The 133,163-nt window shown below is 34.4% G+C and overlaps 8 protein-coding genes and 1 long non-coding RNA gene across 13 annotated transcripts; 7 read left to right on the forward strand and 2 right to left on the reverse strand.

The window, feature by feature from the left end:
• Positions 1-14,694: 14,694 nt before the first annotated feature.
• LOC126692292 (60S ribosomal protein L35a-3-like) lies at positions 14,695-16,997 on the forward strand. The gene is made up of 5 exons (XM_050387846.1): positions 14,695-14,846; positions 14,974-15,009; positions 15,125-15,353; positions 15,447-15,489; positions 16,761-16,997. Exons 1-4 carry the CDS (start codon positions 14,815-14,817, stop codon positions 15,486-15,488), a joined length of 339 nt encoding a protein of 112 aa, XP_050243803.1. The 5' UTR covers positions 14,695-14,814; the 3' UTR covers position 15,489; positions 16,761-16,997.
• Positions 16,998-29,287: 12,290 nt separating this feature from the next.
• On the forward strand, positions 29,288-36,295 carry LOC126692290 (neutral ceramidase 2). Its single transcript, XM_050387844.1, has 10 exons — positions 29,288-29,459; positions 30,243-30,637; positions 31,719-31,927; positions 32,560-32,916; positions 33,640-33,904; positions 34,111-34,381; positions 34,480-34,605; positions 35,092-35,155; positions 35,253-35,422; positions 35,668-36,295. The coding sequence occupies exons 2-10, from the start codon at positions 30,291-30,293 to the stop codon at positions 36,214-36,216; spliced, it is 2,358 nt and encodes a 785-aa protein (XP_050243801.1). The 5' UTR covers positions 29,288-29,459; positions 30,243-30,290; the 3' UTR covers positions 36,217-36,295.
• A 3,328-nt stretch (positions 36,296-39,623) lies between these two features.
• On the forward strand, positions 39,624-43,539 carry LOC126692291 (probable sugar phosphate/phosphate translocator At3g11320). Its single transcript, XM_050387845.1, has 4 exons — positions 39,624-40,162; positions 41,442-41,545; positions 41,669-41,897; positions 42,844-43,539. The coding sequence occupies exons 1-4, from the start codon at positions 39,722-39,724 to the stop codon at positions 42,988-42,990; spliced, it is 921 nt and encodes a 306-aa protein (XP_050243802.1). The 5' UTR covers positions 39,624-39,721; the 3' UTR covers positions 42,991-43,539.
• Positions 43,540-50,828: 7,289 nt separating this feature from the next.
• Positions 50,829-58,623, forward strand: LOC126692293 (mitochondrial uncoupling protein 1). 2 transcript variants are annotated; one of them, XM_050387848.1, is made up of 9 exons: positions 50,829-51,002; positions 55,036-55,254; positions 55,354-55,432; positions 55,534-55,667; positions 55,767-55,865; positions 55,972-56,076; positions 57,286-57,360; positions 57,862-57,948; positions 58,316-58,623. In XM_050387848.1, exons 1-9 carry the CDS (start codon positions 50,919-50,921, stop codon positions 58,349-58,351), a joined length of 918 nt encoding a protein of 305 aa, XP_050243805.1. In that variant the 5' UTR covers positions 50,829-50,918; the 3' UTR covers positions 58,352-58,623. The 2 variants fall into 2 exon arrangements, with proteins under 2 accessions (XP_050243805.1, XP_050243804.1); XM_050387847.1 differs by lacking the exon at positions 50,829-51,002 and adding an exon at positions 53,785-54,085.
• A 2,233-nt stretch (positions 58,624-60,856) lies between these two features.
• On the forward strand, positions 60,857-79,082 carry LOC126692294 (E3 ubiquitin-protein ligase HAKAI homolog). Of its 3 annotated transcripts, XM_050387851.1 has the most exons (5): positions 60,857-61,014; positions 61,336-61,668; positions 63,839-63,897; positions 64,964-66,036; positions 78,745-79,082. In XM_050387851.1, the coding sequence occupies exons 2-5, from the start codon at positions 61,414-61,416 to the stop codon at positions 78,852-78,854; spliced, it is 1,497 nt and encodes a 498-aa protein (XP_050243808.1). In that variant the 5' UTR covers positions 60,857-61,014; positions 61,336-61,413; the 3' UTR covers positions 78,855-79,082. The 3 variants fall into 3 exon arrangements, with proteins under 3 accessions (XP_050243808.1, XP_050243806.1, XP_050243807.1); XM_050387849.1 differs by lacking the exon at positions 78,745-79,082 and having other exon boundaries at positions 64,964-66,221; XM_050387850.1 differs by lacking the exon at positions 78,745-79,082 and having other exon boundaries at positions 60,882-61,014; positions 61,316-61,668; positions 64,964-66,221.
• Positions 67,779-71,884, forward strand: LOC126692295 (uncharacterized). Its single transcript, XM_050387852.1, has 2 exons — positions 67,779-68,081; positions 71,395-71,884. The coding sequence occupies exons 1-2, from the start codon at positions 67,975-67,977 to the stop codon at positions 71,786-71,788; spliced, it is 501 nt and encodes a 166-aa protein (XP_050243809.1). The 5' UTR covers positions 67,779-67,974; the 3' UTR covers positions 71,789-71,884.
• Positions 67,959-80,455, reverse strand: LOC126692296 (uncharacterized). Its single transcript, XR_007644960.1, has 2 exons — positions 80,327-80,455; positions 67,959-68,081 (listed from the first exon to the last, which is right to left on the reverse strand). It is a non-coding gene; the product is annotated as an uncharacterized LOC126692296 (long non-coding RNA).
• Positions 80,456-86,898: 6,443 nt separating this feature from the next.
• Positions 86,899-91,707, forward strand: LOC126692297 (uncharacterized). 2 transcript variants are annotated; one of them, XM_050387854.1, is made up of 3 exons: positions 86,899-87,094; positions 89,448-89,625; positions 90,516-91,707. In XM_050387854.1, exon 3 carries the CDS (start codon positions 90,538-90,540, stop codon positions 91,447-91,449), a length of 912 nt encoding a protein of 303 aa, XP_050243811.1. In that variant the 5' UTR covers positions 86,899-87,094; positions 89,448-89,625; positions 90,516-90,537; the 3' UTR covers positions 91,450-91,707. The 2 variants fall into 2 exon arrangements, with proteins under 2 accessions (XP_050243811.1, XP_050243810.1); XM_050387853.1 differs by lacking the exon at positions 89,448-89,625 and having other exon boundaries at positions 86,901-87,094.
• A 23,750-nt stretch (positions 91,708-115,457) lies between these two features.
• Positions 115,458-116,804, reverse strand: LOC126691029 (putative F-box/kelch-repeat protein At4g22430). The gene has a single exon (XM_050386112.1). The coding sequence runs from the start codon at positions 116,802-116,804 to the stop codon at positions 115,458-115,460; it is 1,347 nt and encodes a 448-aa protein (XP_050242069.1).
• Positions 116,805-133,163: the final 16,359 nt, after the last annotated feature.

Genomic DNA, 133,163 nt, shown 5'->3' on the forward strand with positions numbered 1-133,163 from the left:
TGAAACATAAAGTCCGTCTACAGTACCAAGCAACTAACAATGAAGTCGAATATGAAGCCCTCCTCAAAGGGCTAGAATTAGCTAAGTCTGTGGAAGCCAAGTCCATATGTGTCATGGGGGATTCTCAACTGATCATGGGGCAAGTAAATGGGATGTATGAAGCGAAGGAAGAACGAATGAAGAAATACCTTAGTAGGGTGATGCGCCTTGTGAAAAGATTTGAAAAAGCTGACTTCGTTCAAATCCCAAGGGAGGAGAACGTAGAAGCTGATACTATAGCAAAAGAAGCCTCAGCAAATGAATCAATAGACAAGTCAGATGAAGTTCAATATATGCCAAGTATAGATGTCCCGGAAGTACAACAGGTGGATAACAAAGAAAATTGGATGACCCCCATTATATCATACTTGAAAGACGGACGGCTACCAGAAGAGAAGGACGAGGCCAGGAAGGTGAGGGTGAGATCAGCTAGATACGTCCTTATGAATGAAGTGTTATACAAGAGAGGCTTCGCTCAGCCTTACCTTAGATGCTTAGCTCCCGACGAAGCAAACTACGTACTAAGAGAAGTTCATGAAGGGGCATGTGGCAATCATTTAGGAGCCAGATCACTTGTCCACAAGGTCGTCCGTGCAGGGTATTACTGGCCGAACATGCAAGCTGATGCTAAAGCATACGTTAAGGTCTGCAACCAGTGCCAGCGGTTTAGCAACGTCCCCAAACAACTATCGAAATACCTCACCCCAATGGTGGCACCGTGGCCCTTCACACAATGGGGACTGGACATTTTGGGTCCCTTCCCTTTGGGAATAAGGCAAATGAAGTTTTTAGTGGTGGGCATCGATTACTTCACCAAATGGGTGGAAGCAGAACTGTTGGCAAATATCACACAACATAATGTGAAAAATTTCGTGTGGAAGAACATTGTATGCAGATTTGGAGTGCTGAAGGTATTGGTGTCTGACAACGGACGACAATTTGACAATGCACTCTTCAAGGACTTTTGCTTACACTTTGGAATTCAGAACCATTATTCCTCGCCTGCACACCCCCAAGCCAATGGCCAAGCTAAAGTTGCAAACCGATCCTTGTTGAAAATCATCAAGACTCGGCTTGAAGGGGCAAAGGGAGTATGGCCAGATGAATTACCAGGAGTTTTATGGCCGTACAAGACCACAGTGAGAACCCCTACAGGGGAGACTCCTTTCAAGCTAGCCTATGGAAGCGATGCAGTCATACCTGCAGAAGTACATATGGCTAATCACAGGGTGATGATGTATCAAGACAAGGATAATGAGGACCAGCTTCGTCTGAACCTCGATCTAATAAACGAGGTAAGGGCAAACGCAGAACACAGGGCAGCAAAGTACAAGAACCTCATGGCTAGGCAGTACGATGCGATGGTGAAGCCTAGGCGTTTCAACATAGAAGATCTCGTCCTGAGAAAGGTCTCTTTGTCAACCAAGAACCCAGCACATGGGAAGTTGGGCCCAAACTGGGAAGGACCCTATAGAGTTATCAACTGTAAAAGGCAAGGATCCTACTATCTAGAGGCCCTGGACGGGAGAAAGTTGGAATATCCTTGGAATGTGGAGCACCTGAGGAGGTACTATCAGTAAAAGTGAACCTATGGACGAGCCTGGGTCTTGTCTGTCTACTAACGTACTACTATGTTTGATGCTGTTTGTGTTTGATACTACTATGTTTGGTGTTGTTTATGTGTGAAGTTTGAAACTACTATCTTATTACTTATTATGGTTGTGTTATGGTTATGGACGAAGTTATGAAGTATGTACTTATTAAATAAAAAGGCATCAATGTGCATGTGCCTTATTTGTAAACAATATCTATGTTATTTACAAAATGTTGTGTGAATTTTACATCTCCATGATATTGTCGTCCAAGCCAATCTTCAAGAGGATTGAAAGATCCAAGACGAATAAAATCTCTGGATGCAGAGATGTAACGTCTAAATTTTCTCGAATAAAGCGAGGAAAAAACCATAACTACACTCGTCCAAATCATGGATGAGGCAAAGCCAACTGAAACAATCCAAACTCTGGACGAGAGAAAAAGTTGGCAAAATAAGTAAGATGGTGTGTAAAATTAGCTTGTAAGTCTTAAGACGAATCAAGCTAAGTAAAAATATCACCTGTTAAGATGAGTTAGACTAACAATATGAAAAATATGTTCTCGACATAGACGAGCTAAAGCTGGGATTAACTTAAATAGCTTAGCAGCATTCGTCCATGCAAAGAAAATGAGATCACTTGTCCATACAAAGAAAATAAAACTTCATTCAAAGGGTGGACATCCCACGTCCAAAAACCCTTGATTAGTTCGAAAAACTGAAATGGTTTACTTAAAAGACCCGTCCTAAAACCATGGACGAGTATAGTGTATTCTTGTTACATAAAAGAAGGTCCTAAAACAAAGGACCAAATATGAGCCAAACAAAAAAAGAAAGCAAAGACTACAAGTTTAAAAGTCTCGTCCTAAGCAGGGGGAGCATTCATATCAGGCTTGTCCTGGGGAGGCTGAGTACTGGCGTTGTCTTCCACATTGACGTCATCAGAGCCAGTCTGGAGAAGAGAGCTTGTGGCAGCAGCAAGGTTAAGCTTGATTGAGCTAAAGTCAACTTCAGGGAAGTTCTCAATAGCGTCCATTCTGAAATCTTCAAAACCAGCTGCATAATTGTGATCCAAAGTGTCTGTATACGCTTTGGACGACTTGAATTCAGCCACAGCGTCCTCTTTTGCTTTGGAGAGACGAGCATTCAGTTCGTCGTTCATCTTTTGCAAGTGATCAATGCGGGTATCCTTCTCCAATGCATCAATCTTAAGCTCCTCGATCAGCTTGTTATGCTCATTGACCTCGTCCTTAGCTTTTGCAGCAGCCCTAGCCCATTTTTTACAGTCAGCATTCACCTGCTGAATCCTCGTCTCCAACAAGACTCTCGTCTTGTCCAACTCTGTTGCCTGTCTGGATGCTGCTATAAACTTTGACATAGCCTATGAATGGATAAAACAACATAGGATGGTTAAATGAGGAAAAGGTGCTAACTGAACAAGGACGAGAGATATTAACATACCTTAAAAAGGTCATGGACGCCTAAATGCTCAAACTCCTTCAAGCCCATGTTGTAGCACATGTTTATGTCCTCGTCCTGGACAGCCATCTGGAAACGGTCCCAAGCCAGATCTTCATTTTCAATGATGTTCGTAGAAGGCTAGGACGAGCCAGGCGCAGTAGACTTGGCCAAAGGAGTTCTGGGCGGAGGAGTCTTGGACGGAGTGGACTCAACTGGAGTGGACGAGTCCACATCAACTACCTGGATGGAAGGCTAAGATTGTGGAGATTTGGACTTAACCACCTTGGACGAGCCTTGCTTCACTCTTTTGTCTCGACGACTGGGGAGCCCTTCCAAGTCAATGTTCTTTGGCAAGAACTTCCTTTTGTCCCCAACCGTTGGACGTGCCTGACCCTCAGGACGATCTTGGGTCTGAGCCTCAGGACGTTTCCCCTCACTTGCAACTTCTTTCCCTTTGTTCTCTTTCATTGTTGACATTCCTAAAACGAGATAAACAGATCAAGAATGTATACATAAAAAAAAAAAAAGAGAAAAAGAGGCTTAGTTAAAAACTTACTTTTGCGCACAGTAACCTCGTGGCCGATAGCTTCGTCTGAAGGCTCAGGACCTAAACCCCACTTGGCTAGACGTCTAAGGGTGACAAGAGAGCGAAAGCTCCTATCTGTATAAAGACGAGCCCTGTGGACGCGGTCACGGTGGAATTTGCTCAAAGACGGACGTTTGATAGCTACAACACAATGAACAAACAAAGGTTAGAAATTGTAAATATACCAAATAGAAGAAAGAATAAAAATAAACAAGGGGAAGGGACGTACCTTCTGGACGAAGGTTACCTAGGTCCCCAGTGTAAGGAGGAAAGGGATCCCTACTAATGTCCACAGGGTTCCCTGCCCAGAAGCCTGAAACAAAGATGAACTCCGTCTTCCACTTCCTATCAGATGAAGCTAGGGACTTGATTAACCTACAATCATTCCCCCTAGCAGTAAACTGATAAAAACCCTCGGATTGACTTATTGCAGAAGGTTTATAACAATAAAGGAACTCGTCCACTGTAAGAGGACGGTCCCCACCAAAAACTTCCCTCCACAAAATTTGCATGGAGATAACTAATCTCCATGCATTAAGATTGAATTGACAAACACCTAAACCTAACTTGACTAATAACTCTCTAGCGAAGGCATTTAAAGGAAACCTAAGGCCACCTAGGAAGTAGGATTTATAGACGCCTATTCCAAAACGTGGTTCACAACACCACTCTCCACGGACTGGTAGCCTAGGGTTAAACTCGTCCGGGATTTGGTACCAAGATTTAAGACTATTTAACCTTTGTTCATCCGTCTTAGAATGGACGCCTACAGTGCAACTAAAGACGGTTTCTACCTCGTCCGTAGGATTGGACGGAGAGCCAACTTAAGAGCCAGAAGCTCTCCTAAGTTGCTCTTGGACGACCTCAAGAGGGAACCCAGGGGCCCCAGAAGAGTAATTCTCGTCCGTGCTTCCTTCACTATCGTCACTAGCATTGCTAGAACTAGACCTATCACTACTGTCCTCATAATACTCGTCTATAGCCCTATTAAGGCTATTAGTGGACGAGGAAGCAACAGACATCTTTGACAAGGAACTTAGAACCTAAAGACGAATAGAAGAAGAATACCTGGCTCTAGACAGAAGAAGACTCTAGACGCAGAGAAACTCCTAGACGAGGCTCTAGACGATAGATGTCAAGGAAGAAAATCTCTGAAATGAGAAGGGTTAAGGGAGGCATTCCACTATTTATAGGATGCTGACTTGGGTATTCGAAACGACCCTACCAATACGAAAACGACACGTGGCATCTACCTCGGAAAATTAAATCGACAGAATCAGTCGCCAATAAAAAAAAATGACATGTGGCGCATTGATTTATTAACCTATTATATATACGTCCAAGGATGTGTCAGCAGTTCACCCAACTCTTTGGACGACCTACATGGACGAGGGGGCAACTGATGGTGTCACAAATCATCCAACTCCATAACTCGTCCATATGTCTCGTCCAACGAAAGACAAGCTACGATAAATGAAATAGGCAAAGTGAATGTTCCAAGCGTTCTGGCTAACTTCGTCCATCTATGGACGGACAATACCTCGGAATCTTACTCCACCTAAGCAGGGCAAGCCGTCCAAGATGGGCTCGTCCATCTTTTGTTAAAGATGGACGAGTTCACCTGGAACGGCCCGTCCAACCTAGGTAACTTCCATAGCAGTTATGGAAGTTACTCCCAATTCTCGGGATTCCTCGACATTGGGAACGGTTACTAAACAGATAACCGCCCCACACATACTATATAAGGATTTTTCGATGAAAGGTAAGGCATTCAGACAATTTTACTTTGAGAAAATACTTCTTCCTTACAGAGAGTTCAAGAGTAACTAACTTCATCATCGGAGGACTTTTGGCCGGTCCCCACTGGTCCCCTCTGATTCAGTGTTCTTTGTATTACAAGATATAGCCCAAAAATCATCGTTCGAGTCTTGTCAACCTACTGATATCCAAGGAATCATTAAAGTTTACATTTATATTAGATTGTGTGTGACAAATGACAATTACATTAGCATATAATTGCTTATTTGTTTGTTATTAATATTGAATTGCTATTTTTTAGAATAATTTTACTTCCAATCTTTTGCCTTTTAATCTTGTCCCCCTAAATTGAAATCCTGGCTCCGCCACTTGACACGCATGCAGAATTATTCCCGTTGAGTCCAACACAAACATGAATTGGAACATAGACACACTAGGAGTTTTGAAGTGTCAATGCTTCTTAGGCATTTAACAAGATATTCAGGGATTGCCATCAGGGTGTCTTCATTAAAATTGGCATGCCTTTCCACATCTTCAATTGGAGAAGGAAAATAGGCTGTAACTAGATTCAAGTGATCCAGAAATATTAAACCAACTGCGAAATATGGGGAAAATGTTAGCTGGTAACTCCAGTTACATCATGTCCATACCTACGAAATCTATATTTATAATTATGTGACCAGCATATGGACAACACTAGTTCCTCCATTCCGGCATTCCCATTGAAATTCGAATGTTGGTTAATGAGGTTCTAAACTACACAGGTATTTGTTTCGGTTAATAAAAAAAAAAATTTACACTATCATTTCTTACGCATTTTGGATTGCATGATTGTTCTTCCTTTGTGTATATAAACTTATTCAATTGATTGAAAGTATAAAGATGTATTTTGTTTTCTTTTCTTTTTTCAACTCTAAGTATATGGGAAGCGTTTTAAGCTAATCAGTTGTGGCCTATATGATTCAGTTCTTGGTTTTAAGATTTGATCCTTGTTTTAGTTATTTAGTGCTTCCTCTCTTGTTTAAAAAAAAAAAAAAAGTAGATATTTTCATTATGTTTCAGCAATTCCTTCCGGTTACATATTTTGGTTTCTAAGATGGTATCTCATGCGCCTGGCGTATAAACTATTTTTCCTTTAGTTTCTTTATTTAATTTAAATTGATTATTAGTGATTACATTTTATGCACAATAATTTTAAGCTTTTCTAACCCCTAGGGGTTGGCTCAAGTGGTCAGGGTATTGGGCTTGGTGGTATGCTCCCTCCAAGTCTAAGAATCCCCTTAGGTGCAAACAAGTTTTGGGGCCCACTTCTCATTGGCGAAGCCAATGACTTACTTGACATGATGATCTGCACGGTCTTCGAGGTTTCATCAAAAAGTTAAGGGCCTGTTTGGTAAAGGAGTTTGAATAATGTTATTTGTATTTTCTTGAAATATGTATGGGTGAAAAAGTGTGTAGAAATACATGTAATATTATTTAAAAACTGAAAATATGTGTTTAAGATGTTTTACCAAACGGGGCCTAAGTTTTTATGGGAGTATGCATTTTAAGCTATTGATGTTTTATCATGTCACTTGTAAGTTTCTTTAGTGATCCAGCTCTGTTTTCATTTGAATGATGTCTTATAATTTTGAATCTATGCTTTCTTGTATTAAATACTTAGGAATAATATTTATGCATCAGACATCATATTAAGAAATACTGCTACAATGTCGTGAAACAAATACTTAAAGAACACTTCAGTGATGTCATTATTTTTTCCACTTTTTTGTACCATATTAGACCCACGAACAAGGTCATGAAACAAATATTGCTACAAAGAGTCTAATATATGGATCTTTGGATTTATGGATGATCTCAGTTGTATCAAAAATTAGTCTTCTAATTTTACTTTCCTTCAATTGAGTCAAATTTTCAAATTTATTCAATTAAGACTTCCTAGTACTTCCAGTTAAGTGATTGCCTTTAAATGTTCATACAAATTAATTAATAAAAAAAATTCCTTTTGAAATTTCAGAATATAACAAAATAGAATTTATTATTTAGGATTTAAAAGAAAAAGAAGAAATTGAAACTAAAGAAGAACAAAGCAAGAGGATCTAACTTTGTTCTCAAGGCATTGGCTGTGCCTCGTTGGTTTGGGCTTAGTAATTTGATTCTCTATGCATAAAGATTTGACCCTCTTCTAAACCTAGTGTCAATTTCAGAAACACCACCTAACAACAAGAACAATAACAAAAACAACAAAAAAATGTTATAAAACCTAGGAATTCTCTAATTGAGCAATGAATATACATATATGGAGACCATTTAACTCAAAAGAGTTAAACCTATAAGTTTGAGTCTAATTATGTTATATTAATTATTTGCTCTTCTCATAATTGTTCAATGTAGGATTTCACTCACACTTGCATTCTCAATAATCTCTCCCTCACGTGTGAGTCTCTGTCATTGGTGAGCCACGAACAAGTCCTACTAGCTCCCCCTACCTTATGGGCTTTTACTATTACCAACACGTCATTCATGGGCCTCTCATGCACCATTCATAGGAATTATGTGTCAATCTTGTATGCTCATCCATGGAAACTAGCCCACACATTCATATCCATTGGAACCATGCTCTTCACTGTGACCTAGCATCGTCAACAATACTTCTTTGTTAGGCCTTTATTTCAGAATCATTTGTGTAGGCTAGGGTTGTCCAACAAAATCGCAGACTCGACCCACCCATCTAAACTGACAGGACCCCGATCCGTCTACCACCCAATCCAACTACCTTGTGGTTGACGACGAGTCCTTACCATCCCAAACTGATTTTAGCAGGTTGAGTGGCAAGTCTTCCCTCCCAAAACCCAATCTACCCAACCCGACTGTAATATATAAGCCTCAATTCTTAGTTAGGTTATGGTCTCTTCAATTCAGACTCTTCACCCTTTAATTTATCAATTCTCTAGATCTCTCTCAGTCTTTGGATCTTTCTCATTTTCTCGATCTCTCAACAGCCAACGCCTTTAGTTCAAAATCTTTAGATGTTCAATTCTCCACCATCGTTGATTTGTGATTCTCCTCCATTATAGACTCACTGATTCACCTCCGGATCTGTGATTCTCTCTCTCAGGTTGATTTTCAATCATTTTCTCTCTATTTCTTCATTTCAGTCTCTCGTACAATTCAGATTTGCTATCATCTCTCTCTATTTCTAATTTTGTTCTTTGGATTTATGGTCTACTAGTGTTTAGGTTTGTAGATATGTTCTTCAATGTACCAAGTTTGGTCTTTGAACTCGATTTTTCAATTAAAGTTGAATTCGACTGTCATCCACCTAAACCTAATCCGACTTGACCTAAGGTTTTTCGTGATCAGCAGTGGTTTGCCATCTTGCAATGTAACGAGATCAGATTGGTTCTTGGTTAAGCCCAAACCTGAACTGATCTGACCCGTGGACAACCCTAGTATAGGCCCTTTAGACTTTGCTTTGTCCTTGTTAGGAAAGGGACACTAAACACCTCGCTACATTTGTCGCATGCCACCTTAAACTCTAATACCATTTGCTAGGGAGATAATAGTTAATATAGTATATAGAGACACCACTTAGAGAGTTAATCCAATAAAGGGTTGCCACTTTAGGTTTTCTACAATAAAAGGATAGTGACTACTACACTTAATAACCATCCCAATAAAAGGATAGTATGCCAACACAATAATCCGTTTGTCACATAGGATATTTCCATTAGTGAGATGACGATAGAGACCAAAATGAAACGCATTTTTCAAAATAGAGACTAAAAGCAGTAAAAATAAAAAGTAGGGATCAAAGTGAGAATGGGGTGAAAATGTAGGGACGAAAATAGTTTTTCCACCTATATAAAACATAAGTTCTTAACCACACAACATGTTTTTAACCAATACTAATAAAAGACAAACACCCCAATTACATAACACATACATGACCATTCCAATCAACCATCTTTAATACAAGCATAGTTCACCAGAGATCAGGTCTTTTTTAATATTGTTTCTCTAACCAAAGCAACTAGAACGTCTTATCATGCTTATTTGCTGCAAACATGTGCATCACACTTTGATTTCCCATAAAAAATAAGGAGTTGAACATATGGAGGTGATGACCCGATTGCACCCCAAGAAGACTCAACACCATTTTCATAACTACTTAAACCTTAATAGCTGCTACGAAAGTAAATGGTGCAGGACTACTTCCACTTTTACTTTCAATGATGACACCTGTCATGCTCTTCAAAGAGTAGGACATTTATTGCACAATTGAACGCTTTTTATCACACTTCTTGTAAAGTCCTTTGAAAAGGTGGACATTTTTTGCCAAGCATTCTCCCTTATTGATTTCCAGTCTTGCTCTTGACACTAATGGGCATTCAACATCCATTGGGTCAACATCCACAGGAGACTGACATTGGGGGTCAACAAATTCTTTGCTATCAAAAGAGTCCTCAGAACCTTTGGTGCTTTCCTTTGGTATTTGACTATTTGGGGTCCATGCATGTTTTCCCATTGCAACAATGCTTTCAAACATGATTTCCATAGCCCTTGCATTCGGCAACCCTTTTCTACGAAACGTTTTTACTTTTGGACATTCCTACATGTTTATAAACAATAGTTATGGTACTATTTATTAGTTGTAGAAAATTGAGGATGTCAACATTCTCTAAAGTAAACTAACCTTAAGTTTTCTTTCCCACCATTCATCACTTGCATCAATTTTTCCAATGTCAGGATCATAACCCAACCTAGTCTCACGCTAAAAAAGCTGCTTCCATACCTTCCATACAACTCTCATATGATCCCATTTGTTTTCAACTTGTAACTAACTAACCATTTTGTTCATCAGCTTCAACTGCTTTATCACTTCGTCATACCCTTCCTTTTTCAAAGATCCTCTGCTTCGATTGCCTGTTAGGACTTAAGCAGCACACAAATCACAAAAGGCTTTTAGTTCTATTGGATCTTTCCACTCTGTTCGATCATCTTTTCGTTCAACATCCTTCAATTTCCCCTTTACCATTTTGGCTACAAATAAATTCTATACTCATAAGCATCCTTTCATATAGTTCATATGCTAAAAAAATTACTGGTATAAAATACAAACACCTTCCAAGCCATGTTCTATTAAACCTTCCTAATTAGAATCTCATTGTTGTGTGTAAATTTTTGTTATTGCACGTTCATTTAAATAACAGCCCAAGTAACATTGTGTACATAAGTCTCTCAAGGAAAAATAAACATTGTGTGCATAAAGACATGCTACAAACAAGAATAACAATTTCACAAAGTTATAATTGTGTAATTGTTACTATGGAGCAGATTGTGGAACTGTTTTTGCTACTATGGAGATGTTACTATTGCAATATGGACTGTGGAGCTAGACTACGGAGTTGATATTGGTTTAGTGTGTATCGTAGTCTTCCTTATGAACTGAGTTTAAGGGATGAAAAATGTATGGGCTCTTCACAAGACTAGCAAAACTACATGGAAAGAATAGGGCATATTCAACTTTTTTTTTCATTTATAGGGAAGTAAATGTATTAAAGAAGAAAACATAGACTACACACATAGAAAATACACACACACACATAGACTGCACCTCGTAATTTTCTCCAAAGTATCAAAATCATAAACTACACCTCATAGTTTGATCCACCATATTTCTCTAAATCCAACTACAATTCTCTATTTGCAAAAAGCCCCTTCTTAGCTATTATCTATTGGAGACTCCTTCCTTCCTGTGATGACTGATGATTAAGCCTTTAGCTGCATGCTGCAAAATGAATCTTTAGATCCCAAATTATCAATATCTGTCAATCCAAATGCAATTTTTGCAGACCTTATAGTAGATACCAAACTCAAATTCTTTAAGCCAAACAAGGCCATGAATAGATTTCATTTTAGCCAACAGCCAAAACTCAAATCATCTGAACATAACTGTGTTGCAGATGTGCTTATAATATGATCTTTCATAAAGAGATGGTACTCATACCCAACTAAATGCAATTGAGTCCTACATTGTAGTAAAAAATTTGATTGACAGATTGAGCAACATCTCTAACCACCTTAAGTTCGAGCAAATCAACTAACCAAACAATAACAGAGCTTGATATACTTCAAGCATCTATCATGTTAGCTCCCCACAACCACCCATCAAAGCCAATATCTGCCTTTGGCTTCTCAAATTAATGAGCGAGAAACCATGTATAAAACTGAACATAGTTGTGTTGCAAATGTGCTTATAATATGATCTTTCATAAAGAGATGATACTCATACCCAACTAAATGCAATTGAGTCCTGCATTGTGGCAAAAGAATTTGATTAACAGATTGAGCAACATCTCTAGCCACCTTAAGTTTGAGTGAATCAACTAACCAAACAATAATAGAGTTTGACATACTTCTAGCATCTATCATGTTAGCACCCCACAACCACCCATCAAAGCCAATATCTGCCTTTGGCTTCTCAAATTAATTAGCCAAAATATATAGAAGCAAGAAACCATGTATAAAACCGAAGGCATCTACAGGACATAAATTAATGAAAAAAAGAATGAACAAATTTTCATTGAATTTTTCATTTGCAGGTGTAACAACTAACAAATCAAAGAATATTGTTGATCTTCCCTGTCAAGAATAAGCAAGAATCTATTTAAAACAAAAAATTCTAAAGGAAAATCAAGTCAATAATTATCAAAGTATCTATACCCATCATAATTATCAAATTATCTATAATCAAGAATCTATACCCATCATAATCATCAATCAAACCCTAAAAATTCAGCCACACCCAACAAAAGGGAAAACACATTAATAAATAAATAAAAATAATTTTCAACTCACTGACACATTGGCTGATCTACCTTACAATGGCGGCATCAATTTCTTTGTCTTTCTCATTCTCTCACAGCCTCTTATATCACTAGTGGGGGTTTGTCCAAATAAAAGAAGAAAAGAGTGGTAGACAGATGTGAAGCAAATATTTGGGTTGTTGGTGGGTAGATGTAAAATTGAAGAGTATTGAAGAGGAAGAAGTTGTGGCATTGATGAGGAGAAAGTCGAGCTGTGTGGGAATTGAAGAGCTGAGCTCTTGCAAGATACACACCGTTGGGCTGAAGAGAAAGGGGAAAATTCAAAATATTACCGTTGCTAAATGATTCATTTTGGGCAAAATAAGCTGCCTTCTTTTACACAATGAATAAGCCCCATGAATAGTGAAAATGACCCACTTGATGCTTAAAAAAAAAAAACTAAATGCATAATAAGCTGTAGAAATAAGTAATGCCAAACGCACGATAGAGTCCATTTGGGACAACTTATTTAGTTTTTTTTTTTTTTTTTGAGAAACAAACACACACACAAGGGAGAGGGAAAGATGTTCTAACACAAAGACACACCACAACTCCACTCAAAAGCCATGGTAACTTTTAAGGGAGGGTGGGGCAAGTTATACTACACATAACACACTCTCTTATTTTTTTAGAAACAAACACACACACACACAAGGGAGAAGGAAAAAAGTTTTAACACAAAGGGACACTACAACTCCACAATTACTTTTTAGCTTTATCTATAATTACTTTTTGGTACTTTATTCTATTTTCAAAAACAATTTTCTATTTTTGAGATAAAAAAACTTGTTTGGCAACTCAAAATGGACAGAAAACAAAAACTGTTCTCAAAACTCAATTTGTGAAGGAAACTAAAAATATGTAAAATGCTGTTTTTAGTTTCTAATTTTCAAAAGTCAATGAAAACTCGCATTTAATTTAATGAATTTGTCTCATTTAATGAGTTTGCAATTAGAGTTCAAATTCCAAGAACAACATATTTTAGTATTTTCAATTTTTTTCTTCAAAACTCTATCTTTTTAATTTCAATAAACCAAACATGTTTTTGATTTAAAAAATACAAGAAAATTTTTCTTCTTTATATTCCTCAAAACAAGTTTTTAAAAATAGAGTTATCAAACATAGCCTAAAAGTTCCGTGTTCAAAATTTGAGAAGAGAAAAGAGAGTCATGGTTCTCAAAACCTGGTGAAGAAGAAGAAGCCAAAGATCTTCCTTTTTGTAAGGTGGTGCTTCTCTATAGTACTATTGAGTTTCACACAACGGAGTTAAAAAAAAAAAAAGATAAAGTGCAAGATAAAGAGAGAAAATCCTATGCGAAAGTAAGGAGATTGAAAAAACAAATATTGAAATTTGTTGTTACTAAGATTCGAACTTTGGCGCTAACTCATTAAATGAAAAAGATTTATTAAATCAGACACATGCTTGTATTGGCTTTTGAAAACTAAAAATTGGAAACAAATAAAAACCTTTTGTCTGTTTTCAATTTCCTTGACTAAAATTGAGTTTTTAGAACAATTTTTTGTTTTCTATTCATTTTGGGTTACCAAACAAGTTTTTTAGTCTCAAAATAGAAAAATTGTTTTTAGAGACTGAAAATAAAGGAAAAAAAGTTACCAAACATACCCTTACATTTTTATTTTCCCATAAAAAAAATTTATAAAATCAATGAATATTTATAACATACCCTTGCATTCATTAAGTTTTTCCATGAAAATAAATGGTGAATTTATCACGTGATGGCATATTTATACTTGAGATCGCATTTTACATAAAATAAATCTACTATGGGATTAAATGTCACGTGCAAAACTTTTTTTTTTTTGTTTTTAATATAAGATAGAATTTCTACTCTACCCCAATCTAAGTGTATATGTGTGTGAAACTTCTTTCTGGAGATTTGAACCCCAGCTCTTACCTCCCACACCCTACAAGCATTTATACTTGTAAAGCATTTATACTTGTAGAGTGACCACTGCACCAAGCGTGTGCGATGATACGTGCAAAACTTCAAGAGTTTCGTGTTTACAAAAAAAAAAGTTCTATTTTTTTTCCTTTATTTTTTTAATTGATTTTTTTCCAGGAAGAAGAAGCCTTCTATTTTAAAATATTGCTTTTCTGGTTCAAATAATTGAAATAACATAGGGTAATATTTCCCTTAAAAAGTATCTTTTTTTGGTAGAACCCTAAAAAAAATACCGTGGTAATAATATAATAAATACCAACACTTTATCAGGCTCATTCACATTTATAGCAAAAAACAAGGACCTCGCTCGAAAACCCCAAAATTAGCCTTCCACGTGTATGAATCATAAATGATCAATTGGCACCAAATGTCCAAATCAACGGTCATCAACCATAGAGACTCCACAAAGAACTTTATAAGCATATACACACCATACAAAACCCCGATACTATATATATTACACGTTCCTCTTCGCCTACCCTCTCAGTCTTCAATTAGGGTTTCCGTCTTTCCCAGACCGCAGAGATACACAGCTCAAACTCGAAAATGGTGAAGGGTCGTCAAGGAGAGCGCGTCAGGTCCCAATAATCTCTCTCTAAATCTCTCATTTTTCATTCACTTTACTTCTCTAATTCTTTCATGCATTTCGTCGAACAACTTAAACTCATTCTTATCGTGTTCTTTATTTTTGCTTTTGTTTCGCAGACTCTATGTGCGAGGGACCATCCTCGGATACAAGAGGTAAATAGCTTAAAAAAACCCATGTCCTTAAAAACCCAGAAAGCTTAAGCTAAGGTATAATTTGGGTTGACACGTTTTTGGGTTTTTCTTGTTTGCTTTGCTTTGTTTTTTAAAGGTCGAAGTCGAACCAGTACCCAAACACATCGTTGATCCAGATCGAGGGTGTGAACACGAAAGAGGAGGTGGGGTGGTACGCAGGTAAGCGCATGGCTTATATCTACAAGGCTAAGGTGAAGAAGGACGGGTCTCACTATCGGTGCATTTGGGGCAAGGTGGCTAGGCCTCATGGTAACAGTGGTGTTGTTCGCGCCAAGTTCAAGTCCAACCTCCCTCCCAAATCCATGGTAAGGGTTGATTGCTGATTCTGTTTCATTTTCTTTGATTCTGCTGATTTGATTTGTGTTTGGTTATTAATGTCGTTTTGTCTGGTTTAACAGGGAGCTAGAGTGAGAGTGTTCATGTACCCCAGCAATATATGAGGTATTTACTAATTTTTCCTTTTGATTGTGTTGCCGTTTGGTTTGTTGTGTCATGGGTTTTAAGTGTGTAGGAGATTCGTAACTACATTAGTTTTTGTTTCTTTGGAATGTCATTTAACTAGATAACAATGAGAATGAATTTAGATAGAATAGAATGGCGGAAAAGAATAAATGTGTAGTAGCCATGATTAGTCTGTTGAGGATCTATAGCTGACCCCAAAATGTTGGGACTAAGGCTTGCTTATTGTTGTTGTATTGTGGAAATGCATGAACAGTGGGGGGGTCTGCTACTGAGCATTGCGGTCTAACTTAATGCCTTGTGGATCAAAATAATTGGATATAAAATTAGCAATGATAATTAATTTTTTGGTCTTTCTTTTGCATTAGTAGCAGTAACAAATAGGATTTAGAATGAGTAAATCCCCTTGAAGATAGGGGTGGCCCTTTTGAAGAAAAGACAAGGGAGAGTCACTTTAGATAGTTTGGTCATTTTCGTAGGTGAGTTAGAAAGAGTGAATCGATTATAGTTGAGGGAACAAAAAGGTAGAGGAAGAACACAAATAACATACGTAATAGTCAAAAGGACATGCCAATTAAAGAAGTAACAAAGAGTAAGTCTTTAGATAGAACAGAATGATGGAAGAGATTACAAGTGGCTAATATTGACTAATTTGTTGAGGATTTATGGCCGATCCCAAAAGATTTGGGAGAAAGGCTTTGTTGTTGTTGTCTTTCTGTTGCATTAGTTCTAGACTTCTAGTGGTGACTAAGAGAAAGTATTGCTGCTGAGGAACGGTTTCCTATGTCCATTCCTAAAATGTTCTGATTTTGTCATGATTTTGGGTTATTGAGACAAATTATTTTCGGTCCATCTATGTCTTGATGAGAATTTACAAAGCACCCAATCCCCATTCCCCACACCCTCAGAAAACAGACTCAATGTTGAATTTTGCGGAAATTTTGCCTGAAAATCCATATAATCACCCAAATGCAGACTATGAATAAATCTTAAATGGACACCATTTGCACTTTCTATTATGATTTCTAAAAGCATCATAGCTTCTGGGAAAGCTGAAAAGGCATAGCTTGGCTGGAAAGAAAATGATAACCATTATTATTTTGTGATTGAATTATAAGTTTCTTGCTTGATCTGCATGACATAGGTGGGACCTTGTTAGTATCATGAATTTGTTTTAAGATCAGTATATAAGTTTTCCTTATAGTTTCTGTTGATCTGATATCTTATTGTTCTCTTTCTTCTCTGGCCTGCAGCACAGTGGTTTATATAGAGGCTAGTTTGGAGGTCGGCAGTTAAACAGTGATTTTCAATTTATTTTTGTACTCAAGAATCGAATTAGATTGTTCTGGCTTTTTTTTTTTTCTTTTTTTTTGCGTACTTTGGTTATTATTGATATGGAATATTCGTGGAACACGTGCCAGTTTTGAATTTGTAACCTGTTACTCTTTCATGCGGAGTATTTATGTTTTTCCAGTTATTGATTTGTGCTACATCCAGAAATTCAGTCATTGTCAATCATGCACAGGTGGAATGTTGTATGCCTGTTTTATGCGTTGGCTACCACCAGCTAATGTGTCTACAGTCTAATGAACCAAAGTCCCATATTTGTTCTCAAATTTGGGATATGCCTCTTGGTGCTGCTCTTTATGACTCCAGCATCAATTAGCCAATCGCTTATACATATAAAATAAAAAAAGAAAAAAAAAGAATCAATTGACCACTCAGATAATTAGGTTGTTGATAGTACTCATTTGTTTGCATGGCAAAGAAATGCTGGAAGGTGAAAATCTTAGGTTATATGCTTTTATAGCTAAATACAGTGTATGGATTCGCAGAAGGTAGCCTTGATGGACTAAATAGTTAAATCTTGGGACTACTTACAGTGTGTACATATAGAGTGATCAAATGCTTGGGACTACTAAAATTATCATTAAAAAAAAAAAATGAATGGACTAAAATGCTCTGGAAATCTTTAGTTTATGGACAAATTAGGCAATTGAATATTTTTATACATTGGTATTCATCCCCTTTACCATGTGCCCCAGAAGTTAGTCTGAATAATTAAAAAAAAAGCCAGAACTTATAGGCCAAATGTGACTTTATGTTTGTCTTGGTTGTCCTATGTGTAAATAATAGGTGAATGCCTAAGGGCCTGTTTGGTTTGTAATTTGTCATCATTCAATTTTTATTACTCAAAATACCTCAATTTTTCCAAACTCCTGTTTGGCACCTTAACTCAGACCTAGTTTTCAACTTTAAAAGTTGCGGCTGGGTTTCAACAAAAAAAAAAAAAAAAAAAGGAGAATTTGTCAGACATTGTGGCTGGGTTTCACCCAAAAAATAATAATAATAAAATAAAATAAAATCCATTTGTGAAACATTGTGGTGGGGTATGTGAGTTTAATTACAAAAATGCTATTGAAAATTGAGTTTTGAAAACCGAAAATATTTAAAATATGTTTTCAGTTTCCATAATTCATCACTCGAAATTGAGTGATGGAAACAATGATTCAAAATTTATCTAAACAAATGCTCATTCATGAGACCCACACGATTTAGATGATGAAAATAGAAAATTGAGTGATATCACTCAAAACTCATCCCATCCAAACAAGCTCTAACAGTGTGCCTTTGTCTGTGACTAATAGATACCTAATAGTTCAAGAAAAACCAGTGATTTTTGATAACCCTTCTTAATTCTAGAAACATTGTCTCTCTGATGACAACTTTTGGCTACAGTATTGGCTCTTAGAGTACTGTAATTAATGAGGCTTGAAGAACCTTACCCCGTCATCATGTATTACGGATGGGAATTCCTCTAATAGTAGATTCTAAAAGCTTAATTGGCTAGCCTGTTAAAATCACAAACTATTTTACAACATTTTTACTAGCGTTGATGTGACAAATTCTTATTGGTCATTTTCTGAGTTTACCACTAACATTATTTTTTTACTTACCAATAATCATTAGATTGTAAAATAGTTTGTGGCTTTAGCGTTTTAAATTTATGGAATACATTTGATGGTAGAAATTTTTAATAATTTTTTTGATAAGAGATCTTGCAATCTGATATTAGAATTTCATGACATTAACTAATCTTCTTGTACTGGATTTAATCATTTAAATAGAGGAAGCCATATGACATGAATGTGGAAGGCACAGAGGATAGGTTCCCTTTGATAACGTTCAAGTATATTTAAGAAAAGCAAATCAGGTATATTGTAACAACATGGCTGAATATCTTCACACTGAGTGTTTCTTTTCTGGGCACAATTTGAAGTCTAGCATTGGGAACATATCAACATACCATTAGTTTTGTTTTATAAATACTCAATCCAATTTCCCGAGCTTAATTTTGAATAACGTGATGCAAAAGGTCCCTAGTTGAGAGAGATTTTCTACTTAGATGGGCATAGTTAAGCTTGATTCTATATGCATGCCCCATTTTTAGGAGTTTCATTGTATACTCGAAAATTGAAGGTCCATTAGGTTGCTCTTATTCAAAGGTCTTTCCCTACTCTGGAAGTGTGAGCTGAATTGTTAGCGTCACTATGATCATGCTCCACTCTCTGATCCTTGTTTATTTCACAAGCAGTTTTAGTATTACATAAAATGCTACAATTTTTGTCACAACTATTCTATGTATTGGACTATAATTGAGACTAACTACCTGTCACTTTCATATAGACCTATCACTTTTTCTCCACCATTCAGAGTCTGCTACGTGGACAATTGTGGCACAAGTTGTAGCATTTTATGTGATCTTTTGTTATTTAACGGTGATCAAGAACCATGTCATGCAAAGAATTTGTTGAGGCGAAATTGATATTCTTGAGTGAAGTATGGGAAAGTCAAGCCGAAACTCAACAATGGGCTCTTGAGATGGTGTCCAAAGGCTTTCGGTATAGTGATAAGCCTATTCAAGCAAGAAATAAAGGTTGTACCTCAACAAAACAACAACAAAGCCCAATAAAACGCTTCACAATAGTTAATTGGTAGATTAGTGGTCCTGTTACAACAATACAAGAAAAATAGATTCTTCAGCGATAGGGTGAAATTAAACTTAAAGTCTAGTAGTCAATTATTAAACAAATTTAAGAAAGTGTTCACTTTTGGAAGTCCTTGTGTGTCTTGGTCAAGAGGGTTTATGGTACTTTTAGCCCATCATTACATCAATGAGGGAAGAATTTCATTGTTACAAATACATTATATCATTCAATAGTAAAACAAAAAGTAAAAACTAATGGCTCCATGGTGAAAAGGAAAGGCTTATTTGGCATGGTGTGAAAGGAGAGAGATTCCAGCTCAGTGCAGTAGATATTAAACAAAGATTCTTGGGGAACATATATGTGGGGCATGAATGGGGTAGTATATGTTGTTTTTGAGTGAGTGGGTATGTAAGCTTGTGATGGTATGATAGAGTTAATGTTAAAACTAAGTCTTTAATGGGAAAAATGGTTGTTTATGACTGATTAGGAAGCATTTATGGACTTAGGATATGCAAAAAAGGGAAAGGAAATGTCTAAGGCTAAGTGAGTGTGGGCTAAGAGGGGTGGTTTATGAGCTGGGGAGAGTTAAACTACAAGCTAAAATGTGGCAAAGTGACAAGAATAGTAGAAATTTCAGGGGGGTTGGTGTGTGTTTTGTGGGCTAATGTGCTTATCCTTTTATAGTAGAGTTTACGGAGGTATTAATTAGCAAAAGTCAAAAAACGTAGGACTAATCAGGAGGTAGAATAGCAGACTTAGACTTGATTTTCCTAGGATTTGGCTATAAATGATGGATTCTCTTTTGGGCTGTCTTGCTTCTTTGGGCAATGTCACACATGGGTAAAATCAACATAATCTTACATTAAATGTTTGGATCTCTGAGTTTATATTCAGCCAATGAGGTTAAGACAAGCATTAAAGAAGGATGTTATTGTTGCAATTAAGATTTGGACCCTAGGAAATAGAATTTAACACCCCAAGCCGGGTATCAAAGTTTAAGCTCACCTTAGAGGATTCTGTTGGAAATCATTTTTTGTCCTCCAAACCACATGTTCTCAAATTTTCCCATTTAGGATTCATGGGCTTGGCACATGAATTAGTTATTGAACGTTTTTTTACACTTATAGCATTGGTTTGTTGATATTTGGATAACTTGGTTATGACTCTCTTTCCGTTGGAGATATAGTCTTGAGGAAAATGATGAAGTCCCATTACCCTTTAGACTTTAGCTGCTAGTACAACCTTTGGGCACTGTTCACGTCAAGGAAAGGGTGGCAGAAAGTTGATGGGACAACCCCTAGTTCATTTTTAAAGATTTGGTTCTCTTGTAGAGGCCTCTAGTTGGACCTTGGTTAAGGATGAACAAAAGGGAAGCTAGTTTGTCTATTTTAGTCCTCTACCCTTGCTGGAACTTTTGGACCGGGCTTGCTCACATGGGCTGGACCCTTTAGGCTGGGCTATGCTTCATCCCTTTCACTTGGGCTTGTTCTCCTTTTATACCATATTTGGACCTACAAAATGGACATCAATGACACATATTGCCATGGCTTTTCATCCCTCATGGACTCTTATTGTTAGTTGATATTCAATATAGTTTGGGTTTTCATATTTGTAATGGGTTTTTGGATAATGATTTTGTAATATTCAAGATAATAGCATGAGCCTCAATTATTTCAAAATGCTTTGCATTTGATATTTTGAAATGATAAATTTCATAGCATAAGTAATGTTTATGGTTAATAATCACGTTATAGTTTAAATGATAAAATTGAATAATTACCAAGAGTTTCAAAAATAAGTATTGTGATGTAAGATAGATAGTGAACATGTGCTCTTATATAAATCTCGTGAGCTAATAATATGATATGAAATAAATAGGTGTCATGGGTTTGAGATAAATAATTGTAATTTTCATGGGCTTTTATAAGGTGATTGCCATGGGTTTTGAAAATAAATAATTGCCATAAATTTCATGGGCTTGTAATATTATAATAGTAGGTTTAAGAATTTAAAACATTGTTTATCACTAGACTTTAAATGAAATAATTACGATATAATATCTTACCAAGTATTAATAACCTTGGGCTTTTTAAAATAGTGCCAACGTAAATTGAGCCTTAAATATTGCCAGTGAAAATTAGGCTTTTGATATTGTCAATGAAAATTGAGTTTTTGATATTGCCAATAAAAATTGGGCTTTTAAGATTGCCAGTGGGAACTGGATTTTTTGATATGGCCAGTGAGAACTAAGCTTTTAATGTTGTCAATGAGAATTGAGTTTTTGATATTACCAATGAGAATTGAGCTTTTTGATATTGCTAGCGAGAATTGAGCTTTTAAATGATTTGCCATGAGATTGAATCATGGGCTTTGATTATGGATTTGAATCTCATTGATAAAATTATTTTATCATATATTTGAATCATGAGCTTTGATCATGGATTTGGATTCCATTGATAAAATTGTTTTGCTATGTATTTGAATCGTGGGCTTTTCAAATATTGCTAAGTATGAATATTCTTGAACTTTTAAAAAAGAATGAGATTTTGACTTGCTCAAATAAATAAATAATTTGGGGGTGGGTCTAAATTATTGGCTTTGCAAAAATATTGGGTCTTATAACATTTTATATTTATAGCTCAATTTTGTGGTGGAAAGAAGAATAGTTGTGGACTAGTATGATAATAAGAAAAAAAATACTTAGAGAATCTCAATAATATTTGGTGACGCTTGAAAATAAATAAGTGACATTCAAACAAAAATAGGTGTAATATATATAAATATATACCCTACCAGAAGTCACATTTTTTCTGTAGACTGACGTGTTGTCTACGTAAATCATGACCTGTCAAGACTCAGAGCCTCTTTTATAGCTCGGTGCTACTTTGGGAATGGGAGGTGCTTTAACTCACTGTAGCCCCAACAAACAAAAACCTGACCTAACCAATACAAGGAGTTAAGGACAAGTGTGGAATCAACCAATCAAAGAACTAGAAAAGCCAGATCTCGACCAAATGACACAAAGTGTGCCATTCATGGTTTTTTTTTTTTTTTTTTGAGAAACATGCCATTCATGGTTGTTATCTCAATTATGTTTCTTATGCCGTCAGAATCATTGCTTATCATTAAGGCAATGAAAAATTATGATCAAAATGCTACATTTGTGAAGATGAGGCTGTCGGTTGCTCTTGCTTTAGACTTTAGTGTCACACCCACAAAGATCGCTACCAAACCTACCATTTTATTCTACCGACTACACAATTCGCATTGAACGCACACGTTTATAACTCAGCCATGTGTGAATTCTAGAGAGTCAGAGTCAAAGTGGCTTACAAGAAAGGTTTTTGTAGTGGAGCTCCGCCCCTTGCAATAATGAGCTTAAAGATAAGATAATAGTATTATTCCCATGGGAATAATACTATTATATGATAGATACAACCTTGTTAATGTGTAACTTTGAAAGTTTTTTTTTTTTTTTAATATATGATAGATACAACAATAGGAGATGGGAGATATGAACCAAGGAGAATAAACAATACTTTTGATCTACAAAATGATGAAAATCCTTTATGGATTATAGTTTTTAAGGGAGAGAATCCATTTACTACAAAATGACAAAATGATGGAATCCTTAATGATACACATTGTATCATGTTATTCCAAATTCTATTCCATCAAACAATGAATGATGAGTAAAAGGAAAACATCATTTGATCATTTCCTTTGAGTTTTGCTTTAACAATACTTCAAAGTTCAAACTAAATTCACAACTACACTTTTATCTTCTTCTTTATTTCCCCCTCTCAACAAATAGGAGTAGGAGATTTAAAATTAAATTCTACGTAATAATCAAATCTAGTAATATTATTGAGTTACAAGACTCTTGATTGCACTTAGGACCAACCCAATGTATTTTGGAGTCTAAGACAATAACTAAGTTAAAGTATTTTATATAATTAAATTTCAGTTATATAATTTTGTTACTTAAAATATATTCTTCTAGCTTTTTAATATGCAAATTTACTAATTATTTTATTTTTTTAAGTTTTACTAACATCTATTTTTCAATTAATAATATGATTAATCCACTTAATATTTCTCGTGATATAGTCAATCTTATACTCCTATATATGATTTTATCAATTTTATTTTTGAAAAACTTTTTTGCGCGTAAGCAGCAACAACAAGAATTATTAGTAAAATTCTATAAGCCATATATGCATTTAAAATAAAACCTAACATTTTGATTATAGTTTTTGTAAGGACGCGATTTGTAACGACCCATAACATTGTTGGGTTCGCACGTAAAAAGGCCCAAACAATATCACTTATAGAGCGTGGATTTGAAAGGCTAGGCCCTGGTCACTAAACGGTGGGTTTTTTGTGGTGTTCATACATGGATAAGTCGTTTTCGCCCTAGGAGTTTTTCTCCTGGAGGCGGGCTGGGAGGCTCTGGTTTTTGGCCATTTTTCCCAGCCCCCTTCTCTGGATCGCTTCCTTTTCCTTTTATACTCGCATGTGTTCCTTATCCTTCGTCCACGTATAGGATCGACTTTTCCCAGACTAATACTTATCCCATCAGCCCATACCCAGAGTGGTTAGGGGTGGTTGTAAAAGCTGAGGAGTATGGCTCTGTCAGGTGCAGAGTATTGAATGGCAGTAAGGGCAGCTTTCCCTGGTCGTTATACTTTCCAGCATATCCTTTTCTATTGACCTAGATATTTTAGATTTTTTCCAAACCGCTCCTATACCGTTTTTGCCCTTCCTCCTGGTGAGACCTTGGACATGCCGAGGACCGAATCGTCCTCGGCTATGTCCCAAGGCTATTTTGTACTGGTATTACCGAGCCTGGGCTATAACCTTCCTCGGCTCAGGCCTTTGGGCCCCAACGAATAAATGGGCCTGGCCCACAAATTATTGGGCCCCACAATAGCCCCTCAAAACCCTGCTGTCCGACCTTTTGGTTGGAGAGGGGGGTTTTGGTAATACCAAGTCTTTATTATGACTCGTTTAACTCAGTCTTTCATTAATGTTGGCATTTCTCCATCTACCCAGGAAACGTACCGAGCCACGAGACATCCCTCTGAATTTATTCACAATGCGTTCCTGCCGTTTGGTTATTCAAAACGTGCCTTTAATGATTTCCCTTTACGAGACCATTTAAATTCGACGGTTATTGACGGTGTGGGGAAGTGGAACGGGTATATTTCTCGTTTACAGATCTTCTTGGAAATCTGAATAGATTAAATACCTTCCGTTTTGCCCTTCATATAAGAAGAAAATGCAAGAGATTATTTCTCTTGTACAGAGACCCTTTTAATCCTTCTGAAATCTGAAACCCTTTGCCTCCTCTAGAGTTTTACTTTATCCGCTAGTGACATTTTAAATTGTAATACGTTCAAGATAGGAGTAGGTAATGAAGGAGCCATACCCTTCCCAGGAATACCATGTTCTTGTGAAACTAAAAATGGCTCGGTCAGGGCAGGGATGGTAGAGACTCAAGATACCTCTCCTCCTCCTTTCAGCCAAAATCCAAAGTAGGGGTTCGTCACGTCAAACTTTTGGCGCGATTAAGCTGGGGTCACCCATTATCAGTACCAGCCGCTCTCTTATGAGCATATCTAACATGGCACCAGCGTGTTAGGAGTCAGGACTGACTCAAGAACAAAGTATCCCTGCTTATTCCTCTCTTCCTTCACTGGTGCCTCCTTTTGCCTCTCTTTCTTCTTCTTTTCACCACCAGATCCATCCTGGTGCTTTTCCTTCTTCCTCTTCTTCTCCTCTCCCACCGAGGAAGGTCCTCCTCTCAATATGAGCGTCGATGGGACAGAGTTTGGAAAGACTTGGGAGCAGAGCTTGAAAAGATTTCTGGCTGTTCGTTTTTTTTTTTAATTGCTTTTGTAACTCGTTTTCTATATAGGCTTGTTTAAGCCCTTCATTGTACGCTGTAATACCTCTTTATGTTAATAAAAGTCACCATTACTTTATTTCGTATATTCTATCTATTCTTTTTGAAATGGTTATGTCGTAAGCAGACGTACTACTTTGTGACTTCTCTTTTATTTCTATACTCTGAACGATGCTTAGGGCCAAAATCCCCATTAATAAAAAGATCTTGCCCCGTGCTTATTGAAACTATCCGACATAATAATGCCGATTTGAACAAATGATATAAATCCTTACTCAGAAGAAAAGAAAAAGATGTTATGATAAGCTTATTAGAGTTGTCTGGCATAATAACGCCAGTCTGAGAAAACAATACTTAAAGCTGAAACCCCTTACTAAGAAAAAGATGTTATTATGAATTTATTAGAGGTATCATGTATAACAAGACCGACCTGAAAAAAAGGATTGTATACCCCCAATTTGGACGAGGCGATGGCTGAATGCTTGATGCCACGTAGGAAGTTATCATCCGAGGATAAATAACCCAAAAATGTACAGCCCCAGTAGGTTGTTGAGTAATAAGGCGTTTCGCCCTCTTCCCAATAACTCTCATTGCCTTAACCTTTTCTGGTATTTGGTCCGAGAGCTGTGTGACTTAGAACTTTTCTTAAGTAGCTGACTTCTCTAAGTAGTTGGTTTCCCCATAGGTTTGAGTCCGAGGACCATGCAATACCTTGGTTCTGTCCAAAACTCAGTTTTTTCACCTAAGTAGTTGGTTTCCCCATAGGTTTGAGTCCGAGGACCATGCAATACCTTGATTCTGTCAAAAACTCAGTTTTCTCTTCTAAGTAGTTGGTTTCCCCATAGGTTTGAGTCCGAGAACCATGCAATACCTTGGTTCTGTCCAAAACTCAGTTTTCTCTTCTAAGTAGTTGGTTTCCCCATAGGTTTGAGTCCGAGGACCATGCAATACCTTGGTTCTGTCCAAAACTCAGTTTTTTCATGTAAGTAGTTGGTTTCCCCACAGGTTTGAGTCCGAGGACCATGCAATACCTTGGTTCTGTCCAAAACTCAGTTTTTTCATCTAAGTAGTTGGTTTCCTCATAGGTTTGAGTTCGAGGACTATGCAATACCTTGGTTCTGTCCAAAACTCAGTTTTCTCTTCTAAGTAGTTGGTTTCCCCATAGGTTTGAGTCCGAGGGCCATGCAATACCTTGAGTTTTTTCATCTAAGTAGTTGGTTTCCCCATAGGTTTGAGTCCGAGGACCATGCAATACCTTGGTTCTGTCCGAAACTCAGTTTTTTCATCTAAGTAGTTGGTTTCCCCATAGGTTTGAGTCCGAGGACCATGCAATACCTTGGTTCTGTCCAAAACTCAGTTTTTTCATCTAAGTAGTTGGTTTCCCCATAGGTTTGAGTCCGAGGACCATGCAATACCTTGGTTCTGTCAAAAACTTGATTTTTAATATAGTTGGGGGAAATAACCCCTCATCTATGGCATGGGACCTTGGTTTTAGGGGAATTAGCTCCTTGGCCAAGCCCCTAGAACCATCCGTGCGGCTGACGTCACGAAGCGCATCCCCTAGTAAAGAAACATAGCCCCTAGTGGAACTTTACGCTAGAACACTACAACCGGTTGTTTGAAATGACAAGGGAACTGTTTCGACCTATCGCCTATACCAACACACAAGCCTTTCCCACAGACGGCGCCAATTGTAAGGACGCGATTTGTAACGACCCATAACATTGTTGGGTTCGCACGTAAAAAGGCCCAAACAATATCACTTATAGAGCGTGGGTTTGAAAGGCTAGGCCCTGGTCACTAAACGGTGGGTTTTTCGTGGTGTTCATACATGGCTAAGTCGTTTTCGCCCTAGGAGTTTTTCTCCTGGAGGCGGGCTGGGAGACTCTGGTTTTTGGCCATTTTTCCCAGCCCCCTTCTCCGGATCGCTTCCTTTTCCTTTTATACTCGCATGTCTTCCTTATCCTTCGTCCACGTGTAGGATCGACTTTTCCCAGACTGATATTTGTCCCATCAGCCCATACCCAGAGTGGTTGGGGGTGGTTGTAAAAACTGAGGAGTATGGCTCTGTCAGGTGCAGAGTATTGAATGGCAGTAAGGGCAGCTTTCCCTGGTCGTTATACTTTCCAGCATATCCTTTTCTATTGACCTAGATATTTTAGATTTTTTCCAAGCTGCTCCTATATCGTTTTTGCCATTCCTCCTGGTGAGACCTCGGACATGCCGAGGACCGAATCGTCCTCGGCTGTGTCCCAAGGCTATTTTGTACTGGTATTACCGAGCCTGAGTTATAACCTTCCTCGGCTCAGACCTTTGGGCCCCAACGAATAAATGGGCCTGACCCAAAAATTATTGGGCCCCACAATTTTATTTAATAATAATTAGTTATATATATATTTATTTATTTGACCTTTTCTTTTGTACAAAACTTAATTTTTGTTAACAACTAATATATGTGGAGCACATTAAGAAGTTGAAATTTATTAATTAAAAAAAAAAAAAAAAAAACCGAAAGAAAGAGGTGTGGATGTGGACCACTATATTACTACTTTTTTTTTTTTTCTTAAAAATAATAAATAAATAAAACCTATTCTACTCAACTAACTTGTGAATGGCAGGAGAGCTACATTAAAAACAGTGAATGCAGTAATTAATGCAGAACGTGTGAATGTGATCTGTCTAAAGCTGTTGTATAGTGTGAAGCATAGTTTGTACGGAAAAAAGTATGGATAAAACATTAAAACAATGCCTTTTGACCTATGTGCCTTCTAGACACTAGACTCAACCACCAAAGAAATAAAGACAAATACGAGCTAGTCTACAGGTACAATAAGCCAAACCAAGTGAGAGAATTTTTACACAAATTTGAACAGAGATTTTAAAGTCAAACCTGAAGGGAATGCCTAGTAGAAGAAAGTTCAAAGCACAGCTACAAAGAAGCTTCAAGAAATCACTTTTAAATTTTAATGCTTTAAAACGAAGAGTGCCAAAATTTTCAGCAATGAGTACAAAAAACAAAGTTTGAGATTGAGTTTTTTTTAGGTCTTTTGATTTTAGTATTCCTAGCATCAGATTATATTTTTGGGTGCTATTAATAATTCATTGACTTGTATGCTTAAATTCATTGCCAACGGTTTAACTTTATTTTTTGAAAAATGTTTAAAACATTGTATATAGTAAAGCATTAAATGCACCGGATTTGTGTCATTTGTTAACAAAATCTTATAGTATTTTTTTTAATCTATTGCCTAATATTTGGGGGTCTTAGGCATTGTCTAACTCGTCTAAGGAATAGGCTGGCCTTGTAGTACTATTACCCTCTACTTATAAGGATATAAGGTATCTTTTAAAGAAATAACTCTTACACACATGTCAATGCACACACTTAAATCTTGTGCATGTACATTTGTGTGTGCGTATACATTTGTGTGTGTTAGCGTATGTATAGTAAACACCCCCTGCCATTTTCCCATCATTTAAACTAAACTCCCCGGCCCGCCTTGAGCATGATGCTAGTGCTTTCATTCATCAACAGTAAAATGATGTTTATTGTTTACTGCTTTTTTTTTTTCCCAAAAAAAAAATTTGTGTTTCATTTCAGAAATTAATTTTGTAATTCAGTGGCAATATTGACCTATTCTTTTGTTGGGTAAAGCCTGATTTCAAATCAACGCCTATTTATCTGGAGTAAGGATAAACTAAAGTTGTGAGTTTTGGAGAAGAAGAGTGCCCCCCCAAAAAAAAAAGTGCAAGTACTTTTCTACTGAAATGAAGTGCTCTCCTTGGTTGTAGCGCTAAGACTACGAGGCAAAGACTCATACTATGGTTGTATGTATAATGTATGTATGTATGTATAGCATCGTAACTAAGCCTATATAGTTGTCTTTTCAGTGACCCCACATTTGGAGTGAACAAAATTGGGGTCTGTGATCTGTCAAGACTCAAGATTTCTTTACCCTTTTTCTCACTTAACCTCTATATTACATATGTTGAAGATCTTCTCGCCATTGGTGTCACTGAGTTCAGTTCATTTTTTTTTTCTTATCACAGTGAAGGTAACAGATTGTTTTATATGATACCTATGTTAGCCTTTGTTTTCTGGTTTTTCTTTTCTGTTACATTTAGTTATTGCATGGGGACTTCAGGACCTGTTTGTGGAAACTTTTGAATTTGTTTGGATGAGTTGGGTCATGACTTGATAATTTACTGTGTCAAAATTGGCCTATGTTGTCTCATGTAAGAGTAGTTTTGGATAAGATAGTGTTCAGTTGTTTGTTTTGGACAGTTTATGTATTGTTTTCCTTTGATTTCACGTTTTGTTCTTATTTATGGTTATGAAACAATAGTAAAATAAATGGTTGTGAGCCTGAGAATGGACTGGGATTGAATGATTATAATGTGTTATGTGTATGAGTGTATCCACTTTTTATTCTATGCAAGTTTAACATATGTTTAAGAAACGTCTAGACTTCTTTGCTCTTTTGGGATGCCTTTTTTTTTCACTATTTAGCTGTATGTCGGCCACAATTCTTTGATGTTACATGTTAGGTACGTTTGTATGAATTAAACGATACACCTCTCATGGTTTATCTTTTGTATTGGTGAAGGATAGAAAGGGTGAAATTTTCAATCTACGATTTAGAAAGCCTGGACTTTTATGCCTTTTGGGATGCCATTTTTTGGACTATTAAGCTATATATCAACAAAAAAAAAAGAAAAGAAAAGACTATTAAGATGTATGTTGGCTACAATTCTTTAAATGTTACAACTTAGAAGTTAGTACCTATGTATGAATCAAATGATATACCTCTCATGGTTTATCTTTTCTTTTGGTGAAGGATGGAAAGAATTGAGTGAAGGGTAATTATTTCTTTCAGAAGAGAGCTATGGGGATGCTTACTTTTCTTCTCTATGGCCATATACAGTGGTCATCTGCAACAATTTGGTTCCTGGGTTTATTGTTTTTCTTAGTACATAATATTAGTGGGGCTTCATCGGCTTCGAATTACTTGATTGGTCTTGGAAGCTATGACATAACAGGGCCTGCTGCGGATGTCAATATGATGGGTTATGCAAGTTTGGGGCAGATTGCGTCTGGAGTTCACTTCAGATTGAGAGCGCGTACATTTATTGTTGCAGAACCTCAGGGGAACCGTCTAGTATTTGTAAATCTTGATGCCTGCATGGCCTCACAAATTGTTACAATCAAAGTACTTGAGAGATTAAAAGCAAGGTAGACAACTCTGAACTCTCATTATGCTTTAATGTGTGTTTGTGTTCTTTTTTCTTTTTTTCATTGCAGTAGTACCTATATGGTAATTGAATAGAAACATAACATGAGGTTTTGTGAATATAATCAATACTTACATACTAATATATGTCTCCTAGCATTTTGGACTTTAAAAAAAAAAGTAAATTTTCAATTCAAATCCTACTGAAAGAAGGTCACCAGGAATTATATATCTCACCATCTCCCAAAATAAGATTATACGCAGCGAGTAAGATCAAATCTATTACAGCAAGACCTACCCTTTCAATTTTCAATTGTACATGTAGGGTATCTATATAAAAGAGGGTATGTACCAGAAAATTCAATTTAGAATTTAATCTAAAGAAAGAAAGAAATTATTCTTTCTGACAAGCTCCCATCTGCAATCTTTTTTTTTTTTTAATTTGACGTAGAAATCCTATTCTAACTTAATCTAAATGTATGTGTGTGAAGCTCTCTCTTGGAGAATTGAACTCTAGCCCTTGCCATTGCACCTCGCAAGAACTTGCACTTGTGGAGTAACCATCGTGCCAAGGGCGCGTGGTGCTAGCTCCCACCTGCAATATGTATTGCAACTTTCTTACTATTTGTCTTCTTTCATTATCTTGTGTAAACACAACATTAAAGTTCAACCATTCAAATGAAATATTGCTTCCCTTGATTAACAGCTACCTCTTCAATCCTTGAGAGAGAGATTTAAAATCATCACTGATTTTCTGAACCTCTCGGACATGCTCTGCTTTCTTTCTGAATATTTTTTCATTTCTCTCTTGCTAAATATAGCAAATAGTTTCAAAGAAATCCACTCATGTTCTCATGCATACATTATTCTTCTCTTTAGTTTTCTGACACTCCAATCCATTTTTTCGACCCAAGGAAGCTGTTGCCTAAATATCTACATCTGCTAATGATGTTTTTTTATCTTAGGACATGGGAACCTGAATCCTCCTTACAAATATATCCTTTTCAATTTTTATTTTTTGTGCTGTAATTGGATTGATACCAATGGATTGTCTGAGATCATCAAATTTCTTCCTTTGTTCAGGTATGGGGACCTCTATACAGAGCAGAATGTTGCCATTAGTGGTATCCACACTCATGCTGGTCCTGGAGGCTATCTCCAATATGTTGTATATATCATAACATCTCTTGGATTTGTACGCCAGTCATTTGATGTTATTGTTGATGGCATTGAGAAAAGCATTGTACAAGCTCATGAAAGTCTTCGACCAGGGTCAATATTTGTTAATAAAGGTTAGGAAGGTGACTCAACATATCTGTACTCTGTTTGTGCAACTCTGCAAAACCATATCTGCTGCATAAACTTAGGTGAAAATCTTACCCCTAAAGGTTCATGTTTCACCAAGCTACTTACCTGTGAAAGTAAAAATGGATGCAGCTGATGCATATTGCATGGAATAACGGGAAGAAAAATGTTCTTTCTTACATTTAGGTTTGGTTAGAGGAACATAATTATGATGAAGCAAAGTGGTTCCTCTGACATATTTGCTGAATAAGTACAATAATTATATTTGGGAGGTATGTCAAATAATCCAATCCTATTGAGAGATCTGGGCATTGAAGAGACCATAAATCTTTAACTTTATAACTGTGATGAAATGGTGTCCGACTGAATAATTGGTACATTTTTTTATTATTGAACTTTCCAGTTGTCTATGAATAATGGTATTTGTAACCAGGCATATGAGACACTTTCTGTCCACAAGAAATATGCTGTTACTACTTAGTATGTAGTGATGCATTTTGCTCATTCTCTGTGCTTCAGTCTGAGGTTGAGTGGGGCTTTGATGTTTTTGTGTTTTTTCTTATTTGAGATATGTTTTAATGTATTATGAGACTTCACAACTTTAATCCTGGTTTCACAGGGGAGCTTTTAGATGCTGGGGTGAATCGTAGTCCTAGTGCTTATCTCAATAACTCTGCAGCAGAACGGGCTAAATATAAGTATAATGTTGACAAAGATATGACCCTCTTAAAGTTTGTAGATGATAAATGGGGACCAGTAGGTAGCTTCAACTGGTTTGCTACTCATGGAACTTCAATGAGTAATACAAACTCATTAATAAGTGGTGACAACAAAGGAGCTGCAGCACGGTTTATGGAGGACTGGTTTGAACAGAAGGGTTTAACGGAAGGTTCTGATACACTATATTTCAATAAGTCTGAAGATGATGGAGTCCCGCAAAGGGTATCAACAATAGTTCCTAGCCCTAACGAAAACCGTAAGTGAAATCAAGTAAAATCATAGTGCATTTTATAAATCTGGTTTCCAAAGTTGCTGTTAGGGGGTCATCAAAATATTATGTGCTTTGCTCATCTATGTTTTGAGCTCAGAAAATCCAGCCGGAAATCACTTTCATTTAGATAAGATTATCTTAACCACAATCTAATTAGCCAAACCCACTGAACATGATTATTATATGTTCAATTTTAATCTTGAAAATTAATTTTAAAATGGCATAAATTTATTTGCTAGCAGTTGAACCACTTCATTGTAATGTCGCCATGTGGCAGACTAGGTATCCATAATTTATTTGCATAAATAATTTTTGCATATATTACACCGGTTTAAAACTTGATAACAACCCACTGAATCTTATACTCTGACTCCCAACATAAGCCAACACCGTTGGAGGGACTATCAACAAAGACTAATAAATACTCTTACAAGATCTATTTTAATTGGTTCATTCATTCAGAAAATAAGATTACAGGACCTATATGCCAACTTCTTAGAATTTGGCAACTTCATTAACTAGCACAGATTGGTAAGGTTTTTGGATTATACTCACTCATTCAAGTATTGGCTTGAATTATTAAAATGACGCAATAGATCATAGGTAGGCCATATTCACAGCGTGACATCTTATACAAGAACTTTCTTTCATTAGGAAACAGAAACATAAATGCTTCCAACTTCATTATATACAGTTTGTTTGAAACAGGAAATGAGTTGCTGAGACTTGCCTCCTCCTTTCAGCCTTCTGAAGGAAAGCCTGCAACAAGGATTTTGAGTCTTGCAAGTAGGGTCAGGAATGCTTTGAAGCAAGCTGACAGGCCTCAGTTTGTATCTGCATTTTGTCAATCAAACTGTGGTGATGTGAGCCCAAATGTTCTTGGTGCATATTGCACAGACACTGGATTGCCTTGCGATTTTGATCACAGTACCTGCAGTGGTAAAAATGAATTATGTTTTGGTAGGGGACCAGGGTATGTACTTTTAAAGTTCTGAAAGTTCTTCAAGTATAACATTCAAATATATTCTTAATTGTTGTTAAACTATTTTTTATTGGTAAATTACACTTGCATGCGCGCAGACACACACCTGTTGGGTCTTGAATGCATGACCTCACCCTCCATCTTACTCTTACAAGGGAGCTCGTTGGAAATTTTAAACTGTTTATGTTCATTTACAGTTACCCTGACGAATTTGAAAGTACTCGTATAATTGGAGAAAGGCAATTCAAAAAAGCTGTTGAACTGTTTGACAAAGCATCTGAGCAGCTGAAAGGGAAAGTTGATTACCGACATGCATATCTAAATTTCTCCAGCCTTGAGGTCTCACTTCCTAAAGTGGGAGGGGGTCAGGAGGTGGTGAAAACATGCCCAGCTGCAATGGGCTTTTCTTTTGCTGCAGGGACCACTGATGGTCCCGGAGCATTTGATTTCAATCAGGGAGATGATAAGGTATGGAATTGCTGGTACATGTTTGACCCATCTTTATACAATGCCCCTTTTGAAGCACCTACACTGGGAATTGATTCCTTTTTTGGGTATTTCTACAGGGGAATGCATTCTGGAGGGCGGTGAGGAACTTGATAAAAACACCGAGCCAGGAACAGGTCAAATGTCAGCTTCCGAAGCCTATTCTGCTTGATACTGGGGAAACGAAGAAACCATATGACTGGGCAGTAAGTACCTAATTTATTTTCCACTTAATATCTATATTGAAGAAGCCTACAACAGTTCATTAACTTTGTGGACAAGCTCTGCATGATGAGGTGCTCTGAACTAAAGTCAATGGCAGTGTCTGGAAATCTCATACATCAAATCACACTCAATAATTGAACTTGTTATGAATATCCCATTTTAGATTTCCTTTTGAGAGCACATTTTGGGGAATCCTTGCAACAATCTAATTGAATTAATTTCTGGAGTTGGAAATAAGTATTTAATACTATCGCCTACTTTGTTTGCATTAGGTTATCATTCATTAGTAATGGAACAGATTTGGGGCAAGGATTAGAGTTCAGTGATAATTTCAGATGATTACTTTAGTATTTTGATCAAATTCCTAGTGATATTCTGTATGTAGATCAATTAGCCAGTGCTTTAATTTTTTTCAAGTATGGGTTTACTGGTGATACTGAGATATATAGATTGAATTACTTTTGCAGCCCTCGATACTTCCAGTTCAAATTTTGCGGATAGGACAACTTGTGATTCTCAGCGTTCCTGGAGGTAAAATGATCCTGTTGCTTAGGGATGGAAACTATATTCTTACAATAAGATATTGGGTATAGATTCCTAAGGTTCCAGGTGATTTTATTTCTTGTAGAATTCACAACCATGGCCGGCAGGCGCCTCCGTGATGCTGTTAAGACGGTGCTTACTTCTAAAGGTAAGGGAAAATTTGACAGCAATGTCCATATAGTCATTGCAGGGCTGACCAATACATATTCACAGTATGTGACCACCATTGAGGAGTACAGAGTGCAAAGATATGAGGTATGTATCACCCACTTATCTACTTCCTTGTTGACAACAACCTGGCATTGTCCACCTTGTCTCCAAATATTTTTGTCTGTTCAGCTATGTAGTTCATTTTCCCACTAGTGTCATCCTTTAACCTTATTCTTTAGGAGATTCATAAAAGACTATTTAAGAGTTCATCCTGAAGTGAAACACAAATTTTTTTTTTTTTTCTCAAATAGGATTCCTAATGACTAATGTCAGGGTATTCTGATTGTCAGGGAGCCTCCACGCTGTATGGTCCACACACACTTGATGCCTACATTCAAGAGTTCAAAAAATTAGCTGCAGCTCTCATCAGTGGCCAAGCTGTTGAACCAGGACCACAGCCCCCAGATCTCCTTGACAATCAAATCAGCTTACTTCCACCAGTTGTTGTAGACGCTACCCCTTTTGGAGTGAACTTTGGGGATGTCAAAACTGATATTCCTTCAAATTCCACCTTTAAAAAGGGTCAATTGGTTACAGTCACCTTCCGGTCTGCTTGCCCAAGAAATGACCTTATGACTGAGGGTACATTTGCACTGGTTGAGATTCTCCAGAACCAAAACAAATGGGCACCAGCTTATGATGATGATGATTTCAGCCTACGGTTTATATGGTCAAGGCCTGCAAAACTTAGTCCTGAGAGCTTTGCAACTATAGAATGGAGGATTCCTGCATTTGCAGTTTCTGGTGTGTATCGGATAAGCCATTTTGGTGCTTCCAAATCACTTCTTGGGTCAATCAGCCATTTCACAGGTTCATCTAGTGCCTTTGTAGTGGCATAGATAGATGGCAATATATACTGAAGTCATTGTAAAAGTTATCAACGTTCCACAATGAGAAATACATAAATGATCATCTTCACTGCTGTTTCTCCGTCATATAGCTCCTAGAAAGTAAAGGATGGCCAAGACATGAAATGAATATTAGCAGGAAGTTAGAAATTTTAGGTTCAGAGAGAAACCAACAGCAGGAAATGGCAATTTCATTCTTTAGGAAAATTAAATAAACAATTCATCAGCTGTATGCTCTGGCCATTTCTGTAGAGTACATTGATTTACACTGTGTTTGGTTGGGTGGATTTAGGAGGGATGGAAAATGTGAGAAGGAAAATGGAGTAGAAAACTGAGTTTTCCTCTATTTGCGAATAAGAAGAAAACAGGGGGAGTGGAAAACTAGGGAGAAAATTTTCTCCCTAGGCCCACAAATTTTTTCCTCCCAAATCAGGAGGAAAAGCAATGGGGGGAAAACTACACGATAATGCCCTCCCAATTTTTTTTTTTCTTCAATGTGACCTAAAACGTTCTCTCTTCTCTTCAATGCGACCTAAAACGTTCTCTCTTCTCTCTTTTTTTATTTTTTATTTTTTTATTTTTATTTTTATTTTTATTTTTATTTTTTAATGTGACCTGATCTAATTTTTACATTATAATAATAAAAATAATAATATAAATTTATATATATGAAGTGATAAATTTAATATTATGTAATAAGTACAAATAAATCTATTTCTTACTTATTATGTAACAAGGATATAATAGTTAATTTATATAAATTACATTTTTCATCATTCCCTTTTTCTCTCCAACCAAACAAAAGAGTCTTCCATCCTCCTACTTTTCCACCCCTCCAACCAAACACACAAGAGGGAAAACTAAATATTTTCCATCCTTCCACTTTTTCATCTTTCCACAATTTTTCATCCTTCCCCTTTTCTACTCCTCCATTCAAACGGATCCTTAGTCTCTCTTTCAATTACATTGAGAAACCAGCTAGCTATGATAAATGTTGAGACTTTTTTTTTTTTTTTTTGTGCAGCAGTAGATAAATGTTGAGACTTAATACTTCATAAACAATATACGTTGTTTCAAAATCTGTCTCCATAGTTATCATAGCGTTTCAGTACGTCTTTTCAACTAAATGTTAAAATATTATGCAGCGAAGAAATTAAAAAGAAAATGTTAGAAACAATTTGCTTGAGGAAATGGGTAAATTTTAGGTAAAATCATCCAAATTGAATTCAATTATGTGATTGCATTGACCAATACATCACAAATGGTGTTATCTTTCCTTAATGACAATTCAAGTCAATCAAGTGGCTTCTTGTTCAATACATTCCAGACTTGGTGAATATCTAAAGAATTGTACCTAAATTTTGTTAAAGAAAAGTTTAAAAAAAGAAGAAGAAAAAAATGGTGCAGGAAGGAAAGTAGCTAACCAACCTAACAAGTCTTGAGCTATGCATGATTTAAGCCACATTAGAAATGGTCAGTCATAACTCATAAATCACAGGCATAGATACTTAGGGGTGGACAATGTTCCAATGGATCAAATTTTAACTAGGGTTTTACTAACATATGCTCTTAAGGCATACGTTAGTATTTTCAAGAAATTTTTTATTGGAAATTGAAAAAGCTGTCAAAAAAGTTTGACAGCTTTTTCAATTCCTGATAAATTTTTTTCTAAAATGGATTGTTATTATATGTCCTAAGGGCAAATATTAATCGGATCCTTTTAACTAATACAATTGCCTAAAATTGCAGTAAAGCCAAAATAAGGTGATTTGAAATCTGAGATTGCCTAGTTATGAACTAAAAAAATGAGGTTCATATAGGGTGGGTTTGGATTCAGCGTTTGCTGATTCCTACGTCCACGTTTTTCCCTTTTTTTTTTTATTTATTTATTTTTTTTTTATCACTTTCACGCGTTTAAGGAGAGACAGATTTTACTGTTCAGAGACAATTTTCACTGTTCATATACTGTTTTGTCACTGTTTATATACTGTAGCAACACTGTTCATCTATTTAAAAATATTAAAAATGGGTCCCACGGTACTTTTCACACATTTAAAAATTATTTTGCTACAGTATTTTTCAGTTTTCAGTTTCAGCAACAATAAGTTCAATCCAAACATACCCATACTATCCAAATTGATCTGCTGGCATTGAAATTAGAATGAATCAATTTGTAGTATTTGGTGCACCTTGAAATCAAATAAGGATGGCAAATTGAACTGGTACACAGATTAATTTCCAAACACAAAGCTATACATAATATTAATACATGTCAATTTTGGCGTGGAAGTGGTGCGTAATTAGTCAAATACTGAGAACTAGCTGACAGGTACTTTGAAAACTACCTTAAAAAACATGGCACCACGTGATTAGAATTTGATAGTGCCATGCAACTCTCATTTACAACACAGTACAGACTCATTTAAATTGTTGACAACAGCCGTCTAATTTAGGTACCAAAACTTGTACATGATCATCTGATCAGTATGTACCAGAATGGGGTCCAAACTGCCAGCCTCATGAGATTATGATTTATGTTAATCAGAGGGTCCAGACTGCCGCTATCAAGAAACTCCATCATTGAATTGAATATTAAAACGATCATTGGGGGGGAAAAAAAAGAGAGGAAAGAGTGTTAAACGAGCTTGGGTTTATCAGATTGAATAAGTCTATTGATACAATTTTTTTTGTTGATATTATAGTTTGTGAATGATACATAACAAAATTAGTATCAATAATACGTCTATACAAGTTAATGATCTCTAAGTTTAGTGATATTTTCTAGTGTTTCCACTCGAGACCTCTAGGATTTAAATTCTCTCCTCCTCATTTAAAATGTATTTAAAAAAGAAAAATCCATATGAAAAATATATTAAAAAAAATGTCCATATGAGAGTCACGATACATCCAAACACACTTTCCCCCTTCTTTTTCCTTTCCCTGTCCCAAATTTTTTTTCTCTTCTCTTCTCTTCTCTCCCATTCCATGCAACCGAACGTGATGTAAAAGTCCACTTCGAGATTTGAAACTAACAAACAATAGGCTTTAATACATAATAGTTTCAAATTAAACCTTTTTTTTTATGGTTAATTTTTTATCTTCATAGATTAATTAAATAGCTAAAATAGAGTGAGCTCAAAGCATCATAATAGGACAGCAAAAAGACTACCAAATACAACAAAATCCTAGTTTAATTCCGTCCATTTTCAGGCCAATGAATCCGTACATTGATTTTCTATTAAGATTTAATTTGAAACTTTTAAAATTATAGTATTTTAATTCTAAACCATGATAAAGAACGATATGTGATATGATATGTCGCTTTTGGCCCCAATAAATTAACCATGCAACTGGCACGACCGTTACCTCTTACCGTTACGTTACAAACTCCTCCCAAAAATCACACAGCTCTCTCTCTCTCTCTCTATAAAAACCTCGTTAAAGCTAAAAGCTCCAATTTTTTCAATACCCATTAGGAATTTCGTACGTAACCACGATGAAGAGCCTGATCCCATGGTACACGATTGGGCTCGTGGTAGCATGGTACAGTTCCAACATCGGCGTCTTGCTTCTCAACAAGTACTTGCTCACCAACTATGGTTTCAAGTACCCTGTGTTCCTCACCATGTGTCACATGTCCATGTGTTCTGTGCTCAGCTACGTTGCCATTGCATGTATGAAAGTGGTTCCTTTGCAACACATTGCGTCAAAGACACAGTTCGTCAAGATCACTGGGCTCAGTGTCGTTTTCTGCTTCTCCGTGGTTTGTGGGAATGTGTCGCTGAGGTATATTCCGGTGTCGTTTAACCAGGCAATCGGGGCCACCACGCCTTTCTTCACAGCGGTTTTTGCTTACGTGATGAGCAAGAGGAGGGAGTCTTGGGTTACTTATGTGACTCTCATTCCTGTTGTTGCTGGGGTCATCGTTGCAACTGGGGTAAGACGCCAATTAAGACGCTATTGGCGTGAAATCATTTTTATATAGACTCACCATTTTTATTATACACCAATTATAACATGGCGCATTAACGGTTGTGATGTTTTTTGTTTCACTAGGCTTATTATTATTATGTTTTTCAGTTCTTCTTCTTTGTATGGATGATGATTATAGTGGGTGAATTAGTGACACTATTGGTAAATTTGGTCAATAGGGATCGATAAAGAAATTGTTTGGATGTTATTGAACAATGTGGATTTTTTGTTTGTGCTGTTTTTAGAGCTTTTTCTTAGTGAAAATGGAGAAAGGTCGAAAAAGTTGCATATTGAAATATACAAGTAACGATAAATTATTCATTGAATAGAGAAATATGTACAGTGAATTGTTTTTAAAAAGTCCAAAGGAGAGGAGACGACATAGTTTTGTATTATATACAAAATATGGCACAGTTTAACTAGAAGAATTTTGTTCCAATCCACACAATTGAGGTTAGGCACTGTTTATGCGGTCAGTTATCAATGTTTCAATCCTTCAATTTTGTCTAACAATCAATCGATCTCTTAATTTTTCAACCAATTCTATGATTTTCTCTAATAATCAACGTTCTGATAGGGTTTTCAATGACATTGATGGTTGATTAGAGAGAGAGCAATAAGATTGTAGAATAAAAAATCCAAATTGTTGAATAAAAATTGGTAATTCATTCATGAATCAAAGAAATTGAGTGAACTATTCAAATCTAGCTCTGATTAGTTCTAGAAAATTTGAAGGGCAGGAAAATGATAAAGATTTTCATTTTGTATATTTCTTCCTTTTCCCTCTTACTTTCTGAGAGCCAAATAGAGCCAGAAGGAACTGTTGAAAAGTTAGAGGTGATTAATGAAGAGCTCTCTTGGATCAACGGATATATACTCTGGTGCAGCTAATCAGTAATTATCAATAAGGGCTGCATTAAGGAATGAATTAGTTTTAGTAATGGTTAATAGGAAGTCAGAGAGGGTATAAATTTTCTGTAATAGATTAATGCTAAATGCAATATATGGTGTGGCACTCAGATTGTCTAGATTGGTATTGAATTGGATGACTGTGAGTTGCGCAGGCATGTGCTAAGTCTCATGTGAGGCGTGTACTTGATCAATTGTTTCATTGCTGGCTCTGTATGGTTTACCCACTTACCCACTTACCTATTGTGTTGTTGTTATTTTTTTTTTCCATTTAATTAATTAATTATTTTTAATATCAGAGAAGATGTTTATGTACATGTATTATTTGGTTGTAGGGTGAACCGAGTTTCCATTTGTTAGGGTTTATAGTTTGTGTTTCAGCTACAGCTGGAAGGGCATTCAAGTCAGTGCTTCAGGAAATTTTGCTATCCTCAGAAGAGTATGGATCTATCTTTCTAGTTATTGCAATATTTCAGGAAATTTAAGAATTTAGGCCTTAATTTGGCACTCATTTTTGATAAACTAGATTGAGAATTTGAGATGATCCCAATGTTTTTTCCAGAGAAAAGCTGAACTCTATGAACCTTCTGCTGTACATGGCACCAATAGCTATAGTTTTCTTACTTCCTGCAACACTATTGATGGAGGACAATGTGTTTGAGATCACAGTAGATCTTTCCAGAAGAGATTCCAAAATAGTCTGGTATCTGCTGTTCAATTCTTCACTTGCATATTTTGTGAACTTGACCAATTTCTTGGTCACTAAACACACAAGTGCTTTGACTCTCCAGGTATGCCCCATTTTTTTTAGTTTCTTTTTCTCTCCTTTGTGGTTTACTAAAGTAGTCACACATGATGCTTCAGCTGGTTATTTTCCATATGATTGTTATGTGTTACATGAAATTTCAACTACTAAATGATTTTTCCTTGCTTCTAGGGGCTTGAACTGTATCTTACCTGGTTTCAGTATTTACGTTCTTGCTCACATTAGTACATAATTGATTCAAATCATTGCTATTAAACTCCTTAGCTCTAATCCAAGTTCCATAAACGAGTTCTTTTTATGTTATATATATCCTCAACATTAGAACTTTCTTTTTAACTGTGGCTATGGTCTTACCTCAAGTCTCCTAGTACTATCACGGGTTAATAAGTTTGTTTAGTTGTTTGGTTTGCCTACTGTCTGAGTTGTTTCCCTTAGGCCTTAAGTCCATCCACTCTTGAAAGTTTTTGTATTGTCAATTCCCTTTCTTGACAAATTACTGACTCTGTACATTTCAGTATAGATTTTAAATAACTTCATTTCTGGCAAGTTTAGGGAACTCAAATTCGAAGCTTTGAAAACACTTGTTAAGGGTGATGCTCATGCAAGCGGTCAGAAGCATGTAACAAATTCATTGTGTTTCATCTAATTTGGGAGAGCTTATTTTCATTGGTTTATCGGGTTTAAAAAATAAGTTGGGTGAAAGTACACTATACCTAAAAAGTGTAAGCTTTTAAATCGTTGTACATTAGTCAAATAAGCTGAATAAACTAAAAATAAGCTATTATACATAGGCACTAAGGAAGACATTTAGTTTTGACCAACTTACCAAAAAATAAAAGACAGAGTAATCCCAAATTGTTAATAGCTTGGCTGGATCAGTCTTGAAAGATTTATCAAATGATACCACTGCTGACATTTTGCTCATGAAAGACCATCTTCTAATAAGATTTAAATTCTTCAAACATTTTCAGGTTCTGGGAAATGCAAAAGGAGCTGTTGCTGTGGTCATTTCAATTTTGATATTTAATAACCCAGTTTCATTTATTGGGATGGCAGGCTACGGGCTCACAGTCGTTGGAGTTGTAATTTACAGTGAAGCCAAGAAGAGATTCAGATGAAATTTGTGTATGTGATCATCAAGCAAGCACATTGATCTATCATCCTTTTACTTGGCACGCAGGGACACTATCAAGATTTCAGTAACATGGTTCAACCTCTTGCTAACCTGATGCCTATAATGTGCCTGCATAACTTATACCATTTGGAAGCTATAAAGATAATATCCATGATTACACACCAACCAAATTCTGTAGTAAGCAAGTTCTATACAAAACCATTGATCTCCACTCACTAGGCTGCAGTATCAGCTTTTGTTTCAGGGTACTGCTTGACCTGATGCATTCAAGTCTTTTTTTTTCCTCCTCAAGGCCTCAGACTCAGTGCCATACCTTGATTATTTACTGACAGGTGTTTCAATATTGTATTCAACATAATCATCGTTAGGATATAAGTTATTTTGTTGTATGGGAGCTGTACAATGTTATTCAATCTGCAGGGACATGTTTGATCGTATAATTTGTCTCTACCTTTCACAGAAAATTAGAACTTTTTTTTTGTGTGGATGGTGTTGGTACCTCAATAGTCTTCAAAGTGATTTCCTGCTTTCATTCTAATGTCAAGTTAGTCAATAAATTGTGATTAAATCTAGATACACCATGAATCATTCATAGATCACTATCAGGAATATGATGCTGTTGATATAGTGATATTCTTTAGTTTCCTCAACTTGACCGCATATGTACTCTTCTAGAATCAATAAAGCTGCCCTCTTTAACATTGAAACATAAAGCAGTGTTGCCATTGTGGTTGCTGCAACTATTCCAAGTTACTAACTCTTTATATTGACACATTGGATAGAGGGAATTATGCCGTTTGAAGACCACTGATTTTAGGCTAAGATTACTTAAATGAATAGTGCGATATCGCATCTAAGTCTTAGACTCAAAATTTTGGAAATCGGTCATGTCAAGAGATAAAATAGAAACCTAACCTAAACTCTATTTTTCCATATGACATCTTAACCACCCCTCTTTTATTAGAGTATAAGTATAATTAAATTGTTGACTTTGCAAAAAAGAATAGTTTCAATCTGATTTCCTTTTCCATGTGACATCTAAACCACCCTTCTCCATATTCTAAGCATAATTAAATTGATTATTTGCACACCTTTATTATTTATAAACACAGAAACATAAAATAATGCAGAGAACAACAAGAGGAAAGCAAATTCCTTATTTTTAACAAATATTATACGATGATGGTCCCATTTTATAGGTCCAATTCACATGTATTCTCTTGGATAATTAGTAGCAACTTCTAAGAATGGAATAGACTAATGAGTCACTTAACAAATAAAATTCATATGAATCAAAGATTATTTCTATGCTTGGTTTGGGATTATTTCAACAATCTGATATCACCCAAAGAACTTAATCAACTGTGTAGTTGAGGCACATGAGTCAAATTCCACTATACGTGGGAGGCTGCATTATGCACCAATGATACAACTAGTCATTGGAACTTTTATCCTTTTGCTTGATGATGATTCACAATCACAGGCCACTGCCTCCATACATCACAAATGGCCCATGTGGAAACCATGTATTCTTATCTCATTGGCTTTTATGTACTTCTTTATATTAACCAATCACAATTCCTACGCGTTCTCTTGATAGCAAGTTCCATGGTCTCGGACGTGACATAAAACCTGAAATCTTATATTCAATTCACTATATTATCGGTTGATAGATTTTTTGGGTGTTTCATGTGTAAGGAGTAGAATAATCCGTGAAAGGCTAAGAGAGCCAAGACATTACTTCCTCTTCTTCTTTTTTTTAATTATTTTATTTATTGAATAAAGTTTATTTCCAAACTAATTTAGACAAAAACCATTCAAATTCCGCCAATATCCTTTTATTAGATGTGAATTTTGAAAATCTAACTGTTGAATTGCATGTTCTTATTATATCTCTCATACTTACAAAATTTCAATAAGATTAAAAATCAATAGTTATGTCATCAATCAAATGTTTAAAATTTTCAAATTTTTGTGATTTATATATATATATATATATATATATATATATATATATAATACGTTTATTAATCAAATAGAAAATAACATCCAATTTAACGAAATTTAACGAAATTTGACATGCATATTAAAAACATGAAAATTCAACGATTATATTTTCAAAATTCACTTCCAATATAAAAGATATAAAGATGAGTTTAAATTATTTCACTCATTATCTCTATATATTAATAGAATTCATAAAGTTAGTTATGATTTTAGAAAATGTCAAAAATACCCCTAATCTAATTAGATAATTTTTATTCTTAAAAGATAAAAAAAAAATGGGGTTATAATTGTAATTCAACAAAATTAAAAAAAAAAAAAAAAAAAAAAAAAAAAAAAAAAAACTACTAGAGAAACTTTTTTTCTTAAAAATTAGCACATACTAAACCCAGCAATTTACTTTAGTTCAAGTCTTAAATTTTAATTCTTAAAAATCCCTTTCTGTGTAACCTCACTAAGCGATAGATACATTCAAATTAAAAAACTACATTAAATTTAAAATAAAAAAAAGAATCTCATTGTAGGTGTGGAGTATTTTTAACTAGCGTTCATTATTATAAACTGGCGTGTAAGAACTAGCGTATAAGAAGTGTGAGTTCAAATTGTATTATTGTAAAATGGCTACTTTATTTGGAAAAATTACTCCTTTCTATTCAAAGAAAAAAAAATGGGGGGACTACTTGTGAGTGCCAGATTACACGACTCATCGTCCAAATCCAAAAGTTGTTGGCCATTAAAAAAAAATAACTAACTTTACTTTAATTGATTTGTTTTTTGGTCAAGTTACCTACATCAAAGTTGATAAGAACATTTCTCAAAAAAAAAAGTTTTTTTTTTTTTTTGGTTAATAAAAAATGGGGGCCTTTATGGCTATATTTTACCCCCGGGCAGGGCGCCGATCTGACACCAAACGTACGTGTTCTTATCAAAAAAAAAAGTTGATAAGAACACGTACGTTTGGTAGTTTTGTAAGTATTTGGTATGTACAGGTGTCACTTGCTATCTTCGCCATCTTTGACCAATCCGGGCAGACCAAATAATCAATTATGCAAAATTACAGTTATATCCTCCTTGTTTTCCTTATATAGTCCGTACTCCTTTGTGCGTGGCGACTCGTAGTTATTCCATTTCAATGTATAAACTAATAAACGGCCGCGGAAAATTCAAAGAGAGGGAAAAAAAAAACAAATATATATATACACACACACTAGTATCGTGTGTGATGCTAGGCTTGATAAAGATTCATATTTAAGCTAAAAAAATTTAAAATAATTAAAATTAAATTATTAAATAAATAATAATAATAAATTATAAAATAAGTAAATAATTTTAATAAAAAAATTACTTTAAGTTTCTAATTGTTTAGAGTTTAATTAGTCTTTATAAGTGTTTATCTATTTTTATATATTAAAATTCTCTTTGTGCTTTGTGTTATCTTAATATGATATATGGAATGAGTTTGATCATTGCTATTTAAGTTATGTTTAATTTATGCTGTAAAATAGTTCCTTAATACCGATTTTTTTTTCTAATGATAGTCTAATTGAAAAAATGAACACACACAAATTAAATACAATAACCAAAATCAAAATATACACAAAAGAGTTCAAAAATTGAGAATATAAAATAATAAAAATAAAAACTTACCTAAGAGAACCAAGAACTTAAATGGGTGTCTATTATTTGCTTCTTTATAGTAAACTTCCTTTAGCTTTATATCTTGCACGCAAATTTAGAAGTAGAAAACAATAAGTAAGATGAATTTATTAGATTAAAACATAAGAGTAAGTTGCGTTTAAAAAAAAAAAAACAACAACATGAAGTGTATTGTGTGGGATTTAATTATAGGGATAACTTATTAGTTAAGAAAGATTGTATCGAAAAACCATGATTGAATATATATGTGTGTGTGTGTGTGTGTGTGTGTGTGTGTGTGTGTTTGGGGGGGGGGGGGGGACAAGGATTGAAAGTAGTTAATAGAGACAACAAGAGTAACTTTGAGGATGGGAACTTTATGGAGATGACTTGTTTAACTAATAAGGAGTTCAGGTTGATGCTACTGATGAAGATGCCGAAGGTTCCTACTTAACCTCGGGAATGTTGAGAATCCAAAATGAAGGAAGCATGGTGCAATCCCAAGGGAACAAAGGTAACTTGGTCCTAAATAAGGAAGAGAAGGATAAGGTAGTCGTCACCTCCGAATTAAATGCACTGTAATCACTTAACTGACCGCATTAATGGAGAAATAACCATGAACAGTATCCCTCACAGCTTCTGTTGTAGAAACCTTCTAGCAAGGTTTTGATGGGACAAGTATCAAGAAAGTCTAATCTCAACCCTCTAAATGTAAGATCCAGATGCATCCTTGCTAATTTATATAAAGCCAAGAAGCACCTGGATCAATGAGACTAGAGATTTGGGGGGGGGGGGGGGGGGGGAGAGAGAGAAAAACAAAAAAGAGAGAAAAACCGTTCAATTGTACCTTCATCCTCAGACTGAATCCGAGGACGAACACTTAGCCAATTATTCCAATTGAATGTTACCACTTCGCATAGAGTATTTTACTTTGATTTTTGTCTCTTGTTATAGCATGGGTACTTAAAGGTTGACCTTGCATCCCATCTCTACAAATTAATTGTGTGAGTGAGCAGTAACTTAATTAAAACAAAGCCTTAATTAGTTAAGCTATTTTTTGCCCGCCACAATATAAGTTCTGAAAATAATAGAATTTTAGTTGGAGAAGAATTTAAATTTCTAAAACTTAGATGATAAAGTTTTATCTAAATTACATTTGGACAAAGTTTAGTTACAAAATTATACCTAAAAAAAGAAAAGAAATGAATATCTTTTTATTGGAGGTGAATTTTGAAAAATCCACCATTGGATTACATTTTTTTCTTATATCCTTCATGCTTGCAAAATTTCTAGAAAATTAAAGATCAATAGCGTTGTCATTAATAAATTGTTTAAATTACAAATTTTTTTAGTTTAAAATTATACATAAAATACAAGTTTATAGATCATATAATAAATAATATTTGACTGGTACAAAAATTTACATTTGTATCAAGAGCATAAAGAACATGCAATATAACGATTTGATTTTTAAAATACGTAGTAAATTTTAAAGAAAGTTTTCAAAATATACAACTAATTTTATAGCTAAACTTTGTCCATTAATTTATTGTTAAATCTTATCCCTTAGTCAAGAGCTTTGTATAGCTTAATATCTTAATAAAATATTAATTTAATAAGATACAACTTGAGGAGAAAAAAAAAATCAAAATCATGGGTATTTAAGTTTAGAAATTTTTTATAATAGAATTTTAGTTTGAATAGAAATTAAATTTATTTTAAATTATTTTTAAATCATGCAACTTGAGGAGAAAAATAAAAGTAATTATTGTTAAATTTAATCCCTTAGTCAAAATGTGAGTTTTTTTATTTTTATTTTTTATTTATAGAAAGAAAACGTGGTGTTTTGTGTGGGATTTAAGTTTATAAATTTTTTATAAATGACTTTTAGTTTGAATAGAATTTAAATTTGTTGAAATTTATATGATAAAATTTTGCCTAATTTAATCAGTTGTTAAATATTATCCCTTAATTGAGGAAATATATCATAAAAAAAAATTATAAATTAATTAGTGAGAATAGCCACTTAGCTCAACCACGAAAGCCATTGCTGAATATACATAAGTTCTGAAAATTTTGATAATAAACTTTTAATTGGAGTAGAATTTAAATATCTAAAACTTAGATGATAAATCTTTATCTAAATTAAATTATTGTTAAGTATTATCCTTATACAAGAGCTTTGTAGCTTAATATACTAATAAAATATTAATTTAATAAGATGCAACTTGTGAGAAAAAAGTGTGAGTTGTGTGGGATTTAAGTTTAGAATTTTTAATTTTTTTTAATTTTTTATAATAGACCTTAATTTGAATAGAATTTATTTATTTTTTAATTATTATTCAATCATGCAACTTGAGGGAAAAAGAAAAAAAAAAAACTTGGATTGTGTAGGATGTAAGTTAGAAAATTTTGATAATAGACTTTTAGTTTTAATAGAATTTAATTTTTTTTTAATTATTGTTAAATCTTATCCCTTAGTCAAAACGTGGACTGTTTTTATTTTTATTAATAAAATTAATTTACTAATTAGTGAGAGTAGCCACTTGACCCAACTACAGCTTCTAAGCCCAACTTTTATTATACTTGAGGAAAAAAAACAAAAACAAAAACAAAAAACGTGGGTTGTGTAGGATTTAAGTTTAGAAATTTTTGCTAATATACTTTTATGTTTGAATAGAATTTAAATTTGTTTTAAATTATTGTTAAATCTTATCCTTTGGTCAAAACGTGAGTTTTTTTTTTAATAAAATTAATTTACTAATTAGTGAGAGTAGCCACTTGGTCCAACCACGACTTCTAAACCCAAATTTTATTATATTTCAAAAAAAAGAACAAAAACAAAAACATGAGTTGTGTGGATTTAAGTTTAGAAATTTTTAATGATAGACTTTTAGTTTGAATAGAATTTAATTTTTTTTTTTTTATAAATTATTGTTAAATCTTATCCTTAGTCAAAACGTGGGGTTTGAAAATTTTTTAATTTACTAATTAGTGAAAGTAGCCACTTGGCGTAATACGGCTTCTAAGCCAAACTTTTATTATATTATATATGATATATATAAAAATTTTACTACATCATTTTAATTTTAATTTAAACTTGTCACTCAAATTACATTTTTGCTCATCAATAGTAACTTGCCATTTAGGATTTTTTTTATAAAAGTATTGTAAAAATATTGTACACATAACATTTCTTAGTAAAAAAAACTCATACCCCCAGCTTTTAGTGGTCACGTCTTTAATTTGCCAAAAAATTTCATAATAAGTAATAAAATTAAAATAAGGTTAATATAAAATTGTATAACTTCAGTTTTTTTTTTTTTTTTTTTTTTTAATTATAAATAATTTGACACCAAGGCCATTTTAAGTTGATTCATTTAGTTCGGTGAACTCTTGATAATAGAGACTTTTAGAGTTCACCGAACTAAATGAATCAACTAAAAATGGTCTTGTGGGTTCCAATTAGCTCAACTGGTAAAGTCTCTGATGGTTGTATAAGAGATCTAGGGTTCAATCCCCGCCTACACCAAAAACTGATTGGTGTCTTGGTCTGATGATAAAGAGCGCTCATCAAGAGCGGACGCCATAGGTTGAAAATCTCTCCAAAAAAAAAAAAAAAAACTATAAATTTGATTTTAAATAAAGTAAAAAAAAAAAAAGAGACTATTATAATTAAGGAAAATACTAAATATATTCTAAATTTTATTACAAAAAGATTTTGTAATAACTGTAACTTTTTGTGATTTAAGATAATCAATTTCAAAATTTTATGTAATAAAAATTGTATTATCTTTCACATTACTTTAGAATTAAACTAAACAATGATTGCAACTACAATAATTGGGAAAATATTCCTTAAAAAAAGAGAGAAAAAAATGCCACTTGATTAAACTAACATATTTTTTTTACTTAATAAATAAGTAGAAAGAAATTAAGAAACAAAAGTAAACAAAAAGCAACTCCTCCCAAAAAAAACAGAAAGCAAGGAAATAATAATTTCACACAAGTGGGGAGGAAAACAAAAGAATAAATAAAAGCTGACGAAGAAGAAAGATTAAAAAAAAAAAAAAAAAATGAATAAGCTACAGCAGAGGAGAGAGAGAGAGTCTGCCTACCTTCCATAGTCGCTTCTTTCCTTTTCCTGAGATTACCGTTACCCATACAATTCTCTCTCTCTCTCATTTTTTTTTTCACAACAAAAAACACTAATCGTTTTTCTCTCTCTCTCTCTCTCGCTCCGCCTGCCAGCTCCGCCGTTCGTTTTACGCAATGGTGGCCGATAGCAAGTCCAAGTCCGATATCTCCTTCGCCGGAACTTTCGCTAGCAGCGCTTTCGCCACTTGTTTCGCCGAGGTACTTCCAAAAAATTTATAAAAATAAAATCACTCATTATTCATTAATTTTAAATTAGAACTTTTTTTGATCGTATAATTTGTTTCTACCTTTCACAGAAAATTAGAACTTTTTTTTTTTGGTGTGGATGCTGTTGGTACCTCAAAAGTCTTCAAAGTGATTTCCTGCTTTCATTCTAATGTCAAGTTAGTCAATAAATTGTGATTAAATCTAGATACACCATGAATCGTTCCTTAATTACTATCAGGAATATGATGCTGTTGATATAGTGATGTTCTTTAGTTTCCTCAACTTGACCACATATATACTCTTCTAGAATCAATAAAGCTGTCCTCTTTCAAGTTTCAACAAGCTGATATCACCCAAAGAACTTAATCAACTGTATAGTTGAGGCACGAGTCAAATTCCACTATACTTGGGAGGCTGCACTATGCACCAATGATACAAGTTGTATCATACAACTTGTCATTGGAACTTTTATCCTTCTGCTTGATGATGATTCACAATCACAGGCCACTGCTTCCATACATCACAAATGGCCCATGTGGAAACCATATATTCTTATCCCATTGGCTTTTATGTACTTCTTTATATTAACCAATTACAATTCCTATACGTTCTCTTGATGGTAAGTTCCAAGATCTCGGACGTGACATAAAATCTGAAATCTTATATTCAATTCACCATATTATTAATAGATTTTTTGGGTGTTTCATGCGTAAGGATTAGAATAATCATCGAAAGGCCAAGAGAGTCAAGTCATTACTTCCTTTTTTTTTTTTTTTTTTTTTTTTTTTTGGGAAAAAGTTTATTTCCAAACTAGTTTAGACAAAAACTGTTCAAACTTTGTCAATATTTTTTTATTATTTTTTTATTAGATGTGAATTTTCAAAATTTAACCGTTGAATTGTATGTTCTTATTATATCTCTCATACTTGCAAAATTTCAATAAGATTAAAAATCAATAGTTATGTCATCAATCAAATATTTAAAATTTTCAAACTTTTGTGATTTAAAATTATATATAAAAAATAAGTTTATTAATCAAATAGAAAATAGTCCAATAACATCTAATTTAACGAAATTTGACGTGTATATTAAGAATATAAACAACTTAAAAATTCAACGATTATATTTTCAAAATTTATTTCCAATAAAAAGATGTAAAAGTAGTTTAAATTATTTATCTCATTATGGGCCCATTTGGTACTGTTGTTTAAACAACAATTTTCAATATCATCATAACACGTATTTTTGCAATATTTTTTAACCTATATGTATTTCCACAACACTTAAAAAATATTACTAAAAATCTCTTACCAAACGAGCTCTATATTTTTTATGACTGTGGATTATTATAAACTAGCGTGTACGAACTGACGTGTAAGAAGTGTGAGTTGAAATTGTATTATTGTAAAATGACTATTTTTATTTGGAAAAATTACTCCTTTCTATTCAAAGGAAAAAAAAGGGACTACTTATGAGTGCCAGGATACACGACTCATCATCCAAATCCAAAAGTTGTTGGCCATGAAAAAAAAAAATCATAGTAACGAGTGTTTTAAAATATTAGTTAATAATCAATTTTAAGAAAATTTTGACACTATTTTTATAGGAAATGAAAAAAGATATCAAAATATTAATTTTTTTTCTCATAAAAATTTTCTTTAAATAAATTGTTAACTAATGTTTTTAGAGCATTGGTTAGCATTTCCCTTTAAAAAAAAAAAATACTTTGACTTTAAAATTATTTTTTTGTCAAGTTACCTACGTCAAAGTCGATAAGGACACGTACGTTTGGTAGTTTTGTAAGTATTTGGTATGTACAGGTGTCACTTGCTATCTTGGCCCATGTTTGACCAATCCGGGCAGACCAAATAATCAATTATGCAAAATTACTGTTATATCCTCTTTGTTTTCCTTATATGGTCCGTACTCCTTTGTGCGTGGCGACTTGTAGTTATCCCATTTCAATGTATGAATTAATAAACGGCCGCAGAAAATTCAAAGAGCGGGAAAAAACAAATATATATACACACACGGTAGTATATGAAAATTCATATTTAAGCCAAAATTTTTAAAACTAAATTATTAAATAAATGGTAATAATAAATTATATAAAATAAGTAAATAATTTTAATAAAAAATTACTTTAAGTTCTAATTGTTTAGAGATTAATCTTTATAAGTGTTTATCTATTTTTATATATTAAAATTCTCTTTATGCTTTGTATTACCTTAATATAAGATGTGGAATGAATTTGATCATTGCTGTTTGAGTTATGTTTAATTTATGTTGTAAAATAGTTCCTTAATATCGATTTTTTTTTCTAATGATAGTCTAATTGAAAAACTCAACACATACAAATGAAATACAATAACCAAAACTAAAATAAAAATATACACAAAAAAGTTCAAAATTTGAGAATAAAAAAAAAAAAAAAAAAACTTACCTAAGACAACCAAGAACTTAAATGGATGTCTATTAAGGGAGAAGAACATTACTTTAGAATTAAACTAAACAATGATTGCAACTACAATAATTGGGAAATCATTCCTTAAAAAGAGAGAAAAAAATGTCACTTGATTAAACTAACATATCTTTTTTACTTAATAAATAAGTAGAAAGAAATTAAGAAACAAAAGTAAACAAAAAGCAACTCCTCCCAAAAAAAAAAAAAAAACAAAAACCAAAGAAATAATGATTTCACACAAGTGGGGAGGAAAACAAAGAATAAATAAAAGCTGGCGAAGAAGAAAGATAAAAAAAAAAAAACTGAATAAACTGCAGCAGAGGAGAGAGAGAGAGAGAGAGAGAGAGTCTGCCTACCTTCCATACTCGCTTCTTTCCTTTTCCCGAGATTCCCGTTGCCCCATACAACACACAAACACACACACACGCTCTCTCTCTCTCTCTCATTTTTTTTCCGCACAACAAAAAACACTAGTCGTTTTGTTCTCTCTCTCTCCGCCTGATAGCTCCGTCGTTCGTTTTACGCAATGGTGGCCGATAGCAAGTCGAAATCCGATATCTCCTTCGTCGGAACTTTCGCTAGCAGCGCTTTTGCCGCTTGTTTCGCCGAGGTACTTCAAAAAATTTATAAAAAATTAAAATCACTCATTGTTCATTAATTTTAAATCATATTTGGATTTTTAATAGATTATATTAATATCGTTTGTGCATGTGAAAAGGTTAGCAACATTATCCTTCAATTGAATCAACAATTTTCTAGTTTGTACCTTGCGATCTCTCTCTCTCTGTTTCTCTGTTTGGTGATTGATCAAATGGTATCTGTAAGACTGTTTGTTTGTTTGTTTGGTTGTGTGTTTTTAATTTTAAAATTTTGTTTTTATTTTCTTTTAACAGTGAAATAACTTAATAAGCTGTTCCGTTTTGAAAATTATTATAAAATATTAAAGAATTTTGTGAAGGCTAGTTATGATTTGTTCTTATCGATATCATTGATATGTGAGAGATGTGGCTATCTGAGACACTGAGTTTAGCAAATCAATTTTCTAGGTCTTAAAAATTGGATTCACTAAAACAAATTGATTGCACTTGCACATTTCCACGTTGAATGTGAGCATTATACATAGCTTGGAGAAAGCATGACCTCTGTGCTAGATGCTTTGGTTAGATAATGAGTCAATTTTGGTTGGACAAGGATCCTTTAGAGCTCTTAGGATAACTCAAGTATGGAGTTCTTAAAGTTCTTAACTCGAGCGGATTGGATTTTGTTATGTCATCGGCTTTTAAACAAATGTCGACTATTATTGGTTTGGTATCTGCTTAAATTATTGATGACGTGGCAAAATCCAATTTACTCATTTTACAATGGATGGATTAATCCATTTAATGATAATGTTGTTCTAATTGCTGAATTTTGGTACAATTGAGTTTTAAGAGTTCATTTGTTTAAACAATAAGAATGGTCGGAGGGTGAGGTCAGGGATTCAAAACCAATTGGGTGCGTTGTGTGTGTAACTTATTGATAAAAGAAATATTTAGCTGCATGAACTTGAACCTGATGCAGATTTGTACTATTCCTTTGGACACTGCAAAAGTTAGGCTTCAGCTCCAGAAGAAACCCATTGCAGGGGATGGATTGACCTTACCGAAATACAAGGGTATGCTGGGCACGGTTGCCACCATTGGGAGGGAAGAAGGTTTGGCGGCACTATGGAAAGGCATTGTCCCAGGATTACATCGTCAGTGCCTGTTTGGTGGTTTGAGAATTGGGTTGTATGAACCAGTGAGTTTTTAAATCGGTGCTTATTGAATTATTCTAAATGTAAATGTTTTGTTTGCTTGCTGATTTCTGATATGGTTATATTAACTGTCTGCTTGACAGGTTAAAAACTTATACGTGGGCAAGGACTTTGTTGGAGATGCTCCTTTGTCCAAGAAAATACTTGCCGGACTTACCACTGGTGAGCACATTGTTGGAGTTTTTGTAATTATTATTATTATTTTTTAATTTGCTAGTTAAGAGAGTATTTTTGTTTTGACGAGTCTTTGTCTTATGAAATAGGTGCCCTGGCAATTATGGTAGCAAATCCAACTGATCTTGTGAAGGTTAGACTTCAAGCTGAAGGAAAATTACCACCTGGTGTTCCAAGGCGTTATAGTGGAGCTCTAAATGCTTATTCGACAATTGTGAAACAGGTTGTGCATCAAACCTTTGAGATTAGAAATGAATGTCACTTGGTCTCCTTTCGGTTGATAATTTTATTCTCTTTTCCTAAATTGTTTCTTAACTATTAGGAAGGATTTGGGGCTCTTTGGACTGGTGTCGGGCCCAATGTAGCACGAAATGCTATTATAAATGCTGCTGAACTAGCCAGCTATGATCAAGTGAAGCAGGTAAATTCTATAATAAAAAAACTCATGATGGTTAAACTTTGCTGTCTCTTGGAGTAAAACTCTTTTTGATACTCCTAACCAATTGGTGTATTTTATTTCAATGCAGACAATCTTGAAAATTCCAGGGTTCACTGATAATGTCTTCACTCATCTCCTTTCTGGTCTTGGGGCAGGGTTTTTTGCAGTCTGTATTGGATCCCCGGTTGATGTGGTAATCTATCTACATTCACACATGTTCTCTTTCTGAACAGTTTTTTTATTATATTTTGGTGCATGGTGTCAATTTACATTAAGCAGCATTTTGACTCACATATGATCTCTTTCTGATATGCTTTTGATTTTGGATATGCTGTTGACTGGACTTTGTAGTGGTATCTCTTTGGTAACTATTATGCAAGATGAAGAATTAAAATGATCTTGTTAACTGAGGATAAGACTATGCAGCTTTTACATATTAACATGGGAATCCCTCCTATGTGTCAGTGAACATGTAGCATGTCGACAGTGGATTCCACCACCCCCATTCTTATAATGTTGTCATTGTTACTATAACTGTGTGATGATAGAAAACTTCTATTCAAGCTGTGAATCCTGTGATTAAGAAAATTTATCCATCATCTTTGAGCCAATTCCATATTGGAATATTATCAGTCCCAGTACAGTACTCACCAAATTAAGTAATACTACAACCAGAAAGAGAATAATACAGTCCTAAGAGAGTATTAGCAATGATAGAGTTTATGTTGCAGGGAGAGAGAATAGGTGTCATAAATGTGGACATACTTGTCCCACTTGTCTTGGGATGCAGATCCCTGAGCTTTTGGTTTCTAAATTGAGAAGATGGAGTGGTCAGATAAGGGTCTTGGAGAGAGGGTTCCACTGGTTAGGTGCCATCATGAACAGCCCATGGCTACACACTGCCTTCTTCAATTGGAAAGTCTGTTGCAGTGCTGCTTCCCCTAGCGGTGACTTTAACAGGAAACCCACCACTCATCCTTACATAAAATGTCTTTAAAATGGGAAAAAAGACATTCATTGGTTCTGTCAACACACACTGGTCAATACTACTCTCAAAGATGCAGAGACCTGAAAATGCCAAAGTGTCAAGTGTGTGCCCTGTGTGACCACCATGGGCCTTCAATTTAAGCTGTGATTATAAATTTTTTAAGTAGTTCTGGCATCCAAATGGAAGATTGGAAAGCTGGTCACTTTTGTGCAGGTGAAAGTATGTTTGGTTCAAGACTTGTTTTTATTTTTAGTGACTGAGTTGGTTGCCTGTTATCTTTTCAACTTGTTCAGGACTATGCTTCCTCTTTCTCTTTTTGTGCCTTCTCGTTTTGCTGCAGTAAAGGTGTTGCTTCATCCTATTGATGTTTTAAGTCAGACAAATTTAATTGCTTTAATGGTTTTCTTTTGACAGGTTAAGTCAAGAATGATGGGAGATTCTGCATACAAAAGCACAATTGATTGTTTCGTCAAAACTTTGAAGAATGACGTATGTTTTCTCTTCTTTGACTCTAATAGAACTCGTTCTTTTATTCAGTGGGTTGGGTGGGTAAGAAAAGGAACATCTGCAACCTATAGAAAGTTGCAAAAGTGTGACATAAAATTTGGTGACTTCTGATGTCATTTTGCCTTTTTGCTAATGCTCCTCTTGTGGGGTCATTGTGTGTGAGATGGTCTAGCGAAAAGCTTTTGTAACTGCAAATTGATTTGAGTCTGTTCACATAGATGTATGAATCATATTTCATTTCCAGGAAAAAAAGAAAAAAAGAGAAGTAGAAGGTTTGCATTGCATTATTACATTCTTCCTTGATTCTTATATTAAAAAAAAAAAAAAAAATGCTTCTGTGATTAAAAATATAAAAGTAAAAAAGAAAAGAAAACTAGAGATCTCTCTTTAATTTCTAAGTTTTCATTACATGAGAAATTATTCTGTTAGTAGGAGGGCCTTGTTCCATATCAATGTTAAACTTAGCATTTTAACACCCTGCAGGGACCATTGGCTTTTTACAAGGGCTTTATCCCAAATTTTGGTCGGCTGGGATCTTGGAATGTGATCATGTTTCTAACATTAGAGCAGGTACAAATTGCAATCTATATATTTTGATTTTGATATTGCAATTCCCTCTTTTAAAGTGTCTTGCATTTTCTCGTGTTTGCTCATACACCAGTTTCCAATTTCTGCTTCAGCGGTAAGATATCATAATTTGTAGTAGGATCAAAAAGCCCATATCAGTAATTGGGGGTTTAGATTCTTCTGTATTAACATTAGAATAATATTAAGAGAATTTGTTCAAGGAGATCTTCTATTGCCTCTTGAACCAGGGGACAACAGTAATGCAAGAACAAGCCTCTCTCTTTTTATGTATATTTTTGCATTTATAAGAGTGTTCTGGAAAAGCTTGCTCATCTTTTCTTCTTTGTTTTGCTTTTCTTCTTCATGACAGGCTAAGAAGTTTGTCAGAAGTATAGAATCTTCTTGACCACAAATGTATACAAGCATAGAGCTTATGGATTTTTCAAGTGCTTTGCGCCTGCAGCAATGGAGGCTGTTTAGAAAATAATAATATTTTCAGTTCTCGCTGCCTCTTCATTTTGCTAATTCAGATGAAGGGTCCTGCAAGAGAAACATAGAGAATATTTTTTGCTGGATAATAATGATGATCATTGTTTTCTCGATAACATGTTGCTTCCCTGTCATTTCTAGGGATCAATTTAAACTTAAATCACTAATGTAGCCTTGCTTTCTTTGCCTTGTGCTTGTCCAATTTATCTCTAAATTGCAAGCCCGCCAAAACAAAGTCTCAAGTAAAGATAAACTCATTTTGAGAATTTGCTCAAAATTTAAACAAAAATATATAAGAAACATGAGGAAGAGCCACTAACTTTGAACTTTGAAGATTAATGGAGTGAGAAAGAGGGGAGCGAGGAGAAGTTCTTTAATTTTATCATTTTATGTTCTTCAAAAAGTTGAAAACCACTTGTTTTGAAACAAATATGGAAAGTTGGTTTAGGTTGGTTGAGTTGAATACACATTGATTCAAATCTGTACTATTTCTTAACATTAATCCCAAAGACGGGCGACATACATGAAAGAAATGCGTTATTGGGAAACTAGAAAATCATATCATTCAACACCAGGTTGCTCTATTGGTATTTTGGCCCACAGCAACACATAGCAGACTACATGATTGTTTTATTTTAGAGTTAAACAATCAATAAATCTGCAAAAATTTTCACAAATATTTTTTTTTACAACTGCTGATCAACGAATGATAGAAATTGTGTTAGTGATAGATACAAGTGAAAATGATATTATTGTAAAAAATTTACCTTTAATATCTATATATATAATATCTAAAAGTTAAAACCTAATATTTATTATTGTTACATTCTGGTTGAGGCACATTATGTAGAATTTTGATCAATTTGGCCTACTTTGGTCTAGTTCGGTTGATTTAATAATGGTTTGGTCTATTTTGGTCCAATTTGGTCTACTTTGGTCCATTTTTGTCTATTTGGTAAATTTCAATCCAATTTGGTCTAATTCTATCAACCTAAATGCAATTCGGTCTTGTTCGTTCCAATTTGGTTTATTCAGTCCACTTCGGTCCAATTCAATCCATTTCGGACTACTTTGGTCCAATCAATATTTTAGCTTATTAATTGTTAGGCCAAACAGCACCTTGGCAGCTCCAAGTTCCATTAAAAAAAATATTACACTTCTTGATTTTTAGGATTTAAATCCCCTCACCTCACTTAAAATTCGTATTTAAAAAGTTTCAATAAATTTTAAATTATACTCAATTATAATTTTATTACTAAAAATTTCAAATATAATATAATTATTCATTTTAATTATTTCATCATCTATCATAATTTTTGTATTTTAATATAGTACAAGTTACAAACTAATTACTGCTCTTACTCCAAGTAACTAAATATATGGATGAATCATGATAGATAACTAGCCAAATTTAATATAGGTGAAAGCTCTATTAAAGTTTCAAATGTTTAACTAATTGTTATGAGAGTTCCAATTATATTATAAAATATATTTTTGCATAGAATTTTTAATTAATGTGTATCACATGGGCATGCTATTATTTTTTTTCATAATCTATAATGATTGTAATTAACCCTATAACTTAATAAAAGTTTGAAACAAGACAACATACGGTTTTTTGCCCTTAAGACAGGCATAAAAAACACCACACCGGAGCTATTGGATTTCAAATTTTCAATACCTAATAGAGCCTTGTGAGGTGATATTATTTGTAATTGTAGTTGCGATATGTAAAACCTTTCTCACACAAGAGCACCTACATCAATCAATGTATAATAGCATTTGGGGAAATTTTGCACATCTAACTTCAAAAATCACCTACCTATATCAATTCATGTGAACTTATGTAAATTTAGATTGTTGATATAGTAATTGTGTAAATATATGGAGTTACTATTTATATGCAAATATATCTTTAAATGCTTCTTTACTTGTATATAGAGAGATGATTTGAAAGAGTAATAAAAAATTGCTAAATAAATAGTATTTTAATAAAATGTAATGTGAAATAAATAATATGATATAGGTGTTCTTGAAAGTAATTATATAAAATAGAAAAAAGTAGGTCGTTATATTAAACTAAACAAGAAAAAATTGCACAACAACTATAAAAATGCTCTTAGATTGATTATTTGTGGGGTCTAACTCTGGTGAGAGAGAGGTGTTATTTATTTGTTTATTTGGAAAATAGAGGGAAGGGTTATTAAAAAAATAAAGGGCCTTGTAAATTGTAATCATGGTTTTAAAATCGAATTGGACTAATTGTATCAATCGGGAAAAAACCAATAAAAATTAGGAGCCAGACCTATTTTCCATTCTTTAACCGTTTAGGTTTTTAAAACCATACTTGTAATTACTATTATTTAAAAAAATAAAATTATTTTTATAAAAAAAAAAATTATATTCCTCAAGAAAAAAAAAAAAAAAAAAAAAGGTAAAAAAAAAAATTATATTTCTGATAAACCTCTACCAGTTCAAAACTCTGCGTTTTGTGGAAGAAGAAAAAAGAAGAAGTGAAGCAACAGAGAACAACGACAAAGAACAAACACAGATCGGCGAAACCACAGCGATTGCCGTAGTGTAAGCTTTTCTTCAGTTCTTTTATTTTTCTTTTACTTTTTTTTTTTCATATATTATTGGTCGAAAATTATTATTATTTTTATTATCTTAGTCTTAGGGTTCTATCTGAAACAAAATTTGTTCGTTTGTTACTATAAATTGTGTTCTTTGTTGCTATATGCTTGAATTTATCAAGAAAGGAAAATAATGCTTTGTGAATGTGGTTTTGGATTTGTAAAAACCAAACACGGCCTTATCAGATTGATTGATTGATTGTTTGTTAATTGTTAAACTGGAGGTAAAGGAATTGATTTTTTTTTAGTTACATGATTGATTTTGAAGGGAATTGAGGAGAACAAGTGAAGAAGAAGAAGAAGAAGAGGAGAGAGAGAGAGAGAGAGAGTAGTTGGGGTGTTAAAGATGCTTCAGATTCGGCTTAGCAAGGCTCCGGCTGCAGAAGGTGTTGGAGGGGCGAAGCCCTTGCCGGTGGATAGTGTGACGGTGGCGTGCCCTGACCACCTTGTCCTTGCTGAACTTCCTGTGGCAAAGGGCATTGGTGCAGCCACTTCTGCTTCCCTTGTCAAGACTGTTGGTCGCAGGTCCCGCCGCCCGCTTGGTGAGCGAGTCCACTTCTGCGTTCGTTGTGATTTTCCGGTCGCTATCTATGGACGCCTGGTACTTACACTCTTCTCATGGTTGCCATTGAACTTTAGTATGATATGTTTTATATCAAATTTCATTTTTTAGCTTTATTTTTTATAGAAGAATGAGGGGATTGTTTATCTGGGAACTTTTCATGGTTTCTTCCATAAGGAATGAATGAATTGATTAAAAATCTTAACACGAACACTAAATATATCATCCCTTTCTGAGGGCCTGGTATTGTATAAAATCTTCAAATTAACCTTGAAAGAGGTGAACGGCTTTGTCATGGGATTTAAGGGTCAATTTGGGATTTTGATAATAAAGAGAATCTGCCTAGCATTGCCTAAGGATCAAAATAACATTAAAAACCTTTTTTTTTTTTTTTTTTAAAATCTCAAATGTAATTAGTTATTTGACATACAATTTCACCATGTCTAAAGAGCCCCTCTCACTATGATAAACTTACAAGGTAAATGAAAATCTAATGAAGTGGGGAGAGCCAACTAACCTGGTTAAGGTAGATGATATATCCAAGGCAGAAGTAAACTAAGAGGAAGGGTAGAATTAGTGGAGCAAAAAAAAAATATGTGATACCAAGAAGTCCAAAGAATAGAAGTCTTGGAATGTCCCTGTGGTAAGGAATAGTAGGAACTACAAGTTCATCATCTGTACTGCTTTTACATGGTTCTGTTATTAGACTGCCAATAAGACGGATTAAGCGAAAGAGATCCGATGAAGTGCTTGTCCATCCAGATGTGACAACATAAGCAATGAAAAATGATGCCTACAATAACATTGAACTTGATGGTGTCGGATAATTACACTAAACATATAGTCAGAGACAATGATGCACTTTGTATTCTTTTTGTATCACTGTAAAGTAAACTGCATGGTAAGTTCATTTATATTTTGGTCTTTCTCATCAGACAATTATGATGACCACTTTTCAGTGGCTGCAAATCTGCAGAGGTACTAAGTTGTGACAATTTTATGCAAAAGACTATCTCAGAAGTGAGAAAAGAATAATGCACCAGGAAGCGGATATCACAGGAGTCAGTGCAAAAAAAAAATTTCTAAGATATAATTTGATTTTAAAGGAAAACAATTTTTAATATGAGTTTCAGAAGCATATCTGCTTCCTGGAGTGCTGAGGCTTGGAGGAAGTTCTATTCTGGTAGTGACAGGTCATAGTTGTTAGATTGTGCAATTCAAATCACTAAATCTAATAAAATGACTTTAGTACAACCAATTCAATCTCATAGACAATCAAAAGCTCGATCTGATCATGAGCCCAATCATGCTTAGTGTATGAATCCGTATCTGGGATGTGGGGGGAAAAACTGACAAATCCTTCTTTTTGTTTTAGGTTTTAATTTTCTTCAATTCTTACTTAAAAGGCTATGAAATATTCAAATGCATGTGTTTTTTAAACCCTTTATCATGTTTATCTCATTCAACCATTCTTGACATTTAAAACTTCAAGGCTTAGCTATAAAATCATAGGGATATCTTAAATAATCTTGTTTGATATTGAACTGTCACAAGCAGCTCCTTTTTTAGGGGCATTTTGTGCATCAAATAATGATCTCTGAGAAATGCTAAAGGTTAGGACGGTTTCTAAGCCACTCCTCCTAGGACCTTACTAAGACAGATCCATAACTAGATAATTATCTTTAAATAAAGTTTTCCAACAACTATAAGATATTTTCATATGGCCAACATTCCAATTCAAACATATTCAGAATTTCATGCGGCTTCCTTCTGATATATTGGCAAGGGGGTGTTATTTGTGCAGTTTTACTTGTTCAGTTGATGTGATATAATCCTTTCCTTGTTCCACCTCTTTGTTTCTTGTAAATACATTACTTTGTAGAAAGCTCAGGGAGTTTTTAATAATAATTCAATTAGTGGTTATTTTGCTGTGTGCTTAGTTGTTTTACTCTGTATTTTTCGTATGCATTCATGTATTTTGAGGGACACTTATTAAAAGGAATTGAAAAGTTTGTTACCCCTCATTAAAGCCATGTTATGCAGTTGGGTGCTGATTATCAATTCCATATGTAAAAGTGTGAGCCCTATCAAAATGAAGGCTGCTTGTATCTGTTTCTTTCCAGTTTAGCTGGATGGAACATGTATACTAGAAGTGTTTTTGTAGCTTTGTGTGGATTTATCCTTGTCTAACATGTTTATGCTCTTGCAGAGCCCTTGTGAGCATGCCTTCTGTCTTGATTGTGCTAGGAGTGATTCAATTTGCTACCTGTAAGTGGATATCTGATCTGTTCATCACTAAGATAAATAACTTGCTTCTTTCTTGTATCATTGTGATGCGCTACTCAATATTTATGTTGTGCAACTTTTTCTTTCCTTTTAGCACCCTGCTAAAAAGCAAATATGCAAGATTTTTTTAGGGTTTTTATAGTACTTATTAATTTAATCACTTGTTTGTGCCCACTTTTCTTTCACTCTTGCACATGTACTTAGATGATTTATTGTGATTTTGAGGTTCTCTACTTACAATCAGTTTCAACTCATGAATGATTTCTAGAGTTGCCAAAGACCTAGGAATATTACAGAAGCTGGGTTTTCACTTAAAAAAAGGGTGCTCAAATGGTACCTTCCCCTATAAGAGCAAGTTGGTGAGGTGGATGAGACAAAAAATAGCATTAGTAGAAGCAGTAAAAAAGGACATGTCAATTAAAAAAGTAATTGCGAGTATGACTTCAAATAAAATCTAAAAATAGAATGGAAGAAAACAATATATGGGGCCAACCCTAACTAATTTGTTATGGATGTATAGTCAGCCCCAAAAAATTTGGGACCTAGGCTTTGTCATTGTATTCAAGGGAGGAGGCCACCAAATACCTTCTCCCCACTTCTTACACAGATTCAAACCCTGAAACTCTTTAAATGAGGAAAAGTGCAGTTATGTTATTGAGTCCTTCTGGCACTGCTCAGGTATGGGAGTCACTGAAGAAAAAAAAAATTAACCTACTTTACAGATTTTTTTATATTCTCATGCTAGTTACCTCACATGATTTTAAGCTGTATCTATTTAGCACTTAGGATTTAAGAATCAAATTCTTGAACATTGTGGAATGGGCTGTTGGAACAACTAATCTATTAGCAATCAGTCTTGTGACAAGATAAAAACTGTGCTGATATATATATATATATATATATATATATATATATATATTCTAATAGAGCGTCTATATTACTATAAATTTCTGTGAAATTTTATGTCCGCCAATTTAAAGCCTTTTGTGCTAGAATCTGTGAAATGATATGAGCTAAGCTGTCATTTCTTGCCTGTTGTTGAATACAGTTGTGATGAACGTATACAGAAGATTCAGACAATTAAAATGATGGAAGGGATCTTCATCTGTGCAGCACCTCATTGTCTAAAGTCTTTTCTGAAGAGGTCTGAATTTGAATCTCACATCAATGAGAGCCATGCTGACCTTCTTCAACCCAATGCTGAGAAAGAAGATGGAAATGAATCAGAGTCTCAGAGTGTTAAACAATCTGGAGCTTCTGAATCCACAGCCCGGGCTCCCCCAAGGCCAGTCTTTTCTCCTGGTTCAAATTCCCAGATTCATGATCGTGAAGACAAAACTCGTCGACAGCAACCTAGAGAACCACCACCTTCAAGGCCAAATGTACAGCCAAAGCAACCACAAAGTTTTGGACAAGTGCAAAATCATCCATCAGAGCTCCAACCAGATAACAACCGACCGCAAGGCTTTGACAGGCTGGGTCCTCAAAACCGATTCCATCAACAGGGTTTTGACACCCAAGGTGGCCCACAACAAGAGTCTGGTCAGTTTCCAGACAAGCAGCAGGGAATCCTATCTGAGAACCAGTTTCCTGAATACCCACCTATGCATTCCATTCAGACACCTAATTATGCTGTGCCAGTCAATGCAAATCCAATGCTAAATCCCCCTCCACCTTTTGGTTACCCTCCTTTCCAGACTGAGGGAGGTCAACCATTTTATGGTGCTCCCTATGAGATGACAAGGCAAGATTCAGCTTCAGAAGTAGGAGCGGAACAGGGGTCATTGTTGGGTTTCCCACCAGTTCAAGTGGGTGGTGTGAATTTCTCAGGAAATTATGCTCAACCCTGGAATGGAGGCTTTGTTGGTGCACCTTTTGAGCATCCACACGGTGGTCATGGAATGCTAGATGGCTTTGCTAATGCATCAGATTCTCATGGGAAAGCTGCATTCCATCAAGGTGACTATGGACGCAATTCTGGAGGTTTGCTTTTAAATCCTCCACCTTTGGCTAACAAGGGCATGGAACAAGCGCAGAGTGGCAATGCGATGGATCCAAGGGATGGCAAGGGCATTTTGGCACCACAGCCTATGACACTCCCACCGCCACCACCACCCCCACCTCACTCATCCCAGCTTAAAAGAAAGTTCTATCCTGAATCAAGCCGTGACGGACAGGGCTATGGCTGGCAGCATGAGAACCGTGACAGTTTTGGGAGTAGCCAGGACTAGCAAATCTGCCATTTTAACTTTTATAATTTTTCCTTGTGAACTCATTGCATCAATCAAATTAGTTCGTTGTGCCTATTTTTTAATTAGTTCCATGAGAGCATTTATTTCATCCTTTGCCGGTCCAGTTTTGTATATATATTTTGATTTGGTGCCAAATCGGGGAAATTTTTTCATCAAAACACATGATTAGATAATATTTTACTGGTTGCCTTATCAGAAAGTTGGATATATTCAATTGAGCCCGCTTCCCTCTTCCCCCTATTTGACCACAAGGGCTCGAGCTCATGGGAAAATATCAATAATGAGTCCAAGAAGCTGTCTTTACCCTTTTTGTTTGGAAAAATTCTAACACCACATAAAATGGCACAACTTGTGCTACAATTGTTCACATGGAAAACTGCAAATGGTGGAAAAAAAGTTATGGGTTCATGTGAAAGTGACAAGTAGCCAATCACTGTTTAACACGTAAAATAATTGTGGCAATTTATGTAGTACTAGAACTATGTTTGGGTTGAGCAGAAATTAGCCTTTCTCAGAGAGTCGAGAATAATGTGGAAGAGCCACCGTAGCTTTTTTTTGCAGTCAAGTCCCAAATAATAATCCAATTGTTATTCTTAAATCTTAACTATAATTTAATTCAGAGCCTCAGGATAAGTTTGTTTGGAGCTCTAAGGATGAGTTGACTTATTAATTGTTTAGAATAAAAGTAAATTTTTAGTACCCAAATTTTAAAAAATTTTATTCGTAACAAAGAAAGTTTTAAAAAATTTAAAATGTTACTCCAACTGAAATTCTCTTACCAACTATTTCAAGAGACTTAGAATAAATTTATTATTTTATTATAATATATATATATATATATATATATAAAAGTTAATGTATTTACCTAAAAAAAGAATTAATACATTTTTGTGATGTGCCTATTTAGGTGATATATATATATATATATATATATATATATATATATATATATATATATATTTTACTACTAGAATCTTCCATGTATATCTTCAAATAAACTTTGCACGAGTCAATGACTTCGAACCAACAATATAATCCTTTTACAACATCACTACCAATCGTGCACATAAACAAGACATCATATGCCTACAAACAGTGTTTCTGTTATGTCCCAGACAAAGTTGGAACAGCCAAATCACGTGGCTGATACAATTGAAGTCACGCAGCTGAATTTACCAAGTTGCTGAGAATTCAAATATCTGCTATGTTTATATTTTGTTAGTTCAATTTGATTGCAATAAGAATTCCTATTATTTAGGAGGTTAGGTTGGTTGTGATTAGGTTGGTTCTCTATTATTTAGGAGATTGAGTTGATTGTTATTAGGATAGTGTTTAGCCAATTGTTACGGCTATTTGAATTATCTAGTAATCATTGGTGATTGTTATCAGAAGTTGTGTTTAAATACAGCAAGGAAAGAAGTAAAAGGCAAGCAGAAATTAATCTTAATTCCCTTCCTTTCTCCCACGTTCAGGAGGTTGGTTGCCTCATATACAACCAAAATTATCTTTTATAATTGCTATTTACCCCGTACTTATCAGTTTCTCTCTGTATTAACTATTAAGTGGAAACCTAATAGGAATAGGATTTTTTAATCATATGTTTTTTTCTACAAGTCGAAAACTAATAGGATTTTTTTTAATCATATATATTCAAACCGACCAGTTTCTTTCTATATAACTATTAAGTCGAAAGCTACTAGGATCTTTTAATCATATATATATTATATTGCCCTACAGCCCAAGAACTCAACCTAGACCTTCCTATTCTTCTCATCTTCTTCATCAATTACCTTTGTTTTCTTTTGTCATGGTCATGTTTATGGCCATGGCAACTCCACCTAAACCAACAATTATTGAGATCAATCTCATCTCTGCACAAGATTTGCCTTCATACAAAGAATCAAGCATCAAAACCTACATGGTTGCATGGATTAGCCCACAAAAAAAGCTTACTTCAAGGGTTGACTTTGCCGGAAACAAGAACCCCACATGGAACGACAAGTTCATATTTGCAATCAATAAAGACTTGGTGTTTCACAAGCCTAACACTACGTTGGTACTAGAAATCTACAGCAAGCGGCCTTACAGGAAGGACAGGCGCATTGGTAAAGTTCATATCTTGTTGGAGAGTTTGATGGATAAAACCCAACACGTTATGGCATTTCATGTGCGTGATTCGTCAGGCATGCCTCAAGGGATTCTTAACCTTGGTATAATGAATTTGGATGGTTGGTTCAATCGATCTATACCGACTTTTCTTGGTTCAAGCTTGGCTATTGACTATAGGAAGTTGATGGGGGTCAAGTAGCTAGGGCCATAAATTGATGGGTTGATGGGTGGCAAATGAAGGATTATGCATGCTTGATGTAGAACAAAATCTGCAATTTTTGTTATTTATTATTTAGAGTATTTTTTGATGTAATTTTTAAAATTTTAAGTTTAGGGTTATTATTAGGTGTATTTAATACTGTTTTATTCAAATTAAATCTATTAAGATATCTATTAGCATTTTTTTTCCCTTATCCCCAAGCCTATAAACGAAATATATTTTGCTTCTTGTGACTTTTGGTTTGAGTTAGTTGATATCAGAGTCTTGTCCTTACCTTGGTTTGAAGGTGAATGAACGTGACAATAGTCACTCTAGTGATGATGAAGTTCGTGAAGCAAGTTGAGTTCCTTCAATTTTGTGAAAAAAATTCATTCCATTCTTTGTTCTTGCTATGAAGTCATTCCACTACAACACCCATCAATCTATTCAGAGACACATTCCTTAATTCAACAAAATTAACCGTAAATTGAATTATTGATTGGATTTTTTGATTTGGAAGAATATTTTTATTATTGGGAGATATGTGATGTAGAAAAAGTATATTTGATGAATTCGATAGTATTTTAAACTTTTTGCTGAATTCGTTAGTATTTTAAACTTATAATATCCGTTTTATGATGATGATCCCAAGTTAAAATATCAATATGTTTTTAGTATAGACAAGGATTGAATCCATATCTCTTATTCATAGAGTTTAAATTGTTAATATAAAGCTGATTATAAGATATGTCTTATTTGATTTATTAATTTAAACACTTTGTTTACTAAAACAATTTATAGTAATGATATTTTTGGTTGGTTCGTAAGTTCAAATTTTAATATGATTGAATCTATTCTAATTTCTATTACTATTAACTATTAAGTGGAAACCTCATAGGAATAGGATTTTTTTAATCATATACATTCAAAACGTGATTTTTTCTACAAGTCGAAAACTAATAGGATTTTTTTTTTTATCATATATATTCAAACCGACTAGTTTCTTTCTATATAACTATTAAGTCGAAAGCTTTCAATCATATATATATATATATATATATATATATATATATATTATATTTCCCTACAGCCCAAGAACTCAACCTAGACCTTTCTATTCTTCTCATCTTCTTCATCAATTACCTTTGTTTTCTTTTGTCATGGTCATGTTTATGGCCATGGCAACTCCACCTAAACCAACAATTATTGAGATCAATCTCATCTCTGCACAAGATTTGCCTTCATACAAAGAATCAAGCATCAAAACCTACGTGGTTGCATGGATTAGCCCGCAAAAAAAGCTTACTTCAAGGGTTGACTATGCCGGAAACAGGAACCCCACATGGAACGACAAGTTCATATTTGCAATCAATAAAGACTTGGTGTTTCACAAGCCTAACACTACGTTGGTACTAGAAATCAACAGCAAGCGGCCTTACAGGAAGGACAGGCGCATTGGTAAAGTTCATATCTTGTTGGAGAGTTTGATGGATAAAACCCAACACGTTATGGCATTTCATGTGCGTGATTCGTCAGGCATGCCTCAAGGGATTCTTAACTTTGGTATAATGAATTTGGATGGTTTGTTCAAACGATCTATACCAACTTTTCTTGGTTCAAGCTTGGCTATTGACTATAGGAAGTTGATGGGGGTCAAGTAGCTAGGGCCATAAATTGATGGGTTGATGGGTGGCAAGTGAAAGATTATGCATGCTTGATGTAGAACAAAATCTGCAATTTTTGTTATTTATTATTTACAGTATTTTTTGATGTAATTTTTAAAATTTTAAGTTTAGGGTTATTATTAGGTGTATTTAATACTGTTTTAGTCAAATTATATCTATTAAGATATCTATTAGCATTTTTTTTCCCTTCTCCCCAAGCCTGTAAACGAAATATATTTTGCTTCTTGTGACTTTTGGTTTGAGTTAGTTGATATCAGAGTCTTGTCCTTACCTTGGTTTGAAGGTGAATGAACGTGACAATAGTCACTCTAGTGATGATGAAGTTAGTGAAGCAAGTTGAGTTCCTTCAATTTTGTGAAAAAAATGCATTCCATTCTTTGTTCTTGCTATGAAGTCATTCCACTACAACACCCATCAATCTATTCAGAGACACATTCCTTAATTCAACAAAATTAACCGTAAATTGAATTATTGATTGGATTTTTTGATTTGGAAGAATATTTTTATTATTGGGAGATATGTGATGTAGAAAAAGTATATTTGATGAATTCGATAGTATTTTAAACTTTTTGCTGAATTCGTTAGTATTTTAAACTTATAATATCCGTTTTATGATGATGATCCCAAGTTAAAACATCAATATGTTTTTAGTATAGACAAGGATTGAATCCATATCTCTTATTCCTAGAGTTTAAATTGTTAATATAAAGCTGATTATAAGATATGTCTTATTTGATTTATTAATTTAAACACTTTGTTTACTAAAACAATTTATAGTAATGATATTTTTGGTTGGTTCGTAAGTTCAAATTTTAATATGATTGAATCTATTCTAATTTCTATTACTATTAACTATTAAGTGGAAACCTCATAGGAATATGATTTTTTTAATCATATACATTCAAAACGTGATTTTTTCTACAAGTCGAAAACTAATAGGATTTTTTTTTTTTATCATATATATTCAAACCGACTAGTTTCTTTCTATATAACTATTAAGTCGAAAGCTTTTAATCATATATATATATATATATATATATATTATATTGCCCTACAGCCCAAGAACTCAACCTAGACCTTTCTATTCTTCTCATCTTCTTCATCAATTACCTTTGTTTTCTTTTGTCATGGTCATGTTTATGGCCATGGCAACTCCACATAAACCAACAATTATTGAGATCAATCTCATCTCTGCACAAGATTTGCCTTCATACAAAGAATCAAGCATCAAAACCTACGTGGTTGCATGGATTAGCCCGCAAAAAAAGCTTACTTCAAGGGTTGACTATGCCGGAAACAGGAACCCCACATGGAACGACAAGTTCATATTTGCAATCAATAAAGACTTGGTGTTTCACAAGCCTAACACTACGTTGGTACTTGAAATCTACAGCAAGCGGCCTTACAGGAAGGACAGGCGCATTGGGAAAGTTCATATCTTGTTGGAGAGTTTGATGGATAAAACCCAACACATTATGGCATTTCATGTGCGTGATTCGTCAAGCATGCCTCAAGGGATTCTTAACCTTGGTATAATGAATTTGGACGGTTTGTTCAATCGATCTATACCGACTTATCTTGGTTCAAGCTTGGCTATTGACTATAGGAAGTTGATGGGTGTCAAGTAGGGCTATAAATTGATGGGTTGATGGGTGGCAAGTGAAGGATTATGCATGCTTGATGTGGAACAAAATCTGCAATTTTTGTTATTTATTATTTTTAGTATTTTTAAAAATTTTAAGTTTAGGGTTATTATTAGGTGTATTTAATACTTTTTTAGTCAAATTATATCTATTAAGATATTTATTAGCATTTTTTTTCCCCTTCTCCCCACGCCTGTAAACTAGGGACGGAATCAGAATTCATACCCAGGGGGCCAAAGCTTAAAACCAAAAAAAAATTTATGAAAATAAAAATTAACATCCATTTCATATTTAACAAAATACTACCTACATAATAAGTATTTCTCAAACATTTCATATTATAAAACACATTAACAAAGTATAACATACAAAATAACACTTATTTTGTGTGCAATTTTTGTTAAGTCCATATTTTATTTATTTATTTTGGTATTGTAGTTAAAGGGGCATGACTTTTATTTATTTATTTATTTTATTGTAGGTCAATATTTAAATATTTCAGAGGAGGAGAGACAAATATATATATATATATATAGAAGGGCAAATCGTAAAAGTTTTTTTTTTAATTGTTGGGGGGGGGGGGGGGGACAATGGCCCCCTTCTTGCATGGTGTAGGTCCGTCCTTACTGTAAACGAAATATAGTTTGCTTCTTGTGAATTTTGGTTTGAGTTAGCTGATATCAGAGTCTTGTCCTTACCTTGGTTTGAAGGTAAATGAACGTGACAAAAGTCACTCTAGTGATGAAGAAGTTGGTGAAGCAAGTTGAGTTCCCTCAATTTCGTGAAAAAAAAATCCATTCCATTCTTTGTTCTTTCTATGAAGTCATTCCATGGCAACACCCATCAATCTATTCAGAGATACATTCCTTAATTCAACAAAATTATGCGTAAATTGAATTATTGGTTGGATTATTGATTTGGAAGAATATTTTTTTTATTAGGAGATATGTGATGAAGAAAAAGTATCTTTGATGAATTCGATAGTATTTTAAACTTTTTAATAAATTCGTTAATATTTTAAACTTATAATATCTGTTTTATAATGATTGTCCCAGATTAAAATAACAATTGATTTTTAGTGTAGGAAATGATTGAATCCTTAATATAAAGCTGATTATAAGATATGTCTTATTTGATTTATTAATTTAAACACTTCATTACTAAAACAATTTATAGTAATGATTTTTTTAGTTGGTCCGTAACTTCAAATTTCAATATGATTGAATCTATTCTAAATTTTGACATAACCTAGTCATTGTGGATAGCCAAGATCATATCATAACTAACTCTTAAACGCAATGCCACATTGTGCACGCACAATCACGCACAATCAAAGAAAAATATATCCAAAACACATAATTAAAAAAAAAAAAAAAAACTTAAGGGGTTGTTACTTAAAACACTCTTGTCAACCGATTATAAAAATAAAAAGTAAAAATCATTTGAGCATCAATCTAATCCATTTATAACTCAATTACTACCTACGTACTTAATCAAAAAAAGAGGAAAAAAAAAAAATACACAAGGAGGACTTCGCATCCCACCAAAACTCTATTTTCTATAACTAAAATCATTCTTTTTCATCGCAATCTCTTTTTGTCAAGCCCATGGCCAGTCCACCTAAAGCAACATAAAAACCTGGGGTGAATATAGTGGTAAGGTTATGCATTATGACATTCCATGTGACTCGGCTTAAATCCACCACCTAATCCCATTTTTATATTTAAGAAAGGGTGTACAAAACAAAACTTTTTCACTCTGTTTGGTAAAAGATTTCTAGCAATGTTGTTTAAGTTTTACAAAAAAACGTGTACGTAAAAAAATGTGTAAAAATAAGTATTGTGAAAAAGGAGTTTTCTCAAGCTTATAATGATGTTCTTTGAAAAAGAAATTTTCTCAAGCTTTTGGTCTTTTCAAGTTCTCTTTTAGCAAGACTTGGCACTTTAGATAAAAGAAAATGACAAGACTTTGCTGCTGGTTATTTGAGTAAAAAAAAAAAAAAAAAAAAGGTGAAAAAAACTGTTCTTTTTTTTACTGTTCACAGATCACTTAAACACTCTTACCAAAGAAGGCCTCTGCCTCTAGCTTCGTGTTGGTGTTGTTGTTGTGGGTATAAGGTTTGGGCTGGGCTTTTACATGGAAACATAATCCATGATCCAAATTTTAGTAAGTCCCTTTGGTCTTGTCCAAAACCATTGGGCCTCTTAACCCACACTGAAGTGAAATGCACACCACCAATGACGTTGTGCACAGGGCACACACGCCAGTACACTGCTCACTCTCTCTCTCTCTCTCTCTCTCTCAATTTTGGTGATACACACACAGAGAACATAGACGACTAGTCGTGTGAGTCTGTAGCAGAGCATTGGGAGAGTAATTCTTCAGCTTCACCTCTCGCTTCTTCAGCTGCCAAACTCATTTCTCTCTCGCTGTCCTCTGTTGTGGTAAGCTTCCATTTCATTATTTCTTTCGAAGATCTAATATCCTCTCATTATTTCAATTACACTACATGGTAATGGTATGCCCAGTTCCATTAAATTTTAATTAGCTTGCTCTCTCAGCTTAGAGACTCTGAGATCAGAATGTTATGTTTTTAGTTTTATTTTATTTATTTTTTTTTTTTTGGGAAATTTTCGTTCTGGGTCTGTGATTCTCTGTATTGAATACATTCATTACCAATCGTGCACATAAACAAGACTTTATATGCCTACAAACAGTGTTTCTCTCTGTATTAACTATTAAGTGGAAACCTAATAGGAATAGGATTTTTTCTACAAGTCGAAAGCTAATAGGATTTGTTTTTATTCCAACCGACTAGTTTCTTTCTATATAACTATTAAGTCCGACTAGGATCTTTTAATCATATATATATTATATTGCCCTACAGCCCAAGAACTCCACCTAGACCGTCCTATTCTTCTCATCTTCTTCATCAATTACCTTTGTTTTCTTTTGTCACGGTCATGTTTATGGCCATGGCAACTCCACCTAAACCAACAATTATTGAGATCAATCTCATCTCTGCACAAGATTTGCCTTCATACAAAGAATCAAGCATCAAAACCTACGTGGTTGCATGGATTAGCCCGCAAAAAAAGCTTACTTCAAGGGTTGACTATGCCGGAAACAAGAACCCCACATGGAACGACAAGTTCATATTTGCAATCAATAAAGACTTGGTGTTTCACAAGCCTAACACTACGTTGGTACTTGAAATCTACAGCAAGCGGCCTTACAGGAAGGACAGGCGCATTGGCAAAGTTCATATCTTGTTGGAGAGTTTGATGGATAAAACCCAACACGTTATGGCATTTCATGTGCGTGATTCGTCAGGCATGCCTCAAGGGATTCTTAACCTTGGTATAATGAATTTGGATAGTTTGTTCAATCAATCTATACCGACTTTTCTTGGTTCAAGCTTGGCTATTGACTATAGGAAGTTGATGGGTGTCAAGTAGGGCTATAAATTGATGGGTGGCAAGTGAAGGATTATGCATGCTTGATGTAGAACAAAATCTGCAATTTTTGTTATTTATTATTTTTAGTATTTTTTGATGTAATTTTTAAAATTTTAAGTTTAGGGTTATTATTAGGTGTCTTTAATACTTTCTTAGTCAAATTATATCTATTAAGATATCTATTAGCATTTTTTTTTCCTTCTCTCCAAGCCTGTAAACGAAATATATTTTGCTTCTTGTGACTTTTGGTTTGAGTTAGCTGATATCAAAGTTTTGTTCTTACCTTGGTTTGAGGGCGAATGAACATGATAACAGTCACTCTAGTGATGATGAAGTTGGTGAAGGCGTGGAGCAAGTTGAGTTTCCCAAGTTAAAACATCAATTGGTTCTTAATATAGAAAAGAATTGAATCCATATCTGCTATTCATAGAGTTTAAATTGTTAATATAAAGTTGATTATAAGGTATTTCTTATTTAATTTATTAATTCAAACACTTAATTACTAAAACAATTTATAGTAATGAACTTTTTAGTTGGTTCGTAACTTCAAATTTTAATATGATTGCAAATCGGCAGAGGTACTAAGTTGTGACAATTTTATGCAAAAGACTATCTCAGAAGTGAGAAAAGAATAATGCACCAGGAAGCGGATATCATGGGAGTCGGTGCAAAAAACAATTTCTAAGACATAATTTGATTTTAAAGGCAAACATGTTTTAATATGAGTTTCAGAAGCATATCTGCTTCCTGGAGTGCTGAAGCTTGGAGGAAGTTCTATTCTGGTAGTGACAGGTCATAGTTGTTAGATTGTGCAATTCAAATCACTAAATCTAATAAATTGACTTTACTAAAACCAATTCAATCTCATAGACAATCAAAACCTCGATCTGATCTTGAGCCCAATCATGCTTAGTATATAATCTGTATCTGGGATGTGGGGGGAAAAACTGACAAATCCTTCTTTTTGTTTTAGGTTTTAATTTTCTTCAATTCTTACTTAAAAGGCTATGAAATATTCAAATGCATGTGTTTTTTAAACCCTTTATCATGTTTAACTCATTCAACCATCCTTGACATTTAAAACTTCAAGGTTTAGCTATAAAATCGTAGGGATATCTTAAATAATCTTGTTTGATATTGAACTGTCACAAGCAGCTCCCTTTTCAGGGGCATTTTTGTGCATCAAATAATGATCTCTGAGAAATGCTAAAGGTTAGGACGGTTTCTAAGCCACTCCTCCTAGGACCTTACTTAGACGGATCCATAACTAGATAATTATCTTTAAATAAAGTTTTCCAACAACTATAAGATATTTTCATATGGCCAACATTCCAATTCTAACATATTCAGAATTTCATGCGGCTTCCTTCTGATATATTGGCAATGGGGTGTTATTTGTGCAGTTTTACTTGTTCAGTTGATGTGATATAATCCTTTCCTTGTTTCACCTTTCTGTTTCTTGTAAATACATTTCTTTGTAGAAAGCTCAGGGAGTTTTTAATAATAATTCAATTAGTGGTTATTTTGCTGTGTGCTCAGTTGTTTTACTCTGTATTTTTCATATGCATTCATATATTTTGAGGGACACTTATTAAAAGGAATTGGAAATTTTGTTACCCCTCATTAAAGCCATGGTATGTAGTTGGGTGCTGATTATCAATTCCATATGTAAAAGTGTGAGCCCTATCAAAATGAAAGCTGCTTGTATCTGTTTCTTTCCAGTTTAGCTGGATGGAACGTGTATACTAGAAGTGTTTTTGTAGCTTTGTGTGGATTTATTCTTGTCTAACATGTTTATGCTCTTGTAGAGCCCTTGTGAGCATGCCTTCTGTCTTGATTGTGCTAGGAGTGATTCAATTTGCTACCTGTAAGTGGATATCTGATCTGTTCATCACTAAGATAAATAACTTGCTTCTTTCTTGTATCATTGTGATGCACTACTCAATATTTATGTTGTGCAACTTTTTCCTTCATTTTAGCACCCCGCTAAAAAGCAAATATGCAAGATTTTTTAGGGTTTTTATAGTACTTACATGTACTTAGATGATTTATTGTGGTTTTGAGGTTCTCTACTTACAATCAGTTTCAACTCATGAATGATTTCTAGAGTTGCCAAAGACCTAGGTATATTACAGAAGCTGGGTTTTCACTTAAAAAAAGGGTGCTCAAATTGTACATTCCCCTATAAGAGCAAGTTGGTGAGGTGGATGAGACAAAAAATAGCATTAGTAGAAGCAGTAAAAAAGGACATGTCAATTAAAGAAGTAATTGCGAGTATGACTTCAAATAAAATCTAAAAATAGAATGGAAGAAAACAATATATGGGGCCAACCCTAACTAATTTGTTATGGATGTATAGTCAACCCAAAAAAATTTGGGACCTAGGCTTTGTCATTGTATTCATGGGAGGAGGCCACCAAATACCTTCTCCCCACTTCTTACACAGATTCAAACCCTGATACTCTTTAAATGAGGAAAAGTGCAGTTATGTTATTGAGTCCTTTTGGCACTGCTCAGGTGCGGGAGTCACTGAAGAAAAAAAAAATTAACCTACTTTACAGATTTTTTTATATTCTCATGCTAGTTACCTCACATGATTTTAAGCTGTATCTATTTAGCACTTAGGATTTAAGAATCAAATTCTTAGAACATTGTGGAATGGGCTGTTGGAACAACTAATCTATTAGCAATTAGTCTTGTGACAAGATAAAAACTGTGCTGATATATATATATATATATATATATATATATTCTAATAGAGCGTCTATATTACCATAAATTTCTGTGAAATTTTATGTCCACCAATTTAAAGCCTTTAGTGCTAGAATCTGTGAAATGATATGAGCTAAGCTGTCATTGCTTGCCTGTTGTTGAATACAGTTGTGATGAACGTATACAGAAGATTCAGACAATTAAAATGATGGAAGGGATCTTCATCTGTGCAGCACCTCATTGTCTAATGTCTTTTCTGAAGAGGTCTGAATTTGAATCTCACATCAGTGAGAGCCATGCTGACCTTCTTCAACCCCATGCTGAGAAAGAAGATGGAAATGAATCAGAGTCTCAGAGTGTTAAACAATCTGGAGCTTCTGAATCCACAGCCCGGGCTCCCCCAAGGCCGGTCTTTTCTCCTGGTTCAAATTCCCAGATTCATGATCGTGAAGACAAAACTCGTCGACAGCAACCTAGAGAACCACCACCTTCAACCCTGGAATGGAGGCTTTGTTGGTGCGCCTTTTGAGCATCCACACGGTGTTCATGGAATGCTAGATGGCTTTGCTAATGCATCAGATTCTCATGGGAAAGCTGCATTCCATCAAGGTGACTATGGACGCAATTCTGGAGGTTTGCTTTTAAATCCTCCACCTTTGGCTAACAAGGGCATGGAACAAGCACAGAGTGGCAATGCGATGGATCCAAGGGATGGCAAGGGCATTTTGGCACCACAGCCTATGACACTCCCACCGCCACCACCACCCCCACCTCACTCGTCCCAGCTTAAAAGAAAGTTCTATCCTGAATCAAGCCGTGACGGACAGGGCTATGGCTGGCAGCATGAGAACTGTGACAGTTTTGGGAGTAGCCAGGACTAGCAAATCTGCCATTTTAACTGTTATAATTTTTCCTTGTGAACTCATTGCATCAATCAAATTAGTTCGTTGTGCCTATTTTTTAATTAGTTCCATGAGAGCATTTATTTCATCCTTTGCCGGTCCAGTTTTGTATATATATTTTGATTTGGTGCCAAATCGGGGAAATTTTTTCATCAAAACACATGATTAGATAATATTTTACTGGTTGCCTTATCAGAAAGTTGGATATATTCAATTGAGCCCGCTTCCCTCTTCCCCCTATTTGAACTAACCAGGCCACAAGGGCTCGAGCTCATGGGAAAATATCAATAATGAGTCCAAGAAGCTGTCTTTACCCTTTTTGTCTGGAAAAATTCTAACACTACATAAAATGGCATAACTTGTGCTACAATTGTTCACGTGGCAAATTGTGAATGGTGGAAAAAAAGTTATGGGTTCATGTGAAAGTGACAAGTAACCAATCACTGTTTAACACGTAAAATAATAGTGGCAATTTATGTAGTACTAGAACTATGTTTGGGTTGAGTAGAAGTTAGTCTTTCTCAGAGTTGAGAATAATGTGAAAGAGCCACCGTAGCTTTTTTTTGCAGTCAAGTCCCAAATAATAATCCAATTGTTATTCTTAAATCTTAATTATAATTTAATTCAGAGCCTCAGGATAAGTTTGTTTAGAGCTCTAAGAATGAGTTGACTTATTAATTGTTTAGAATAAAAGTAAATTTTTATTACCCAAATTTTAAAAAAATTTATTCGCAATAAAGAAAGTTTTAAAAAATTTAAAATGTTACTCCAACTGAAATTCTCTTACCAACTATTTCAAGAGACTTAGAATAAATTTATTATTTTATTATAATATATATATATATATATATATATATATATATATATATATATATATAAAGTTAATGTATTTACCTAAAAAAAGAGTTAATACATTTTTGTGATGTGCCTATTTAGGTGATATTTTTTTTTTTTTTTTTTTTTTTTCACTACTAGAATCTTCCAAGTATATCTTCAATATAATCCTTTTAAAACATCACTACCAATCATGCACATAAACAAGACTTTATATGCCTATAAACAGTGTTTGACAGTTTCTCTCTGTATTAACTATTAAGTGGAAACCTAATAGGAATAGGATTTTTTAATCATATACATTCAAAACTTGTTTTTTTCTACAAGTTGAAAACTAATAGGATTTTTTTTAATCATATATATTCAAACCGACTAGTTTCTTTCTATATAACTATTAAGTCGAAAGCTTTTAATCATATATATATTATATTGCCCTACAGCCCAAGAACTCAACCTAGACCTTCCTATTCTTCTCATCTTCTTCATCAATTACCTTTGTTTTCTTTTGTCATGGTCATGTTTATGGCCATGGCAACTCCACCCAAACCAACAATTATTGAGATCAATCTCATCTCTGCACAAGATTTGCCTTCATACAAAGAATCAAGCATCAAAACCTACGTGGTTGCATGGATTAGCCCGCAAAAAAAGCTTACTTCAAGGGTTGACTATGCCGGAAACAAGAACCCCACATGGAACGACAAGTTCATATTTGCAATCAATAAAGACTTGGTGTTTCACAAGCCTAACACGACGTTGGTACTTGAAATCTACAGCTAGCGGCCTTACAGGAAGGACAGGTGCATTGGTAAAGTTCATATCTTGTTGGAGAGTTTGATGGATAAAACCCAACACGTTATGGCATTTCATGTGCGTGATTCGTCAGGCATGCCTCAAGGGATTCTTAACCTTGGTATAATGAATTTGGATAGTTTGTTCAATCGATTTATACCGACTTTTCTTGGTTCAAGCTTGGCTATTGACTATAGGAAGTTGATGGGTGGCAAGTGAAGGATTATGCATGCTTGATGTAGAACAAAATCTGCAATTTTTGTTATTTATTATTTTTAGTATTTTTTGATGTAATTTTTAAAATTTTAAGTTTAGGGTTATTATTAGGTGTCTTTAATAATTTTTTAGTCAAATTATATCTATTAAGATATCTATTAGCATTTTTTTTCCCTTCTCCCCAAGCCTGTAAACGAAATATATTTTGCTTCTTGTGACTTTTGGTTTGAGTTAGCTGATATCAGAGTCTTGTCCTTACCTTGGTTTGAAGGCGAATGAACGTGACAACAGTCACTCTAGTGATGATGAAGTTGGTGAAGCAAGTTGAGTTCCTTCAATTTTGTGAAAAAAAATCCATTCCATTCTTTGTTCTTGCTATGAAGTCATTCCATGGTAACACCCATCAATCTATTCAAAGACACATTCCTTAATTCAACAAAATTATGCGTAAATTGAATTATTGATTGGATTTTTGATTTGGAAGAATATTTTTATTATTGGGAGATATGTGATGTAGAAAAAGTATATTTGATGAATTCGATAGTATTTTAAACTTTTTGCTAAATTCGTTAGTATTTTAAACTTATAATATCCATTTTATGATGATGATCCCAAGTTAAAACATCAATAGGTTTTTAGTATAGACAAGGATTGAATCCATATCTCTTATTCATAGAGTTTAATTAAATTGTTAATATAAAGCTAATTATAAGATATCTCTTATTTGATTTATTAATTTAAACACTTTGTTTACTAAAACAATTTATAGTAATGATCTTTTTGGTTGGTTCGTAAGTTCAAATTTTAATATGATTGAATCTATTCTAAATTTTGACACGACCTAGTCATTGTGGATAGCCAAGATCATATCATAACTAACTCTAAAACTCAATGCCACATTGTGCATGCACAGTCAAAGAAAAATATATCCAAAGCACATAATTAAAAAACAAAAAAACTTACTAAGAGTTGTTCCCTATGGAATGAATGAATTGATTAAAAATCTTAACACGAACGCTAAATATATCATCCCTTTCTGAGGGCTTGGTATTGTATAAAATCTTCAAATTAACCTTGAAAGAGGCGAACGGTTTTGTCATGGGATTTGAGGGTCAATTTGGGATTTTGATAATAAAGAGAATCTGCCTAGCATTGCCTAAGGATCAAAATAACATTAAAAACCTTTTTTTTTTAAAATCTCAAATGTAATTAGTTATTTGATATACAATTTCACCATGTCTTAAGAGCCCCTCTCACTATGATAAACTTACAAGGTAAATGAAAATCTAATGAAGTGGGGAGAGCCAACTAACCTGGTTACGGTAGATGATATATCCAAGGCAGAAGTAAACTAAGAGGAAGGGTAGAATTAGTGGAGCAAGAAAAAAAAATGTGATACCAAAAAGTCCAAAGAATAGAAGTCTTGGAATGTCCCTGTGGTAAGGAATAGTAGGAAGTAGGAACTACAAGTTCATCATCTGTACTGCTTTTACATGGTTCTGTTATTAGACTGCCAATAAGACGGATTAAGCGAAAGGGATCCGATGAAGTGCTTGTCCATCCAGATGTGACAACATAAGCAATGAAAAATGATTCCTACAATAACATTGAACTTGATGGTATCAGATAATTGCGCTAAACATATAGTCAGAGACAATGATGCACTTTGTATTCTTTTTGTATCACTGTAAAGTAAACTGCATGGTAAGTTCATTTATATTTTGATCTTTCTCATCAGACAATTGTGATGACCGCTTTTCATTGGCTGCAAATCGGCAGAGGTACTACGTTGTGACAATTTTATGCAAAAGACTATCTCAGAAGTGAGAAAAGAATAATGCACCAGCAGGGGCGTAGCCAGGAATGAATACTTGGGGGGTCCGGGTTGTAACAGAAATATACTAAATATAATTCTTAAGTCTATTGGATACAAAATTATCAACTTTCATATATCATCATATACTTGAACATGTTGGGAATTCAACCGAAATTCACATATTTGTTGATAGGAAATTCACATATTTGTTTACGTGATCCTGGATCACGATCCATCTCTTCAAATTGAAGTTTTGGACATTTGGAGGGATGTTCATCAAGCATTGAAGTATTAACATTTGTTTCTACAGCCATAGGTGTCCTAATTTCTGAATTGCTAACATCTTTTTTCTTAAAGAATGCATCAATTGTTTTTCGTTTGCTCATAATTCTTTTAGCTTTAAGAATATGACTCAAAAATTAACCTGAAAAAAATTTTAAAAAATAAAATTTTAATTAGAAATTTTTACTTAATTATATGAATGTTATTCATACTCAAGAAAAAAACAAAATTTCCACTATAATTTAAACAGTCAACCCATTTTTAATACAACTTTAATTAATGATAACCCCTCAAACAAAAACAAAAATAATTTAATTAATTTGTCTTTTATAATGTATTGGTTAATTTAATTATATAGCTTTAATTATTGTTGTTTAGTGTAACAATAAACTATGTTGCTTTAATTTATTTGTCATTAATTATACAATTAACTAATTATAGTATAATAGTGATACTGTAGCTAATTAACTATCTATTGTATCCATTAGCTAATGGACCGCAATTAAAATAATATTAATCAATAAAAGTTGGATGGTGAAGTCCTTTAAAAAAAAACAACAAAAAAAACCGATATTATTTATATTATATGATTTTCAAAATTTTTTTAAATTGTTTTTTTCCAAGTTTCAATTCCAAAATTGAAACTTGGGTAATATGTGAAGCTCAAGCCCAAGTACTGCAGTGAATAACTTCAAAATCCATTCAAAGTTTCTGAGCCTTAAAGAAGTCCAAACCAAATAGGATACAACAAGCCCAACCCAACACACAAACACACCAACCAAAAACAAAAACACTTATAACACACAAACACACAACACACAACCCACAAACACACAACACACAAACATTGTTGTGGTTGTACAACAGGACCCAAAAAAAAAAAAATTGTTATGAGTGCAAGTGTGTAAGACGCAAGGGAGCACAGTGTGTGGACAGCCAAATTTAAAAAAAAATAATAATAAAAAAGAAAAAGAAAAAGTGAAAGTCAGCCAAATTGGCCAATCAGATTCTCACAGTTCCACATCAAAAAAAAAAAAAAAAAAAGATGCTGAGTTTCATTTATAAGTTTCATTTCATTCTTTATTCAATCATTCAGTGAGATAAAGAGAGAGAGACTGAGAGTCTAAGAGAGAGTCTGAGAGAAAAACCTGAGGGAGGGCCGGACTACCGGAGGAAGCAACGAGCACCGCTCACCGGAGCAGAGGCAGAGGCGCAGAGCGATGAGCCGATGACCTATCTACCGTCTACGATGTTGATCTGCGATTCATTTCCTTTTTAATTTCAGTGAGATAATGAGCGAGAGACTGAGAGAGAGTCAGAGAGAAAAAAGAGCGAAATACCTTGAGGGAGGGCCGGAAGGAGCACCGAGCGGCGAGCACCGAGCACCGGAGTAGAGGCAGAGCGATCTGCGTTCTCCGATCTCCGATCTGCGATGAGGGGCGACTGAGCGAGCGACGATGACGACGACGAGCTCGCTGCGGCGACGACGACGGCGACGTGACCGTCCGTGGGTTACTGGGTTTGGTTTTGGTTTGTATATTGGGGATTTTTTTTTTTGATAAACACCTCTGTGCTCTGTGTTTGGTTTGCTGAGTTCTGTGTTTGGTTTGCTTTTGTATTGGGGTTTGATCTCTCTGCCAGCGACGACGCAACGTGATGGGATTCTGCCAGGCGCCAGCGACGTGATGGGTTCAATTTCTGATTCTCTGTATTTTTTTTTTTTTTTTTTTTGGTTGAGAATCCGTGAGCTTGCCGTGAGCGTGCTACCTGTAATGGGCTTGCCGTGGGCTTGGTTTTGTTATATATATATATATATATATATTTTTTTTTTCAGATTTTAGTTCAAATTTTTTTGGGTTTTTTTTTTTTTTTTTGCTTGAAAGTAGAACAGATAATTTTTTTTTTTTTTTTTTTTTTTTAAATTTGATGGTGTTCCTAATTTTTGATTGAGGACTGGGAGAATGGGTGACAAATGGGTGGGGGAGGGGGGGCGGCTTCATATGCCTACAAACAGTGTTTCTCTCTGTATTAACTATTAAGTGGAAACCTAATAGGAATAGGATTTTTTAATCATATACATTCAAAACGTGTTTTTTTCTACAAGTCGAAAACTAATAAGATATTTTTTTAATCATATATATTCAAACCGACTAGTTTCTTTCTATATAACTATTAAGTCGAAATCTACTAGGATCTTTTAATCATATATATATATTATATTGCCCTACAGCCCAAGAACTCAACCTAGACCTTTCTATTCTTCTCATCTTCTTCATCAATTACCTTTGTTTTCTTTTGTCATGGTCATGTTTATGGCCATGGCAACTCCACCTAAACCAACAATTATTGAGATCAATCTCATCTCTGCACAAGATTTGCCTTCATACAAAGAATCAAGCATCAAAACCTACATGGTTGCATGGATTAGCCCGCAAAAAAAGCTTACTTCAAGGGTTGACTATGCCGGAAACAAGAACCCCACATGGAACGACAAGTTCATATTTGCAATCAATAAAGACTTGGTGTTTCACAAGCCTAACACTACGTTGGTACTAGAAATCTACAGCAAGCGGCCTTACAGGAAGGACAGGCGCATTGGTAAAGTTCATATCTTGTTGGAGAGTTTGATGGATAAAACCCAACACGTTATGGCATTTCATGTGCGTGATTCGTCAGGCATGCCTCAAGGGATTCTTAACCTTGGTATAATGAATTTGGATAGTTTGTTCAATCGATCTATACCGACTTTTCTTGGTTCAAACTTGGCTATTGACTATAGGAAGTTGATGGGTGTCAAGTAGGGTTATAAATTGATGGCTGGCAAGTGAAGGATTATGCATGCTTGATGTAGAACAAAATCTGCAATTTTTGTTATTTATTATTTTTAGTATTTTTTGATGTAATTTTAAAAATTTTAAGTTTAGGGTTATTATTAGGTGTCTTTAATACTTTTTTAGTCAAATTATATCTATTAAGATATCTATTAGCGTTTTTTTTTCCCTTCTCTCCAAACCTGTAAACGAAATATATTTTTCTTCTTATGACTTTTGGTTTGAGTTAGCTGATATCAAAGTTTTGTTCTTACCTTGGTTTGAAGGTGAATGAACATGACAACAGTCACTCTAGTGATGATGAAGTTGGTGAAGGCATGAAGCAAGTTGAGTTTCCCAAGTTAAAACATTAATTGGTTCTTACTATAGACAAGAATTGAATCCATATCTGTTATTCATAGAGTTTAAATTGTTAATATAAAGTTGATTATAAGATATTTCTTATTTAATTTATTAATTCAAACACTTAATTACTAAAACAATTTATAGTAATGAACTTTTTAGTTGGTTCGTAACTTCAAATTTTAATATGATTGAATCTATTCTAAGTTTTGACATGACCTAGTCATTGTGGATAGCTAAGATCATATCATAACTAACTCTAAAACTCAATGCCACATTGTGCATGCACAATCAAAGAAAAATATATCCAAAGCACATAATTAAAAAACAAAAAAAAACTGAAGAGTTGTTCCCTAAAACACTCTTGTCAACCGATTATAAAAATAAAAAGTAAAAATCATTTGAGCATCAATCTAATCCATTTATAACTCAATTACTACCTATGTACTTAATCAAAAAAAGAGAGAGAAAAAAAAAAAAAAATACACAAGTACCAAAGAAATCGTGCCTCATTAACAATTCTATGTACGAGGAGGACTTCGCATCCCACCAAAACTCTATTTTCCACACTTATAACTAAAATCATTCTTTGTCATCGCAATCTCTTTTTGTCAAGCCCATGACCCAAAGCAACATAAAAACCTGGGGTGAATATGGTGGTAAGGTTATGACATTCCATGTGACTCGGTTTAAATCCACCACCTAATCCCATTTTTATAGTATTTAAGAAAGGGTGTACAAAACAAAACTTTCCGCCTCTAGCTTCTTGTAGTTGTTGTTGTGGGTGTAAGGTTTGGGCTGGGCTTTTAGATGGAAACATAATCCATGTTCCAAATTTTAGTAAATCCCTTTGGTCTTGTCCAAAACCATTGGGCCTCCTAACCCACACTGAAGTGAAATGCACACCACCAATGACGTTGTACACAGTGCACACACGCCAGTACAGTACTCTCTCTCTCTCTCTCTCAATTTTGGTGATACTCACAGAGACCATAGACGACTAGTCGTGTGAGTCTGTAGCAGAGCATTGGGAGAGTAATTCTTCAGCTTCACCTCTCGCTTCTTCAGCTGCCAAGCTCATTTCTCTCTCTCTTTCCTCTGTTGTGGTAAGCTTCCATTTCATTATTTCTTTCGAAGATCTAATATCCTCTCATTATTTCAATTACACTACATGGTAATGGTATGCCCAGTTCCATTAAATTTTAATTAGCTTGCGCTCTCAGCTTAGAGAGTCTGAGATCAGAATGTTATGTTTTTAGTTTTTTTTTTTTTTTTTGGGAAATTTTCGTTCTGGGTCTGTGATTCTCTGTATTGAATACATTCGTGGTAAGGTTTTGCAAAAAGATTGGATTTTGGATTTGGGTATTGTAGGTTGATATATATATATATATATATATATATATATATTTTAATTCCATTATCTGTTTTGTTTTAATCAGGTTGTGGGTTTTTAATTTGATGTGGTCTTTGGGAATGGGTTATTTAGTTAGTTAGTTAGTTGCCATTTTTTGTCATTTTTGCATTTAGTTCTCAGAGATTATGGTAGATTTTGAAACCCATTTGTTGGTAATTTTGATTGGAGTTTTAAGAGTAGTCAAGCTGTACACATATTTGCTGGATTCTTTTTTGGAATTGGATTTCATTACTTGCTATGAGTTTGGTTGTGTTATTCTAGGTTTCTGAAGAAAAGAATTCACCTGTTAGGCAAAATTCCTCTAAGAGCTTTTCTATCTTTCCCCCTAAAACATAGTGTTTGTACAGGCTTTAGTTCTTAGTGGTGTTTGCTAAGAGAGAGAGAGAGATATTCATTTTGATAAATAATTAAGTTAAGTTATATATTATTCAAAACTAAATAAGAAAATCCCTGATATAATAAATTTCAATTCAAACTGTCTAAGATTCAAATAATTACAATCCAATTTAAAAATTATGGGTTTAAATAAATTTTCACTTACCTCAATTTTTTTTGTCTTCCTCCTTTTACTCTTTTTTTATTTTATTTATTTATTTTTATCTCTCTCTCTCTCTCTCTTGGCCATATTGACAGATTGTGATGTTTAGATGTTTGCTATTTGGTATGGTATGGGGGTGGGGAAATGTTGAGTAATAGTTTTTATCTTTTGGGACCAATAGCAACCAAGATTTAGTCCCAAAATTTTGGTGTTGGCTATGGATCCTCAACATACCAGTCAGGAATAAAAAAAAAACTTTTTTCTTTGCATTATTTTATATTTTAACGTACCTGTAAGTTTTTTAAATTGCTGGATGATCTAATCTTTTAAGAAGGTTCTCAACTTTGTCTCCATTTTTTTTTTTCAATGTATGCAATTCTAAAACAGTTCAAAAAGTTTTTAATATTTTATATATGCATATTCCCCCTATAAGTTTGTAATGATAGGATTGATCGTTTTTAGGATTCAACTTTTATATCTCGGCTATAGGTTCTACCTCATTGGTGTTTTGTTTGTTTGCTCTTTACTCTTCATTGGGTTATGCCCGAGAGGGTGTAGTTGTTGGCTAGCTGGAAAGGAGGCTTTGGTGGTCACCACTGCGCTAATTTATGGGGGGCAGTTCCTTTATACCTCTTGTGGACCATCTGGCTAGATCATAGCCACCGGGCTAATTTATGGGGGGCAGTTCTCTTTTTTCATTTTCTTGTAATATTTGGTGTGCTCTGTGTTTTCATGCATAGAGTAGCCTTTTTTGTGTATATATCATTCTTACTTACAAAAAAAAAAAAATGAATATATGATTAGATGGCTGCATTGAGTGGCCATTCATTTTCCAATTTGGAGGATTTTTTAGATGTCCATAATTTTTGTAGCTACCTTAATATACTGCCTGTGTAATTGGGGTGCATTTGATGTGTAATTTGATGGTCATCTCTAAAGTTCAGCCCAAATCATTCCATTCCAACTTGATAACCCTATCTACGTAGAGTTGCCAACTCTGTAAATATGATTGTACATGTAAATCAATCAACTTCATGTTTTCAAAGACCCAATTTTGTGGTGTGGATAAATAGTGCCTTTGTGGTGTTTTAGTATTTTTACTTTCTAGTTTATTTCCAAGCCTGCTGGTAAGGAAGATGAATATAAAGAAACTTCAGTGTCTCTTCTAGGATAAGCATCAGCTAGAATTCCAAGGGAGTACAGGCTCTAGTGGTGTTTCAGATGCCATAGATGATATTTATTCAGATACTGTGATTCAGGGATATCATTACGCTCTTAAGCATCTTGTGCCAATTCCACCTTTTATTTCTTGTGGTAATCAGCCTAAGCACTTCTATTTACTTTTGAAATCCAGTGCTGTTGTGAAATTGTAACTTGCACCTTCAAAATCTAAGCCCTACTCTTGTGGATGCTTAAAGTTCAGCCCTACTATTCCTCTCATAAATGACATTGTTTGTTCAGCTGGATTCTGTGTTTTTAAAAGCATGACTTTTGCTTTGTATTGAAGACCAGATTTGCTGACCACAAAAAAGGATGTGGATTAATGTGCGTGGAAAGAACCATGAGTGTCTTGTGTCTGGAATCTGGATTTTATCCAACACACACATATATATCCTCAGATTTTGACAGGAGTGTCAATTTGGTTTTGGACTTTCAACTTGACCAACTAACCCTTTTGACACTAGGTTTGTGACAATTCAAACCTTCTTTTATAATTTTTAGTATAAACATAATGTGATCATGTTTATAATGACATTCAAAATTATTGATGATGTGGCAGAAACCATGTGCACATCACATGATTAAATCTGTTAAGCTTTAAAAGAAGATTTAATTTGCCACAAACCTTATATCTAGGGATCAATTGTTTAAATCTAAAGGTCACTGGCCAAATTGACACTCAGACTCACATGAAAGTCCGAGGGTGATATTTATTAAAAATTCCATGAAAACAATAGGCTCTTGAAACTTGAATGTTTGCAGCAGTGCTTTACTTGATGTACACATAATTGAGAATGAAAAAGATTTCAACGTTTGGAGCATTTAGTTGTTTAACCAACATTGTGTTTGAGGCTTTAGAAATGGCACTAAGGAGTTGTTAGACATATTGTTTTGTAATCTCTTCTTTACGTCATAGAAGCCCTTATGTGTTTGATGGATAGCTTTAAATGAAATTTAAATGGATTTTGGAAGATATATTTTTCAATCTTTCCATCGTTGATTGTTTTTCCTATTTTAGTTGTGTTTATTAGTCAAGAGATCAGGCCTTGGTGTAATGGCAAGTGCCTTTTGCCAAGAAGCGATAGGTAATGGGTTTGAGACCTACCATCACCTCTCCCAAACTTGCAAAAGTGGGAGGTTTGTGCACAAAGTACAACCTTTCCTTTACTGCTTGTTAGTCTTTAGGAAAGAAAAAGAATAAAAAACTGAAAAAACAAATTTGTGAGACAAGCTGGAAGACTAAAAAAGGCTAACAAGGAATGCTAGGATGACTGAGTGGATGTTCGTATATCTTTTTTCAGTGTATTGTTACTCTTTGTACACTGTTATAGTTGATATAGTTATGTATCTGCAGGAAGAACTACATCTGGGATTTGATGAATGGTGCTTCTGCATCTAGTAGCCTACGGTCAGCTTTCTCCCACTGTGTACAACAAGTACGTAGCTATGATTACCATCACTATCTCTGCCTCCTTGAACTTCCCCCTTCAATGCGGAAGGCTGCTTTTGCACTCCGTGCCTTTAATGTTGAAACAGCGAGAGCCATGGATGTTGCTTCTGATCCCAGGGTTGGGCTTATGCGCCTCGTCTGGTGGCAGGAAGCTATAGACAAAATCTATGCTAAAAAGTTAATAGAGCACCCCACAGCACAGGCTCTATCATCAGTGATATCTGAGAATCAAATCAGCAAGGGATGGTTGAAACGGTCTATTGAAGCTCGGATCAATGATGCAAGAAGAGAGGTTACTGATATTCCCGAATCCATTGAAGAGTTGGAGAAATATGCCGAGGATACTGTATCAACTATTCTGTACATGACACTTCAAGGTGGTGGTATCAGGTCTACTGCAGCTGATCATGCAGCATCTCATATTGGTAAAGCAAGTGGCCTCCTTTTGCTGCTTAAGTCACTACCTTACCATGCCAGTCGTAACCAGCATTTTTCATACATACCAGTTAAAGTGGCTTCCAAGCATGGCTTGTTGGTGAAGGAGGGCGGTCGTTCAGAGATCCTCTTGGATTCTCGTGAGCATTTGTGTGATGCAGTCTTTGAGATGGCATCAGTAGCTAATATCCATCTACAGAAGGCTCGTGAACTAGCTGGAACAGTGCCGGCTGAGGCTCGCCCAGTGCTTCTGCATGCTGTTCCCGCTCAAGTTCTCTTGGATTCCCTGAGGAGGGTAAATTTTGATGTATTTGATCCAAGGTTATCAAGAGGGGTCCTGGGTATTCCTCATTTGTGGTATCAACTTAAACTGAAGTGGAATTCATGGAGGGGGACGTATTGAGATTTGGTTCTGGGCTTTTACCAATTCCAACAAGAAATTCTGTCAGGTGGGAAATAATTTTGCAGATAGAGTATTGTAGTTTTAATTTATTTACAATAATGGGATTTTTTTTTTCCCATGAAACCCTCAAGTAAGTTCACTTTTTCGCCCTATAAAAGCAAGGAAGTTCTTGCAGAGTGATTTACATGTAGCCCGAAGCCATGTTCTATTTTGACACTAGATTTTCATTTTGTTAGTCTCACGAAAAAAATTTGACGACTTGTATTTTTTTTTTGTTAAATGAAAAATTATAATAGAAGATGACATTTATAAATGTGTTTCAAACCTTTCTTAAAATGATGTGGTTATTTTTTAATAAATTATAGTTGATACAATATATTAGATTTTTCAAAATTAAGCCATCTATATTTATTATTTCATCGTGTTTTAAATTTTGTAAGTTGAGATATTTTGTAAATAATGTAATGTATAATTGAAATTTGTTTCTAATGCTCCTTACAAATAGTTCATCATTTATGTGTCTTGAATAACTTAAAGAGTAAATAGTTATTATAAGGACTCAATTTGTAATGACCCCAAGTTGGTGTGTTGGGTTCGAACGTTAAAGGCCCAAACAATAAATTTGTAGAAAGTTGGTTGAAAGGCTAGGCCTTGGTCACCGGACGGTGGTTAGCCATGGTTTTCATAATAATTTGCATGAGGATGAACATGGCGTATCTAACAAAACTTTTTTCCAACACGACCTGAGTGGCTCCAGTCCTTAGACCTCGTCCGAGGAGTTTCATGTTCTTATTATTCTCCTTTTTAGGGCTCAATGGTCCGGGAGACGATATGTCCCCCACTTCTTCTTGGCTGCTTCCCTCTTCTTTTATACTAGCTTTTCCCCTCTCTTATGCATCTATGTGTAGGTTTCGCTTTTTAGGGCAGGTACTTGTCTTTTCAGCCCATACCCAAAGTGGTTGGGGGTGGTTGTAAAAGCTGAAGAGCATGGACCTATCAGGCGTAGAGTACTTAATTGCAATATTAACAGCCTTTTACTTGGGCCGCTCCTACACTGTGCTCGCCCTTTCTTTTAGGAGCGCTCTGGGATGCCGAGGACAAAATTGTCCTCGACTATATCCCTAGGCCATTTGGACTTTCATTGTATGTCTTCGGCAATGCCTTTCCTCAGCTGGGGCCTTGGGCCCTAATGTAAAGTGGACTGGGTTCATAAATTCTCTAGCCCCACATAAATAATAGCATTATACTCGTGCGATGTATGGTTTAATCAAAATTCGTATGTAAATAAATTTTCTTATTAATTTACTTAAAAATAAATGTGTAAGGACTCAATTTGTAACGACCCTAAGTTGGTGTGTTGGATTCGAACGTTAAAGGCTCAAACAATAAATTTGTAGAGAGTGGGCTGAAAGGCTAGGCCTTGGTTACCGGACGATGGTTAGTCATGATTTTCATAGTAATTTGCACGAGGATGAACCTGGCATATCTAACAAGACTTTTTTCCAACACGACCTAAGTGGCTTCGGTCCTTAGACCTCGTCCGAGAAGTTTCATGTTCTTATTATTCTCCTTTTTAAGGCTTAATGGTCCGGGAGACGATATGTTCCCCCCTTCTTTTGGCGCATGACCCTTTACATTATATAACCCTTCCCAGTTGATCCTAACATTCCATCTGTCGATCAGGCAGGTAGCTACTCGAGTGCTTGTCCCATCAGCTGCCTCTCTCTACTTTCTATTAGTTGCAATAACCGAAGCCACACTGTTCAGGGGTCTTTTCCCATCAATGTGGTTAGGACGTTTGTTGGCGCATTCAATGCGGAGGTGACGTCTTTTCCTTGATCCATTCCCACACTGCACCCCCGTGCGAGTCCTATTCTACTCGTCTTTTCTTCTAGGAGCACCTTAGAGGCTGCCTTTGATGACGTGTCGTTATTCCCTTTTAGTCCTCGGGATGCCGAGGATAGGGTCATCCTCGGCTGCCTCCCTAGACCATTGGGACTTTCCCTACTTGTCCTCGGCAACTATTCTCCTCGGTGCGGACCTTAGACCCTAACGGGAAGTGGGCTGGGACCACAAATTCTTTGGCCCCACTATTATAATTAAGTAAATATATCACTTATATCAGAAGAAAAAAAATTACAAAACTTTAATAACATGAGAAAAATGTAATTTTATCAATAGCTTGCTAATAACATTATGTTGAGAATATGATAATTATCAATAATGTAGCTCATCTTTCTACACAAATCTCTTATTCACAAAGATTCATTGAATGGACCAAATAGATTGCAGTGGACCAAATGGATAGAAATGTTACACTAATGTAGCTCAATAAGAGCGTAATAATAATAAATGTTATGCTTCAGTTTTAAAATATTATATAGATATAAATTGTGTTTGTATATATGGCAAATTTTCATGAGATCAAATAAAAAATTACCATAATTATAAATGGACTAGTAATTTATCCATGCGATGCACAGATAATATTGTAATGTTTTATGTTAGATGATTTTGGAGAATGTTATATATTTACAGCTATTAATGTAGAGTCATGACTTCCCATTTGAAGTCAGAGATAGAGTTAACCATTATTGGTGGTCAAGCGAAGAAATAGTAAACAAATTAACACCAATTCACCTAAAAAAGGTATAATCAAGTTTGGTAGAGCTAACTTGTGCTGACATTAATATATATATATATATATATATATCTCTATATATTTTTTTTTGCTGAATAAACATCTTTATTCACAAAAGGAAACCAGGATTGGTATAGCATGGAACTCATGGGCTTTTGCCCATCTCTTTCCAAAACTTGAGCCACTAACAAAAATGGATTAGAGATGGAGACAGGCCTCAAGTTGTTACAAAAAGCAACCCAGAAGGCTAACAAATGGGCCGAGGAATTACCCTCTCTTTTCATAAAAGAAAAAGAAACATCATCAAATAGACTACAAAGAGCTAAAATATTCAACAATATTACATCAATAGTCCAATCAGATGATGACTTTTTGTCTTTAAGAGGTTCAATAACATTCCAAGCATCACCTTCTATTATAACTTTTTTGAGCCCAGCTTCAACTACTTTATTAATCGCTGCATAGACCGCTTTAGCTTCACTCCACAGGGGGCTTCCTGTGTCCAAAATGTCAATCTAATCCAAAACAACTCTGCCACGATTGTCTCTGCCCACCATTGCAACTGAAGTTTTATTCTCTCTTATGGCAGCATCAAAATTTAATTTCACCCAACCAGTAGGAGGAGGGATCCAACTAGACTCAATCAATTCTAGTTTTTCCCCACGAACTTCTTCCCAAGCGGCTTTTTGTTCGTTAAAAGAGCTCTGAATTTTCCTAGTAAGATCTACCACTGAACCAATATCTTCACCAAATCTAGCCTTATTCCTCTGCATCCAAATCCTGTCACACACAATTGAGGCATATAATTGGAAATGAAGGGATTCCTCATCCCTTATTCCCAATTTCATTTTGGGATCAATGATACATTTTACCCATTCTATAATATCAATATGAGATAAATTAGACATATTTAAAGGTCATGAAGCCATAAGCCATACCTGAGAGGTCCACAGAGATTGAAGGAAAATATGTTCAATTGTCTCAATTGCATTCTTGCATAAGAAACACTCAATGGATGGGATATGAGATCTTTTCTCCATCTCCTCACCTACAGGAAGCGTCCTCCAAACCATCTTCCACAGGAGATTCTTGAATCTGGCATGGACCTTAAGATTCCATAAACCTCTCATTTCTTTGATACTAAGAGGATTTGGGCCAGTTAACTGGGGTTGGATGATTGACATATAAGCTGACTTGACTGAGAAAGAGCCGATTTTGATAAACACCAAAAAATTTGATCATTTTGTTGGTGATGTGGAAGATTGATCTTAAGTATTTTCATTACTGTCTCCGTATCAAATAAATTGAATAGCTTACCATGATCCCATTGTCTTGAGTCATGGTCAATGAGACAAGCCACATAAACATCATTGCTACTTGTGTCATTGGAGCTGGTGGGAATAAATCTTGGGATTTTAGGAACCCATGGGTCTTCCCATATACACGTACCCCATTCATTCCCAATCTTATGGCAAAGCCCATTTCTAAGGACATCTCTGCATTTGAATATACTTATAGCTGCCCAAGAAGCAGATTTAGGAAACTGCATCTTCATAAAGTTTCTATGCTTCACATATTTCTTCCGAAAGATTTGAACCCATTTTTTCTCGGAGTTACTTGCCACCTCCCAAGATAATTTAGCTACTAAAGCTTTATTCAAATCCTCTGTTTTCCTTATATCTATACCACTAGCCCATTTAGGGAGGCATATTAAGTCCCAGCTTTTTAAAAACAACCCATGATTCTTTTCATCTATTCCCCACCAAAATTTCTATTGATACCATCAAGCTTCTTACATATAGACTTTGGCAAAAGAAGGGAAGACATGTGGTAAGAAGGGATGGATGAAAATACTGACCTGATAAGAGCCCTTCTTGCTTCTTGAGATAACACTTTCATTTTCCATCCTTGAAGACGGCTATTAACCTTATCAATAACCTCTTGAAGTGCCAACCTTTTCTCCTTGCCCGTGACTAGAGGAAGCCCAAGATATTTTTCCCTCCTATTTGAAGTATTTATCCTTAACATATTTGCCAATCGACCTTTGAGAAAAAGTGAAACATTTTTGCTGAACATGATAACAGACTTTGACAAGTTTATTTTTTGCTTCGACCATGCTAAGAATAAATTAATACACTCCATGATGCCAATTGTGTCAGTCTCCCTTGCATGGGCAAATAAAAATAGATCATCAGCAAATTGTAAATGAGTAATTGGTTCACTATCTCGAGATAATTTGACCCCCTTGATCCTATCATTAAGACCTGCTCTTCCAATCATTCTAGATAAGACCTCTCCTGCTAGAACAAATAAGAAAGGGGATAGAGGGTCCCCTTGCCTAAGGCCTCTTTCAGATTTGAAGAACCCATAGGGAGCTCCATTGATGAGAATAGAGAAAGAGGGTGTTGTAATATATTGAAGCACCCACTGGATCCATACCTCTAGAAATCAAAAACACTTCTTGACTTTGTGAAGAAATTCCCATTCAAGCCTATCATAGGCCTTCTCCATATCTATCTTGAGCTCCATCCAAGGACTTTTTCCTTTCTTCTTCCTCATTTCATACATGATCTCTTGGGCAATGAACGTATTTTCCTGAATAGTCCTTTCTGGAACAAAAGCAGTTTGCCAAGGAGAGACTATTTTATCAAGAACCCTCTTAAGCCTATTAGCAAGCAGCTTAGATATTATTTTGTACAGGACATTGCCTAGGCTTATTGGCCTATACTGCTGGACAGTTGTTGTATTACTGTTCTTTGATTTTAATACAATAAAAGAGTGGTTTAACTCTCTAAGCATGAAGCCCCTAATAAAGAAGCTAGACACAGCTTCAACCACCTCACCCCCTATGATGTTCCAATAAAATTTGTTAAAGAGAGCCGACATTCCATCGGGGCCTAGAGCCTTGTTAGAACCCATACTAAATAACACCTCTCTTATTTCCTTCGGAGAAGGAATAGTAACAAGCATTTTCCGATCATCATCTGAGAGACAAGGAGAAATCAGATCATCCAAATCATTTGGAATAGAAGGATGGGATGAAGAGAACAAGCTCTTATAAAATTGTTCAAAGCACTTACCAATGTTATCCCTTCCACATATCCAATGCCCCTCATCATTCTTGATAAAGTCAATGCTATTTCTTCTCCTTTTGATTATTGTTGACAAATGGAAAAATCTAACTCAGCTAAAGTGTGCCACTTTGTTCTTGCCTTTTGCTTCCAAAGGGTCTCTTCCCTTTCCAGCCATTCTTGCAGCTTAATACTTATACTTGCTTTAAGCTTTACATTTTCAGGCGTTGGGTCTTTTGCTTGGATTTCTTCTAACCTTCTCCAAGACTCCTTGATTTTTTACTGAATATTTCCAAACCACTGTTTATTCCACTTATGAAATTCTTGCTTTGTTACCTTGATTTTATTACACACTTTGAAGAGGGTGACCCATGAATGCTTTGCCTCCATGCTTTCTCAACCACAAAAAAACTAGATCTATCCCTGGTCCATGCTTTTTCAAATTTAAAAAGGCCTCTTAATATTTCTATCTTCCCCTTCTGAAAGGAGAAGAATTGGTGAGTGGTCAGATGTAGAGGTTGGAATGTGTCTCACTGCTGCTCTAGGGAATAATATTCTCCATTTATCATTTGAAAAGACCCTATCAAGTCTTTCTTTGATATTAGCCAGCGCTTCCCTTCTGTTTGACCATGTGAATGGATTCCCTGAAAAATGGATATCTATTAATCCATTATTATTAATTATCTCTCCTGGTTTGTCCCTTGATGAACTTGCCACAGGTCTTCCCCCTCTTTTTTCTTCCTGGCTAAATACTTGATTAAAATCCCCTATCATGCCCATGCCCCACCAAAGGCATTGCCTACTTTATCTAATGCTTCCCAGAACAGCTCCTTTTCACACTTCTGGGGGGGACCGTAAACCAGTGATAAAAGCCATGACTCATTAATGGGATCAGAAAATACCAAACAATTCACCATATTTTTACTTTTGAAAATCACCTCAATGTCTACTCCATATTTCCAGCCCACTACAAGCCCCCCTTTCCTTCCTCTTAGGTCAACAAACTCAGAATTATAAAACCCCATAGACTTAATCATCTTGGAAATTCTACTAAAAGTAATATTAGTTTCGGACAAAAAAACCACATCTGGGCAAGTGTCCTTTATTGTGGATCAAAGAACTCTTTTTGCCGAGGTTCAAGCCAAACCTTGACAATTCCAACTTAAAACAATCATGGCTGGGTTGGGGGCATGGTAAGGCCCGCCTCCTCAGCCATTTTAGATATTGGGGAATTACCTGTACTAGCTTCAACTTCTTCCTCTATAGTAGATAATCTGGCCCTTGCTGACCCTCTGATTTCTCTTGCCCTTGCCTTCAGTTTTTTCCTTTCTTGTTTCTTCTTTCTCATATCCCTTTCAGGATCTACCAGAGTTTCTGACCTCTGTAGCTCCTCACTAATACTTTCATAGTTAGCCCATAAACCTTTACAATGTCCCCTGACCCAATTTTAGAAAGTTTAAGTGCTTTATTTAATGTTGGGCCATCCATTACTACCCCTTTCCTTTTACCACTAATACTTAACTGGTAAGTATCTGTGGGCTTTGATGAGAGGGCTATTGGGCCTAGATCTACTTCAGTTATCTCCTCAAATTCTCTAATTCCTGAGGGCTTATTATCCATTGACTCCTCTGCTTTATTGAAAAATGCAATCCAAGCTAGCCCTTTTAATTGGGCCTTTGAAAACCCAACTACATTAGATGGGTTCAACAGTTCTAGATTTTTTGGTTGGGATGGTTCGGTGGGATTTGGGAGTGGATTGGGAGTATCTGGATGATTCTGACAGTGGGTATTTAAAGGTTGAATTGGTGGCTCCAAATTTGGATTGGGATTGTCAAGGTTTGATGTGTATTGGGACTTAATATTTCTTGGGTTTTGTGTCTGGTTCAGAATTGGCTAACTATAAGTTGGATACTTTAGATTTTTAGTTTGTTTAATGTCCATTGGGATTAGGGAGGTTAGTGTGGATTGAACCAAGCATGTGCTAATGGGATTGTTTTCTTTGAATTTGACATGGGAATCTGGTTGGGTTTGGTTGTGGAGGTTGATGATTTTTTCTAGCTGGACAGGATTTGAGGCGACAAGGGCTGCTAGACTTTCAAAATTTGTGGGGAGTTGATCTATCGGGGTTCCCAAGGCATCAGAGTTGATGATGTGTTTCCCTGTTTCATCACTGTTCATTACATGCTCCACATCATTTGCCACCGCTGAAAGAGAAGACCTTGTTAGCTCTGGATTGCTATCCTCATCTTCATTACAAATCTTCGAGAGGAACTCTACCCACCTAGAGGTTCTTTTTCCTTGAGTTTCAGCTTTCATCCAAGGTCCAAACCACTGAGGTTCATTCAACATCTTTTGCACTGATGAACTACATCTGACTTTAACATGTCCCAACCTACCACATTTAAAACAAAAGTCCACCACTTTCTCATATTTTAGCTAGATCCAGATATCAGGCAGAGGATCTCTATCAAGGAAAAAACCACTTTTTAGTGGTTTGCTCACTTCAAATTCCACCTTGACCCTCAAAAATCGGCTCATACACACCAAGCCATCACCTGTGAAGTCCACCTCTAAAACTTTTCCCAAAAGATTTCCAATATTTTCTGCATTTTCTTTTGACATATATTCTATAGGTAAATCATGAACTTGAACCCACAATTGAATGAAAGAGAAGTCAATATCTCTTACCTAGAGTTTCTGATCCCATGGTTTAAGGATGAGAGGAAATCCCTTTAGGTTCCATGGCCCAAGCTCAATGACCCTTTTCCTATCTCCTTCAGCAGCAAACTTGAAGAGATATATTTTGTCACTTAGGTCCACAATCTGAACTCCTTTAGCCGTAGTCCATGCTTTCAAGAGAATAGCTTTGACTGCATTCTTATTTATGACTTTATTTGCCAGAATCTTACCAACTAGACCCATGCTGCCTTATCGTTAGCCTTCAGCTTTATGGATTTATTGGGACTTTGTAAACTGACTAGAGAATCCAATATGGATACATCTAGTTCTTTATTACTGGATGATTTTGCCATGGGACCAGATTGGCCCCCACTTGGTGGGTAAATAACGGGCTCCACGGTTGGGTTAAAATGGATGAAGATGAGTGCAAAGAAAAAGTACAAAGGATTTAGATCTGATGAGATAAAAAAGCTAGATGGAGATGGGTTATCTTTGAAAGGCAGAGAGATAGGGAAAGGAAAAAGGAGGATTGAAAGAAAAGAGACCTAGAGCCACTGGGAAGAAAGTGGGCTCAGGTTAGAGACAAGTTGTCCAAGCAAGGAGAGAGAGTTGCCAAGAGCAACGAGTGTTTCTTGTGCTGACAGTTATAGTTTAATTTATTACTACGAGGACAATTTATTAGACCTCCCTTTAGGTCTTAAAAAACAAATATTGTTGTTTTGAAAAGATATCCACATTTTTTTTAAGGATGTCTACACTTCTTACACTACTGAGTGTGTACAATAGTGTGCAAATAATTATTGTTTTTCTTTAAAAATGGTCCTATACTCCTATCTGCTTTATTTTTCTCTTTCATATTTGTTTCCCCTCCCTCTCATTTGTGTTACCCTAGAGAGATACAGATAAAAATGCATGCATACAAAGGCCAGTTCATCATGAACAAAAAATCAACTTTTCTTGGGTTATTGCTCAGGGAATTTAACTTGAGACATGAAATGAAAGCATGTAAATCCAGCAACGCCAATCTACAACGCTCCCTTTTCTCACATGGTAATGCTATATAGGTGTACTACAATTTTACAATCTTTCTCACGCCAAAACTGAACGATAGAACATGATACAATCCCTTTCTAACCAGATTGTGGAAATTATAGAACTTTATACATGCAAAATCAGTCCCACTGATTGTCTAATTTAACCTTATGATACAAACAATTAATAACAAAGCAGATATGGAGCTGCATGACTCAGCTGAACAGAGGTGGTAAATACTTCCACCAAATATTAGCAATAGTTTCCCTAAAAATTAATGAAAAAGCAGAAAAAAGGTTTTGCAAAGCTTCCATTGAAAGTAGACAACTTCATCAGGAGATGCTTAGTCTAGAAATTTTTAATTAACCATCTGTGAGTTTAGACTGTTGGTTTTGTACACCAAGAAAGATCCAGTGCTAAAATAATTGGATGCCAGTGCCTTTCCAGCTGAGGTTGCTGAGAGAGTGCCAGTTGAGAGAGTTCAAGAACAGAACCCATGCAGAAACTCATCCTGCAATTAGCATAAAATTAAAGAACAGCCAAAATAAGAGCAAAACACATTAGCAACTGATTAAGAAAAAGCAATCAGTTCAGTTAACTTCCAAGGTCTGCAAAAAGGTTTCATGTTTGCGTTGAAGAAAAAAATTGATTGTGAAATGTTCCACTCCATTTCAAGAAACAAGTGATACACATTCATATTTGAAATCTGAATGGAATCAAGTAAAATTTAACAAACAAATCAATTACAGTGAAAGAATCCTCTAGCAATTTCTTTCATTATAAGAGGAAACGAAACCTTATGAAACTATCAAGTTAAAGATAATGCCGATACCTTACAACTCTTATGGAAAATCCATCCACTTCCAAGCTCAATCTCCATCATTTTTACCACTTTCTCGACCTACCAGTACAATATTGTCCCAATTTAATACCACTAAGCATTAACTCACAAGTCCCATATGCATACCAATTAATATAAACTAACAAATTTTATTTTTTATTGGTAAATTACAGATGTATCTAATGGATTCTAAATCCGTAACCTCATCCTCTACATATTCTTATGGGAGGAAAAATTGCCATTTAAGCCAGAACTCATTAGTGTATGTATAAGCTAACAATTACAAACCATCTTATTCAATAATTTCAAAGAAATCACAAATTAAACACGAAAACCTTGCTCCTATGTGCAACAGGATCACAATCTAACACCAAAATGATTCGACCACTTTCAATTGAAGGCATATGGACAACCCTTTCACCGCACCAACCCTTTAAAAAAACCTCCAAGTTAACAATATAAAAAATAAATCACTAAAAAAAGAGCAATGCTAGAGAGAAAAATTTCAAAACTTCTTTCCTACAACTTGCCAAGGTAACAAATTATGATTGGTGTAACACTATTTTCATATCAACCCATCATTGATAATACTTTTATTGTACGCCAATTATAAAATGTCACATCAACCATTGAGGAAATATCATGAATTTCTTTGTCACTAGACTTAAAAACAAACAGTGAATCACATAGTTCTTAATGTAATATACCTTGAATGGAATCCCAAGTGTATAGTCTCTATGAAATCCCTTGTGAGCCTTCTCATCATCTTCCTCTCCAGGAGCATACTTGACCCCACATGTTGAACATGTGTGTAAATTAAAATCAGGCTGACCCAAATCCAAATGCAACTGTGCATAAGTTCTCTTCTTGTTCATCTTAATTGCTCCTTTAGAACTCTTTGATTTCGCTGTTGAACAAAAATTATCTGAATTGGGTTTCTTCACTAGTATCTCACTGATTGACCCTTTATTACTGTACACCCAAAAATAAAAAGAGTCATAGAATATATAAATTCATCATTATTCTTCAAAACCCATGTGTGCAAACAAGTTTAAACACCCAAATTTTCAACTCAATTGATTATTATTTAGATTCCCAGATAACAAAACAGCGTATTAAAGCCAATGACTATATAAAATTCACCATTATTTTTCAAAACTCACGTATGCAAACAAGTTGAAACACCCAAATGTATAGCTTAATTGATTATTGTTTAGATTCCCTGATAACAAAACAGTTTAGTAAAGCCAATGAATATATAAAATTCATCAGTTTTTTATATAGCTTACCATGACTTCTAAATCAAACTTTTCTTATATAGGATTGTGGGGCCCAAAATCTGCGGCCCCAGCCCACCTTGTATTAAGGGCTCGAAGCCCAGGCCGAGGAGCCCTACTACCAAGGACGTATGATGAAAGTCCTTTAAAGGCCCAAGGATGTGGCCGAGGACGACCTCACGCTCAACACCTCACAAAACGCCTGAAGTAAAGGACAAACTCAGTACAAAAGTATTACAAGGGAGAAAGCTGCCCACACCATAATGTGGAGCCCAGCACCTGGCAAGCCCATACTCCAGACCCTACTATTCAACTTTCCCCAACCACCCCCAACCACTCTGACGTATGGATTGATAGGACGAGTACTTACCCCAAAAAAGGGAAAAACTGACACGTAGGTGAAGAACAGGAAGTAAATACTAGTATAAAAGGGAAAGAGAGCTGAGACAAGAGGGGGGGATCCTACAAAAAAGGGGGAAGAACGGTGAGAATGTGATGCTCCTCGGACTAAGTCCGAGGAGTCAAACCTTTCAAACTACACCGATGTAAGGCTTAGCTATACAGGCCAAATCTACCTTCGTATGAGCTTCCCTGAAAATCATGACTAAACCGCCGTCTAACGACCAAGGTCCAGCCTTTCTATCCCACCCTCTATGAATTATATTGTTCAGGCCTTTTACATACGAGCCCAACATCATTCTTGGGTCGTTAAAAATTGTGTCCCTACAAGGATAATTTAACGATATATATATTATATTTACTTTACTCAAATAAATATTAAATACTTGTTTCAAAAGAAATATGTGTCACCTTTTATTCATAATATGGCTCACAGCATATTATGATTTTTTTTTCTTTCTAATCCAGAATAGTGAAGAAAGTTATAATATCGAGAGATTATAAATTGACTAAGTCTAGCAACCTTGAAAAATTAAAGAAAAAGTGCCATAGCCATTAATTACTAAGGGTACATTTGGTACACTTAATGAAAATTATGATAGGAATTGTAATACTTATTAATAGGAAAAAAAATGTGTTGTAATGTAATAACTAAACTTATTCATTAGTTTGGTTGTAAGTTATAACATTAGAATGAAACTTAACATTTATTTCAGAACATATCTTACTCATACACTATATCTCCTTAAAAATTGTTATTTTTAAATTTAAGAGAGATATGTGTTATTTTTAGGTGGAAGGCTAGCAAATCTAGCAAGAGTTGCTCCACTATTCAACAAGCCTAGAATATTCTAAAATGATGTCCATGAAGTAGACTTTTTGTATCATGAACCATGCACCTGCACTACCGTAATCCTCAAGTTCCAAAAATATAAGCGAATTCTGCTTCTGAAAAGCAGAAACTAGTTGAAAACCAATGAAATTTAACCCATTGCAAAGCAGAAGGAAATAAAAATCTGTAGTGCATCATTTGATCAGAAAATTGGAGGTATTTCATTGCTTTAATAAGTTAAAATTGTGCATTCACAATCAAAGAAAAATACATACAAAACACACCACCAAAACTTAATTACAAGACAAAATTAGGGTAAAATCCTGCTTCACAAATCAATAAAAACCGGAACTCTTGTCTAGTAGAAATTTGGCAGGACAATCCTATCACAACTTGTAAACCTTCATTCACAAAAATATAAGGTACAGCTACAAAATTCATATTGGTAATTAATTATTCCAAAACATAATTTCACTATATTAAAGTAACAACTATAATTTAGAAAGGCAGATATATAAGGTACAGCTACAAAATTCATATTGGTAATTAATTATTCCAAAACATAATTTCATTATATTTAAGTGTCAACAATAATTTAGAAAGAACAAGAGAACAAGAAAAACACTGGAATCGCTGGCCTGCCATGAATAAGTACAAATTTTGTTGCATACCAAAAAGCAATGCACTACATCGCACAATCTGTACCAACAATGATTTGAGCATCTAAACTTCACTGTTAGAGATATGACTGCCTTCAACTTCATGATAACTGCTTCGTTGTCATCTCAAAACAGAAAACAGTCTGCATGGGATGGAGGAAAAGCATCATAGAAGTTGGAGGAAAGATTAAAAGACAAAATAAAAACTTGCTTCCAACTTCTTGAGTTTTGTAGTTTAGAACCAAGGGCATTCAAACTGGGAGAGGAATTGGTGTTGGCGTTGCCCTCAACTTCTCAACTTCTTGCCGTGCTTCTTTTGCTTTTTACGTTTAGAAAAAACCTCGCTCAATGAAAATGGGGAAGGGCATTCAAACTTCAATGGGAGAGGTACTGGTGTTGGCCACGATGGTTGCCCAACTAAGAAGACATATTTTGCAGGTATGAAATCAAAGTATCCCGGTAAAAGTTTTTCCAGTCGGCCGGCCATTTTTAATACCCTCGTCCGCATGTTACACAAAACAATAAATTTGCCAAATTGTAAAAAAACAAATTCGCCAACATTTGGATGGAAAGCTAACAATGACCCAATTAAGATCTTTTCCTTTGCCATCTTGAGGTGATCGGAATATTCTGAAACCATGTCCTTGAAGTAAATTTTGTATTTCAGACACCATGTACCGGCATTATTGTAATCCTCGAGTTCCCAAACAGAAAAACCATGATGGTATTGCAAAGAAGAATTTTGGAATATCCGGAGACGCCCTTGGAACACTCCAAGGTAGACGAAGTATCCAAGGCAAAGGTCACTGGGGGGATCAATATAGCGGCATCCTTGTGCATTGTTGAATGGATCGAACACAACAAAGCCTCTGATCTTGCTATCATTTTCATCCACCCAATGCAGCATCCCATTGCAGGCAACAACACCAGCATACTGAGGCGTTCCAACAAAGGAATTAAATCCGCGCGGTGACGAAACAAGAGAGTCGCACCATTCACCGGTGTCGGAAGAAAAGATCTGCATACGTATCTGAGGAGTGTTGGATTGAGTGGGAGAATGAATGCGCACCACTCTATAACTGTAATGGGCATTGGTAATACATCCCTGCTCTTTATCACAGCTATCTGGATTGCATATAAAGCCCACCAAAACATTTCCGCGATATACCTGGTATGGAAGGCGAGGGAGAATGATCCACTGTTTGGTAATAGGATTACAGATGTAACACTCAGAAAAGCCTGAATTAACAATCGGCAGAACTTCGCTGCATATCAGTAATAAATCGTTGAACGATGCGTCGACGCAAAAGGGAAAATTTTTTCTTGCAAACTCGCTACAGGGAAGAAAGTTGAGAAAATCGAGCCCGTCACCGTCACCAACACCGCCACAGTCCTCATCGAATGGAAGAGCGAGGATCTTTTTGCCATGGTCAAACACAAGAGTAAAGGGGTCTGTGTTTGACTTACTGAATGGGTGTCGGTGGAGCATGGCGTTTCGAACAAACAAAGGATGAGAAATCACAGAACACCAGCGCTTCGACACAGACTTACATTGGAGAGCCCATCGGCAAGGGAGTCGATAAAGGATCTCGAACAGTATAGCATCTGGAAGTTCTTCGATCTTGATGAATTCAGGCAACTGGGTCGAATCATCCGAATCTGGCTCTTCTTCTTCTAATCTTCTTCTTTTGCGATATGGAAATTCCTTCGGATCCTCTTCAACATCATCTTCTTTTCTTCTTTTACAAGACAAAACCAGAGACAGGTCTGTGTCTGTGTTTGTGATTTTGATTGACTCCACCGCCATGGTAACGGCGGAAACAGAAGCAGATATTTCTTTGTTGGGTTGGGGGAAAGGAAGAGAAACCTAAATAAATGAAAACAACCGAAGTTTAATACTAGAAACCGGAAAGGTAATTTAAGTATTTTAAATCAATGGATTTGCTTTTATAATTTATAGACGGCCATATACGTGTCGGTTTCCATGTCGGTTTCTGATTGAGGTGGACTAATCCAAACCGTTTATTTTTATTTTCCAATAAATGGTTAAAAAAAGTATAGTGTTATTACTTTTCTTTTTAATTTTATATCTTTTAATAAATAAATAATAATTTATTTTACACCTGAGCCTTGTATTTACTTTTTTTTTGTTTGAGTTCAAGCCTTGTATTTACTTGAAAAATTAAAAAGTACATCCTGTTTTATAATGAATACAAGTAGAGTATATTATTCCCCCCCCCCCCCCCCCCCCTCCCCTCCCCTCCCCTCCCCTCCAAAGAAAAAAAGGAAAAAAAAAAAATAGAACATTCCCTCAATTCTTGTATACTAGAAAAAATATATATAATTTATATAATTTTGTTTTAAAATAATCTATATTGGTCCGTGTATGATAGAATAGAGTAAATGGTAGTTGTTGTGTATGAAAAAAGATAAACAATTAAAAAATAAAAATAAAAATTAATTTTTTAATGAAATGAAATGTATAATAGATAATCTGATGTGAGGTATTTTAAAAAATGAGTATGTAAAATAGAAAAAGTAGGTTATTATATTAAAATAGACATGAATTTTTGCATAAACTAATACGAATGCTCAAACTTTAAAATTCAGTGAATTGTAATTCATGGGTTGCTTTTAACAACAGTTCTTCATGCTACTTGATACTCCCTCCCTCAAATCTTATGTTATTTTGATAAAAAAAAATTCCTAAGTCAATTGGTTGGTTTGGGTCATTTGAAGTATGAATAAGACTAATCACAACCCTTACATAAAAAGTTAATATTCTTTTACCCTTTTACCAAAACCGCTCATTCCAAACTGGTGTCATTTTCCTCCCATACATAGGGATTAAAAAAACCATTTAATTTTAGTCTTATGACTTTTTTAATTAGTCATATAATTAACTTATCTATATATATTAATACGAATTTAATTAGGAGAGGTGCTATTTTTACAATATTTTCATAACAAATTAGAGGTGGTTAGTTGTTTTTAGTTCAAATTTGAACCTAACACTCAGATTACTTTTTGTCTTAACAATAACAACTAGTAGTCACTTAGGATTTGTTGTAAAGAGTTTGATTTTGCACCACGTGTCCCATATAGTTTAACCTTTTAAATTTTTTGTACTAAGTGAGTTAATTCAGTATAGAAATTAGATTTCAATTAAAATTTAATTTTGCGTCACGTGTCCCATCTAATCTAAGTTTTATAATTTTTGTGCCAAGTAAGTTAATTCAATTCAGAAAATGAGGAGTCCAATATAAATAAACCATAAAAACCTAATAATATATCTAACTCTATATATAACATTAGAGGAAAAGAGAGTTTGAATGATTTTATATTTATGAGCTATTTTTTGTGTAACTAAAAATAATTCAAATTTATAAATTATTTATGTAATATACCTTGATTATATACTGTTCATTACAAACTAGGTAACACACACGCGCGCGCGCACACACACACAAATGTTAGAGAAAATTCAATTAGAATCAAAATAGGATTTTGCTTTTGTTAGCTATCCATAAAAATTAAATTTTCAGATTTTTGCTGTTATTTTTTCTCCAAATTAATGAGCATATTTTTTATACGGTTTCTATTCAAATATTTTGTATGCGAAAATCTTAAATCTAAAAAATTGTAATTGAGCTAAATGATCTTATGCACCTAGTCCCATTTAATTTAGGAAATACTATTGGACCAATCTATTCTTTTTATTTTGTATTGTATTTATTAAAATTTCACATACAATAATTGTGAATTGATATGTATATGTAGTATCCAATAGTAATTTTCAAAATTATATACATAATAGTAATTGTAAGGACTAAAATTAACCCTCAGCCAAAAGATGTGAGTGATGGCCCAATAAGCCCACAACAATAGATTTGTTAGAAAGTGGATTTTTCAGGTGAAGACTTGATGAATCAAGTATGGGACACAGTAAATTGGATTAGCGTTAGAATGATTGAGAAGTATAACTTGAAGAGAAAAATAATCCTCGGTCAAATCTGAGGAAGCTATGTTCTTATATATTTCCAACATTTTCTAAGTACACAGAGTTTTTTCTTTTCTTTTTTGCAAGATTTGATGCCCCTTCTTTCATGGAGGCCTTCCCCTTATATAGTCTTCCTTTCTCCCTCAATCCTAGCCTTCCACTTGTTGATTATATAGATGATCTCTTGGATGCTTGTCCCATTAAAACTCTCCTAAAAGCTTTGGATGTAGCTGAAAGACTAAAGATCCCTGTTCTGGCGTCATTTCTACATTAATGTGGCCAGGAGATTAGGTGCAGAACATTTAATGTGGTGGTGGCAGCCTTTTCCTCAAATATTTCTTAGTTCACTGTTAACTCATTTCTCTGAAACTTATCTTCAAAAGCATGGTTACCTCTTGCACAATATTCTCTAGGCGGCCAGGCTCCAACCCTCCACATTGCCTACCGAGGAGGCTTGGCTCCTCGGGAGACACTACCTATTCGTCGCTATTTATCCTCATGCTCAGCCCATTAACCCACATGCTTATCCTATTGTTTGATTATCCTAGGGTTCCTTAGCATCCTCGGGCATGGCCCACGGCACAATACTCCTACTCAGTTCTTTTATCCCTATAGTAATGTAATGAGAAACTTTGCGTAATTAATATCATGAAAATTGTAAGGAAAAACCATTTTAGTACGTTAAAATGTCCTAGTTGAACTAATGTCTTATATGTTTAAAAACTCAAACGAACATCAATAATACCAATTCAATTTATCATTCTCGTGCGTAAGCACGGGTTACATACTAGTTTAAGTTATATACATAAATAGTCTTATAAATCATCATTTAGTGAGTTAGAGAAGATAGTTCCAATTGAGTTTGGAGTTAAACTTTTTTTTTATTAAAGCAAAGATACTTCAAAAAAAAATTAAATCCAAAAAAGCTAATTAAAAAAATAAAGTTAGTTAGATTTTAAACCCCATACTTTTGGGTTATAACAAATTAAAATTTGTAACTTCAAATCTAATAAATTTAACCTTGAAGTTTGAAAAAGAAACAAATTAAACTCTAAGATTTTTTAAAAATTTAAAAATTAAATCCTAAACTTGTATTAAACTCCAAATACAACGTTGTCAAACTTAAATGAGCAAAATTTTTATTTATTTATATTTATGGGACCTGAGATTTTATTTGTTGCTTTTTGAAACCTCAAGGCTTAATTTATTATTTTTGAAAATATAGGATTTAATTTGTTACACACTTCAAACTATAAGGTTTAAAAAGTAATTTTTCTTAAAAATGCAATCATTCAAACATACTCTTGATTCTTGGATGGTGATAAGCTTTTCATGTAGGAAGTATTTGTCTAGAGTTCTAATTTATTTCGTACTCAACAGAGTCAACACTCAAAACACTAAAAAAAAACACTACAAAGAATCCTGCGTAAGATCTCTACATGGGACTATTCCATTGATAATGGGACCTACAAATAAATATTTCCCAGGTGCAATGAAAAGAGAGTCCAATGCAGCTGATCCAAGTAGTGCTTAGATAAATGCTTTTGATGTCACTTTCGAATGTGACATTTACTCAAATGAAGAGAGGTATGAGATTGAGAAAGGCCATTGTTAGACCTGGCTGCTAGGTACCGAGCTATGACTTTTGACTTGAAGTTAAGAGAACGACTCCGCACTGGTTGTATGTGGTGGGTTAGTCATTGATGTGTGTGTTTTTTTTCTTTACTTTGTCGCGTCTTGTTGAATAAGGACAAAATTATTTTATTTAAACTTTTATTAAAGTTTGGATTGTTTGTTTTTGGATAAAATTAGTTGATTGGATTTAATTTTTTTTTAGTTTCATTATTGGTAATTTTTGTTGTTGGGCTAATTTTTTTGAGCTTGTATATTTTGTTTTAAATTTTAAATTTATAGATTCTTTTATGGTCTTTAAAAGGAAGAAAATGTTGGAGATACAAATTTTTTTATAAATTGTTGATATGGTGAGTAATTATTGATAAGTAAAAAAGTAGCGTAAGTGGTGGGTCTCGATGCAAACTAATAAGAATTTGCTAAAATGATATTGTTAAGAAGGTAAAGTGTAATTTTATAAAACAAAATTGTTAAAATTAATACTTATATATATTCTAAAAAAAATTTTTAAAAAAAATTTGGGGTGTGTTGACCCCCCAAGTCAAAGGCTACCTCCGTTCCTATTGGCTGCAGTGTTAGTGCTTTGCTTGTTTTTTTTTGCTTTCGCACAGTACTTTGCTTGTTTGATTCAGGAATATGAATACCATTCAAGTTCTCTTCCTCCTTTCTCTTAACTCTCTCTCTCTCTCTGGATCCCTTTCTTTTCTCATTGGAAGCCAAGCTCCCTTAAAGTAGCCATTTTCCAAGTTAGAACAAATCACACTAGGACTTAAAATCAACTGTCCCATGGTTTTAAGGTTGAGTTACAACAATTATTATCTCATTTATTGGATATATTTATATAAATCCTCAGTATCACAATATGAGGATTTCATAGCAATATGAGACTCATGCATTGTAAAACAAAAAATACATCATCTGATACATGAGACACATTCTCAAATATGACAAGGTGGTGTAGATGAGTAGTGATTTTTAAATTACCCCTTTGAAATGTGCATGTGGTAGTAATAGTTGGAGTATTGTATTATAACTCCAATTTGATGGCCAAAATGACCAAATACAACTGTTTTTGAAAATATTTTGCAATCTACTACTGTTTTTGAAATATGTAACGATCTACTACTAATTGGGAACTCAAGTTTGAAGAACTTGAGTTTCCCATGGTACTTGAGTTCCATGGAAAATTTTTTATAGTACTCGAATTCATGAAACTTGAGTTCCATAACAAATAGCACGGCAAATTTGAAGGTTATTTTTTTAAAGAACTCAAGTTACACTGCAAACTCAAGTTTTACAAAATCGAGTTTTAAAAAGTTGGTAGATTGCTAAACATTTCATAAACAATGGTAGATCCATACATATTTTTCCAAACAGTAATATATGATCATTTTAGCCCCAGTTGGTAGAAATATTTCAGCATCATCTATATGCGGACTGATTTTTAAGTTTCATATATTGGCACAGCAGCTAACATCATCTATATGCGGACTGATTTTTAAGTTTCATATATTGGCACAGCAGCTAACTTAGAAGTTAGTGCTTCCCATCTAGAGTCAGAGATAGAGTGTTTTTCAAAAAAGAAAAAGAAAAAAAGTCAGAGGTAGAGTCAATCATTATTGGGCTTCAAAATTTAATGGTCAAGCGCAAAACTGGTAAACAAACACCAATTCAACTTTAAAAAAAGTGTAACTAAATTTGGTGGAGCTAATTTGTGCTGACTGTAAAGTGTAATATAAAATTCATGCATATAGAAATCATATCTTAAGAACATGATATTAGTTTTACATATCACTTTGGATATCTAGCATTCAAACCTTTAGAGATATGGATATTTTTAATGTAAGAATGACTTCTTCAAATAGTATTCATGTTATACATAAATTGTATCTTAAAAACACTATTTTGATTATACTAATCAGTTTGGATATCAAACTAAACCTTTGAGGTTTGGATATCTCTAAGGCAAAAATTCAAATAGGATTCATTTTATACCGAGATCATTTCTTAAAAACACTATTTCAATTCACACACAATCTTATTCATGTTATATAGAAATTGTTTTAAAAACACAATTTCAATACTGGCTCAAACATACTCTTGGATGTTGATAAGCTTCTCACGTAGGAAATATTTGTCTAGAGTTCTAATCTATTAGACCTGGCTGTAGTGCTAGTAATATATGCTGTGGTGTTAATACGACTTAGTTGATGGTGGCTACTTTGGCTGTTGGTGCTGCTGTGCTCTATCTGTTACATGGATTGAGTTGTGAAGAGCAAGGGTTAGGAAGTGTTGCTGCCGCTAGCTGATGTATGGCTATGATTTGCTGAGCAGCACTGTATATGGTGAATGCAATTTGACTTTCCTTAGTCCCACCTTATTAGCTAGTATTAACAGACATTAAGGTTGTCGCATTAGTCCTAGGTTAGTGGGCAGGGTCCATTATGCTATGATGAGTATGCTAAATTGTTATGATCGTAGTGTCCCAAATTAGTTAAGTGTAAGCTTAACCATGTGTTTATAAACACTTGGACACCATCTTCTTGTAAGCCGGTTTTCAAAGGTGAATTCTACCCATGGGTTTGTAACTTTTGGTATCAGAGCCAACCATTACCCCGATTAATCGGGTGTAGCTCATTGAGTATGGGATCAAATGAGTTGCGGCTTTGTGGTCGGATCATTAGGATCAGCAATAATGTTTGCTAGAAAATGAGTCATTTTTCAAAATGTATTTTCTATAAAAATATCTCATTTTTCTATGTTTGGTAGCAACCTTAAATAAGTTGAAAAATAATCTCCTAACTTCCCTTATTTAGCTTATCGTAATATAAAGTTATTATCAAAAAAAAAACCATTAAAGTAAAAAACAATCTTTAAAAAATAAGTCATAATTTTTCTGTTGACTAAAGATAATTTTCTTTTGACTTATTTTTTCTGTTGCTATTGAACATTAAAAAAATGTAAAACTATTATTATACAATATTTTCCATCGGAGCGTAATTTTTAAGTTAGATATATTGGCACAATTATAGCATAATTGTTGTACAACTTTGTTAGTAATGAGTTAATTATAAAGAGTAATAATTATAAATTGCACACATATCTATTATAATTATTCAATTGAAGTAATGAGAAATTAAAAAAAGAAAAAATAAAACAACTTTGGAGGAATATTGTAGAATAAAAGTTGATATAGAATGCGGATTTCTCTTTCTCTTTCTCTTTAATTCTAAAACAAAATACACATTCCAAAACACTCACAGTCATTCACTTCATTTTCAAAACCCACAAATCCACAACGTTCAACTTTAACATCAAAATCATAATTGCCGTTGTCACTCAATATAAAATGCAAGCCTCCTTTCCTTGGTTATAGCCAATTCATGCGGGTTAGGATTAGATGCAACTACAATATTAGAACTAGGTAAGTGTCATTGAAAGATTGAAGGTAAATGATATTATTTTTTGTTATATGTGTATTTTACATGGGATTGCATGAAAGGTTATGGGTATATATATATATATATATATATATATAAAGGGGTAGAAGTGCAAGAGATGAAAATTATTAATTAAAATACAATGAGTTTTGTGTGTATGTGTGAATGATGAAAAGTCTTGAAACATTGAACTAAAAGATACAAAAAATATTAATTTTTTAATTAGAAAAGTCTTGAAACATTGAACCAAATAAAACAAAAAATCAATATTTAATTTGTTCTTATCTCTAATGTGGCACTTGAGAATATTTCAATTCTCATTGTATAGAATGCGTCACTTGGTAAAATCTCATACTTTTCAACATGAAGTTTCTGCTCTTATATATATATATATATATATATATATATATATATATATATATATATCATGACAATGACAATGCCCAAACCAGCTAGATAAAACCATCATAATTGCTTCTAAAACTACAATTTCAATGAGGCATGTTATTGTTTAAAAATGTTAATTTGGTGTGTGTTTGGATTCACGTTTGCGGGCGTCTGTGTTTTCACTTTTTAGCGTTTTCCCCTTTTTTTTTTCTTTTTTTTTTCAAGCATTTCAGGGAGACAATTATCACTGTTCACACACTGTAGCAGCACTGTTCATGGGACCCACAGCCACTTTATTCAGAAAAAAAAAAATTAAAAATGGATCTTATGGTACTATTCACACATTTAAAAATTATTTTGCTATAGTGTTTTCAGTTTTAACAAAAATAAGTTGTATCCAAACGAACCCTTGATATCCTGGAGGTTTTTAGGCTGTGTTTATGACATCAATGGTCAAAAAATTGGAGAGCAATGATATTGGAGGTACCGAAAACTAGAAGAACCATACAAGTAGGGGTTTGGTTTACCTCCAAAACTTTTTTTTTTTAGAATCATATCACCCACTAACTAAATAAAAGGTGGGGATTATAAACTACTACCACTTATCCTCGTATATTTAAAATAAAAGGACATGTCCAATTAAAAATGTAGTGGAGGTGAGCCAAACCCTACAAATAGATTGCCATCATTAACATGTGTTTTCCTGAATTAATTGCAAAAATTATATTGTTAGTCATAATTGTAGGCACTAATGGAGAGAAAAGTTGAATAAATAAGTGCATCATAAGCACAAAATGAGGGCTGCTGGGAAATTTCAATTTGCAATTTGCGTAGAGGGCCATTCATAGGCTACAGCATAGGTCTTAACAAATGCTTAATTACCACAGCATAAAGGGCAAAGGAAAGTTTAACTTCATAAGTGAAAGCATAGGCTGCTAAAAATTCAAGTCATCCACTTTGATTAGTAAATCTCAAAACTGCAATAAATTGTATATGTATAAACATCTTTGTCTATCAATGTAATAAATCTCTGAATGCAAAGTAAGATTCAAGTGGTCCAAAATGCATTAGAAAATAATACTAGTTATGTAAAAAAAGAAGGAAAAGCTGCTAAGTAGCTAACAGTTAGGAGGGCATTCAAGTTCAAATGGGAGAGACGGAACCGGAGTTGGCCACAATGGTCGCGAAAGTAGAAACAAAGAGACATCTGTACATTTTAGTTTGCGGGCTACTTCCAATACCCTAGTCCTCGAGTTGCACTGGACAATGTAATCTGGGAATTTAAAGAAGAAAATTTCACCATCCTTTGGGTGAAAAGCTAGAAAATCCAACTTGGAATAACTGAAATTCTTTGCTAACTTAACAAGCTTAGAATTTTCCAAGTTATTGAGATAAACTCTCTGTTTTCTGCACCATGTACCTTCATTACCATAGTCCTCTAGTTCCCAAATTAAAAATTTGAAACTACCAGGGTAGTATAGATGCCAAGGACGCTGGAATATCCGAAGGCGCCCTTGGCACACTCCAAAGAAGAATTCATCTGGAGGCAAATGGGGTATAGGTAAATTGATATAATGGCATTGTTCTGCATCGTTGAATGGATCGAAAACCACAAAGCCTTTGATCATTCCATCTACTTCTGTATCCGCCCAATGAAGCATCCCATTGCAGGTAACAACATCAGCATGCACGACCTTAGATGTGAAGGGGTTCAATCCCCGTGGCGACGAAACAATTGAGTGGCACCATTCACCAGTCTCAGAAGAAAAGATCTCCATATATAACTGAGTAGTATCGGATTGAGTGGGAGAATGAATGCGTACCACCTTGTATCTGTAATGCACATTTGTAAAACACCCATGCTCTTTGTCACACCTATAAGGATCGCATATAAAGCCGACTCTAACGGATGTATTCTCTCTCAGGAGTGGAATACGAGGGAGCTTGAGCCATTGTTTGGTAAATGGATTGAAGATGTAGTACTTGCAAAAGCCTGGCTTCCTTGTAGTCCCTGGAACTTCGCGGTATACCAGCAACAAGTCGTTGAATGATGACTTGATACGAAACTCATAAATATTCTTCGGTGGATGAACCTGGATATCTGGTGGTGTATAATACAACAGAAGAGTAAAGGGGTCTGAATCTGACTTACCTAACTGGTGGCGGTGGTGAATGAAGCGGCTAACAAAGTAAGGATGAGAAATAAGAGAAAGCCAGCGCTTGGTGACGGACATGAACTTGAAAGCAGATCGGTAAGGGAGTCGATAAAGAATCTCGAACAATATAGCATCAGGGAGTTTGTTGATGAATTCATAGGATGGTTCTGGTTCTGGTTCTGGTTCTGGTTCGTCAGGATGTTTTATTCTTCTCTTGCGACATGGAGACTGAATCGGATACTCTGGGTTTTCTTTTCTTCTTTTGCAACGTGAAACCAAAGAAGCGTCTGTGCTTGACTCTACTGCCATGGTAGTAGCAGAAGCAGAAAAACTAGAACGTATGTGCATTGTGAATTGTGTATTATGTATGTGTATATATATATATATACTCTCCGTCAAAAGGGATTTGCTTTTCAGTTTATACGCTTCCTTGTAGGTGTCGGAGTCACACAGTTGGTGTCCTTGTTGTCAGGAGCGGCTATTTTTAAAACATTATACTCTTTTTAAAGTTCAATTTTTTTTTTTTAATAGGAGAATTTTTTTTTTTTTTGAGAAGCGTTTATTGGAGAAGTTTTTATTTATTTATTTTATACCATTAAAACAGAAAATAAAATTACATAAGAGTACTGTTTACATCAGAAAGCATAGGTGGCCAAAATTGATGGATTGGCATCTTAGTAGCCTGATCAGCTAAATAACAAACATGACAAAGAACTATGTTTGGAACAAAAAGCAGTTTACATAGAAGTCCATTCTGCTGGAGTGACAGGATAACTTGGACTAATCTACTGCTATTACATAAGACCAAAATACGCTGATACCCCATATCTCTGGCTTTCAATAATGCATCCATCAAGGCTTCCTGAGCAGCACCCAAAGCAGTTTTTGCAGCACAACTAAAAATACCCAAGAAGATGCAATTTCACTGAACAGTCCTAGCTTCAGACGCATAGGCAGACCTGTTGGTTTGTTTCCTCTTCCTCCCTGCAATCTTGATGAGAACCTGCCAATTCCACCAAATACCTGTCTAGCCAGAATTGAGATGAACCCTCTGTTGGTTAGGTTGTGTTGCATTTGTGAAGATATTTTGATACCTGCAAGAAAAATTTTGGGCTGTTAGAATGACTTCAATTGGATTAGGTTGTATGCCCTCCTGAACCACCCTGTTCCTGTGATTCCACAAAGTCCACAAAGTAGTGAAGATGCTTTGTAAGTACTGCATTGAAACCTAATCCAACCTCTTATGTCTGTTAAGTAAGTTCCTAATCTAATTCTGAACAGAGATGTTCCTTGGTTCTGAGGTTTGAATAGCCAATGTGGTACCATGCCACATAGCTCTAGCAAAGGAACAATACAAGAAAAGATGTGATGTGGATTCCTCATCCGAATTGCATAAAGGGCGAGTACTGGTTGACAGTTTTTAGACCCCTTAAACAATTGATTAAACCTAGGTAATTAGCCAAGTTGTTACTTAATCCAATTAAACAAGTCTAGGTTATCACAATAATAAAGATCAAATCATGCAAAGCAGCGAAAAATAAATAACACAAGATATGATCACCTAGGAAACCAAACCGGTAAAAACCTGGGGAGGATTTGACCTAGCTATCCTCAAGGTAAACTTGAATCCACTATCTTGAAAGAATCGAAATTCATACAAAAGGACTTACAAGCATCCCCGCTTGACTTCCTAATGCTACTAACCAGTAGAACTTACTGACACGACCACGTGCAAACTCCGAATCCACGGACTCCTTCTTTCTTGGATTCTCACCAGTTACAAGCACCCCCGCTTGTGTATTCTTTAAGTTTTAATGGCAGCAACTGAATTGATCATCAAGGTGTAGAAAATATCTCTTCCTTGAAAACCCTAAGTTTGTGCAAAGGAAAGCTCCTCTAGATCTCACAAGAGATTTACACAAACCGCAATATGAGCAACACTAAAACGTGACTAGGGTTTGCCTTTTATACTTAGGACAAATAAGAAACCCTAAAAACGTTTTAAAACAAATAGGGCTGAGTTGGAAAATTCTGCAGAAAAGCGATCTGCCCGAGCTTCGATCGGTCGAGCCTAAGTTTCGATCGATCGAGCCAGGCCGAAAGCCACAGTGCTTCCTGCTTTAAACTCGATTCCAACTTTACATTAACATACAACTTTGAGCTAGCTTTAAACACTTCTAAACAAATTGTTTTGATCATGGTTTGCCAACAATACAAATTAGAGTTCTAAATACATAAAATCCTAAACTTTAGAACCTAACACTGGTGTTTGTAATGCCTCTCTCTGTAAGGGCCAGGAAAGTAGGGAGATTGTTATGCATAAGCTTCCAAATAAAATTCTCAATCTTCAAAGGGAGCTTAACCTTCCAAATGAGATACCGAATATTTGCTGGGATGGAGATAGAATTATGGTGGTTTGAAATAGATAGAGAGGTGTCATCCTGAAGAAACTTATAAGCATCTCTCACCTTGAAAACCCTTGAATTTGAATACTTCCAAAACAATTTATCCGAAACTGATCCAGTTCTTGAGATGGGATTGCTCATGATATCCTCACTAATTGGGTAAGGGTATATGCTCCTAACCAGATCAGGTTTCCAAGTGCCATTGTTGTGGTTAATAAGGTCAGCCACAGTTTTAGTTGGGAGATTAGAATTATCAAGGTTCTGAGGACAAGGATACCAAGCCTGATGAGTTAGGGGAATATCAGAACCTTTACCAATCCACCACCTACCCTCTTTGAGCTTGGGGTTTTTCTGATTAACAATGCCTCTCCAAATCCATGAATGACAAGATTTAGGGGTGCACTTATGGATTGAACTCCTAGGAAAATACTTAGCTTTAAAAGCTCTTGCCATTAAAGAATTGGGATTATGACTTATCCTCCAAAATTTTTTGGCCACCATAGCCTGGTTTATCAACCTAAACTTCTTAAGCACTAGACCCCCCATACTCTTAGGCTTATAAATCTCATCCCAATGCAATAGATGCAGTTTTCTCACTCCAGGTTCATGACCCCACCCAAAGGCCCTAAAGATGGAATCTAGCTTGTTGCAAATAGCCTCAGGCACCCTAAAACAAGAGAAAACATAAAGGGGTATAGACTGTAGGACAGAAGAAATGAGGGTGGTTCTACCAGCTTAGGACAACAATTTGGCTTTCCACCCTTGCAGTTTAGAATGAAGTTTATCTACCAAAAATTGGAAGTCAACTATCCTCTTACCTCTTAACATGAAATTCATGCCTAAGTATTTGCTAGAGGCCTGCACCAAATTCACCTGTAAAGATGTTGCTAAAGCTTCTTGGTCCTCTCTAGAGATGTTTAGGGAACAAAAAAGGTCAAACTTGGCAAGGTTAACACATTGACCTGATATAGAACAATACCACCTTAAGATTTGTTGAAAGTTTGCTAGAGATTTGTTGTCTCTTTTGAAAAATAGCAGTGAATCATCAGCAAACAACAAATGAGTAAAAAAAACCCATTTCTACCCAACATCACCCCCTGAATTTCCCTATTGTTCTCAGCTTTAATTAAAGCAAGAGACAAAATATTTGCACACATAAGGAAAAGATAAGGGGATAAAGGGTCTCCTTGTCTTGATCCTTTAGCAAGTTTAAAGGATTGGGTGATGCTGCCATTTACTAACAAAGTATAATGAATAGTGGAGACACATTCTAGAATCCAATTTACCCAATTGGGGGTAAACTTCATGGACAACAGGACAACTTTTAGGAAAACCCAATTTACCCTATCGTAGGCTTTGCTCATATCAATTTTTAAAACACCAAAACCATGCTTCCTACCCTTTTTCTTCCCCAACATATCAAGAATTTCATGAGCCAACAAAATATTATCAGGAAATGGATTTGCCTCTAAAAAAAAAAGCATTTTGGAAAGGGGTGATAAGTTAATCCATGAAAGGTTTCAATCTATTGGAGAAGTTGAACATTCTATTAATTGTTAATTGAGATTTACTACCGTATGCATTTTTATGGGAAAACAAAAAAAGTGATTAATCTTTCAAATTTTCATAAAAATATTTAGTAAAATAGATGATTAATATGTGCTCTATCCGACCCTTGTTAATTTTATATTGAAAATTGATTTGATATTTTTAGATTAAAATTTTTAAAATATGTTTCATAAATATATGAAAAATTTCCAATTAATGTTCTAAATTATATTAAAAAAAGTTGGATTTTTAATTAATATATTACTTATAAAATATTAAGTAATAATGCATTTATATTTATATTTGTGTTTGAACTCAAAATATGTTAAATTAGCCATAAACTAACTCTATTTTTGTGGATTGTGATTTTGAGCGAGATATAAAAAGAATTTTTTTGAAACTAAATTGAAGTATTTAGTAGAAATAACACCGTTTAGAATTTACATGTTTTTAACACTTAATTTTATATTTAAAATATTATACACATGAAAAATATTTATAAAAATGTAAGCATATTTTGCATGGAAAACATTTACCTTGCCAATAACATGGTTAATATTACATAATTTTGGCATGATCATAATGATATTAGTACAAAGAAACCAATTCAATTAAGGCTAAAGTTGTTAATATATATATATATATATATATATATATATATATATATATATATATATATGAAATTGATGACTTTTTGCAAAGAAGTATACGTTTAACGATAGTAATACCATTAGGATATTGGAAGAAACTAAAACTAAGATTTGGTCAAGTTGGACCGGGTTCATAGCCACCCGTAATTGACTCGAGTCTTATTAGTTATGAAACAAACCTAACTCACAAATTTGGATCTATGATTGGGTCGGGTAATCGAATCTCAGGTTGGGTTTCGAGTATGAATTTTACTTCTCTTAAAAAAAAATTTGAAAAGAGTGAAATAATAGATATAGAAAGTATTAAAGTGTGATTGATTTAAAAAAATAAAATCTTGATTTGGAACAATTATTATCAAATTTGGTTTGTGCAAGTTTAGATTTTGGAGATTATCCTGTCAAAAATGGTGTCTTTGTGTTTGTTAGAAAATGAAGAACTTGATAGAAATGTTGTGAGAAAAATATACTATTTTTAACGTCGAAACCTTCTATGTTAGGAGAGAGAGAAAACCATGGGCACAAGCCAGTTGAATATTCCACTATTTTCTGAAAATGGTTACAATGAATGTATTGTGTTATAATGGAGAAAAAGAGAAAGAAGAGGTGGGAAAAGAGCTTCCACCTAGTGTTAAAAAGTGTCTCTTGTATCTGCCTCCTTTTCATTGAGTTCTTTATCATTTTTCTAATGAGTAAGGTGTTGCCTTCCCTTAAAAAAATGGGACCACATGCATTTGGTGCTTCTTTGATAAGTGTGCTTGTGCTACATGCAATAATGCTTCCTCAACTAGTTGGCCTTCCTAAAACCTGTAGCATGCAACTGTAATGGTCCATGACTGATCTTGCTATCATTTTCACCCACTATTTTGGACATATGGATCACAACTAATGGCTATATGCTTGCTATGCCTTGAACACATGGTAATGGCAGATTGGTTCATTATAAAGCAAATCCAATATGCCCCACTTTTGGGTTGGTGATTGTACAAATCTTATTTGTACTTAATTGTTGTACTTTTTGAATAAAAACTTTAATAGTTATCGTTCACATCCACCTAATTATGTGATTATGATATTGCGAATACTGAACAAACCTAATTATGTGATTAGGATATTGTGAATACTGAATAGAAAGAAATTTGGTTGAAAACACAACTAGCATGTCAAATAGTTGTTGTTTTCAATATTAATGAGCCAAACAACATTTAAAAAAAAAAAATTTAGACATTTATAGTAATATTTAAATTTTCATTAAAATTAATCAAACCGAATATACTCATTTGTTATTATACCGAAGTGAACTGAAAGAATCGAAATAAACTGAATGGACCAAATTGGATCGAAGTAAACCGAAATGGACTGATATAGACCGAAGTGAACTAAATGGAGTGAAGTAGCCCGAATGGAGTGAAGTGGACCGAATTTGACCAAATAGACTAAAATGCAAGGAGTGTAATAATAATATATGTTAGGTTTCAACTTTTAGATATTATATATGGATTTTGTATGACAATTTTATCATTAGATAATTGTATATTTATTTTTTATTGATACCGATTAATATTTATAGGATTAATTTTACTTCCATTTAATTAGATGGTTAACCATCTGCTCAAAAAAAAAAAAAAAATTATCTTAACCATAATCGAATTTGCCTGCTGCACATGATTATTATACATTCAAATTTAATCTGCATTTGGAAATTGCATAAATTTATTTGCCAGCAATTAAACCTCCTCATTGTAATGTCACCATGTGGTAGACTAGATATCTATAGTTTCGCTGCATAAAGAACATAGCATGTATTATACTGGTTTATAACTTGAAAACAACCTATTAAATCCTGTACTCTGACTTCCAGCTGAAACCAACGCTGCTGGAGGAACTATCAAAAAATACTAATAAATACTCTATCCATTTTGATTGGCGCATCCATTTAGAAAATTGGACCTATATGCCAACTTCTTAGAATTTGGCAACTGCATTAACAAGCACATATAGGACAGCAACAAAGCACAAAATTGACATATATATAAGAAAAAGTAGAGCAAAAAAAGTTGGGGACAATCACGTGATTGTACTTAACCATGTCCTTTTTTTCAAATGAATTCATCCATCTGCAACAAAGCAATTCACTAAGTCACATAAAGGGTATTGGGTAATCTCAAAAAATAAACATCAATTACTAAAGATTTAGTCAAAGTGACTTTGTAAAACCAACCGTCTGCTCATATCTATACCTCAATCACAGATTAACAGAAAGATTCATCAATAACTCTGTACTACTTTACCAAGCAATGATTTAAGGAAGTTCAAAATCAACACATAATGTTTTTGAAATAAATGACTGAATAAGCCAATTACGGATTTACAGTATAGTTACATAAACATCTCAAAATATGTGTAATACAAGTGTTATATACGCCACATTGCTATTAATATAAGATATTCAATAATGGTGTATAGTTTCCCCATTTGACCTCAAATAAATGAATAATACATCATTTTGAAGTTCACCCTTGCTCTCTCTCCCCCTCTAGGAATTACAGACACAAACACGAATACGGGTACAAGTATGACATGGCAATATAAACAATTTATAAAAAATTATCACATGACGTGATGACGAGTATGACACCGATACCGGTATGACATAGATATGACACCGATACGATACCTCAAATGAAGTGTCTCTACTTCCTAATCCTCCTTATCATTTAATTGAAAGAAGATGCTATAATCAGGATAGGATATAAAGCTTTACTAAACTGAGTGCATCTCACAAAATTAACCAAATCTAAAATCCCAATAGTAAAGCTCACATAAACTCTATAATATCAAGGTATAACTAACATATAAGCGCCATGGACTTAAAGATCATAAATTAATATAGACATCCTGCTAATCCTTATGGCAATTGTGAATTTGGTCTGACCAAAAAGTCTAGGAATATACTCAAATTATAGAGTGATTGAACAGTTGAAGTGCATGTGCAAACAGATTAGATAATCAGAATCATAGTTTAACTATTGAATAAATCAAGTGGGTGAATATTTTTACTTTTAATTTTAACCAAAATAAACTCCAAACATATGATAAAAATTGTTTATCATATATTTCCTAACTTACAATTTTCTGCAATAATGCAGAGGAGAAGTCATAGTATAAAATCTCTAACAAACTAAACCAGTAGCCAAAAATTAATCAACATACAAGGCAACCACATTGAGCAATGTTTTATACCATACTTAGCAGTACTGTTACTTTCCAAGCAAAAATCATAAGCAAATTCTACTTCTAAGGACCAGCGAAACGAATTCGAATCAGTTGGAATTTAATTGTTTGCAAAGCAAAGAAAATAGAATCTGTAGTGCATCATTTGATCAAAAAGTTGGAAGCACTTCCTTGCTATAAGAAGTTAATTTGTGCATTCACAATCAAAGAAAAATATATCCAAAACACACCGCCAAAACTTATTTAGAAAGCAAAAGTAATGCAAAATCCTGCTTCACAAACTAAACAGATAAATTAAAAAGCCAACCTTAGGCGCTGTTCCATCAAAAGCTTTTTTCACAACACATAAACATTTGAATGCTGCAAGTTAGATTTCATGAAAAAGTTAAACTTCATAAGAAAACCTTCGATACGGTCGGGACAATAAGGGTGGAGGAATTGGTTTTGGAATTGGTTTTGGAAACAATTGTGTTGGAAACAATGGTTGACGAAGCACGAATGCATATTTTGCTTGTACAGTCACAAAGTTGTTGGAGTTTCCAAGTAAGATTTTCCCCATATCTTGTAGTTGGCCGGCGAATTTCAAGACCCCTGTACGCATGTTGCACAAGACAACGTAATTCCGGAATTGTAAGAAGACAAGTTCACCATCATTTGGGTGGAAAGCTAGCAAATCTACAGGTGGATGGAACCCCTTAGCTATCTTAACAAGCCCCGGATAGTCTGAAACCATGTCCTTGAAGTAAACTTTGTGTTTCAAGCACCACGTACCTGCATTAATGTAATCCTCAAGTTCCCAAACGTAAAAATTGCAAGCTTTGATTGGAAGCCAAGGACGTTGGTATATCCGGAGACGACCTTGAAACACTCCTAAGGAGATGAACTCGTCGCGCAAAAGGTCAGTGGGTGGATCAATGTAGCAGCATTGCTGTGCATCGTTGAATGGATCGAAGCCAACAAAGCCTTTAATCATTTTATCTTTTTTGTCTACATCCACCCAATGGAGCATTGTATTGCAGGCAACAACACCAACATCTATAGTCTTATAATTGAAGTAACTGAGCCACCGTGGTGACGAAACAACTGAGCTGCACCATTCACCAGTCTCAGAAGAAAAAATCTCCATTTCTATCTGATTGCGTTGAATGGGAGAACAAATGCGTACCACCTTATATCGAGTGGTAACACAAGGGTCTTTGTCATCACAGCTATAGGGTTCGCATATAAAGCCCATCATAACGATTGTTTCCTTACCCATTGGGTATGGAAGCAGAGGGAGCGTAAACCATGTTTTGGTAAGTGGGTTGCAGATGTGGTAATTGGGAAAGCAGTATACCAGCAACAAGTCGTTGAACGAAGCCTCGATGCGAAACGAATACTGTTGCTTTACTCGTTCGACTATAGAGGGGAGAAAGTTGAGGAAATCGATTCCGCCATTGCTGCCTCTGCTTATGAAAAAATCGGAATTATCTGACGGGATAGGCAGAATATTTTTGTGATCATACGTATACTGTAACAGAAGAGTAAAAGAGGGCTCTAGAAAATGCATACCGAATTGTTGACGTCGGTGGTGAATGAAGCTTTTAACAAAGTAAGGGTTGGAAATAAGAGAATTCCAGCGCTTAGAGACGGACTTGCATCGCAGAACCGATAGCCATGGGAGTCGATAAAGGATCTCGAATAACAAAGAATCGGAGAGATTGTTGATGAATTCATAGGATGGTTTTGATGACTGGGTCCACGTCCTATCTTCTTTTCTTCTTTTTAGGTTTGTGATTGACTCTATCGCCATAGTAGAAACCAGATATTTGCTTATGAGAGAGAGAAACGGGAACTATATCTGTATGTATATATTAAAAAGATTCAAAATCCGTAGATATTAAGATATTCAGAAAGATATTTTTTTTTTTTTTTTTTTTTTTTTTGTCAAAAACACCTCTAATTTAATTAATTTAAACCAATTAAAACGGGTTTAAAATAGTAAATTCTCTCCTAAATAAATTCCTATCCACATTAAAACATTACTTCTACTTCTACTTCTATGTTGAAATACTATTCCATATTCTTTTTAAAAAACTACCCGGCCACCCATTATTATTATTATTTTGAGAATATCATTATTTTGTTAGTTAAAAAAAAAAAAAAAAAAAAAAAAAAAAAACACTCCCAGAACACCAAAATACTCGATCCCTACGTTCATTGAAAAAAAAAGGCACTCCCCACGATGAAATAACACTCTCCACCCACTACAAACAAAAAACAAAAACTTCTAAGTAGTTGAACTTCTCACAAACACAAACTCTTCACAGTAATTTATAAAAATAAAAAACCCTCTCCCCTACGTATACAAGAACTATTATTTCTATTCCTAATTGAAATAGAATTTCTATCAGCCACCTCAATCGTTTGTTACGTCTATTCCTATTCCTAATTGATAACCAAATTCTCAGTCAGCTACTTCTTTATATAAAAGCAGAGCATGTGTGGTTTAATTGAATAGAAGAGAGAAACATACCAGAAATTAAAAGAGAAAAACACGTTCTTTGAGTGATACATCTGTTGAAGTGTGCTACAGTTGAAGTGAAAAAAATTGTTCTACAAACCTTGCTTTATTTCATTAAAAGGTATGTAACTTTTCTTCAAGGTATTGTTATTTTTTTTTTTTGGGAGATATTGTTTATGATTGCTATAATTAAGAATCATAATTAAGAATCGGTGTATCATTTTTACTTTTAATATTTTTATTTATTATGTTATTTTGGTGTTTGAACTATTTTTTTCCTCACATCTCTCTACATTGTAATTTGTTTTTCTATTAATTATAGACTTTTTCTCTGCACGAATTTCTAACGTGGTCAAAATAAAAAAATAAAAAAATAAAAACACAATAACCATGTATTCAATGTCCAAAAACATAAAACAAATTTAACTCATATAATTTTTGTTTTTTTTGTTTTTTGTTTTGTTTTTTTTAATGTAGGGTGACTTTTTTAGTGGATTGCATAGATGCCAAAGCATCACAATTTGGTGTTAGTTGAGTTCGGGTGAGAGAAGTTAAAACTTCCATGCAATCATGCACAACTCCTTAGTAAATCTTTGTTTTGTAAAATAAACTAGCACGCGTGTACTTAGAGGCTTTTATATTTTTTGGGTAAATTTTAATAATTTGCATCAATTATAATTTGGGATTACTACATTTTCCAATCACAAAAGATTCCTAGGGTGTGATGAGTACTATGCATTTGTGGGTGAAATAATTTTTTCATCATACCCCCTAAATTTTTTTGTGATTGAAAAATGTAGTAATCCCAAATTATAATGAATACAAATTATTAAAATTTACCCAAAAAATAGAAGAGCCTCTAACACATCTAAAATCCGGGATTGAGATACTTATGCAATTGGTATAAAATATAAATGGCTGAGATTTAAATCTTAGCTATTGAATATAAAATTAGTAAAAGTAAAAAAATATTGTGAGAAGGTGGGGTGAATTGCACAGTTAAATTGCACTAGATCTCAATCTCAAAATCCAAATCTATATCAAAGTTGGACTCTGTTAATGATTAATATAAATATATATATATATATATATATATTTTTTTTTACTTTAAATGAAATTATACTCATCAAAACTTTCGAGTTACCATATTACTAAGATACTTTAATTTGGGTCAATTTTTAGCATCCAAACTTCAATACATTTAGAATACTTTTATGGTCATACCATTTTCCCTCCCTCTTATGTGTGTGTATTTCATTAAAAAAAAGAAAAAAAAAGAATACTTCAATTTTTATTTCCCTTTTCTAACAAAAAAAATTAGTAATTCAATTAAATTATATTAACTTTTCAATAAATTTAAACTACTAGTTGCTGACTCTTTATAGTCAACTTTTCACTATTTTTAGAATTATCTTTGATGTTTAGTTCAGAACTTCAGATTGATTTTTCCAGAAATACAAATTAAAGATAAAAATAAAAAATAAAAACTTTTAAATCATATCATATACTATGAGCGTTGTTGTGCCAAATAGCTCAATGTATGTGTTATATATATGTCACAATTTTTTGAAATGGAATTTAATTAATTGAAAATTCTAGGGTACACCCCAAATGTGTCATGTAACTCGTTAATTATTAAAATAATTTAGTTTTAATGAAATTCTCTACCACCAAAATATTAAGTGGTCTATTAATTGTTATGGTAGTTTATCCTGGGTACAACTCAATCACTTTAAGTTTCAAAAACTAAAAACAAATAAAAAAATAAAACTACACCAACTAAAATTCTTTTACCAAAACTTTTAAGAAATTTAAAATTTATTTTAATTATTTGAAATTTTGGATCATTTATCATTATTTTATATGTTAATAATTATGTTTTATGTACTATGTTGTTGAGGAATGTCGGATTCTAATTAGGGATGATAAAAATTCTCTATCTTCCATCTAATAATTAGGAATGTCAGATTCTCTGGTATATTGGGGGCAACTTCTTTAGGAGCAACATATATCCATTTTGACCTATTCTACCTTCCATCTAGTACTGTACTCATATATGATATATGCATTGTTGTAGAACTTTGACCTTGACCAACTATTCTATGTGACTTTTTATACACTCGAAAATGCTGACCGTAGGCATAATAGCGCTTTTTTTTTTTTCTTTTTTTGGTTTTTTTGTGTGTTGGGGAGGGGGGGGGGGGGGGGGTGTTCTTCATCTCATGTTCAAGGACAGGTGTGTCAATTGCTTTCGGTATGCTACTATTAGCAATGAATTGTGCAATGACAGGAGAGGCAAATTAAGTACCTTGGACTCAAGAGTCAAGACCATAGGTTACTTTAGACATTAAGGGGCCATTTAGTAATGTTGTTCTAGTAATATTTTTTGTATTTTTTGAAAATACGTATGGGTGAAAAAGTGTGTGAAAATACATGTAATGTTGTTTAAAAATTAAAAACTATTGTTTAAGTGCATGTACCAAATACTCCCCAATATTCTACTAATCCTTATAGCAGTTATGGATTTTTTATTTTTTTTAATAACAATAGTAGTTGTGGATTTGGTTTGACCAAGAAGTGTAAGTCAAAAACCCTCGAGGAGATTATATAATCTATATATCTATATAATATATAAAGGTTAAAACATAATATTTACTATTACTACACTCCTATTAAGCCACATTAGTATAGCATTTCGGTCCACTTCAGTCCATTTGGTTTATTTTTGTCAACTTTGGTCCAATCAATCCATTTTGGTCTAATTCAATCTCTTTCAGTCCACTTCCTTCTAATTCGGTCTACTTCGGTCCATTCAATCCACTTAGGTCCATTCTGGTTCACTTTGGTTCTTTTGGTTAATTTTAGACTAATTAGACCTTAAATTAATTCTTTTTGTAAGTTGCCTTCTTAGTTTTGGGATAAAAAATTATTATTTTTCCTTAATTCTTGGGTTGAAAAGTATGATATTTCATTGTATTCTGGTTAAAAAATACAAACAAAATAAGCATTATAAATTAGAAATATGGGCACAAAAAAGGTAATAAAAATGGTAAATGTACACAAGATTATTTTAAAATTCAAGTTTCAATAATATAGGCATTATACTTATATTCGGAAAGGAAAAAAATGCTACAATTATAAACTTATATAATAATTTAAACTTAATGTAACATGCATGTTACATATGTTCTATGGAATATGTATGTTCATTTTTTTATAAATATTCTTGAATATGATCAAATTAGTCCACCGATTATGGTATATTAAAAAAAGTCATTTTAATAACATCTTCTCCATTTATATTAAACAATATGTAGACACCCCATTTTACAACTTGCATTTAACCAACCAGTAGATCTTTAGATTTGTGATACAAAACAAATCTTGATGCTCTAACAATCATAATGGTATGTCATGGGTTTTGATTGGACCACATGATCAAAAGTTATCATACAAACAATTTTCAATAATCATGGCTCACCTACACGATGGACCCGATCATGTCCTATTTTAAACACTTAATTTTGATTGGTTCTTACAAGAATTAATTTAAAATTAATTAAATGTGATTTTTGATTGGATTTCATTTTATTTCATTTTTTTAAGAAATAATAAAAAATGTTTTCCTTTATGGCATCTTATCTGCTCTTTTGAAAAAAATTTGGAGATAGAAAAGGATGTGATCTATGAAAAATTCAAAAAAAAAAAAACAGAAAAATGCTCAAAAAACGTCATTATCTTCAATAGCAACTTGAATCGTATTTTTGGCCTAGAAAACGTTGAAATTTGGTTTTCTCTATTTCTATAAAAGTTGTAGAGAATTGAATTCCCTTTCAAAAAATATCAATCCCTATTCAATTGGAATTTTTAGCAGAAAGTTATGGCCAAAATACGAAACAGGTGCAGAAGACAACACAAATTCAGCGTCATCATCAATTTTCTTTCAAAATTTCAAATGGGGATCAACATCAAATTTGTTCAAGCTTATCTAATAGGCTTATCCTTTCCCTTAGCTTCAGAAGAAAGTTTTTTGGAAAATAAATTGGATGGAGAAACAGATACTTCTTGTGAAAATTTTCAAAAATGCTCAAAAAATGTTACTATTTTCAGCAGCAATTTGAAACGCATTTTTGACCTGGAAAACGTTGAAATTTGGTTTTCTCTATTTCTGAAAAAGTTGTAGATAATTGAATTTAATTTCAAAAAACACCAATCTTGAATCAATTGGAATTTTGAGCAGAAAGTTAGAGCCAAAATACGAAGCAGGTGCAGCATCATCTTCAACTTCCTTTCAAAATTCAAATGGGGATCAACACCAAATCCGTTCCAGCTCATTTAAACAGGTTATCTCCTCCCTTATCTTCAGAAGAAAGCTAATAACTTAGCTTTAAAGCTAAGCCATCTCTTCCCCTATAAATAGAGAAGACCTCTTCCATTGTCTAGACCCCCGAATTTCCTTTGGAGAGCTAGTGAGAAAGCAGAAAAGAAGAGCTGTTGTGCAACCATTATTCTTGCTTTCTCCCTAGCCCTTTAAGTGATGACTTCCCCCTTTTAATTTACGCTCTATGCTGATAAGTAGTTAATTATGTTCTTAACTTTCTACACATACTTGAATAAATGCTTAACAAGTCATTATTTGTTTGTTTCATGATATGCTTGGATGAACATGCCTATATGTCTCATTGATATTCCTTTTACATGCTTAGATGAACACTTCTAGGCTAAAGCACAATTTTCTCTTGAATGCTTAGATGAACACTTCTAGGCTAAAGCACAACTTTCCCTTGAATGCTTAGATGAATATGTCTAGGTAGTTGTTTTACTTTTTTTTAAAATGCTTGAACGAACATGTCTAAGTATTTTGATTTTCTCTAGATGAACATGTCTAAGGGATTTTTCCTTTATTTTTTTTCATAATTGCTTGGATGATCAAATATGCTTAAATGTTTTATTTTATTTTGTTCTCTCTGCAATTATGTTGATGACAAATAACATGACAACTTTGTTTTTTCTTCACATGCTTAGATGAACATGTCTAGTGCTAGGAATTCTTTGTTTACATTGATTTCTTGGATGAACATGCCATTACCTTCATGCTTTCTTTACATTAAAATGGTTATCTAACAAATTTCAATTTTTGTTTCTCTATATGTCAAACTCCCCTAACACATATTTGTTTATAATTCATGCAAATTAACATGTTTATATGACATATTGTTTGTATTTGTTTGACATGACATAATATTGGCTACCTTAACCTAGGAGACTGGTTTTACCGGGCGAGATGGGTGCTTAATCCCTTCCCATCTCGTAAATTAGCCTCCGAACCAAGATCAAGGGTTCTAGACTATGCTCTTGTATATGCAATTTTACATTTTTCAGAATGTAAATAGGAAATAAAGCAATGTAATTTAATTTTCTTAGATTGTATCTAGGACAAAAAAGCATTGTAAATTTTTGTTACAAAATTGATGTAACAAAAAATAAAATAAAAAAAGATAACCTTCAATATAAAAAATGCTTCTGTTGTATTAACGTATATGACAATTTACATCAATTTTGTAACAAAAATTTACAATGCTTTTTTGTCCTAGATTCAATCTAGGAAAAGTAAATTACATTGCTTTATTTCATAGTTACATTCTAAAAAAATGTAAAATTGTATATACAAGAGCATAGTTTAGAACTCTTGATCTTGGTTCGGAGGCTAATTTACGAGATGGGAAGGGATTAACCACCCATCTCACCCGGTAAAACCAGTCTCCTAGATTAAGGTGGCCAATATCATGTCATGTCAAACAAATACAAACAATATGTCATATAAACATGTTAATTTGCAGGAATTGTAAACAAATATGTGTTAGGGGAATTTGACATAAAGAGAAACAAAAATTGAAATTTGTTAGATAACAATTTTAATGTAAAGAAAGCATGAAGGTAATGGCATGTTCATCCAAGAAATCAATGTAAACAAAGAATTCCTAGCTAGCCTAGACATGTTCATCTAAGCATGTGAAGAAAAAACAAAGTTGTCATGTTATTTGTCATCAACATAATTGCAAAGAGAACAAAATAAAATAAAATAAAAAATTTAAGCATATTTGATTATCCAAGCAATTATGAAAAAAAATAAAGGAAAAATCCCTTAGACATGTTCATCTAAAGAAAATCAAAATACTTAGACATGTTCGTTCAAGCATTTTAAAAAAAAGTAAAACAACTACCTAGACATGTTCATCTAAGCATTTAAGGGAAAGTTGTGCTTTAGCCTAGAAGTGTTCATCTAAGCATTCAAGAGAAAATTGTGCTTTAGCCTAGAAGTGTTAATCTA

Source organism: Quercus robur, chromosome 7, assembly GCF_932294415.1.
Source record: "Quercus robur chromosome 7, dhQueRobu3.1, whole genome shotgun sequence".
NCBI classification, from domain to species: Eukaryota; Viridiplantae; Streptophyta; class Magnoliopsida; order Fagales; family Fagaceae; genus Quercus; species Quercus robur.

Excerpts from the sequence above, each read along its gene's own strand:
- LOC126692292 (XM_050387846.1), top strand. The coding sequence starts at position 14,815 with ATGGTGAAGGGTCGTCAAGGAGAGCGCGTCAG. Across the intron at positions 14,847-14,973 it reads CGTCAAGGAGAGCGCGTCAG|ACTCTATGTGCGAGGGACCA; the intron begins GTCCCAATAATC and ends TTTGTTTCGCAG. Across the intron at positions 15,010-15,124 it reads ACCATCCTCGGATACAAGAG|GTCGAAGTCGAACCAGTACC; the intron begins GTAAATAGCTTA and ends TGTTTTTTAAAG.
- LOC126692294 (XM_050387851.1), top strand. The coding sequence starts at position 61,414 with ATGCTTCAGATTCGGCTTAGCAAGGCTCCGGCTGCAGAAGGTGTTGGA. Across the intron at positions 63,898-64,963 it reads AGTGATTCAATTTGCTACCT|TTGTGATGAACGTATACAGA; the intron begins GTAAGTGGATAT and ends TGTTGAATACAG. Across the intron at positions 66,037-78,744 it reads ACCGCCACCACCACCCCCAC|CTCACTCGTCCCAGCTTAAA; the intron begins CTCACTCATCCC and ends CACCACCCCCAC.
- LOC126692297 (XM_050387854.1), top strand. The coding sequence starts at position 90,538 with ATGAATGGTGCTTCTGCATCTAGTAGCCTACGGTCAGCTTTCTCCCAC.
- LOC126692293 (XM_050387848.1), top strand. The coding sequence starts at position 50,919 with ATGGTGGCCGATAGCAAGTCCAAGTCCGATATCTCCTTCGCCGGAACT. Across the intron at positions 51,003-55,035 it reads TCGCCACTTGTTTCGCCGAG|ATTTGTACTATTCCTTTGGA; the intron begins GTACTTCCAAAA and ends AACCTGATGCAG. Across the intron at positions 56,077-57,285 it reads TTGGATCCCCGGTTGATGTG|GTTAAGTCAAGAATGATGGG; the intron begins GTAATCTATCTA and ends TTCTTTTGACAG.
- LOC126692295 (XM_050387852.1), top strand. The coding sequence starts at position 67,975 with ATGGTCATGTTTATGGCCATGGCAACTCCACCTAAACCAACAATTATT. Across the intron at positions 68,082-71,394 it reads AAAGAATCAAGCATCAAAAC|CTACGTGGTTGCATGGATTA; the intron begins CTACATGGTTGC and ends AAGCATCAAAAC.
- LOC126691029 (XM_050386112.1), bottom strand. The coding sequence starts at position 116,804 with ATGGCAGTAGAGTCAAGCACAGACGCTTCTTTGGTTTCACGTTGCAAA.
- LOC126692290 (XM_050387844.1), top strand. The coding sequence starts at position 30,291 with ATGGGGATGCTTACTTTTCTTCTCTATGGCCATATACAGTGGTCATCT. Across the intron at positions 31,928-32,559 it reads GTCAATATTTGTTAATAAAG|GGGAGCTTTTAGATGCTGGG; the intron begins GTTAGGAAGGTG and ends CTGGTTTCACAG. Across the intron at positions 35,156-35,252 it reads GATTCTCAGCGTTCCTGGAG|AATTCACAACCATGGCCGGC; the intron begins GTAAAATGATCC and ends TATTTCTTGTAG.
- LOC126692291 (XM_050387845.1), top strand. The coding sequence starts at position 39,722 with ATGAAGAGCCTGATCCCATGGTACACGATTGGGCTCGTGGTAGCATGG. Across the intron at positions 40,163-41,441 it reads GGGTCATCGTTGCAACTGGG|GGTGAACCGAGTTTCCATTT; the intron begins GTAAGACGCCAA and ends ATTTGGTTGTAG. Across the intron at positions 41,898-42,843 it reads CAAGTGCTTTGACTCTCCAG|GTTCTGGGAAATGCAAAAGG; the intron begins GTATGCCCCATT and ends AAACATTTTCAG.